This window comes from Strigops habroptila, chromosome 6 (assembly GCF_004027225.2).
Source record: "Strigops habroptila isolate Jane chromosome 6, bStrHab1.2.pri, whole genome shotgun sequence".
In the NCBI taxonomy this organism is placed as follows: Eukaryota; Metazoa; Chordata; class Aves; order Psittaciformes; family Psittacidae; genus Strigops; species Strigops habroptila.
The window spans coordinates 4,572,290-4,713,647 of NC_044282.2; the positions used below are offsets into that span (position 1 = coordinate 4,572,290).

The window sequence follows — 141,358 nt, forward strand, 5'->3', positions numbered from 1 at the left end:
CTTTGCCTTCAAATTACACAAAACAAAATTAGAAACAACAGTATATGACTGCATGTTTAAAGAGTATATACATGTCAAGAGACTTGGAACAGGGTGGCACGTGCAGCCTTGTTTTTTCCCCCTATCTTCAGCTTTGTAATATGCCTTTAAAATGGCACATGCATGTATTGTGTGCCTGCACCTTCACTCTTCTTCTGTCCATTGACAGTCATCCTCCCTATGGACCAGTGCTAGAGGACAATGAGAAACATACTTTGCCGCTTTTTTCATGGATGACTATTGGCATGAAACCAATAGTGAGACAGAGGCCTCTCAAGGATCAGTACCAGGTTCTCCTGTGTCTCACTGATTAAGCCTCTTGCTATTCCTGCTCTGCCCCCATGTACTATTATGTTAATCAGTCTGCCTTCTCTTTCCTACATGCCCAAACCTCCCCCTTCACCCATAATCTGGAAGTACTTCTTTCCCCCCACTTTCCTATTAGATCTCAAGTCCATGAAAGGAAACACCTGAACTTCCCAATGAAAAGGTTTTAAGAAGTTAGGTGGGGTTATTTTACAAAAAGTAGTGAATAAACCCCTATCAAACACCTTATACTCAACAAGAGTCTCAGAAATAGCTATGCTGCTTTAACTAAAGTTCAAAATATTTGAGATGGAACCTCTACAAGGAACAATTTCAGGCCATGGAAAACAAGCTTAGCAAAGTTCTCAACAACATAGTTAGGATTTTATGGGAAGGGCTAGCTAAAACTGTCAATATTCTCAACCATACTAGCTCAGTCAATCACAACGTGATGAATTTTATCATAAGATAATGGAGAGAGCCATACAAAAGGAACTGCAATTCCATCCCTGTTTCTTGGCTGTAGGCCACGCTGGCTAAAAGTTTTCTTCTCTTCTGAATATATGCAGAATCACTCATAGCTCATGTCCAAACAGCATTTTTAGGGGTGTTTTCACACAACTGCAAGTAGAAGAGGCACATTTATTCCAACTAACTTTCATTTGAAGACATGTAAATAGGCTTGAGGGTCAGACGGAATGATGATGCTGTTCACAGTGATCAGAAGAGAACCGAGACGTGCTGGTCTTTAAAAGGAAGTGTTAAAAGCTGTCATACTGAGTTTCAAGCAGATGGTTAGGTAGCCATGAGGGAAGAGTCAGAACCAGCTGAGATTTTGATTTGGATATAAAACATATCCCTGAAAGGAAGGGAAGGGTGAAAGTCAGTCTCTGCAGAAACGGGAATTGAATTTATATGTTTTTAAAATTACAGTAGCTTGCTAAATTACATGCACATAAAGGTATTTCTTGTACATGTGCTGACATTGTATTTTGCTGCCCTGAAAAAAAGCAAAGTTGAAAGGTGTTACTTGAATATTGTCCGTTCAAATAAATGGATGAAAAAGAGAATATATACCATAGCTGGTATTGACATACACATGCCTTTATATATATGGATATCGGAGGGTGTTTCATTTTTTTGTGGAAGGGTTCTACAAAATATGACCTCCATTCCCTTAAACACATACTCCTAAAACTAGAAACATTTTGGGTTTTCCCCCCTATTTGCCTTCCTAAACTTGTCCTAAGCATCTGTATTATGTTATCCAACACACTGGCTGCTAACAATACAATCAATATAAAAGGTTACTTAGGGGGCATGGCTTTTTTTCTGTCCTCAAAACGTAAACCTTATTTTAATAGGGATTTGAACTCTTTCAGTGTGGAAAATGTCTCAGGATCATTCAGGGAAGGGAGGAAAAAAAAAAAAAAAGAAAAAATGAAGCATAGAGAAATTACAGGTTTTGGAGTCTGAAAACAGGAAATTCGCTTTAATAAACATTTTTCTGCACACCAGCATAAAATATATTTTTTCAGTTTCATAACTTGATTGTAAAATTTTACAGGGCAGGAAGTTGGCATGCCAGGCACTGACCTAAATACCTACTATTTATTTCATTCCTTTTAGAAAAGGATATCTGACCATTTATGTGCTGGTATTTTTGTATTGACACACAAACTCTACTGCTGTGCTTCAAAGAGTAAAACTACGTTACAGACACTAGCTTCAGTCAGGCTACAGCAAATGAACAGTCACCTGACACTGACTGAGCTAGAGGACTACTTGAAAATAGCAAACTTCCTATCAGATGAGCAAAACAGCTAGTTCATTTGTACATGAACGTTTTTCCCCTTGTATATAGATATTTTTATATAACTCTGCTTTGTGCCTAATAATCTTTCAGCAATATGAAATATCAGATGATAATTAAAAGGATTAAAAAAAAAAATGTGCAAACAAAATAATTACATCAGTTTGTAAACTTTTGAAAAGTGTGGTGGTTGTTACTTTGCTTATCAAAAGTATCCTGAGTTGATGTAATACTGCGTTGCTCACACGGGTCTCAGTGAAAATTTTGTGAATACTTTTGCTTCAGTACTATAAAAAGTCCCCCCCAAGTTGCTTTTGAATTGGAAGAGGAGTGGAAAAACTCCCATAAGCCAAAGTGATTTTCAAATGAGTTTCCCCTATTTCATATAATATAGCATGACCCAGACACTTTTGGAATTAAAAAGAAGCAGCACAGTTACCAGTGGCTGAAAGTTCAGATATCTGTATAGTGGTTTACTTCCACAGAAGTTATATCGTCAGTTATTATATCGTTATTATATCATCAGTTAGAACAGGTCAGCTACATAAAGCAGTTAATGTGGATTTAGGGCTTTTTGTAGATGGGCTTTCATTCAAAAGTAATGCCAGTGCATGGGAAAATTATGGGTGTGCATAGGATCTTTATATAGGACAGCATACTAAACACTTCATCTGCTCAGTTTGTTAAAACTAAACATTTGCTTGCTGACCAAGTGCTGAAAAAAATCCTGTGTATTTACTTAACTGCTTAAAACCATTGAGAAAATAATTTGCCATTACTTCTGTTTTCCTTCAGGCTACATAAATCAAGCCACAGCTGTGCTCACACAACACCCAGTATCTGGTTCAATGGCCAGACACAAATTAAAAATCCAAACACATCATCTCAAAATGAGAAGGCAAGGCTGACAAATGTACGTCCAGAGTTCCTTTACATCACTGGATGAGAGACTCATTGTGAGGTCTCAAGGAAAGGGAGCATGTTTCAGCGACAGTGTCTACACCAGCTTCAGTAACATTAACACAAGAGGGGCACTGGCTTGCAGCTGGGGTATCCAGCTTCTGTAGTAGAGAGGGAATAAAACTGGACAGGTAGAGGCAATTCTAAATCAGGAACATTAGTCAGAAAATACTGGGGCTTATGCTTATTTATTACAGAAAGCGTAAGGATACTGTGTGTTTGCATACTAAATATATTTTTTAATTCATGTAGGATTAGTGCTCACCCTCCATAAAATACTTTGTGTTATGCAAGACTGGAAGATAAACTTTTCTCTTGCCAAAGGAGGCAGAATAAACAATGCTCTCCAAAGGAAGGGCTGGAGCCCTCACAAGTGCTTGTGCAGCATGGCAATTTGCTGCTGACAAGTCCTGATCCCCTGACATTTGCACTACTGCAAAACATATCAGCATATTATTACAGTGGGAGATCCTGATGTGAATGAGTTGTCCTGACAAGAAGTTACCTTCAAGTGAGCACTCAGGCTCCCACTACACATTACAAGCACACATACTTCCTTCTTAACCAGAATTAGCATGGAGTAGCACTGCCTTTGTCCCCGAGTTCAAGGGATTGAAAGAATAAAGGGCACTATCATGGTAAAGAGTGGAGGTCAGGCATAACCAACTCCCCTAATGGAACCAGTCATGCCCACAACTCCATCAGAGCAGGATCTCTGCAAATACATGGTGGCGGTGCTGTCCAGATGCTTAAGGTTTTACGATGCAAGGCAAAATACACAAAATGCAGAAAAGCAGTACTGGCCAGGAAGACATACAGGTTCCAACACAAAATGAGCTTAACTGTTCTCAAGATTACTTTTATTTGAAATCCCATAAAGGATGTTCTTCCAACACAGTCTAAACATCTGTATTTAGCACCTTCACAATGACTTAGCAGCATTTCTTCAAAATACTTCATTAGCTTTCTACTTCACATGGAAATGTAAGAATTTAGGCCTGGAAAGGACTACCAATCCATGCAAAACCCACTAAAACCTGGTACTTTAGTCCAGAAAAAGAATCTCATTCTGCTGCTTCTGTCAACCAAAAGCCACAAAGCATGTATCATTGAGCAAGCCATTCTGCATTATCCCTGCTTCACAAGGAAAACCTGCAAGGAACATTAAATATAATCAGCAACAGAGGAAAAATGAGGGTCAGTCACTCATTGAGTCAAACTCAAACTCCCAATCCCATGTTTAATGCTAATCCCATCCTTTTGGGTGATAACTACAGATGGCTATACTTTAAGGAGTATTCCAAAGTGTACTCCTCTGAAATCCTGCAGGACACGTTAATATCAATACATCTTCTACAGCAATACAAAAATACCATCTATCAAGAAAGTGAGAAGAAACTCTCTTTTGTCTACAAAGCAGAGGTCTCAGAGAAGCATATGCCAAGTCTTCCAGTATGAAGAAGGACTAGCAATCCCTTGTCTTCCTTGGCCAATTTGAGTAAAAACCAAAATAATTTTCACAAAAGATTAACCAGAACGTTTGGGTGGAATTTAGTCCTCAAGAAATTTTTGAAAATATATCAAGCACTAGGGATAGTCTTAAGTAAATAAACTCTTAACCAGTTCTCCAACACTGACCCTGCATAGGTTCTAAGGCCACTTCCAAGAAACAAAACATTACAGGAAACCCCTAACCTTATACCTAAGCATTTTGATCAAAAATTTAAGATCTTAACCCAATTCCTTCTGGCAAAAACACTTAGGAAGTGTTAGCTCTGATCCAGCGAAAAAACAAACTTAGCATGAAGAGTTGTCATTCCCTAGTATTAATATTCATTGCTATGTAAAATAAGGTGACATTTAAAACAAAACACAAACATAGCCCTGAACTTACATTGAGGTATCATTCAATTATTGCAAAACACTGCTTAAACTTGCTCATGGACTACAGCTCTTTACTTGGAACTCCTTTTCCCAAGAGTTGACTGATCATAGCATAGTAATTAAGAGGAAATGTATAATCCAGCTACTGCTGAAGTAGCAATTCCAATAGCCCATGGTAGAAATGAAACAAAAACCATTTTGACAGATGATGTTATTTTTCTCACACGGAAGTTAAAATGTGTTAAATGAAGTAGAATGTGCCGGACTCTTCCCAAATTGCCTGCAGGTTTAAAATATGTAAAGCTCCTTAAGGATCTATTTACAATTAAGACTCATAGCTTGACTAAACATAAATTCAGAATGTGCTAACAATTCCTAAGTCTTATACAACTATAGATTCAGTGTGCCTGTTCCCCATATGTCTTTAAAAAACCTAACTAAAAACTTGTTACAAGGAATTTCACTGCTCCTGTCACAAGCAGTATGCTACCTCCAGATGCATAAGAATGGACATCTTGACTGCCTTTAGCAGAAAGCTGAAATTGGTGTTATTTACTATTCCAGCTTAGCCAAACAAATGTAATCTTTCTGCAGCCTTCTAGGAGGCTGTGAATGCTCACAGAACATCTTGTCATTACCCAGCAAATCCTATTTCTATAGCATTATAGCTGGGCTGGGCAGGAAATGCAGTGATGGTACCACAATGCAGCATGTTATTTTGAATTGGCTTTTCCATAAATACTGAGGGAAGTGCAAAGATGAACAACTTCAGGTATTAAATACAAAAGGTGAACAGGCTTCCACATCCTCTATGGAGGTAAAGTATCAACAGCCAGACAACTTCTTCAGAATTTTATTAAAGCAACATGTTATCAACTTTATTTTTCCTAATCCTTTTCAGTGATGGATCCTTTTTCTTAAAGATCTCAGAATTAGTTAACCTGGACACAAATATTTCTTCCTTCTTCCACCAATATCCTTTCCTATATCCCTCCTCAAAAGTGAATTAAAAAATTGTCCCCTCTGAAACTTAGTATGTGTTGCTGTTAGTTCTGCACATTACAAGATACCATTAGTAGACTTGTGGGAAATTAAGTTACAATAGCAGAAGCTTTGCATGCTGAGCTGGCTTCAAGCTAACATAAGTTTCATGAGAAGGGCAAATCTAGTTTAATAAAGAAAAAAATAAAAAAGCTTATTGTTTGCCCATGCTAAAGCAACCAAAACTTTATCGAATAGCCCTACAACCTTAAACAGCTTAACTTCACATCATCATACATCCAGAAAGTATCTATGCAGGACTTTCTCCCTTTGTAGTCAGTTAAGCATAACTGAACTCAGGACCACGCTCTTCTCCATTCTCCCAAGTCATACTGTGTTTAAAAGTAATGACAAAATTAAAAGCTCTGTTTTAGCCAAAAAGCCAAACATCTGGAAAAGCTCAGTTTGCTTGCACAGGCTTAGCAAAAGCTTCCTCAAATTTGAGAACATAAGGCTATGGATTTAATCTTTTCTACAAATCTTCACCCACTACCCTGGAGGGGGCTTATTGAACTGCATGTTTGTTACCCTGGTATCCAGAGATCCAAGGAATTAAGAGGAATTTACTATTCCTAGCAGGTAAGAAATGTGCTGGTAGAGAAGCATGTTTAATTAAGAAACAATTTTCAACCTCAGCAATACACAGGCCATGGAACCCACACGCTCCGGTTTTGGATCCCAATTCCCTTCATAATAACTCTGATAGAACAGCCAGCCATGGAAAAGCAAACCATAAATCCTATTATACTGCGAACACCACTACCATTTCAGACAATTCTCTTAGAATTTAGCTGCAAACAAAACTCTGAAGAACAAATACCATTACTATTTTATCCCAAACTCTTAGAAGATGCAGTTTCCTAAAACAGGACAAAAGATTTAAGTGTACTTTGTTGTGCTTCTGTGAAAGTCGTATACTCAAAATTATTAGCCAAATTCAACTGACAAGTTTTCCAATAGTCTTTCTACTCCATTTAAAAAGGAGTATTTTTCTACAAACGACGTCTCTTCTCAGTGTTTAGAAACCTCCAGTAATTTAATGAAGTAAGGTCTGCAACTAAGGCTTTTATCTACAGGAGGAAGTCTGTCATTTCAGCATCCAAATGGAAAGTGGTAACATCCATACATTTCTGTTTACTTCCCTCCATTTGCAGTACTAGTGTGACATTAATTTAAATGTTAACAGTTACTTTTAACTCACTTTACTGAGAACTTCTCAGACAAAACTGAATATGTATCACCACATGGTTACATTTCCTGTATTTGGCCAGATTTGGAACAGGTGACTGTCAGTAAGTACACCTGAAAATGTTACTACAGGAACTTCTCAAAAATCCAAGTCACCCACATCTAGCTACACAGCAGCAATTCCTTATGACTCCACTTAGAGCTGCTCCACAGGAAATGGAAGACATACCTAACTTGCAGGAGGGAGAAAATAAAACTAACCTTAAATTCCAGTCTGAATCCCACCTTGTAACCAAAAAGCAAAAAATTGACAAGTTCTGTACATCATCCAACTACTATGGAAACTAAAGACACTGGGCAAGTCAGAGTTCAACAATGCCTTGTTTTGAGCAGTGATGAGATCTCAGCTACTTGGGTACCTGACTACTGAGACTCCTACAGAATAAATATCTAGAAGTACATGACAATACTTCCTAGAAGCTTATTTCATCCACAGTTTGCTTCAGAACTGGGGGAAGGGGAAACCAAACAACAAAGCACACCTTGTGTCAAGTAATGTCCCTAATATGTTAGGATAGCATTTAAAAATTTCCTGCAACATCTCAGAAGACTTGGGTAACGGTTAAGGCCATTCTCCTCATTTGTTTCAGTAGAGGGAGCCAGATTTTCATCACAGATGCAGCAGAACTTTGGACTTTCCCCTAACAAGATACTCAGAATCCCTTCAGAAGTACAGGCCCAAGCAAAGGTAGTAATCGACAGCATTTCTGCAGGTGAGCTGTGCCAAGTTCCCCAAGCTGGTACCCTCTGGGGTGGAACAGGAAATAGAAGCACCCAAGAACAGAATAGCAGGGATCACCATTATCTTTTTAGCAAAGCTGACAGTTAACAAAGTAATTGCTATACCAAGACCTGAAAAGTCCTTTAATCTTCTGATGTTACCTGTTGCAACTCAAAGAACTATTCCACAGGTACCCACCCATTAATCACACACAGACTAGTCAGGTTCAGAATTTATTTTCCATTCATTTCTTGCACTTGAAGTACTCTTCGATGACATCCTTGGCCTGAGATTCCTTGCCATAGTCCTGTAACACGAGATAACTCATTAATAACACACAGAATCATTCAAAATTTTACAACTATCCTTAAAAGGACAACTGAGGTTGACACTTTTTCTCAAGACATCCCAAATATTCCCCCAATTCCATACAAGTAAACTCAAACAACCTGCCAGCTGTTTTCCTTTCATTCTCTTAATAAAAGACTGTTCTAATAAAGGACTGCTCTATTTCATTCAAATGTAATTCTTCATTTCTGTTTAAAGAAAGCCAACTATGGGAAACAGTAACAAAAGTACAAAAACATACAAAGAAGGGATTAGTCTTTACTGTGAAGATGTAGCCATCTCTTGGGACCTCAAAGACAACAAAGTCTTCAAGGCTCGTACTGTGGCTTTACTTTACCAGTTCATTTTAAAATATGCTCTGCAGAACATTTTCAAGTTGAGCAGACACATTGAACTGGCATTTCCTTTCCTCCCCCTGAAGCAAAACTTGATCTCTTCTAGTTAAAATCTCTGTCCTTTAATGCTTACTGGCAAGTGGGCATAGATACCTTAAGGACATAGGCAGTAACTTACAAAATTAATACAAGTATTTTAAATACACATGAAAGGGATACAGAACAGGGAAGCAGTTTATCTTCACTATCAACAATGGAAAGCAACTGTTTTAAGAAAATAAAAACCTAAGAGATCTATTTAATACTCCATTATCTAAAGCCACCTTTACTGCTTATTTTCAGAACTCAAGAAGTAAGCTATAATTAGCATCATCTTACTTTGACAACGACACAACTGCAGCCCACTACTTTGCGAGGTTTTCCTTCTCTGTCGATCTTGCAGAGACCTACCCATTCACCCAGTTTCTTGTTGTCATCAACCTGTGTAAAACATCGCATCGCATTAGAACTAGCAATTTCCAACATAACTGGGTTCAGCAAAAAAGCTGCTGTACTCTCAGAAGTATTGGGTAACGGATGGCTGCTTTCCTCACAACTATCAGTAGAGGGAGCCAAAGTATCATCACCGTACAGCTTTGAAGAAAGTCATGTTGAAACCCTTACGTTCCACAACTACTTGCAGCATTAATCTATTTCTTGTCAGAAACAAAAAATCGTTTTAACTTTGTAAAATCTGATACACATCCTTTTCCATTTACATGCAGCTTTTGCAGTGCTGCTATGACAATCACTCGGAACTAAAACAATCTCTGCTGCCAAGAGGAATTTTGCTTAGACAAGCCATATACAGAATTACAGCATAGTGTTTCAAAGATTCAGCTCTCTGTATGCTGAAACAAGCAGCTCATATTGCAATCGGGGTAACTGTTCCAAACTTGTGTCTGAAGTTCTGACACTTACCTTTATTAAGTTGATCTGATGTTCTGCACAAAGTGCTTCAACTAATTTTACATATGTGGGTTCGTCACAATTTGAAGCCAGAACACAAAGATGGGCTTGGCGTCTAAAAAAGAATACAATTTAACTTTAGACACAGCTTGATAATCAAAACTGTGAAGAACAAAATTCAGCTAGTGCATTTCTAGATAACCACTTCCTAAGTTGTTTTTGAGATGCCACAGGCTTTCGAAATACTAACATACTTTTGAGATGATCTACTACTATTTAAGTTTTTCATATATGTAACAGACTACTCATACATTGTTAGCTTTATTATCAGATTACTCTATTGCAGTTTTGGAAGCTTCCAAAAATCCCACTAAATTCTCAGCCATTTGGAAAAGGTGTAATGTCTGGGTATACACCAGTCCCACGCAGAATTGGTGTCGTTATTAAAAAGCAACCGAGTTACAAGTTGCTTTTTCTTGTTTACCACAGATAAGAATTTAACATTAGAACTGCAAATACTAAAAGCTTGTACTTTCGTATCAATTTGTTATAACCTCTTCAGAACAATCTTTTCTACTTACATTGAAAGAAGCTGTTATGACAGGGCCTCATTTCTAATTAGGATCTTTGTATACTGTGGTACAATGTTAAGAATACCAAAAGGATACCTAACAGAGAGCTGTATAGGTTTTCCATGCTTAACCTAATGTAATTTGACCACTGCAAACAAAGTCAGTTTTCTCTATGGCCTCCTTCATCATGAGTTTCACCACGATGTTTCAGAAACAATGCTTCCAAGCAAAACCCATCATACTCATAGGTATATAAACTTTGTACACGATCCTCTTTAACACACAGCATATGAAATTGTAGCTGAACTCAAAACAACTCTTACAAACTAGCTGTCAGCTACCTAAGTAGTATTTCTCTTCCATTATTTGGTACCTTGTCTTAGAGCTTCTTGCATACAGGTTTGTCAGACTGCTGGTCTCACTCATAAGACGAGTGAAGGGGTATCCGACAAGTTGTTAAGTCATCACCCAAACGCTGCAGCATTTCACTTAAGCACTGTCTATTCTTAAAAGTATGTGCCTATATATACATACACAAGAGATGCGTATGTGTGTCTGTACACAGTACTTCACCCTACCAAGAAACCATAACTGATTTCCATGGTTGGCACATATATGACAAGTTTAGTATTGTTTTCATATTATACCAAAGCAATTATTTACAGCTGCAATACAAAAAACCCCTGAAGCTAGCAAAAGCAGTGAAGGCAAGCTATGAATTTCAGGTTTGCTTCATAAAACTAAACCAACTCTTCCAGGTTAAGTCTGACATATATTAACCCTCCTAATTAGAATCTTAGTTTTGAGAAGAGTTTTATTCTTAAAACACAAGGTTCTTGAGCCCCAGATTTCCATAGCTACATACCGCAAGTGCCATTCCATTTACTTCACAAAACCAGTCCACATGAAAACTCGATGGCACTGGGGTCACAAAAAGACAGAACCTGAATACACTAGATGCTGTTACTCTTGAATCACCAAGTTTAGCATCTGTATTTTAAGATCACAGTTAAAGACCTTGGAAAAGAAACAGAAAAAGACAGAATTCGTTGGCAGAAAAACAGGGTCTTGCAAAAGCTTTCAATTAAACGTCTGAGCAAAGTGACCACTGCATGTGTTTAACATACCTTGTGCTGTTCTGCGATTTACCATAGGCAAAATGGGAAAGCCAGACTTACTTGTCCAAGGCTTTGGCTGCTTCACGAATACCACGAGCTAGGCCATCATGGATAAGTGCGGTCTTCAGCACTTCTTGCAGGGCAGTGTTAACATCCATTACACCTCCAGCAGTAATGCTAAAGAGAAGACACACATTGCTCTCAACATGCCAACATCTTACAGCTACAAGCAACAGCTTCCCGTTTACCTGCAAGCATCCAATCATTACAAATATACAGAAGAAAAGCAAGCTGAGGCACTAAGCCGAAGGAGAAACGGAGGAAAATCTGAATCTGAAGGGAACTGAGAAATTGAATCCTCCTGGCGAGCCAGCCAGCCCTGCTCCCCCCACGCTCCCTCAGAAAGCAGGGGCAGCCCCGCACACCAGCCGAGCACCCAGCCTGCAGGAAGCACGCGGCAGCACCACGGCGCGGCCTGCGCAGGCCCCGCACGGCGGGAGCTGCAAAGCCCGGCACGGAGCGGCGCGAAACGGTCAGGCGAGACGCGGCCCCTCCGCCCGCCGCCGCCCCCCCCCCAGTGACCCCGGCCCCGCTCACCCTTCCTCGGCCATGGCGCTCACGGTGGGTGCTGTTCCCGCCCGGCTTCCTGCTGCAAATACAGACACACGCGGCCCCGGTGAGTGGCGCCGGTCGCCCCGAGGCCCCCGCCCGGCCCGCTCCCGCCGCGATGCCCCGGCGGCCGCGGGGATTCCGCCCGGCGGGCCCCGGCGCCATCTCGGGTACTCACCCCGGCCCCGCCGCCAGCCGCCAGCGAAAGAGGAGGCGGACCTTCCGCCTTACGCTTTTATAGCGCTCCAGGACCCCAGCCCGCGCGGGTTCCGGGCTGTCCGCGGCGGTGCCTGATCCGCCACTTCAGCCGCCAGCCGCGGCCGTGGAGGAGCTTCCCTCGTTGCCAGGGCAGCCTCCTGCGGCAAGCCAACTGCAGCAGCCGGCTGCAAGCACAGCTGTTGCTGCGGGTCTGGCTTCAAGTGTCCGCGTTCCTCATAGCCGGCAGCGTAGAGGCGGATGGGAACAAACTGTCCACCCCTGCCGTCTGTCCGTGGGGTTATGGCCCTCGGCTGTAACTCAGAAGTCAGAAAGCACGTTCCCGTCCCTGTCAGGCGCTCACACACACGTCGCTGATCCCGCTGATGGCATGCACAGCATGGCCACCACGTTTACAACGTGGTGCTTGCTTGGGGGCTGTCAGTCTGACGTGGGACTTCGTCCATCGTGTCTGTTTTAGACTTGACAATGTGGCCATTGGGTGGGCTACCTATTGCCGTCTTTGTAACAAAGCACGTAGTGACAAAATATAACAAGGTAATAGATGTTGATAGCCATGGTTGGTTGGTAATGCAAACGCGTTTGTTGCCAGCGTTGTGAGCCACCTTTTCCACAGTATGTCCTTCCTTGATCTTCCTGGTACGGCCAAGTGGCAGGCTGAGGGCTAAATCTGGGTGCTGAGGAGACACGATGCAGAACCACAGAATCATAGAATACCAGGTTGAAGGGGCCTCAAGGATCATCAACCTTTCTTGGCAAAGCATGGCCTAGACTAGATGTCCTAGCAGCCTGTCCAGCTGAATCTTAAAAGTGTGCAGCATTGGGGAATCCACCACTTCCCTGGGGAGATTATTCCAATGCCTGTTGGTCGTCTTTGTGAAAAATTTTCCTCTTGTGACCAGCTGGAATCTCCCCAGCAGTAATGTGCCCACTATCCCTTGTCTCTCCCATGTGAGCAACCAGCCAGTGCTGAGGAGGGCAGGGGAGAGCAGAGGCGGAAAGGGGAACCGTTCGGCTGGGTCAGAGCTGCCCCACAGGCCTGGAGCTCAGGCAGCATGACCTTCCTGAGCCGGGAAGGGGGAAAGGCCTGGCTATGGGGGACTGTGGCTGCACTTCCAGGCTCCAGCTGTCTCTTTTCCTGCTAATCTCAACTCTTGAGGCAGTCAGGTACATACCCTTTATATTACAGAGATCTAGAAGGGGAAGAAGCTAACCAGAGCCCTCTGAAAAAGTGGAGACAGAAGAGGGCACTCCTCTCTCTGCTCTCTGAGCTATCAAGAGCAAAGCCTACAGAAACAACACTGCCAGTTACTCCCGCTGGCAGGCTCCGAAGTGCATACAGCCACCTCCAACTACTTGCTTGAAACTCTGAACTGCAGCCCCAGTTGCAATACCCCAGTGGGTTGCAAGCACTGCAACCCCAACACAGGTATTCTCATTTATCAGCTCCTGTGGGACATTTGGCCATTTCTCCCCTCCTCGTCCACAAGAAGTGGGAAGATGCAATTTTCTTCATACTCGGACCCCAGAAAGCACACAAACACACACAAGTTATAATACCCACCTTCTTTCCCTCTGCCTAGGGAGAATGTTCTTCCCTATATCCATCTATCACTTAATCTTCTTGTGCCCATTAAAAAGCCTCAGAGGCGCCTAATCTATAGAGGAATTTTTTTTACTGAGTGGAACAATAAACCATTACTCCTCTGAAGGTCATCAAAGGATAACAAGAAGTCCTGTAGCCAGCCATAAAACACATCAGTATCGCCAGATATGTGCAATATATATTCTGTCCAGGAGATGGGAGTATGTATATCTGAAATATTACAGCAAAAGTGATAATCACAGTCAAATTATAATCTAGTATTCTAGAAGTAAATATGCAGAAATAGTTTTCCTAGCACAGCTGCAAGAAAAAAAAGCTGTGTTAAGCTAAAATTTATGTATGCGTAGAGGGGAAGTTTGCATTGGCAAACTGAACTCTGTTGAAATGTCAGCATAGCACAGTAGGTACACATAGTTGTGTGTAATAATTAATGGAAGCGTGTGATCCTGTCTAACTGTACAGTGTGTTAATGTGAGCTCAGGGTTCATGTGGGTGCTCTGCACGCTGTTGGCACTATTCCACCTGCTTCACCTTTCTGTCCAGATTAGTACAAAGAGCAGCTAGTTTTTTAACCTCTGTATTTTCTCTTGGAATTGAGTCCATTTAGCACCCCGCAGTTTAAATGCTGGCATACAGCCACAGGGCATGACAAGCCAAGGATTGCAGTCCTGTGCTAAGAGAGCACTTCTAGTGCACTTCAGGGTGGTGAGGGGGGTAACAACAGGGTGCTAGGAAACGAGGAGCAGCCAGATGCAGTTCAAGAGCCTGCCTGGGCTGTTAGAGGGGTGAGCTGGTGTCAGTGCAAACACTGGCTTAGCAGCCAGCCCCAGCAAAGGAACTTGGTCCTCTCAGGATTTGCTTATATTATAAACATCATAACATGCTGTCTGTAAACTTGGATTTGGGGAGGAAAAGATTAACCACAAGCTGTCACATCACATTCAAGAATTTGGATACTTCATCTCACAGACTTCTTTCATCATGGAACTATATCGGTTCCCTGATTTCCAATGCTGTGTTGATCCAAGATGCTACATGAAGCATATGAGCCTCTAAATCAGTGACCAGCCTGCTGTTCTGGGCAAACCATTCTGACTCACCATTTTGCTGCATATATTTAAAAATCCTTTGGTTATAGCTACTACCCTCTGCACTCTCCATTCATTTCCTTCACTCCTCCTGACTGTCCCCCCTTTCCAGGGTGGCAGCCTTCCTCTTTTTTCCCTTTATGATCAAAATGGCAACTGAACTTGGGGGCTTTTTCAGAAGAGCGGTACTGCAGTGAGGATATAATGGTTCACACTGTCTCAGCCACCCTCTTCCTGCTTCTTTTTTGCTCTCTCTATTTCACTCCGTCTCTTGCTGTGGCAACCTTCACCTTCCCCCTGGCAGCCAAACCCCATCTTTCCTTCAAAATGCCAGACTCCAGTGATAGCCTAAGTGCCATGTTGTAAACTGTGGAGACTCAGGAACTAAGTAGTTCAAATGAGCACAGTACAGTGAGGCAGCCAGGTAGGCAGGTGAAATTGTCAGGTATTACAAACTCCCAAGAGAAGTCCACAACGCTGCTAAACTCTGAACAATCAGTTCTGAATTTCAGTTCTGAACAATCCTTGCAAAACTTCTTTTCCTTGGGCATCCGTTTCTAGAAAACAAAGCACAGGCATGTGCTATGATTTCATTTCCAGTGTCACAAGATGTCATTTTCCTTCCAAAAGAGACATGATTGCTCAGTCTCGTGTAACACTGAGTTGGAAGCCTTCTTGCAAATAACACCGGTGCACATTTCACCCTACTCTTCCTAAACAATTATCTTGTTAATTTCCTGGTCACACAGTCCAAAACCAGGTTCTGCATCATAAAGATGGGAGACCAGGCTATTTTTACCAATTTCTGTGTCCGCAGAAGTCCTGCTCATCAGTCCAGAGGGGAGAGATGTGTATTTCCAAGCGCCTCCAGGTAATGGTTCAGAACAGCCAACTGCATGCTGCTACTCAGGAGCGCAAGAGATGTCTGTGTTGAGTTTGAAGTGCCTGGAGAAATTATGGTGAGACCATTCTGGGGTCTCAGAAAAAGGACAAGCTATTATGGCGGTTAAGTTTGAAAATACATTAAGTTTGAAATTACCATGACTTTGATGTCATGGTAATTGAACAAAACAGTTTGCAGGTTTTTGTTGCCTTCTACAGATTTCGCACTAGAGTTTCAAAGGATGTGGTTATCATGTGGTTACATTAGATCCATTTTAAACCCTTTCCAAATACCTGTGTGCAGCCACTATGCCTTCTGCCAAAAGAAATAGTAATATGATGCAAATAAGCACCAGCTAAGTGATTCTGGATTGTAATGCAAAAGTATTTCTAAGATCTCTACAAATACACAGAACAATAATATGGGATATGTTTTCCTACTTGTACTGAGCATTTCAGAACGTCCTGGATGACCACGAAGGAAGCTGCTCTTAAAACAGTTGTTGTTAATGTGTTTTTATCTTGTGGACATAAGCAATGGATGTAGACTCTGTTTTGTAGTATTTGCAGAGGGCTAGTGCTCCAAGGCTTGAATTCTACATACGGTTTGGGTTCTGAAGGGAAAGATACCTTTTTTTTAAAGTTGCTGCAGACACGACATCAGCAAGAAAGGCTTGTATGCTCTAAAAAAAAAAGATTTTTGGTACAGTTGGAAAACTTATCGTGACAGGCTGGTAACAAGTCCTTGTTCAAATGCTAAGAAATATTTATAGCTCTGCTCGTTTTGGCTGGGGTAGGGTTAATTTTCTTCATAGTAGCTCTATGGGGCTGTGTTTTGAATTTGTGCTGGAAACAGTGCTGATAACTCAGGGATGTTTTCATTATTGCTGAGCAGTGCTTAGAGGGTGTCAAGACCTTTCTGCCTCTCACCCCACCCCACCAGCAAGTAGGCTGGGGGTACACAAGGAGATGGGAGAAGACACAGCTGGGACAGCTGATCCCATATACCCACAAGGATATTCCATACCATATGATGTTCACGCTCAGCACATAAAGCTGGGGGAAGAAGAAGGAAGGGGGGATGTTTGGAGTGATGGCGTTTGTCTTCCCAAGTAACTCTTACTTGTGATGGAGCCCTGCTGTGCTGGGGATGGCTGAACACCTGACCGTGGGGAAGGCCACAGAACTGATCAGGGGGTGGAGGACCTCTCCTATGAAGAAAGGCTGAGAGAGTTGGGATTGTTCAGCTTGGAGAAGAGAAGGCTCCGGGGAGACCTTATTGTAGCTTTTCAGTTCTTAAAAGGGGCCTATTAAAAAGATGGGAAGAGACTTTTTAGCAGGGCCTCTAGCGATAGGATAAGGGGTAATAGTTTTAAACTAAAAGAGGGGAGATTCAGGCTGGATGTGAAGAAAAAATTCTTTACAATGAGGGTGGTAAAACACTGGAACAGGGTGCCCAGAGAGGTGGTGGGTGGTGCCCCATCCCTGGAAACGTTCAAGGTCAGGTTGGATGGGGCTCTGAGCAACGTGATCTAGATGAAGATATCTCTGCTGATTGCAGGGGCATTGGACTAGCTACCTTTGAAGGTCCCTTCCAGACCAAACTATTCTATGATTCTAAGTGGTGAATGAATTCCTTATTCTACTTTGCTTTATTGTCTATGTCAACCATGAGTTTTCTGATTCTCTTCCCCCATCTCACCAGGAGAGAGTGAGCGAGCACCTGTCTGGGGCTCTTGCCTGCTGGAGTTAAACCATGACAATAGCTTGTGGAGAACATACGAAGAATTAATGAACATGTTACATCAACCAGTTTCTTCTGGCAATAATGAGCAGTGCATAAGTAACCCATATGCACACATAGGGAGTTCATAGCCCTTTTTGTTACAGGAGCCATAGCTCATCCTGATCAGAGTGCATCACTAGTACTTCCCACACTTCAGCCTTCTACTGCACTCACTGACTTCGTGGAAATCTGAATCCATAGTCTTTACTGGATTTCTCATTACTCACAGGTAATTATTAATGAGAAGACGACTGGGTTTTGAAAGTGGTTGGAAACTGTTGAGTGAGAGTCTAGACTGAAAAGAGCAAGTAGTTGGAGTGAAAACTATTTCACCTCCTGAACATAATTGACTATTCTAGCCACAGCAGTGAAAGTTTTATTCTCTTGCCACAATTTTAATCTCTCTCTACACGTTTCTCTTACCCAATTCTATTTGCATGTCATGCTTTACATAGATCACCTTTTTCTTATTATCCTTTTGTGAACTCAGGATGACTTGCAAGTGCTCTTCCTCTTTTTTTGTTTTTTGGAGGGGGTACAGCTGTTCAAATGGATTTACGTTTATGTCTTTCTTCCTGGAGGCAGACAGGAAAAGATTAACATAGTTCTTAGGAATTTTTCAACTTCACAGATATAAGATATGCCATATACAATATATTGCCAAAATAGGCTTCAGCAAAGGAAAGTGTGGCTGTTTTCTTTGTGCCTGATATAATTTTTTGATTGCCTAATCTTGTGATAAGAAAGTTGTTCTGCTTTTTCCTGTCACATGGAGTATGGGATTCTAAAGTTAGGTACATGGCAACATTTGCCCTGGGATGTCCTTATTGTGTATCTTAATATTGTGTAACCGGTGACGAGGTGGAATAAGCATGGCCTAGTTAAAATAGTGCTTTTAAGAAGTAATTAATGTCTTTTTTAATTCAAGCAATGGGTGGTCTGCATTATACTACATTTTGAAGACATCCCCAGCTCATGTCTCGTTTCCTTCCTCACTTTCCTGCCCTCCCAGTAGAAACTCGTGCTAAATACACTGATTGTATCACCTCTTCCTCATCTCTAGCCTAAGAGTGTACTCCTGGACAGTTTATAGCTAGTAATTCTTGCGACAGATCCAGCCCTTCTGTTACTGTTTTGTGGATCCTGTAACTTGCTAGAGGCTGTGTGGATTATCAGTGAGCTTGCTTGGTTTGCCACTCCTAAGAACCATAGAATGCTTTGGGTTGGAAGGGACCTTAAAGATCACCTAGTTCCAACCCCCCTGCCATGGCCAGGGATACTTTCCACTAGACCAGGTTGCTCAAAGCCCCAGCCAGCCCGGATTTGAACACTGCCAGGGATGGGGCAGCCACAGCCTCTCTGGGCAACCTGTGCCAGCGCCTCACCACTCTCACAGTACAGAATTTCTTCCAAATATCTAATCTAAATCTCCCCTCTGTCAGTGTAAAGCCATTGCCCCTTGCCCTGTCACTACACGCCCTTGTAAAAAGTCCGTCTCCAGAATTATTGTAGGCCCCCTTCAGGTACTGGAAGCTGCTCTAAGGCTCTCCCTGAGCCTTCTCTTCTCCAGGCTGAACAAGCCCAACTCTCTCAGCCTGTTTTCATAGGAGAGGTGCTCCAGCCCTCTGATCATCTTCGTGGCCTCTCCTGAACCTGCTCCCACAGGTCCATGTCCTTCTTATGTTGTGGAAGAAGAAGCCACCACGAATGCCCCGCGCCGGCCGTGCAGGGTACCTGCGAGCCAGCAGGTCATTATCATCCCGCCTAGAGCGCACCGCACGCTTCGGCCCCGGCTGCCCTCCCCGCTCGGGCCGGCACCCCGCGCTGTGCGCAGCCCCCCCGGCAACGCCCGCGGCGGCTCCCGGCGAGGCCGTCGGTGCGTGGGGCGGCCCGAGCATGCTCAGTGGCGGCGACCCCGGTGCGCTGCCGAACGGGGCGGCGAGGAGGTGCCGCTCCGCGCCGGCCACTGCGGGCACGGCGCTCCTTCCCCATGGGCAGCCGGGCTGCGGACGGCGCGGGCAGCGAGCAGACCGCAGGTGTGGGGCAGAGGGGGGCTGCTGAAGGGCATGGGGCCCGCTGAGCCCCGCGGAGCTCCGGCAGGGCAGGGTCCGCCGGTGCGGCCGGGGCTGTGCTCCTCCGTGCGGGGAACGAGCGTAGGTACGGCTCGACCCGCGGCCGCGGGGCAGAGCTTCGGCGCGGGTATTAGCTTTCAAACCTGATTCGCAAATCGTGTTTCCCTCTGTCAGCTTGTAACACCTTGTCGTTTTCATTTTCATTTTCCTTGGTAGAAGATGGTGCGCCAGGAGCACTTGGTGGGGAATCGAGAGGGCTTACCAGGGAGCAGCTATTTACAATGGCCGCGACAGCTTCTATAAACTTCAGCTCAATGATATGCTATTCAATCCTGGGACCCTTCTTCCCTTTGGAGGTAAATGATTTAGCCAGCTGCTCTTTAGATTATTTTTTTACATATTTTTGCTGCATGTTTGAAAGATTCCTAAGCACCATGAGACCTTGATGGCTGGCTGTGGGCTCTCAGTTAGACTTCTCAGTTGTGGGAATTCATAACCTGGCCTAATGCTGGCTAAAATAGATTCGAGTGTATATAACAGTGACCTGGATCTTGTCCATGGACTAATTTCACCTTCCTATGGCTGCAGAGGAGACAGTAAACTGATGATATAAAACAGAAGTTGAAATGGATGCTTGGAGAAGTGAAATAGCTTTTTGCCCAGTGCCAGATAGCAGTTTGGTGGTAGAGCTAAGATTAAAACCCTAACCCGTGCCCTGACTTGCATTTCAGTACCCTAGCCGCTCAATGACCTTTTATTTATAGCTACTTCTCTGTTAACTCGTGCTGGGCCATCATTCACTGTGTTAAATTCCTGACCTAGCAGCTGGAGGGTGGGAGGGACAAGAGGGGCAATAATTTCTGCTTATGTTGAGTGAATACAATGTTTAAATGTAGGATGAAAAACAATGATCATGGTGCCTTTGCAGCAGAAGTCCATTTCTCTCATGACCAAGTTGTTCCCAAGTGTTAACAAAGAATAATAAGGTTATTTTTGCTTCAAATCCTCCTATGTACTGCTTGTATCCAAGTAAGTGTATTTTGCCAGTTGGGTAAGTAAAAAATTTGCCTGGTGTTTGTTACGGAGAGGCATGGTATAGTGAAGATAACAGGTACCTCTTCTGCCCTCTCACCATGCAAGGGATCAGGGCTTTGCAGCTAGCTCCTTTGCACACCAGCTGAAGCCACCTGTAAAAAGTCTGGTGACCTGTTCAGTAGTTCAGCAAACAGCACAGCATACCCCTTCTTTGAGGAATGAGCATTGCTTTTCCCTTGATTACGTATAGCTTAAATAGAAGTGCAAGATGTCTTTAAATTGTTGTGGTGTTACCTTGTGAGCTCCTACTGCTTTTGAGAAAGGAAATTGCTTTGTAACTGCGCTAATAGAGAACTAAAAAAAATTAAATGTACAAGGCATGAATGTTATTCGCCTCAAGAATTTGCCTCCATTTTTACACCGTTGTGATCTTTTTTGCAGGCAGAAAAAAAAGGTGCCAGTAACACCATTGTTGGCCTGATTTTTGGATGTTTTGCTTTGGTCAATTTCTTGTCTGCTTTAATCTTAGGAAATTATGTAAGTATAATTGAGGCTGTAACTTATTTCTATGATGGCACAGGTTGGTACATGAAGACACTTCTCTAAGGCTGAGAAAAGAGATGTCTCTTCAGTAGCACTCCTGCAGGCTTGTGCTTGCAGTGACTGGAGCCTGGCCCGTCAGTCTGAATCTGAGCCAAGTCTTGTCAATACAACTTATAAATTACTCTTCTACAGTTCTCAAGGGTAGTGAGACATGGGGTGGTGGACACGTAGCTCTTCTGTTTCTCTGCTTAACAGTTCTGTTTGCTTCGGAGTAATTTGCTGGTCAGTTCTTTTCTATTGTTATATTTGTTGTTGGTTTTTCTTTTTCTTTTTCTTTAGTTAGCTGCTCCCCTTCTTCTTTTATGGTATGTTGTCTTTTAACATTTCCTCCTATTATGAGTGTCTGCTGCTTAACTGAGTTTTCCCTTCCACTCCATTATACAGCAATATGAGATGAATGTCTCCAGTTCTTGCAACTTCATTTTTTCCACACATTCAGGATGTTTCTCATGATGAAGAAATTACAAATAAATTATAAACCAGCTTGTTTGTTTATATGCTGGAGCACTGCTTTCTGTGCATTTTTGGCTAGGATCACACCCTAAGTTGTGGCTGCTGCGCAGTGTCACAGTCTTTCTTTGCTAATCCCATGGTGAATGTTTTTATTTGATGGTGAGGTGGCTTATCAAGGTGTCACACAGGTGCCATTGGTAAGTCCAGCCTCGGTGCCTCTCATGGCGTTCAACTATGGCACAACCCTCACCAAGTACTTTGCAGGGGAGAGAAAGAGTGAGCGCACCACCCTTACAGCAGACGGGTGAAGTGAGCACCAGGAGAGGTGGACAGTACAGCAGTCAGAAACTCTGAGGGTTTCAGTGAAACTTGGCAAAATATGGGCTTTAGTAATAATGGTTGGAATGTGGGGACTTTGTTGAGGCCTGAACAAGAAGAGTCTGAAATACCTGCTCTCCTTAGGGAAAGTTGCAGCAGGGAATTAGAAGCTCAGATATACTTTGTTTTGGGATTGAGTTAGCTTTGCAGCATGCCTTTCGTTGCCCTTCACTCTGGCAAGGGAGTCTGAAGTGAAGGAAGGTGTGAGGTCCTTTCCATGGTAATGAATGGGAAAGCCTGAAGCTACCGTCCTTCCTCTGTCAAAGCTTTGTGCTATTAAAGGTTATGATAAATTTGCTTTAAAATCGGCTTCTATTGACTCTCCTTAGCTATATACATGACAGGTATTGCTGACTTGGCATTACTGATGGTGCTGGAGGGGGAATGTATTACTTTATTTATAATGAGTAATGCTGCTGTAACCTGCTGCTCTGCAGAAGCTGCAGCACCGTGCTGTGAAACAGTTAACTAAACCATTGTCTTACTACTCTGAAAACTGGGTTAAGTCACTTAACCCTTCAGAGTATTTTTAGGTTCAGTATTACATGAAGGCACAGTGGCGGAAGCAGTGTCTCCAGATCTTCTAGTTACATACGCTATGAAGTGCCCATAAAGTTTTGATTTCTTAATAGTAACTTACTTTCAAAGAATTTTGATCTAGTCATGAAATAATAACATGTAAAAACTGTGTTCAATTTACAGCTTACGCATATTGGAGCAAAATTCATGTTTTTGGCAGGACTGTTTGTCTCAGGATGTGTGACCATTCTGTTTGGGTGAGTAGTTTTTGTTGGTTGGTTTTGTTGTGTCTGTCTTCTAATAATTTTCATCCATATGAAAAGATGGACACAGAACAAAACTGGAAACTCTTGGGCGTCTTTTGGGTGTTGGTTAGGTCACCTAACTTTTTTCATCTTTACTTTTTCTCTGCCCCTTATAAAGCAAAATTTCACTAGGTTTCAAAGCCTGTTAACTAATTTGAAAGCAAAGGAGGAACGTTCTGTGTGTTTAAATAACTAACATAGTTCATAAACAGTAAGAAGTCTGTCAAAGTGCAGCAATAAGGGAACTACTTATGCATAATGTTTAATTGCTCTTTTCTTAAAAATATTGAGTGCAAATGAGAAGCTTTGCCTGGCAGGCAGAGAGGTTAAGCCACTCATTTTAGCAAAATAAAAGTTTTATTAACAATGAGGAAACTCTTTTTAGGTAGTTGAAACTCATTGTGTCAGACTCCTTGCACAGTTGCTTGAAAAAGCTGTGACATACAGCAGAAGATGGAGTTCCGGTTTTTCACAGGTTAGGTTTTTTGTGCTATTTTCACCACCAAAGAAAAGGGGAAGGAGAAAGTTGCCAGAAATAGTTTGGTAGACTTTGAATTACTTCGCTGATGTGATTCAAAAAGATGTGGCAATAGATGTGTCCTTTAATGAGTAAGAAATGATGCTCCAGGGCCTTTAGGAGATGATTTGTTGCATCCTGAGAAATCTGCATTTATTGTTTTGGGTTTTTTTTTTTTCCAGAATGCTGGACAAGGTGCCAAGTGGACCAATTTTCATTGGTTTGTGCTTTTTAGTAAGAGGAATGGATGCAGTAGGTTTTGCAGCAGCAATGACAGCATCATCTTCAATCCTTGCAAAGTCATTTCCCAATAATATAGCTACTGTCCTGGTAAGTGCAAAAAACAGTGTTAGAGCCAAGTACCCACAAGATGATAAATTGCCAATAGGAAGCCTAAAACCAGGAGGAGAAAATCTGCTGTCTTATGTGCAGGCATGTTTGAAATCATAACATAATGTTTGGTTTTAATCAAGAATCCAAGATGGGGCATCCACAGCTTCTTTGGGCAACCTGTTCCAGTGCCTCCCCACTTTCACAGTAAACAATTTCTTCCTTATATCTAAGTTTGAACCCGTCACCCCTTGTCCTCTCACTACAGTCCCTGATGAAGAGTCCCTCCCCTGCATCCTTGTAGGCGCCCTTCAGATACTGGAAGGCTGCTATGAGGTCTCCACGCAGTCTTCTCTTCTCCAGGCTGAACAGCCCGAATTTTCTTAGTTGTTAGATTAGATCAAGCAAAGTGCATCCTAGGGTAAAATCATAAAGCCCAAAGGAATGGATGAGGGGTGTTTAGCCTTGCTTTCCATTGCCTTTCTTGATAGTGCTAGATCCTGAAAAGCACGTTTCCTCTCCTTACCCTTTTGGTACCAGTTTTCAGCCCACCTTTTACCCATTGGGTACCCTAGAGAGTATATGGGGAAGTTACTAAATGTAGATATGTTAGTCCTGAAGTGGGAAGTTCAGCATCTGTCCACATGATCCCTCTGTTGCAAGAGGTATGAACTACAGAACATAAACAATGTCACTTTTCTTACAATATCAGGTTTACCTTCCCCTGATTTGTAATAATGCAATGACTCAGTTCCCCTGCATCCCAATAATTCATTAACTTAAAAAGGCTAAATGATGTACAGCCTGTTTTGAACTGATGTCTCACTAATAATATTTTTTATGGTTTGTGAATAACAGAAATAAAAGCATCATTTGGATGCAGTTATGTTAACTCATGGGCATTCCATGTGTTGAAGTTTACCAAAATGTCTCAAAATTTATCTAGAAATTTTGAAGACTTCGTAGTCATATGTTGTCACTAGTTATTTCCTTTGCTAGGAAAGGAAAAGGCTGCTACCTGAGGCTGACCTAGGGTAAAGAACTTGGCTGTTGCTGACTGTGCCTGCTCTCAGGCCATTTCACTACTCTGACTTGTATCAGTAAAATTAAAGATGAGGATGAATCCTTATGCTGTGGTTTCTGGATCCCAGAAGTTAGCAAAACTTTAACTGTAAGCAGTTTCTACCACCAGCTCTTACTAGTGGTCTAAACATTAATCAAGTGTTGAGGCAGATGTTGACAGTGGTGACTGTGGTGTTGTAGCACAAGATTTAAGTGTAACTGTATTATTGGACTTTTAAAAACCAGTATCTTATAAAAGATGCCAGATTATTAAATTATGGCCATAATAACCTGAGATATCCCTCAGTGAAACCTTCAATTTCATTGTTATTTCCTACCCCTAGTCAGTGAATCCAGACCGTTGGTTATGGAAAGAAAGCTTTAACTTGGCACATGTACCCTCATGTATCTCCTTATCCCATGAGATGATGATCCATCCAGATAGGCTTGTTTGGGTCCTCTCCCTCAGGCTGGAGTGTAATGGCAGGTTGGAGAGATGACCTCTTCAGCCTGAGCTGTCCTACAGATGCTTTCTGTCACTAAAGTGTTTATCTTGACTCAGGACTGGGATCTGTTAGGTGACAGCGGAGTGGGTAATGCTGCAGTACAGGTGGTTCCCTGTAGTGAGGCAAAGAGGGGTCGGCTGTCAGGCTGTCCCACTTTGTGAAGGTCACTATTAGCTGTTATCCCCCTCAGTCATGCAGTGCCTTTTTCTTTTCACTAGCCTGGCTATGTTGTACTGCTCCTCAGAAAAATGGCTTGCTTTTTATTTTTACCTCAGCGTTTCTCAGCATATGGACTTCTTGCTTGCTTTCGTTTTCATCCTTTAGGGCAGCCTTGAAATTTTTACAGGACTTGGACTGGTACTGGGCCCGCCTTTAGGTGGCTTTTTGTATCAATCATTTGGTTATGAGGTCCCTTTCATTACGGTGGGATGCGTAGTGTTGGTCTTGGTGCCTGTGAATATGTGCGTGTTATCAAAATACGGTAAGCATCCTTCTTCCTGCCTCCTTCACTCACCTTAATTTCTCATGTTTTTAACAGTCCTTTAAAAAAAATCGCTTCTGGAGTCTGATCCAACTCAGAGGGCAAAGCTCCAGCTGAATTAACTTGTGATCTTGATCAGGCCCATGTTTTATGATGCTAAGCTAAATTAATGTGTGCAGATGGCCTGGAATGAATCCAACACCTCATGCCCATCTCTGCAAACACTAAAATCTCTGTGGAAGTGAACTGAGATATATTTTTGTTTTCTTTCATCTCCTTAGCTTCAGGGCTTGTAAAGAATCAATTGTGTCTTCTTAGTGTCAGCTTGTCATTGCAGATAGTTGAGGAAAAGCTGGAGATAGGTTTTGCCTAAAACAAGAGAACTTGATGTGTTTGAGTGGTTAAGAGTAGGGGAAAAAACAGAATTACGGGGAGAACAAAAGGGGTTTATTTGTACTGACTAATGCAGGATCTCAGTAACATGAAAGAATGTTAAAGTTAATACATGAGGGGCTTAACTGAAGGTCATATAAATCATATCCTAAATATGATATGATGTATCATATCAATCATATGATATTACTAGCCAATTTGAAACTATGTTAAATAAATGTTAGCTGTGAGCTAGTGGATGCTAACAAGTGAACTTTTAATTCTATCTATACTTTGAGACCACGTTCAACTATTGAAGCACCAAGCATATCAGGAAAGGAGCTTGACTTAGAAATGGCATCTAACCATGACATCTGAAAGAACCTTCCTGTCTGTAGCACAGATTGAACATGTAGGAGACCTGAATGACTAGACAGATTTCAATTGATAAATAGCAATTTTTTTATTTTCCTTTCAAAGCGTGTTTCTGACTGGACATGAATGGTTCATGCATGTTGTGTTAAAGTTGAAACGTATCCATGAGATTGTCATTGTATAAGGACTAGCGGAGAAGTAACCGTATTTTCACATAGTTGGAATAGTACATGTTTTTTTTTCCTTGGGGATTTGCAGTGTTGGAATCTAAACTGTGTACTTTTCTTATTTTAGTTACCTGTCAAATTTGGGGGTTTAATATAAAAAATGGTATAATGCATAATAGTCTACTCTTGACTTTTATTTGTTAGGTAATGAGTAATAGGACTAGAAAAAGAGAAGTACTGATTTCTTTTCTAAAGCAAGAAGATAAATCATGAGCTTATGCTGCTTAAAATAATGCAATTTCCTATTTCTCTTGAAACAGATTCAGTCCCTAGCAAGGACTCCTTTTGGAAGCTCATTCTTCTGCCAAAAGTCTTACTACTCTGTCTTACTATATTTTCTCTAAGTGCATGCTTGGGCTTTTTGGATCCCACAATGTCTCTATTTATCCTAAAGAAGGTAAGTCCTGTTAATATGCAGGGAAGTCTTGCTAAATAGTAAATAACTGGTTATAAATGTGGTTTAAATATCCTAAACAAAATTAAGCCTTATCCAATTATCCACTTTAATTAACTGTTAAGAATATGATTTCCAAATAACTTGATTTCCACAGGACTGGCAAATCACAATTCCATTGACACCATCTGTGGCTGCTGGGTCTTGGTAACTTTGAGAATGAGGAAATGTAAGGCCTTCAAAAATGTGCTTTTTCCACTTAATTGGCTTTCGAGTGCGGAGAACCTTCTCTGAACTGGGAATAGCAGCTGGTCTTGCAAATAAGGGACTTTTTCCCTCCTATCTGAACTCAAATTCTGTAAAACTGCAACAGTCACTGACAGTGTTCTATCTCCTGATATGGACATTTTCCTTTGGGGACTCACTGTCACAGCTCTGCCTTGTCTGGCAGGTATGCTAAAATTAAATTGATTGCAACTATGTAGCCTCCCAGCTGACTACTTCACGCACTTATTAAAAAGGCAAATGCCATTTTATTTATTTATTTTTAATTTATTTTAATATTTATATACTTGTTTCCTACTTGATTTTATTTATTTGTTTTCCCAATGGTGTTTGAGATACTGAATTTGAAGTAAACAGTTTAAAATTCTGTTCCTGTGTGAAATTAACCAATGCTTTTTAAGTGGTTTATTTGTTATTTGTTTTTCCAGGGAATAGCATTTTACAGGTGGTTGTGCTCCTTCTTTTTGTCTGTCTAGTCCAGTACTTAGAGCACTCATCCAGGGTGGAGGAGACTTGGTGCTAGCCTCTTCCATCGGTGGAGATGTGAATGTACGTCTTCCATCACCCGAGAGGGATCTGTAATTATGCCACTGTAGAATATTGTGCAATTGTGTGGCTCTTCTGCTTTCCCTATGCACTGTGCTATCAGATACTTGCTGTGAAAGGGCTGTAGCCTTTTTGGCAGGTGTTCTAACCACTAAATTAGAGTTATTATCATGTGCTTGCATATGGCAAGGAAATAGTGAATATTTATGTAGTCCATGCCACATGAAACGCCTTCAAATACCTTCTAACTGGTAGTTGAAGAACTCATTTGAGAGACTAGCTTTTGGTTCATTACACATTTTGTTTCAATACAGAAATGTGACTCTGCATTAGGAAAATGTAGACCTTGGGGGGGTGTGCAAAAAACCCTGTTATTCATTCTCATAAAAATCCTTCTTTGGTTGAAAAGCCACAGTTGTGTCTTACACTGCTTGCTTTTAAGATGCACTGATCAGCAGTTGATGGTTACAGTATTTATGCTTTTCTAAGTGGAAATAAAACTGAAGATTGGAGGGGTAAAGACTAAATCCATCTAAATTTCAAGTGTCTGAAGTGTCTATTTCGAATGTGCCAGATATTAATATTAGAATCCAATGTGCTGGTGTAGGGACATAGCACAGTGTTTCCTCCTGATATCATTTAGGCTTTATGTGTGTCAGGTGTTTTTCACTCCATGCTTAGAAGTGGAAGGAAATGAGCTCTGCTGATGACTTCAAATACTTGAAAAACCTCTGTATGATATCAGTAAAATACTTACAATCATGCATTTCAGTACTTTGACCTAAAATAGAATTACTGGATTGTGTTTTAATGAATGTAGCATATATGGTTTGATGTTTTGGGGTTTGTTTTATTTGTCTTCCTTTCCATAGTTCAAACTCCCAGCTGGTTATGTGGGCTTGGTATTCCTCGGTTTGGCACTCTCGTACTCCCTGTCTTCTCCCCTCCTCGGACTTCTAAGTGACAAACGACCAGTGAGTACTACCCTGCAGTTTGTGCAGGGTTAGTAAAGCACTCTGTGCATTTAGTTAAAACTGCAGCAATTCCCATACTGAAGTGATGGATGAATGCCTGGTCCTATAAAGGAATGTCTTTTAGGACCTCGCACGAGAACTGACTACTGCTCATTTGAAGATCTCTTTTGCAAGGTCCAGGTAATACAAGAATGTCCAAAATAGTAAAAGATACTGGACATTAATCCTGTAGTTGAAATGTGTTGAGCTTTTCCAGTGGACTAAGCACAATCTATTTCCAGCCAATGTGAAATGAAGAGTAGGAGGTTACGTCCCAGTTATCCATGCTTTTGACCAGATCTAATTTTATCAGCTTTAGAGAAGAGGCATCTTTACTTAGCTGTATTGACTTTACCTCTTAAAAAGTGTAATATCCTAATTAGATCAGCACACCAACTGGCTAGGGTTTTCTAGCTCTTAACTGCACTATAAAAAGACACTTTGGCAGTGATACACCTAAAACTGCCTGGTTGACAGCCACTGCTAACTGGTCTAGGAAGCCTACAATTTGAATGCTGTGCGTGAAGGACAGCATCAGTTTTCTGACACTGGTTTTTTTAATAATGGCCTTCGTACATGAGAATTACATGCAGTGCTATGCGATATTTCTTATACTAAGAAAGAGTAAGGCCTAAAATGCTTTGCTAACAGAGAAACACTGTTACTCAGTATCCTGAAGAAATCTTGGTATTAGGCAGCTGCTGCCAGTGACAACATTGGTGATGAGGAAACGTGAATTCAGTGTTTCTTGGTGGTATTCAGAACTGGCAGAGAAATTGTGAATTCCCAGTTTGTGTGTAATGATGGTCTCTACAGGAGCTGCACTTTTCAGGAGATAGAGATTTAGAAGAGGGGTATTACAAGAAGCAAAATAGTTACGTTACAAATTCGCATCTTTAAATTACATACCTCTTCCTTTCACAGTACCTCAGGAAGTGGTTGGTGGTATCTGGAGGCTTAATGACAGCACTGTGCTTTTTCATGCTAGGACCTGCTCCTGTACTACACATTGAAAGGTATGGAACTGCCTCTTCTTCAGCCTATCCCCTTGTGTGATGTTTTTGTGATGGATGTCGTGACCATAGTCATGAATGTCCACAGTCTACAATTAGCACCTCTGATCATGAAACAGGTTTTTTGTTTAACTACTATGAATATAAAGCAGTGAAAGTGTCTGAAAATGAAGATTTTACAGCTTCGTCATATAGATCATTTTCCTTTGCTTTTACTGTTGTTGTGTTTGCTCATGTTAATGTGTGTGGTGGGAAGAATGCTGCTTTTTATTTTCCTTCCCTTCCAATTCTGTGCATTTCCACTGCAGCAAAACAAAGTTATATTTTCTGTCTTATTTTTCAGTTTTCTCTGTTTCAATAGTGTTTCTTAACTATGGGTTTTATTTGCATTATTGAGTTTTGTTCTCTCTGCATGTAGCTTCTGAGGGAAAATGCCAGATGATAGCTTTGTTTTCAGCTAGCTACGTAGAGACAATGTCTTTTGCACTTGAACACTGCATTACTGTATCTCTCAAGTTAATTCACAGCAAACAATTCTGCTACATTTACAAAACAGCTGGACAATCCTTTTGTCCTAGGTTATATACTCTGTTAAAGATGCTGATAGGCTTGCTAATGTGCAGAATTAGTCAACTCTTTCCTCCTAGACTTCTAATTTTTAAAAAAGGTCATGCATTTGAAACTGGTGAGATAGTACGTTTGAGCTGGTGAGAAAAAGAAATCAGTAAAATCTTTGAGATTCTTTAGCTAAGTCTATTTGGTTATAATGTATTAGGCTACAAAATTTTAGCTGCAAAATTCTTCACTTAGTTTGTGCAATAGACTAAGCCTAGCGCTTGGATATATGATTGATGAGTTAAGCTTATCTGTCTACCTCTTCTCTATGTGCTCCTCTTAAAATGAACTGCATTCAATAAGGAAATACTTAATTTGAGCACAGGATATTAAAATTCTTTTACAGTCTTTTTTTTTTTTTTAACCTTAAAACTGTATTTTTCAAATCTTAGCGTTCAATTAGAGTTCTTTTTGGCTTCAGGAAATCTAGTTTTCTGGTCGGTCATGGAGAGCTGATGCAACAGCCTTCAGATGGGGTTCTTCAGCAGCTAACTTCTTTTAAATGCCTCTTTTTCAGTCAGCTGTGGCTGTTTGTGCTAGTGCTGGTTTTGGTTGGGTTTTCCCTTGGCATGAGTGTTATCCCGGTGTTTCCAGAGATACTGCAGTGTGCATAGTAAGTAACTCAGTCCAACACATCTTTCATGCTACTGAATTTTCAGGGGTGAATATGAAGTAGTGTTTTGGTGTGGCTTTTTTCCTTCATTTTGAGACAAAGGCAATGAGTAACACTTAAATGCTTCCACTACTCTTTTGTCTTAGTGTTTTCTGACTGAACACCCCAGTCATTATACTCCAAATATCCAAATTTAAATTTGTGAATGTATGCCTCAGTACTGTGAACACATTGAAGTCCATCAGACTTTGGATCTCATAGCATGGGTTGACCTGTGTGTGGTTTCATATACGTAGGATTTATTTCAGCTTCTGAGGACAACTAATAGCAAGCAGTTTTCACTGGATTTTCAGACTGCATTGACTTTAACAGCTGCACCTACAGGAATCATACTTGATCGAAGTACAAGGTCTGTGATGTGGCTTGGCTGTAATGACCTATAGAAGGGTCTTGATTTACTCTTATTGCTATGTTCCTCTTGGAACAAGGTGTTTCCTTTGTAAAAGCTACCTGTCACTGTTTTTCACTTGCCACATGAAACACGGGGAATAAGTGATGGTGTGATGTTAGGAGTCTTACTTGGCAGACATCAGAGATGAGCAGCACTGCAATCCTCCAGAGAGGCAACAGAAAAGAAGGTTCTGGGTAAAAAGACATGATTCCACTGTACACTTTTGCTTGTTAACTATTTATATTGTATATAAATTAAAAGGAGGGAAAAAACTATAGGGGAAGGTATAGACTGAGACACAATAATGTATTGTACTGCTGTAACTGGTCTGTCTTTCTGCAGTGAGAATGGATTTGAAGAAGGTCTGAGTTTGCTGGGGCTGGTGTCTGGGCTCTTCAACGCCATGTGGTCCCTTGGGTAAGTATACTGTCACCTTTTTGTAAGCTGTGAGCATTTGCTTGTTCTACACTATTGCCACACGAAAGCCTGCTGCATTACAACCAGAAGTCCTGCACTGCAGTCATTGTGTTGACCTTGATTCAAAAGGTTCTTGCTGAACAGGTGCCTGGTGGACATGTTAAAACAAAGCTTTTCACACAACAAAGGGAATGGACTCTGAGCTTGTCTTCCTTTGAAATGTATTGTCCTGCATATCAAACAGCTGCAGTGATTAAGTGGATGTAAACTTGTGCTTTTGGGTGGTCATTTTTGTTGTCACTGAAATAGTTAATGTTTAATAATACAGAGAGAGGTGGACCCTAGTTTTTTACAAAGCTAAGCCCACACACATGGACCAAGCTAGAATGCATCTGCTCCTGACTAATTCTGTTCTCCCTTTTTCATTTCCCACATTTCCTCCTTTTGTCTGGGACAGCTTAGAGTAGAATCTTCTCTTTCAGTCACAGCCGTTATTTAAGGTCTGTGTTTGTGTAGCTTAGCAGAGTGTATCTGTGTTTATTGCTCAGTGGTTGTTACAGAAATGAGTAAAAGGCGCTACTGGCTGAGTGACCCTTCAGAGCTGTCACTCAATGGGAAGATTCCCCCTTTTTGATTGCCACTCCTAGGATTTTTTTACCTGTCCTGTTTACCTGTCCTTGTGGCTGCAGGTAAAACTTGCACCATTTTTTCCAAGCTAACTGAAGTTGTAGCTGTCCTGTTTATTTGGCATAGGGTACAGTACAGATAGAGGTAGTATAAATTTACCAAACCCCCATTTTATGCTGTTATCAAACCTGGTTTTATTATATGACTTGCTACCAGGAGGTCTCTCTAGTTTTACACAGTTTTGTCCCTTTCTGTACCCAGAGACCATATCATGTAAGGCCTTTCATAAAGTGACAGCAGCTGCATAACCTTTCATGACATTCTTAGGCATGAAGACGCAGAGCGGTTACACACAGCTCAACCTGGCAGTAACTGCATCTGTCACAGTGTGCCTATATCCATCAGTCTTGTCTTGAAGTTTGGAAGGTTTACATTTTGAGGGATGAGAGTTTAAATTTCTTTTATGATAGAATTGATCAGTGTACATGCCCCATAGAGCATAGCCCTTAATTGGATCTCTAAACCAGTCTAGATACAGGAAAGAGTGCATTCAGCTTTCTGAGGTGGATCCTATTTCCAGGTGAGGAGGTAACTAGACAGGTCTGTTGGAGACATGGCAAACAGAGTATTAATAGTTATTGTGGATTATAGGAAAGTTAGGTCTGTGGAAGACAATCTCTTTGTTGACGGAGAGAGAATCAATGGAGGGAGGCCACGAAATGCAATAAAGAAGTTCTCTGAGAATACAGTATGTTATCTTTTCTGTTTGGGATGCCAATACCTCATTTTGATTTGCTGTAGGGCATTTGCAGGTCCCACTCTGGGAGGATTTCTAAATGAAAAGCTGGGTTTTGAATGGGCCTCAGCCATCCAAGGAGGATGGGCACTGTTAAGTGTAAGTAATTACACGCTTTTTGCTTTTTGTATCTATTGCAGTTATGAGCTATTGTACAAGGTTGTTATTATTATTACAATTGTAACTGACTGTTTCCTCAAAGGGTCTTGCAACTGGAATATTCTATATCACTGAGGCAACAAAGAGAAGGTATGCTGAGATATTTATTCTTCATTTTACTTGCAGCCATTTAAAGCAAACCTTTGAAAGGTGCGCTTCCATTTTTTCCTCACTACCAACCTGATAATGAATGACAAGATAAGCAGTAAAAATACCGCTTAAATACTTTGTCTCTATGCTTTCCTAAATTTATACTGACTTAAACAGAGACCTACGCTATGCAATGCTTGTTCTATACAAGCAACAGGACTGTGGCATGAACAAGGAAACCCTAGTGATGGTTCTTCCACAAGGGTGTCTGTGAGCTGGAATTGACTGGTTGGTTGCATTCAGGGAGTAGTGGCCAATGGCTCAATGTCTGGATGGAGGTCAGTGATGGGTAGTGTCCCTCAGGGGTCCATATTGGGACCAGTGCTGTTTAACATCTTCACCAATGACATAGACTGTAGGATTGAGTGCACCCTCAAAAAATTTACAGATGGAGCTGTTGGAGCGAGTCCAGAGGAGGGCCATGAGGATGATCAGGGGGCTGGAGCACCTTCTGTATGAAGACAGGCTGAGAAAGTTGGGGCTCTTCAGCCTGGAGACCTCATAGCAACCTTCCAGCATCTGAAGGAAGCCCACAAGGATGCTGGAGAGGGACTCTTCATCAGGGACTGTAGTGGTAGGACAAGGGGTGATGGGTTTAAACTTCAACAGGGGAAGATCAGATTAGATATAAGGAAGAAGCTCTTTACCATGAGGGTGGTGAGGCACTGGAACAGGTTGCCCAAAGAAGTGGTAAATGCCCCATCCCTGGCAGTGTTCAGGGCCAGGTTGGACAGAGCCTTGGGTGACATGGTCTAATGTAAGGTGTCCCTGCCAATGGCAGGGAGGTTGAAACTAGATGATCCTAAGGTCCTTTCCAACTCTAACCATTCTATGACGCCAAACTGACTGGTGTGTTGTCATGCCTGAGGGATGGCATGCCATTCAGAGGGACCTGGACAAGCTTGAGAAGTGGGCCCATGTGAACCTCATGAGGTTCAACAAGGCCAAGTGCATGGTCCTGTACCTGGGCTGGGGAGACCCTTGGTATCAATACAGGCTGGGAACTAAAGGGATTGAGAACAGCCTTGTCGAGAAGGACGTGGGGGAACTAGGGGATGAAGATCTGGACCTGAGCTGGCATTGTGCCCTCACAGCCCAGAAAGCCTGAATACCGCCTCAATATCCTGGGCTGCATCAAAAGCACCGTAGCCAACAAGGCAAGGGTGGTGATTCCCCCTCTCTGCTCAGCTCTCATGAGAACCCACCTGGAGTACTGCATTCAGCTCTGGGGCACCCAACATAAAAAGGACATGGAGCTGTTGGAGCAAGTCCAGAGGATGCCACGAAGACAATCAGGGGGCTGGAGCACCTCCCATATGAAGACAGGCTGAGAGAGTTTGGATTGTCCAGCCTAGAGTAAAGAAGGCTCCGGGGAGACCTTATAGCAGCCTTCCAGTACCTAAAGGGGGGCTTACAAGAAAGATAGGGACAGACTTTTCAGCAGGGCCTTTTGTGATAGGACATTGGGTAATGGTTTTAATCTAAAAGAGGGGAGATTCAGGCTGGATGTGAGGAAAAAAAAGTCTTTACAATAAGGGTGGTGAGGCCCTGGCACAGGTTGCCCAGAGAAGCTGTGGATGCCCCATTCCTGGAAGTGTTTAAGGTCAGGTTGGATGGGGCTCTGAGCAACCTGATCTAGTTGAAGACATCCCTGCTCATGGCAGGGGGGTTGGACTGGATGACCTTTAAATATCCCTTTCCAACCCAAACCGTTCTGTGATTCTGTGAAGCGATAGGTATGAAAGCAATAGTATGTACTTTGTGCAGTAGTAGAGAGCCAAATCCAGTGATCCACATAGCTCTTTCCATGTAATGTGTGGCTTTTTGCTATAATGTTGGTATTGCACTGAAGTATTTAGAGAATATTAAACCTGTTTCTTCGCTCCTGTTGTCTTCCTTGTGCAAACAGTTCCAGTTCCAGCCTGCCAAATCCTCCTGCTACTAATGAAGAAAGAACTCATCTGATGAGCAGTGAATCATAGCCAGACATACTTTCAATTCTCAGTTTGCTATTGTGGTTTAACCTATTATTGAGATGAGTGGACTTAACAGTGTTTCATTATTCTGGACCTGGGATACATGATCCCTTAGTGAACGACCAGCTGTGGTTTAGTTGTAGCTGCATTAGTGTTTTGAAACACTAAACACTGACTGTCTTTTAAAAGTCTTCACGTGGATTGGCTGAAGTGATGAGTAACCCTCCGATGTCAGCCTGTTTAATTGTGTTCCATGTACAGTGCATGGAACTGTGTGTGAAAGAAGTGTGTTTTCAAATGTCTGGTTTCTGTGCTTGAGCCTGCTGTGCATTATTCTTGGGTAAAGCTACTATTTTGCTACTATGATTTTCTGTATATTTTTAAAGAATGTTCATTATCTTGTAATACTTTAACTGATGACGTTGAAGCAGAATTTGAAACGACAAAGCATTAAGCACAATGTTTTTTTCAATAAAGCAACTTTTTTTCCTAAGTTTTGCAAATTTTCTCAGACAACAGAGCCTAAAAGACTTTGTGTCTGTCAACATTCGTATTATCCTGAAAGTGCCTGAAAATGGAAGGCAAAGATAATGAAGAGAAGAGTTAGAATCTCTACACAGAACTAACTGATCTTCAGTCCTGGAGGAGACGTGGCATCGTGTGTATACATATACACAGAGATATATGTATGTTTGTGTTATGTATGAAGACTCAGCTTGATGTTTGTGAGATCTATTTTTACTAATAAATGCCAGGTGGAATGTTTGTACTAATTGCCTCTGCAACAGTAGGTCTATCAAAAGTCTAGAGCTACTATTTTCCAACGGTGGGGAAAAGAAGTATTTCCTCACTTCCTCAGGGTGCTTGGCAAAACAGCTCAGGGGGAGCTGAGGCAAGGGCATACCTGGCAGATTCACACTACACCACTTACTGTTGTGGGAAGCATCATTGAACTTGTTCTTGAGCGCACAGCTCAATTTTAGAAGGGGTTCTCTGTGCTACCCGTTTTTCCATTAATAATAATAATAAATGGTCTAGCCCTAGCAATTTACAGTTGGTTTCTCTTGTGAATAGCTACTGGATTTACATGACAAATACTTCTTTGTCTGCCAGAGCCCTTCCTGGGGCAAGCAAGAACTGCTCTGGTAGTCAGCTGAACTGTGAAGCATCAGGATACCAAAGGGCAGGCTTCCCCTGGGAACATCCTGGCAATAGATCCCTTTCCTTTTGTAACAGGTGTTAGACTTTACTAAAACCTCAACCTATGATGAGGTGCTGACGCTGCCAGTGCCAATGGTCAGGCAGGTGAGAAGGAGCTGAGAGGACTGGAGGTAAGCGCAAGGCGCAGAAGTTGCAGACCTGTAGACATGAGACTTAATTAGTTCTCTGTGAAATGACTTGTTCGCTTACTTGACTTGTGCTGTTAGGACTTGAATTGTCTGGGATTACCAGAAAGAGCACAAATGCCATTGAAATTAATGAGCTGTCCTGCAATGCACGAACTGGACCAGACCTCCAGTAGAAACTAGACAGGCTTAACTAACCCCTCTAGCTTTCTGGCAACACATCTTCTCCCCTCTTCTTTCTTTCACATACACAATGGAGGCAAAAGAAAACTGAAGAGGAACCTTGTCTTCCAGTTTATTGTTCAGACTAACCCACAAGCATGTTCTCCTGCCGTGATTATCCAGGGATCATGGAACTATACTTAAAGCAGAGCACTGGGATCTCATGTGGGAAACTCAACAAACGCCTGGCTGGTGCTGTGCTTGTCTCATGCAGTGGCAGGTCTAAATACCCATCTGCTGTTACTAATGCAGTTGTACCATCTGTGGAGCTGGGATAAGTAGGGACTGTGCCGGGTACAGCCAAACTACACTTGGCTAGATCATAGCACCCCTGAGCTGGGACCAGCACAGGTAGTGACGCTGCAGCAGCACTGAACTCAGGGCCAGCCGCCTGCCTCTGGAAGCCCTGCCTGCAGCTTCCTGTGTCCTCCAGGAATGTGGCAGTGCTGGTCTTCGCTGAGATTTCCCAGACTCTGGCTTGTTATCCGGCTGTGACCTGGGCTTGCCTGGAGCTGGATTACTACAGCAATGCCACACCTGCACCATTCGCAGATCTGGCAGGCGATGCGTTTCTTCGGCTGCAGCACAGTGGTGACTTCTCTGCTGGTGGAGCAAGGCAGAATTGCTCAATGCTGCGGCTCTCTTGCCGTTGATGTGTGAGGCTTTCTGGGCAGGGTGAAGGCATCTCCTGGTGTCGGCTTTCTGCTGCTCTGGGGATTTCCCAGGTTTCCGCAAGAATTTCCTTTTAAGTCCCCTGGCTTTGCTTGTCCCCGTCCTCCTTCTGGGTGACTTCCAGGCTCCAGACATGGGGCTCCCTAAAGCTTGTGCCTCTGCCGTGCTTTTGGTGCTGTCTGCTCTGGAGGCCTGTGCCCTGGACAGCTACATTGCTGCTGTCTATGAGCACAGTGTGGTGCTGTCAGAGGACACTGAAGTGCCAGTTTCTCCTGAGGAGGCCTTGATGCTGATGGACAAAAACCTGGCAATTTTGGAAGTGGCCATAAAAGAAGCAGCCAGACAGGTATTATGACTCATTACAGACATTCATTTTGGTAAACACTGACTATTTATTCATTTTCTTAATGGTGTGTTTTGGGTTTGTGTGTTGGCATCAGGGTGCCCATATCATTGTAACACCTGAGGATGGAATTTATGGCTGGGTCTTCACAAGAGAAACAATCTACCCTTATCTGGAGGATATCCCAGACCCACAGGTGGACTGGATTCCCTGTGCTGATCCTGGAAGGTATTGTTCCTGCTGTGCATGGGGGAATGGTCCCATGAGAAAGAGGGCTGCCTTTAGGAGTGGTTGTTGATAGTTTTATATATCTTGGAAGAACTGCTGTGAAATGAATCCAGGTTAGGCACCCTGTAGTTGCAATAAATAACTTTAGACAGCTTCCTTCCTCATTTTTATCTGTCTTTTTTTCTCACTGTATTTCCTTTTATTTTAGTTAGCATACTCGGAAAGGTTGAGATTTATTTAAAACAAAACCCAAAAACTTACAGAATCTACATTTCAGTAATGTATTCCATGCATGTTGCAGAAAATGTTTAAGATACAGGAATATTAGGAGTATTTGTGAATAAAATAGCAGCTACTACTGAAAGGATATACTGCAGAATTTCAAATTTACATTTTTTAATCATGATTTGGAAGGCTTTTGATTCTGTCATTTTCCTTAATAAATGGCACCATTTTTTGAAACTGCAATGTTTGGTAAAAGGTAACAAAATGCACCACAGAAGAGCTCCCTTGCACAGCAGCCAAATTGAGAGCTGAAGTAGAATGGCTGAGATTAGCTGCTGTCTTGATGTAACATCAGTGCTGTGCCACACACCAGCAGCAGAAGGGAGACTTGAGAGTGAAGGAAACCCCTGTGTTCCTCAATTAATGTGAGGTGAAGCCAGAGTTTCAACACACGGAGCTTTGAAGCACAGAAGTGCTGCCTTCTGAATAACAGAAAACGAGATTCTCTTAATAGATATGACTAACTTAGACCTATAATTCATGTGATCTGTAGTCTCAGTGTTGGCATTTTTATAGATTAACTGGTTTTGATGTTTTATTTCCTTTCTTCCTTCCCTGCTGTTTAGGTTTGCTCCCTCACCTATGCTGGAAAGACTGAGCTGTCTGGCAAGGAATAACTCCATTTATGTGGTTGCGAATATGGGAGACAAGAAGCCTTGTAATTCCAGTGATCCAAGATGCCCAAATGATGGTCACTATCAGTACAATACTAATGTTGTCTTTGACTCAGAAGGGAAACTGGTGGCTCGCTATCACAAGGTAAGAGGATTTTACAATGTTCAGGAAGTGCATCATCCTCCAGTGATTAAAGATGTGAAATAGAAGCTCCTTCCCAGGCTTAAATGTATTTGTACGTGGAGTCATCATAGAGCAGGTGTCAGAGGGCAGGTGAAGGCCACTGCCTGAAGGTATTTTCATTCCTGCTATTCTGAATTTAATAGCAAATAATTAAATGAAGTTAATTAAAACTCAATGAGCCCTCTATTTTTACTGCTTCTTAAGAGGAAGTGACACATGAGATACTCAATGTCCTAAACTCTTGCAAACTAAATACAAATCCCCTTCACTGGTATAGATCAGAACCACGGATATTTGTGCTTGACTTTTCTTGCAGTGGTATGAAGTGTCCTTAAGAAATTAAGATATAGCATGTCACAAACATATTCTCCATTACTTGTATTTAAGTGAATGAGTATTATATTCAATATTAGTCTGATTTAAGTGGTTTGATTTCTTTTCTAACGTATTTTTTTTGTCTCCATTCCTTCCTTTCCATGAACAGTACAACCTTTTTGTGACAGAGAAACAGTTTAATTACCCTAAGGATCCAGAATTTGTGACTTTCAATACATCCTTTGGCTACTTTGGCATTTTCACTTGTGCAGACATACTCTACCACGACCCAGCTGTGGTCTTGGCAAGCAGATTTCAGGTCGACACCATTCTGTTCCCGACTGCTTGGGTTAACACTCTTCCACTGTTGTCAGCGGTCCAGTTTCACTCGGCCTGGGCGATGGGAATGGGCGTCAATTTTCTTTCAGCAAATTTGCACAACTCCACTTTAGATATAACAGGTAATGTGATATTGTTCTAACTGGTCTTGTTGATGTGGGCAACATTCATATCCATGTATTGAGTCAAGCTGAGCAGAAGTTCCCATCAGCTTCAGGCACGCATACACATACCAACAGGGTTAGGACAAGAGAACCTGTACACATAAAAAGGAAATCAAAATGTGATATGTAAGAACTCAGAAATGCTTAACTTGACTAGAACACCTTTAGTTATTTGTTAAATGAGTTTATGCGTGTGATTCTTCATCTTTTGGCCCTGGTGTTTATCGATGAGCTCATGTGAAGGCCCAAACTTTTTTTCTCCACTAGGTGGGAACCTAGCTCTGAAATGTTCTTGTGAGTCCTGCAAACACTTCTGGACTGCACACCTTGCCTCGTTTTCTTTGCAGGCTTGGTTTTCACTGTATGTTTTTCCTGAGCAGATGCTAGAAGTCAAGCACAAGTTGTGCGGGCATGTGCTTGCAGAAGTGAGAGAAACTTACTGGTGTTGCTAAACCGTAGCCCTAAACTTTGCTTTCCACATAAGAGCAGATATTGGCCATTCGTTTAGATCTGTCATTTATGGCCCTATGTCATACAACTCATATTCTTTATGGATAGGTTTTACTCAGGAGTAAATATTTTGTATGTATGCAAAGAGCTTGCATAAAGATGTGACTTTTGGTAATATCTTTTCCTTACTGATTTTTTTTTGACTTGACCGTGTTGCCATTCATTTTAGTCAGAAATACTGATTTCTAATGCAGATAAACTCAATGAGGAACATGTAGCTTCATCCACTTAAATTATATATAATGGCATATAATTAACATACTAATCTTGTCACTTACAATACATGAAACATCAGAGTTTGGTCTACTTTCCACTGATTGGAAAAAGCACTCGGTTAGGATTGTGGTCTCTGAAGGCTTAACTTAGTTTCAAAACAAACAGTAAATATTAGAATAAAATTTGGCACATGTTTAATTAGGGAATAATGCTTACTTGTCTCATACTCTTCCTTTCAGATTAAAAGCTTTCTGGTGTTCTGCTTGCAGGGAGTGGTATTTATGCCCCAGATGGTCCAAGAGCGTATTATTACAATACAGAAATGGAAAATGGTCACCTTTTGGTGACAGAACTGACTTCACGCCCACGTCTCTCTCCTGACTATCCTGCTGTTGTTAACTGGAGGCTGTATGCCAGCAGGATCGAACAGCTTCCATCAACCAACCACTATTTCAGTGGGGTTGTTTACCATGATCTCTTCTCCTTCACGGAACTCACTGAACCTGAGGGAAATTGTGCCGTTTGCCATCAGGACCTCTGTTGCCATCTGAGTTACAAGATGGTAGAGAAGCAGAAAGATGACATTTATGTTCTGGGTGCCTTTGATGGGCTACATGTTGTTGAAGGAGAGTATTATTTGCAGGTAAAGGGGTTTTTGTTCTTGTTTGGACAGTGGGAAGGCTGCAGTATTCTCTTTGCGTACCATTTGTGTTTGTCTTATTTTTGATTGAGGGGCGTTAAGATGAGGCATTTTTTAGGCCTCATCTTACATTTGAAGTTGAAATTACATTGAAATTGAAATTGAAAACATTTGGGTTTTTTCATGATGCATTTTGACTTCATTAAGGGTGTTGACCCTGCTTTTCTGTCTGTGTTATAAATGATGAAAGTGAAGGCCCTGAGTTGACCCTATACTATAACACTTCAAGGATGACAGGTCACCCAGCAGTTTTGGCAAGGACAGACCAAGATAGATACGTAAGCTTCTCTGTGCTGATTGTAATTTCTAGAACATGTCTTGCATAAGTTGGTCTTCAGGTTTTGCAGGTTGTAGGTTTGGCAGGATCTATTGCTGAGGGGAGACCTTATCACTGTCTACAGCTACCTGAAAGGAGGTTGTAGCGAGGTGGGGGTTGGTTTCTTCTCCCAAGTAACAAGCAATAGGACAAGAGGAAATGGCCTCTTATTGCACCAGGGGAGATTTAGATTGGATATTAGAAAAATTTCTTCACCAAAAGGGTTGTGAAGCACTGGAACAGGCTGCCCAGGGAAGTGGTTGAGTCACCATCCCTGGAGGTATTTAAAAGACATGTAGAAGTCGTGCTTAGGGACATGATTTAGTGGTGGACTTGGAAGTGCAGGTTTACAGTTTGACTTCATGGTCTTAAAGGTGTTTTCCAACCTAAACAATTCTATGGTTCTGTGATCCTAAGGAGGTTTCCATATATGTGTGCAAAAGGGCGAGAAGATGGTATAGTTTTCCTTGTCTTCATAGGAATGCTCTTGTCGCAAGAAAGCTGTTTCTGCTCAGTGGTTTTTACTATTGTGCTGATGTGGTTCTCTAACATGTAGTTGTCTAACAAAATTAAGAAACTAAATATGGGTATAACATTTGCGTTCATATGGCTTGTCAGTGTATTGATTCTTTTCAGTTTTGCTGTTGGGCTTTTTTTAAATTGCTCTATCTTTATATCTTTTCTCTGTATCTTTGGAGTACTCCAATTAGAGTAGGCAAAAAAGTATGCCTTCAGGTTTTTAGGAGACTCGGCCAGAGCTGAAGTAACTTCCCTAGGTCACAAACTATTCCACATCCGTGACTAAATGCATTATGCATTATGCATGAGTGCACACAGGACTTACAAACACACATGGATACACACAGACACTGCTCTGCTGCGGTGCTGGCAAAGAACTGTCTTTTCACAAAGTTTGAAGTGCCAGCCACCTCTTGGTCTAAATAAATGAATAGATGTATTGGATTATTTCTTCATCATGGTAGATTTTCCTATAATCAAACCCAGCTCTTGGCTGTTGAGAGCTTAGTGGTATTTTACCTTTCTGTATCTTCCTCCCCGCAGATATGCACTCTGCTCAAGTGCAAGAGCACAGACCCGGAAACATGCGGGCAGCCGGTGGAGACAGCTCAGACCAGGTTTGAGATGTTCTCCCTCAGCGGCACGTTTGGCACCAACTACGTCTTTCCAGAAGTCTTGTACAGCGGGGTGCAGCTGGCCCCCGGGGAGTTCAAGGTAATGGGACACCCTTGTGAGTTGTCTGACTTGGAACACAAATGGTCAAAAAGTCACAGGAGCAACTTGGTAGTTATCAGTGTCCTATATTTCAATAACTGGCTGGAGTTCAAGGCAGCTTTACTTCTGCCCGATTTTCTTGGTTGCATCGATACAGCAGGTTCATTCTGCCGATTCCCTTCTTCCTTGTCCCCTCAAATCCCCTAGAACAAAATCTTGCTCATGACAGAACCATAGTTTTTCTCAGACTTGATGGTAGCTCCAAGTGAGCTACCTCATCTCCCAACTAGGTCAATGTTAAAGAATGTATTATTTTGTGATTGTCATACAACAGTGTTGGTTTGCTAATGTTCCTGTTTATTTCACTTTTCCACAACTAGGTGCTAACTGATGGACGTCTGATAAGTCGGACTAGTACATCAAAGCCAGTTTTGAGTGTAACACTCTTTGGGAGGTGGTATGAAAAGGACCCTCCACACACAGAGCAAGCTTCACCATGATTTCACTGCAGATCCTTTAAGATCTCATCTGCTTGTTTCTGTAACACTAATTAATCATTATAAATCATAATGTCAATTGATGTTAATTAATGTTAATACACATAATTATAATGACATTCTGTTTATCAAGTTGCCTTATCTAACAGCAGAGTCATTGCTCATTGATTTGTTGACTTGATTTTGCAGCAAAAATAAATTACTGCTGGGCAGCTCTGTATGTGTTTTTATATAATAGTTTAGGTTGCCATAGGCTTCACCTTGACACTGGGGACAATAGAAAGTAAATTCCTCTGACTTTAGCAGTGTGGGATTCAGGTATATAAGAGAGGGATGTGGCCCAATAGCAACCAACTTTTAATTCTTTGAAATTTTTGGTGGAGTATGGGAGGTCATTTCCACAACACTGTTCCACCCCGACTCTGAACATCTGAACACACGCGTTTCTAAACCAGAGATTAACAGAACCTTTGAAGGCTGATGGTTGAACTTTTATAATTTACTCTGAAAAAGAAAACAAGCCTTGAAAACAAAAAAACCTGTTTTTCAGAAAACAGTTACTCAACCCGTCACACAGTGTAATGTGTCATCATGCCAAGCCCCAGCTTACAGTTGGAGCAGTCTTCCTAAAGCTTTCTGGTTATAGTTTTTGGGTGTGGAAAATTTCCTTTACATGAAATATTGATATTTCCATGAAATATTGATAACCTTTTTCAAGTAGTCAGGTGGGTCCATGTCAGAAACTCTCAAAATGAGAAATTTTGCAGGTGCACATCTGTCTTTGCATGAAATGTTTCTCATGCTGGTGCGAGGGAGAGTTGAGACTGTGCAGGCTGGTGTTGGGAAAGGCTGATGAACAGCTTACACAGATTGAATGCACTCACACGTGCAGGTGCAGGTCCTGCAGACTGTGCTTGCTAGGCAAGTGGCCTGGATTACTTTGCGTGGCACAACTAAGATTGCTTTGTACGGCTAATTCAGTTGTCTGTTCTGCAGGTTTATTCGGAAGTAAAAACATTGTTCACATTTAATCTGACCAGTGACATAGAAAAATAGACTTGCAGGATGCAAGATACAGTGTTTCTGAATAAAGTCAACGTTGTAAAAACAAGATTTTAGTCTGTAAATGTATTAAATTGTAACTGTCCACAATTAATATAGTAGAAATAATGGAAAACACTTTGCTTTTCTGTGGAGAAAAAATACTGCAGCTTTACTTTTGCATCGGCACCGTAGGACATGGTGCCCCCTTACAGCTAAGCAACATAACTATGTGCTCTGGCTAAAAATAAGTAGCTTTTGGTTTCCTCAGTCCCGCTGCGCATGTCCTCACTGCTTTGTGGTGATTGAATGGTTGCAAGTGTGACCCTTCACAGAGACTTCTCCACAGCAAGATTAACCCTTTGAATAAGGAGTTGTCTTCCACGCAGTCTCTCTTAGCACAAGAAAAGGGGCAGGACCGCAATCTGAAGACTATCTCTACAGCTAAGCTGATTTAGCATCAAGTTGCATCCTGTTTCACAGAAGTAAGTGCTCAGATAACCACCATCCTCAGACAGTTACAGAGGCGGGGGGGGGGGGGGAGAGGGGAAGGGGAGAATACAGTACAGGGGTGGGGAGAGTGGATTGGGAGGGTGGAGGTGAGAAAAGTAAAGGGAGCTCTAGATAAGTGTCCTGGTTTTGTCTGGGATAGAGTTAATTTTCTTCCTAGTAGCTGGTGCAGTGCTGTTTTGTAGCTTTAGTCTGAGAACAACGCTCATAGCACACCGATGTTTTAGTTGTTGCTCAGTAGCACTTACACTGATGGAGGACTTTTCAGCCTCATGCTCTGCCAGTAAGGAGGGGCAAAAGGAACTGGGAGGGAGCAGAGACAGGACACCTGACCCAAACTAGCCAAAGGGGTATTCCATGCCACAGCACGTCATGCCCAGTGTATAAACTGGGGGGAGTTACCCAGGAGGGATTGATCGCTGCTCTGGTCAGGCTACGTATCGGTCAGCGGGTGGTGAGCAATGGCATTGCGCAGCACTTGTGTTTATTTACCCTTTTAGTTTTATATTTTCTCCCTTTGTTATTTCTCTTATCATTATTAATAGTAGTAGTATATTGTACTTCAGTTATTAAACTGTTCTTATTTCAAACCATGGGGTTTACATTCTTTTGCTTCTCCTCCCCATTCCACCTAGGGTAGGGGGGTGTGAGTGAGTGGCTGCATGGTACTTGGTTGCCAGCTGGGTTTAAACCAAGACAGTAAGTTTCCTTTTACATTGCCCACAGCCATGTGTAGCCCGGACTGTTGTAGTTTCGTTAAGTTTTATTCTGTGGGTTCTGTGGATTAGTTTGTTTAATTGGCATTAGTTTCTTGCTCCTGGGTGAGCTCCCAGCTCTGCGGGCAGTAGGTGGTGGTGCCTGCTGGAACAGAGGCAGACACGGGTGCCTCCATCCCACCATGCAACAGTGTCCTGGCAGTGTAGTTTGCAGGGCAGTACCCCAGCCCTGCGCTTGTGACTTTATCTGCTCAGCCCTGCCAGAGTAGTCACCTTTCCGGACTGACTGCTGTCCTAGCTGTTGCTGAACAAGGGAGCATTTACTGCTTCCTCCTTCAGACTTCTGCCTGATTGTCGTTAATACGACCCAATCCATATCTTATTTGGTAAGAAAAACAGGGATGGAAGGAAAGGCTTTCAAGCTACACTACTTCAATTATCACTGAAATCTCTTTTGCAGCCTGTAGGAGAGGATGGAAACTATTTGATTATTGCCAAAGAGAAGTAACTGCTTGGCTGGAGAAGAAAGAGTTAAAGAAGAAGCAAAGTACACTGTGTGATTAAGGAGAGCAACCTAGGTGAACAGGAGTAAGAGAACAGAAAGATAAGGAACTGGTTATTTTGGGACTGTTTGTGAAATGATGAAGAATGTTGGAAAAAACAAAACTGTAAACCAGAAACTAAACATGATGTGCTAAAACTAGCTTGGTATAAAAGGTAGAGCAATAGGCTAAAAATATCTTTTGCTAGAATGGTATAAAAGCTACAGCAATAGGCAATAAAGTGATTCTCTGCATGAAGATGCTCTGAGTCTGTGCCTTTCATATGCCACAGCAGCCTTTTAAAGGCTCATATTTAAAGTTCCTGAATGAGCATGCTGCATCTAGTAACGTAGGTAGAGAAGTACTTAGAGGTGAACATTACCAGATGCAAACCCATGTTCCTAATGGTTGAAATTCTTGGTTAATGCTACTTTTGCAGGGAACTGCCTGGTGCTTGCATTTATCCACACTTCTTTCTTTTCTGACACAGCTCTACAATGACAGTCTGCTGAAGCTGAAGGCAGACAGCCTCTTCTGCTTCCCACTATTCAGGAAACCTTTTCCAAATCAGAACACCACAACTATTAGAAAGTCAAAAAATTGAAAATATCATAGGCAAAAAATGCATTTGAACTGAACTGAAGATTAAAAATTAAGGCTTCTCAATACACAGCATGTTTCTGGGGACAGGAGAGGTGAGCAGAGGAGCAGGCATGCTGCTGCCCCTGGTGAACTAGCCTGCTCTTCTGCTTCAGGCTAGTGGCAGCCAGGCAATGGGTACTTACCTGCCTGATTTCAGAGAAAAATATTCTCTCCAGATGCATATTTTCCAGTGGAAAGCCATTGAAAGTGAGGTACAGCTAAACAGAAGCAACTGAGAGCGCCACTGGAACACATGCAAGGGCCACTTCTGTTGCTGGCATGTTAAGTGTATCACATTTAAATACAGTGAGATGCTAATGCAGATTTTGGTCTAAAAAAATCAGGGAAGCAATACTGACACATAGCACAGGAACTGGGGAACATGAAGGCACTAGAATAAAGCAGTTTTTAAGACTCTCACTTTTGTCTTTCAGACTTCACAGAAGACTAGCTCCAGGGGTGACACATCCACCTTTCACCTGGATATCAGAATTGAGCCAACATAGATAGCTAAAGTCTATTGCAATCAATGACAGCGAAAAGTGTGACAACAAAAATGGACAGTTCTTTCTAGCCATGTGTTTAATGATTTATTTTTATATTGGCACAATTAGTCTTGACTTAGCCCAGGTTTTCAGTCTCATTCAGTTGCAACATCCTTACTGTGTACTGTTGTACTTTCCCACATGCCACCAGTGACACTTGATTCCAAAGTAATGCTTTGAAAGGCCAGCGCTTCCTCCCTCCTTCAAAGTTAAACTTTGTCCCTCTGTTCTTTTCCATGCATGCTCTTTTGCACTGTTTGTCCACGACTCAAAGCATTCTAGCAGCTGTGAGGCACCAGCCATGCTCCCGTTCCAGCCTCTCCTGCACGCTGCAGTGTTTGCACTCACAGTCCTTCAGGCCCTTGCCTCCAACACCTTCATTGCAGCGGTCTATGAGCACGCGGTCATCCTGCCGGATACTGCCGATGAACCTGTTTCTCCTGATGATGCTTTGGCCCTGATGAACAGCAACATGGATGTCTTGGAAGGGGCCATCAAGGAAGCTGCCCAGCAGGTACTATTGCGAGTGCCGTCAATTAGTGTTTTCTGCTCCTGCTGACCTTCATGATTGTCTGTTGATGGGTGAATTCTTGTTATGCCAGGGTGCACACATCATTGTGACTCCTGAAGACGGCATTTATGGCTGGCGCTTCACCAGAGAAACCATCTACCCCTACCTGGAGGATATCCCTGATCCAGCGGTGAACTGGATTCCCTGCACTGACCCCACAAGGTGATTTCTTCTGCAGTGATTTATATGTTTTTAAACTGGTGTCTCATGGAGTCATGCATAAGCTACTCCCAGTAAGTGCCCCAAAAATGCTAATGCTTTTGATATGAGAGTAAGTTTCAATTAAAGTTTCATATGAAGGTAAATTACATGATAAAACATATAGCATGTCCATGACTAATTGATGAGAGAACCCTATTGATTTATTTTTTTATTAGACACTTTAAAGAGAAATTCGAACAATATACAGAATTTGCGTTACTGAATGGAGAGAAAACATCTTTTTTTTTTTTTGCACTTTGAAAAGTTTTGATGCCAAAATATTCTGCTTCTCATTTGCTTTCAGTTTTTTTCACACTATTTTGAGTAGAACTGATTGTAAAGTCTTAACACTATTTTTTATTTGTTGTTTTGTTTAGTTTTTTTACAAATGTCATATTCAAACAGAAGCATACATACCATTTTTGTGAACAGCCAAGAACTAGTTTCTGAGCAGCTAATAGCAGAGGTGATGAGGTTCGTGAGGTCAGTAGTCAAAGTCCAAACCTCTGATAGATACTAACCCATAAACTTCCAATGTTAGTTTTTCACAATTAAGATAAGATATAGTCTGAATTGCTGGAGTCTCAGTGCTGTAGAATGTGATCTGTCATTTAAGCATCATGGTTCAGCAGGGGCAAGCTAACTTATAGTTGAGCACTGGACTTCAGATCCATACAGCGTGCAACAAGTGCTCAGCCATAGAACTACAGCTGTGGTCTGCCTTTTAACCATGGCTTTCCGTACCTGCTCAATGATGAGCTGCTTAGAGCATGTTATTACCTCTGTGAGGATGTAACTCCTCAATGGGCCAAGAGGAAGATTCACAGTGGGGAGAAATGCAGGATATATAACTTTTTACTGAGACATACATAGCTAAAATATGCAGAGTCCTCCAGTGAATGTGGGGTGTGGGGTGGCAGCATGCCTAAGCAGGTGTTTATTCCGATTCTTCATAGAATCACCGAATCACAGAATGGTTTGGGTTGGAAGGGACCTTAAAGCACACCTAGTTCCAACCCCCCCTGCCACGGGCAGGGACACCTTCCACTAGACCAGGTTGCTCAAAGCCCCATCCAGCCTGGCCTTGAACACTGCCAGTGATGGGCCATCCATGATTTCTCTGGGCAACCTGTTCCAGTCTGTTCTTCACACAGTTATTTTTTGTGAAGGTGGTCTGTGTGTCTCTTCACTGTTTGAAATGAGAGTTTTCATTAGCGGCTTATGGGAATGTAATGCCTGCCATTACAGACTGGCATGCCCTATTCCTTGGTGCTATATATGTATCTTGCATGACGGTCCTCCTGTGTGGCCCATGCACACCTTGCAAAGCCATGTGCACTGCCACCTTACAGAGGGGGATGACTGCTCTTTTTCTGGCCTGGTAATGGGTACTTCAGAGGTGCTGCCAGTTTATGGCACATTGCCTGTCACGTCTTGAAATTAATATCCCACTCCTGTTCATGCCATGACTAGAGGATTGTGTGCTCCCATCCATGGGAGGAGACAAATTGCCTTGACCACATCAGCTGCACTATTCCACAGCTCGACTCTGCTCCATGTGTTGAGGGCCCAGAGTTACGGTCCTCAGATGCCACCTTCCCAGGCACTAAGATATTTCTCTTGTGTGACTCCAACTTAGTCTCTTCCTCTGCCCAATGATTCCTCTCCTGCCCTTTCCCAGCCCTAGGATTATCTGCTTGCTGCAGAGCATTTTCTGGGTGCTGAGGGGTGCTGGCAGGCAGCACAGGGGTGGCATGTTCCTCTATATGCCACTGGGAGAGCTCCAGAACCTACACCAAGGTGCAGGAAGCAACCTGAGGGAGTGCTGCAGCAACCTTATGTATCTGCCTGCCCTGCCATGGCTACTGGATTGGAAGAGCTGCCTGTGTGCCCTCAGCACTCCAGTGATGGACACCACTGACAGCACAGATTTTGTCACCCTTTTTGTTTTCTTTTCTTCTATTCCCTAAAATACATCAGATTTGCTCCTGCTCCAGTGCAGGAACGACTCAGCTGCATGGCCAGGAATAACTCCATCTATGTGGTTGCAAACATCGGGGACAAGAAGCCGTGTAATTCCAGTGATCCCAGCTGCCCCGAGGATGGTCGCTATCAGTACAACACTGACGTCGTCTTTGACCCAGAGGGGAAACTGGTGGCTCGTTACCACAAGGTAAAGTGGCCCTGGAAAGTCAGGAGCTGTTTTTCAGCTACTTCTAAAATGTCTCAATTTGGCAAGAGAATGAAATGCCAGTCATTATCCTATGGCAGATTTTTGCTTCTAGTAATAATAATTCAAAAGAATATCTCTCTTGCTGTGAATTGTTGACTCTAAATTTGCATTTACTGTCATGTTTCTCAAAACATGCTAGAATGAAAAAATTATTGCTTAGGTCCAATTTGATGGCATATGGTTTTGGTTAACTTCCTCAGTTCATTAACTTCCTATTACTGGAAAACCTGCTCCTTAAGCAGCTTTAGTTTTCAGTGCCAGGTTTCCACTGGCCTGCCCCTTCATGTTCCAGGTTTTTAAAATATTCATCTGCGTCTTGTCTTACATGAGTAATTTAAGGAAGAAAGGCCCTTTGCTATGCATTTTTTTTCTGATGATGTTTCAGCACAGTTCAGCACAGAACTATCTGGACAAAACCATAGACTTAAGCTAGGTGTAAAAAGAGATGATGGCATTAAAACATTTGCACTCAATGAAAGTATCTTCTTTCAGTTTTATGTGCCTACTTGCAAGGTTCATCAAAGCTGTTTGGAGGCAGTGTGCCAGATATCATGCTGATGTGGCTAAACTGAAGTCAGTTATTTGTTTAATGCACTTCAGGCACAGTACTACACCTGTTTCTTCAGAGACAATGCCAAGACATTTATCTGTGAGCAAACTGGGTGAAGGGGACACTGATAATGCGAGTCTAATCCCCCATGTGCCACTGAATTACAAGTTCAGTAAATTTGAACCTCGAGGTTAAAGGACTCTTTTAGTAAACATGAATGTGAAGGAAGAAGGAGAATGTTGGAAAGCTGAGAATGTCCAAACTTGCATTTTTCCGTTGGCTGAGGTCATCTGCCTCTCGCCCATCACCACAGCCTTTGTTTTCTTCTCTTCTCTGCTCTGCAGTCTTCCAGTACTGTCTTACACTTCCTGCTGCTGCTGTGTGCTCCCAGTACTTCTTGCACCTCCACACCAAGGTCACCAACCCTGTCTCTTGGCACCAGATCCCCTATGCTGCTCTTCCATTGTTCTTGCTCCTCTGTGTGTCTTTTAGGTCACCAGAATTATAAACTAGCTGGGGAGAGCAGAGAGATTATTTTTATGGGAGTTGCTGGTGGCTGACACCAACAGACCTGCAGATAGCCAGTTGCTCTCCTAGCTAGATGCCAGGGCAATGTGTGTCTTCCCATATCCACCTTTTGGGCACTATGGTGATCATGTAATTTTACCCTGACTTCCTACATGTGAAGGCTTCAAACAGAAGCTCTTCTGTTTCAAAAAACTTCTCTAGTAATTTAGGGAATGATTCCAGGATTGCAGTAAGTGCAATTTCTCTTTTTTTTTTCTTAAATTAATTTCTCTTAACCAATTTCTACTTTTTTTTTCCCCTTCCCCTACAGTACAATCTCTTTATTCCAGAAACCCAGTTTAATTACCCAAAAGAGCCAGAAGCCATCACCTTTGAGACCCCCTTTGGGAAGTTTGGCGTTTTCACTTGCTTTGACATCCTTTTCCATGAGCCCGCTGTGGTCCTGGTGAGTGAATTGCAGGTGGACACCGTGCTCTTCCCAACAGCTTGGATGAATGTCCTGCCCTTTCTGACTGCGGTTGAGTTTCACTCTGCCTGGGCTATGGGCATGGGCGTCAACTTCCTAGCTGCCAATACACACCACACCAGCGTATCTATGACAGGTAATTCATTCTCACTCTGTCTGAAAAATCTTTGTAACCATGAATTTCTATTCCCTGTTCTGCAAGGTGATTTGCAGAAGAATATAGAGTATTTATCTGGAAGGTAAACAGTTTAGTCACCAAATTTTAAACCTGATAAATCCTGTCACATTTAAAATACCGGTGCCATACAATGCACAGCAAAACTTGTGTATTTTCTTTTCTTTGCCTTAGGTTCTTAGGATTTTCCTTTCTTTCTTTTAATGCCTCTAAACAAGTAGTTAATTACTGCCCCTTCCACACGAATAGAAACTATTGAAACTTAGGCTCTTTTCCTCTCCACCTCTAAGTCTAATTGCATGCCAAATTATAAATATACTTGTAAACCACATACATGGCTTCATTTACTCCAGCCGAATGATTTATTTGTAGTTGTATTTAACACAGTAAAGTGGAAAAGTGTTAAAAACAAACGTTCAGACCTATGGCAGTAACACTGCTAAGAAGTCTGCATTTTTATTATTTTTTTTTTTTTTAAGAATATAGCACTGATTTTCTAGAGCTTAGCTTATGGGATAGTAGATTTCAGTTAGACCAGTATCTTCATCAAGCTGTGAAACCATAGTACTGGCTTAGGGCTCTTCATCTGAAATGTCTGACAGGCTTGTTGACCATTTTATGTGGCTCCTTGGCAGTGATGGGTATGAGAGATCTTCTTTGATTTCCTTCCGTCACTTGGCACTTGTCAGGTGCGAATTCCCTATGTGGGGAAGAGTCCTCAGCCGGTGTAAACGGAGCTGGGCAGCCCATCTGCTATCTTCTGTGTTCACCAGGATGGGCCTGTGATACGTGTCTGTGTTGTGTTTTGGATGGTCTCAATAGATGGTCCTTTTACATCACTTAGCCAAGAATAAAGGAATTCTCAAGCAACTCTGTTACATACAGGAGAAAAGAGAGCGGAGGAGTCCATAAACACACCATAGCATACTCTATCTTTGACTACAGTGAGCAGACCTCACCTAGGGAAATAAATACTATTCTTTGCTAAAGCATGAGCTCTGTGTACTGAGTTGCTAATGGTCACCTTCGACGAAACTAAAATTTCTGTACTATTTATAAAACAGTGAATAAAATAGCAGTAGGGACAGTTAAAAGGGCAATTTGTAATTTTTTATTCTGTGTGTACTGACCATTGTGCTTTCCTCAGGGAGTGGTATTTATGCACCAGATGGAGCCAGAGCATACTACTACAATATGAAAACTGAGGATGGTCGCCTCCTTGTTGCTGAATTAGATTCACACCCTCGCCTTTCTGCTACCTTCCCACCGGCTGTCAACTGGAGCTCATATGCTTTGAGTGTTGAAAGATTCTCACCGAATGACAATGATTTTGGAGGACTCGTCTTCCATGACTGGTTCACTTTCACTGAGCTCGCTAAGCCTGAGGGGAATCGCACCGTTTGCCAGAAGGACCTCTGCTGTCACTTGAGCTACAAGATGGCAGAGAAACGAGAAGATGAAGTTTATGTGCTGGGTGCTTTTGATGGGCTTCATGTTGTTGAAGGACAATACTATCTGCAGGTAATGATTCTTTGGAAGGGAGGTTCCTTTTTTCAGAAATCGTCTTTACAGAGAGAAACCTCCAAATCTCGGGAAGAAAGACAATTATTTTCTTCTATGCCGGAGTCCTGATGTCCTATTTGTTACCAACAGGAAGTAGTTGCTAAAACATCCAAGCCTGCTTACTTTTATATCCAACAGATGCAGTGGAGAGGTCTCTAAACCTCTTTTAAGTTCCCAGACTGCACTTAGCAGGTTTTTTAGGCGTGCAGTATTCGATAAAATTAGGTTCTCCTTTTTGGCTATCTGCAGCAAGTGTTCTGAATCTCCTTTGTAATCTTCATCAAAGAGTTGCTGTTAAAAAAATCAGTTGATCATATCTATTTTTATGAGACAATCTGATAATTTAGAGTCACAGAGATGTTAATTTTTTGTCATTTCCCAAATCATAGCAATGAAATTTACTGAAATGGCATATGATGTTTACTGGAAATGTCATCTGTTCTCTTTTAATCAAATGTTAGAGAAGACAGTGAGTTACATCCTGGTTGAATTTGTTTAAAGCCACATTAGAAAATCTTCTTTGCCTTCATAATTAAGTTACTGTGCCAGCAGATTATTCTTTTTTTAGTTAATTACTTCTATGTGTCCACATGGTCTTTGCATAGCAGCTGGGCAGACTCCAGGATATAGGGGGAAGTCTTAGGTAGCAAACAGCTCATCTAATGCTTTTAAGAAGATAGCTTGAATAAATTAATTTCTTAATGAGCTTGCTTAGAAAATTTATTTCAGTGATTGTGGAAGCTGCCAGATGGTCTCTACCAGTACTGAATGTTCTAGAGAAAACAGGAATTTCTACTCTTCCTTTTTCTCCTATTTTTTTCATTTCCTCAAAACATGCTGATAGAATTTTATTCTTTATTTCTATGATTATTTACATTTTAACACAAAACCGAATTTGCTGATGAATAATACTTCTGATGTTTGCAAATGTTTCTTCTGTCCCACAATATCTGACAAAAATAGAAAAGCTCCATCACCTGTCAGCAGAACCAGCTAACTTCTTTTGAATCTTCACAGGAGTACTAGATCTATTTCATATTTCTTCATGATTTCCATAAACATTTATCAGCTGGATAATTTACTGTAAGGGCAAAAGGAAAACATTGCTATTCCTACTTTCCTCTATATGCTGCTACTACTAATACAAAACTGTAACAGAGGATGCTAACTTCATCACCCTGACATATACTCACCAGTGTTTGGATGAAGAACATCAAATTCAGATTTCCCATGGACTACTAGGCCATCTAATGAATGTTCATTAGCAACACATACAAATACCAGTAGGAGGACCTGTATGTACAGTTGCACAATGTACCCATGATGAGGACTTTGTTTCATCTGCCTACAATTTCCATTCACAAACTCATCTTACGAAGCATGTGGGAAAGGAACTTTCAAACAAGAGAACAGGCAATTGGAAGAATTAGCAGAAGTGGCAGGATTAGGCTTCCGGGATGAAATAAGGTGCTCTGGCAGCACTTAAGTCAGAAAGAGGTTATTTCTGACCACTAGGGCAATGAAGCTCTGGAATAGCCACAATCAGATCAAGGAGTGAAAAAATTTGCTACAACTGAAAAGGAGTTGCTTAACGATTATGAAAGAGATCCTGTGACAGTCACCTGCTCCCCCACACACTGGTTTTAAAGACACAAGGCTTTCCTACCAGAGTGCTTCCGTCTTGCTAAATATGTTGTTGCATCTTCCTCCCCGCAGATATGCACACTGCTCAAGTGCAAGAGCACAGATCTGAACACGTGTGGGCAGCCGGTGGAGACGGCTCAGACCAAGTTTGAGATGTTCTCCCTCAGCGGCACGTTTGGCACCAACTACGTCTTTCCAGAAGTCTTGTACAGCGGGGTGCAGCTGGCCCCCGGGGAGTTCAAGGTAATGGGAAACCCTGGAACTGTGTTATGCTAGGTTCTCTGTGCGATAGTAATGGAATAAACTGTCTCAAAACAGCCAAAGCGAACTTGCTCATAGTGAATCATCAGATCTATTAGATAGCTTTTAATTAAGTCACTAGCTTGTATAACAGATATGGTCTGACGTACCTTCTTCCTGTTTTGTCACATTTTGCTGAGCTCTTAGCATGTTCGTATCTAACCATGTTCTTTTACCTTCGTCAATCAGGTATTGAGTGACGGGCGCTTGATAAGTAAGACAAGACCAACAAAACCAGTCGTCACTGTGACGCTTTTTGGACGGTGGTATGAAAAGGATCATCTGAAGCAAGACCCACAACTGCCAGCCTTCTCATGATATTGCCATAACTGAAGCTGTCTGCTTTTAATCCTACGTCCAAATGAGATACAGCATCCTCTACTATAACAATCCCAATTATATTTCTTCTTTCCAGTTGCACAAACTTCTTATCAATGTCCTTCGTTTGATAATAATGCAGCAATATTATTTTATTGATACCATTTATCAAGAAGTATCTATTTCTATATCATAAAATTACCAATCTTTTATAGTGTAAAACAGCAGTTGTTTGTTTCTCTCTCTGTTTTATGGAAATTCTTTTTCTAGCCCTCAGAAAACTTGTATTGTGGGTCAGAGGATACATTCTTATTAAAAACAGCATTGCATCTTTTATAATTGCATATTATTATAAGACCAGCAAATACAACAATTAAAGATGTGATTTGTGACAGGTCTATACAAAAAAAGCTTGACAATGCTTTGTCTCTGATATACAACCATTTATGCTGACCTATGCAAGTCTGCTTCTACCCCACTTATACGTCTTTCTCCTATTTGTATTTCTTTGGTTTTATTGCCTTTATGCCATTGGTGCACATCATGTGGCACATGGCAGCACAGAATAGTGCATCATGGAGGCTGAGCAAGGACTCCAGTTGAAGAGACAACCCTGAAACAAAACCTGCCACCACTTCTTGATCAGAACTCAACATGAATCTTCGTTTCTTTGAAATCTATGTTAACCAAAACTTAGAATTGAAACCTCAAAGTATTCTGCTTGCCAGTTCTGAACAACAGCTTGCCAACACCTGCTGGCTGCGCTAGATGCTATTCAGAGCTGGAACTGTTTGTACCCAGTGAAGAGGTCACTGAGTGACCTGGTATCATATAGCAGCTCCTCCATCCCATCTTCTCTATTTCTGCCCATATAACACCAACATATGTGAAATAAGCCTTGTCCTTTGCTCCTTCATGATAATGCTGGGTGGTGCTGCCCTGCAGATAAATTTGATGTAGGGATTAGGGAGTTTAGATTTACATTTAAGGCCAGTTATTCTTGGTGAGAAGGCACTGTTCACATCTTTGTTTCCTCTTCTCCCCCAGCTATGTTGCTGTAGCTGGACCCTAGTGATTTTCCTTCAGCATATCAGTGTTTAAAAATGTGCATGTTCTGTGGCTCTTAAAAGTGGTCAGAAACACCTAGTAGTCTAATTTCTCCCTCTTCTTCCCTACACTGGCACAATTCTTCATCTCAGCATGGTACTCTCAATGTTCTCAGTCCCATGTACTTCTGTTATGGAACTGGTGAGAAATTTGAGCGTGAATACAGTCCAAAGTCCAGCACTGATTATCACTGCTGTGCACCATATGACCTTTCCTGTTTTCAAATGTAAATAGATGCTTTCATGTGACATAACATAGTGTCATGTCTAACAAACATAATGATACATTTATCAAAAGCCCCGGACAATGTGTTCTGACTCATGGAAGCTTAAAATAACTACTGCTAGAGCCACACTCTCTTAAAACCTTGTTCACTGTTGGAGTCAGTTACTCTGTCACCACAGACTGATCTCAGCCCAGCAAGGGATTATCCAGTGTGACCCTCTTCCTGTAGGTAAAAACTCAGTGTAGTTGTCTCCCAGGAACCAGTGCGTGATACCACAGCACTCTCCCAGGAAAAGGATCTGGATCTAAGGGAGGATATGGCACACGAGAAGGTCTCATCTTGCAATGCAGAAGGGCTTCAGCAGGAGTGTGTGGCCAGATTCAGATGAGAGGCAGCTGCTTCTGTTTCATTCACTGCTGATACCAGTCCTCTGCTAAGGGAATGTGTGTGCAAGTAGTATGATCCCAACCCTGAATCTGGTGAGTATCTTGAATTTGGAATTTGGTTCATGGCCATTGTGGTTTGGTTTAGGTGTATTTGTGTGTTGGGTATTTTCCTATAGAAGACTGGCGTAAGACATCATGGCACTAAACTCTTTTTTTACAAAGATTGCATAACGCTTATTGTTGTGAAATGTGTTACTGCGTGAAGTGAGTCAAGCATACAGAAAGTAATCCTATGAAATCTACCCATTATCCACGTAACAACTCAGTCTGTATAAGACAAGGCTGTGTGTAACCATTGGTAACAATAAACACTTCTTCGAGGGAAGTGCAGCAGAAAAGCGTTTCATTACCTGACAGCTGAGTCAGAACCAAAGAAGGTAAGAAATGGGCAACCAGATACAAGTAATTTTTGTGCATGTGTAGCTTTAGCTTCAAGATCTCTGCTGGAGTGCTATACAGACATGAGAAAGCAGGTTGCAATAGGCAAAAATTAGAAATTGTGGGTCCCATTCATGATGGTTTTCCAACAGAGACCTTTAGGACCAGAGTTTTTCAGAGCTCAGAGTGGTGTGCTCACACCAGTCAGCTCAGAGTGGTGTGCTGGTGACTCTGCTTAGACAAACAGCCTGCTGGGCAGCCCTGCTGTGATGTGGAGCTGCCCCCAAATGCCACAGAACCCTGAGCCATTGCCATAGTGAGCTGAGGCAGCACAGCTAGTGTCTGTGCTGCAGCACCGAGCTCGGGGCCAGCCGCCTGCCTCCTGCAGCCCTGCCTCCTGCAGCCCTGCCTCCTGCAACCCCTGTGCCCTCCCGTTTGGCTGGGAATGTGGCAGTGCTGGTCTTCGCTGAGATTTCCCAGACTCTGGCTTGTTATCCGGCTGTGACCTGGGCTTGCCTGGAGCTGGATTACTACAGCAATGCCACACCTGCACCATTCGCAGATCTGGCAGGTGATGTGTTTCTTCGGCTGCAGCACAGTGGTGGCTTCTCTGCTGGTGGAGCAAGGCAGAATTGCTCAATGCTGCGGCTCTCTTGCCGTTGATGTGTGAGGCTTTCCGGGCAGGGTGAAGGCATCTCCTGGTGTCGGCTTTCTGCTGCTCTGGGGAATTCCCAGGTTTCTGCAAGAATTTCCTTTTAAGTCCCCTGGCTTTGCTTGTCCCCGTCCTCCTTCTGGGTGACTTCCAGGCTCCAGACATGGGGCTCCCTAAAGCTCATACCTCTGCCGTGCTTTTGGTGCTGTCTGCTCTGGAGGCCTGTGCCCTGGACAGCTACATCACAGGTCTTAGAATCATAGAATCTCTGAAGTGTCAGTTTGTCCTGTTGAGGATTCATAGAATCATAGAATGGTTTGGGTTGGAAGAGACTATAAAGATCATCTAGTTCCAAGCCCCCTGCCATGGGCAGGGGCACCTTCCGCTAGACCAAGTAGCTCCAAGCCCCATCCAACCTGGCCTTGAACACTGCCAGGGATGGGGCATTCACAGCTTCCCTGGCTAACCTGTGACAGTGTCTCACCACCCTCATAGCGAAGAATTTCTTCCTAATGTCCAATGTAAACCTATCCTGTTTCAGTTTAAAGCCATTACCCCTTGTCCTGTCACTACATGCCCTTGTAAAAAGCCCCTCTCCAGGTTTCTTGTGAGCCCCCTTTAGGTATTGGTATTTTAATGGTATATATAGGTATTTTTTATTTATTGATATATATAGGTATTTTATTTATAAAATTCTATACGGCAATTGTTTCCATGAGTCCTGGTTTCAGACACAGTGTTTTGTGTGAGTAATTTCAAATTTTTTATTGTGCAAAAAATGCCTTTTGTGACAAAAAATAGTAAAAAAAACCTCTGTATTGTTTAATTCTTTCTCAGGGGACAAGCTAGTATGTTAGCTCTAGGCAGAGAGATCAGCACAGTTCAAGGGTTAGTTTACATTGCAGTTTGAGTCCAGAAAGGAGGGCACTCTCAGGGCACCTGCCACAACTATAATAAGCCATTGACTGATGACATGATAATTGTACCTTGGGCTTCATCCAAAAAAGCATGGCCAGCAGGTCAAGGCAGGTGATTCTGCCTCTCTGCTCTGCTCTCATGAGACCTCACCTGGAGTACTGCATTCAGCTCTGGAGTCCTCAGTACAGGAAAGACATGGACCTGTTGGAGAGGGTCCAGAGTTGGGCCACAGAAATGATCAGAGGGATGGAGGACCTCTCCTATGGGAAAAGGCTGAGAGTTTTGGGGTTGTTCAGCCTGAAGAAGAGAAAACTCCAGGGAGACCTTCTTGCAGACTTTCAGTTCTTAAAAGGGACCTATGAGAAATATGGGGAAGGACTTTTTAGCAGGGCCAGTTGTGACAGGATGAGGGGTAACGGTTTTTAACTAAAAGAGGGGAGATTCAGGCTGGATGTGAGGAAAAAATTCTTTACAATGAGGGTGGTAAAACACTGGAACAGGGTGCCCAGAGAGATGGATGGTGCCCCATCCCTGGAAATGTTCAAGGTCAGGTTGGATGGGGCTCTGAGCAACCTGATCTAGATGAAGATGTCCCTGCTCACTACAGGGGCATTGGACTAGATACCTTTGAAGGTCCCTTCCAGACCAAACTATTCTATGATTCTAAGTGGTGAATGAATTCCTTGTTCTGCTTTGCTTTACTGTCTATCTCAACCATGAGTTTTCTGATTCTCTTCCCCCATCTCACCAGGGGAGAGTGAACGAGCACCTGTGTAGGGCTCTTGCCTGCTGGACCTTTGAAGGTCCCTTCCAACCCAAACTATTCGATGATTCTATGATGATTCTATGATTGACGAAAGGCAAAAAGCGTGGCAGCACCGTGTGTCTTCTAAGTGCAGACAAATCAGCTATGCTCTGAAACATGAGGGCTGCACTTCAGGCAGGTGGTCTGCCTTCAGCACTGGCTGATTTTTTAACTGATAGCAGCCACATGCTGTAAGGTTATATGGAGTAATGGGTCATAACCAAGGGAGTCTAGGCTCATCCCAAGATGGGTTTGGAAGCATGGATAGGGATGTAGAAATGGAGTGTTCTCTCCACAGATCAGCATTGCTTCTGACATGCACTCTTAGCCTTTTGTTCATCTTTTATTTACAGCATTTCAAATTAGAGAAAAGATTCAATGTCTAGAAATGTTTCTTGGACTTCTTACTGTAAATAAATATTCTGATTGTTGGCAGAACCTTCCCAGATTACTCAATAGAAGATTATTTCCTTTACTCCTCCTCTTTCTATCTGGTTTATATTCCCCAAGCCCAATCTACAAGCTGCGAGGCACCAGCCATGCTCCCGTTCCAGCCTCTCCTGCACGCTGCAGTGTTTGCACTCGCAGTCCTTCAGGCCCTTGCCTCCAACACGTTCATTGCAGCGGTCTATGAGCACGCCGTCATCCTGCCGGATACTGCCGATGAACCTGTTTCTCCTGATGATGCTTTGGCCCTGATGAACAGCAACATGGATGTCTTGGAAGGGGCCATCAAGGAAGCTGCCCAGCAGGTACTATTGCGAGTGCCGTCAATTAGTGTTTTCTGCTCCTGCTGACCTTCATGATTGTCTGTTGATGGGTGAATTCTTGTTACGCCAGGGTGCGCGCATCATTGTGACTCCTGAAGACGGCATTTACGGCTGGCGCTTCACCAGAGAAACCATCTACCCCTACCTGGAGGATATCCCTGATCCAGCGGTGAACTGGATTCCCTGCACTGACCCCACAAGGTGATTTCTTCCGCAGTGATTTATATGTTTTTAAGCTAGTGTCTCATGGAGTCATGAACTGCTCCCAATAAATGCCCCAAACCGGCTAATTCTTTTAATCTATTAAAAATCCCAAGCACTGTAGAAATGAGGTGCATCAAAAAGAACTCTTAATTAGATGGTAATGGGATTATGCAAGGTAAAAATCATTGAGACACTTTCACTTTTAAAAATTGCAAGAGGAGAAAAATGAGGAAATGTTAGGCAAAATCAGTTATTAAAGCATGCAAGACTTTATCTCTTCAGACCAATTGTGAAAATCTTCTGTAAGTATCCTGTCAGATGCACAGATTAGGCAAGGTGATTCAGTCCTCATTACGTGTGGCTGGGTGATTTCTAAATCATATTATACAAAATATTTATCTAGATCTGAAAGAAGTGCCTTTTAGAAATCCATCCGCCTGCACAGGCTGCTGTGTTACACAGGGCTGCTCTGAGTGGTGTCAGCAGGGCACATCAACAGGACGGGGTTTGTGTCCAAGCTAAGCTTTTGTATTCTTCTTTCCTGAGGCTTTATGAAACCATATGTTAGTAGCCCTCAGCTCTAAAAGCTGTGGTCACTTTTTACTAGACGCTTATGGGCAGCTACCTTAAACAGAGTGAAAAGTCTTAAAAAAAGGCTGAAATAATCTTTTGAAATCAAGGCTTAGAGCTGCCTGAACAATTGTTTAAATTACTTTATATTTATGCCTACATATTGATTTATTCTCTCACTTGTTTTCTGAAGATGTCCATATCTTTGTATGTGTGTTAGCTTGGAACTATATTCACACAGAAAACAACATTGTTAAGGGTACAGAAAAGAAGAACACAGGGAGACCAGTTTTCAAAGGTGAAAATGACTGGCAATTAAGAATGATGTTATGAACAGAGAAGAAAGTGAACAGAAGCTATGGTTTGATCTATCCCTTTCCAGCACCTGGGGATGTGGAGTTAGTGGAATAGTAATTTTGAATGCATTTCTTCCATATCTCAATTTAAACTTGTAAATTTTTTTCTTTTTTTTTTTCTTTTCCCTAAAATACATCAGATTTGCTCCTGCTCCAGTGCAGGAACGACTCAGCTGCATGGCCAGGAATAACTCCATCTATGTGGTTGCAAACATCGGGGACAAGAAGCCATGTAACTCCAGTGATCCCAGCTGCCCCGAGGATGGTCGCTATCAGTACAACACTGACGTCGTCTTTGACCCAGAGGGGAAACTGGTGGCTCGTTACCACAAGGTAAGGAGGTGCTTCACGTCACCCGGTCATTGACTATCAGTATATTTTTCATTTCTCTGGTACCGATTTCAGCTGGTTTACACAATAATTTTATGTTATTGTTGAATGACAACCAATCTAGGATGATCCGATGAAAGAATCTTATGGACAGCAGGTAAAGCAGGCAAATGTTTGCTCGATCAGGCGTTATTCCTGGGAGCACTGCAGTAGCAGAGTGCATGACAGATATCAAACATCTAAAGGCTACATTTATGATAGTAAATGGGAAAAAACCAGTGACAGTTTTCCATACTCAGTAAATATTAGCTGGTCCTCGGTGCACTTTTAGGCAAGATAGATAGAGCTTTAGCAGGTGATGTCTTGGCAGGGTTTAGCAGTTTAGATTGGCTGGGCATTGCTTTCAGGGGGCAGATGGGGCACAGCCACCCCATTTTGCAGGGAGAAAGTGTTGGCTGGATGAATGCAAACCCACTGACCAGCCAGCTGAAGTATCTCAACCCCCAACTTTGCCTTAAAACCTAATCTCAGACACGAAAGTAGATGTTCATAATCTTGCCTTATTTTTAGTTTCTAATATGGCATTTTCTTCACCTGCAGTACAACCTGTTTAGAGGAGAAACCCAGTTTAATTACCCAAAAGAGCCAGAAGCCATCACCTTTGAGACCCCCTTTGGGAAGTTTGGCATTTTCACTTGCTTTGACATCCTTTTCCATGAGCCTGCTGTGGTCCTGGTGAGTGAATTGCAGGTGGACACCGTGCTCTTCCCAACAGCTTGGATGAATGTCCTGCCCTTTCTGACTGCGGTTGAGTTTCACTCTGCCTGGGCTATGGGCATGGGCGTCAATTTACTTTCAGCAAATACTCATAACATCAGCTTTGCAATGACAGGTGAGTTGCATTTGGGAAAAAGGAAATTGTCTTCAAAGTACTGGATTCAGAAGCAGGCAGGAATGTTTTACAAACAATGACGTCTCTGGAAAATAATGTTTTAATCAAAATAAAAATTTTCTTGACGTTGTATTGAACGTATTAAATAGAGTCAGGCAAGAAAATGTTGACTGTTCTGGAAGAGTGTAAATTAGGAAGTCCATGGCATGAAAATTTGATAATTGAAATGTGAAATTTTATTTAAAAAATAGGACAAAGTTTTACTTAATTTTCAACCTTTCATTTAGAAGCAGCATTTTGAGTTTAAAATTCAATCAACAGTTAAATGAAAAAAAAAAAATTTAAACAGAACTTAATAACCTAAAACTAAAAGGAGAATTCCTCTTGTATATTGAATAAACCATTTTCAGTTTTTGTGGCTGTTGAATAATTAGAGATATTTACGTTTTGGTTTGATCTGAATAGATATTTACTGCCACTTTTTTCTGTCAACTGAGAAAACATTGCTGTAGCTCCATCTATAACTCTTCCCTGAAGCCAAAGTGAAAGCCAGAAAGGAAAATTTATGTTCTAGATAGACAGATCTGAGTTTAAGCCACTGCCCTGGGTTTCCTTCCACGTAATTACCCCCATGGCTTCCTTCTTTGGCAAATATGCCATCTTAGAGCTCTGATTTATATTTAAATGAACCTAAGTTCTTTACAAAAAAAAAAAAAAAAGAGATGGTCCTGTGTCAAATTGCCAAATTGCCTTATAAGGCTCAGTTTCAAAATCCAGCAAAGCACAAAACCAGTGAAGTTTAGGTCACATTTTTACACTGCGGTGGGAATTTTAGCCATTCTGTGCTTTAAAATTCTTCCAAAATTCTCTGTAACATGTTGACTGAAAATAGCATCACTGAGCAAGCCCACTGGTGTGTCATGGGGGAAGCTGTCCCCGCTGATGAGCCGTGCTAGGGGTGCCGGCTGACAGAGGGCTGGTGGGTGTCCTTGGCAGGCAGTGGGCTGTTCACACCAGAGGGACCCGCCGCCTACCATTACGACAGTGAGACTGATGAGGGACGTCTCCTAGTAGCAGAGCTGAATGCACAACCCCGTCTTTCCCCCAACTACCCCCCGGCCATCAACTGGAGCTTGTATGCCACAAGCATCAAGAAATTTCCAGAAGAAGACACATTTCTGGGAGCTGTCCGGAAGGATATATTCACTTTCAGTGAACTCAGGCACAAAGGTGGAAATTACACAGTTTGCCAAGGAGACCTATGCTGCCATTTGATCTATCGGATGTCAAACAAGAGCAAAGATGAAGTTTATGTCCTGGGTGCATTTGATGGGCTTCATGGTTCTCTCATAAAATACCACTGGCAGGTAATTGTTTTTGTAGTGGGGAATGTAGGTTGTATCTGCCTACATCCCAACCACCTTAAAATACATGTTCATTACTGCATTGTGAGAACTTTTCTTGTTATCAAAACCAGTTCTTGATTGTTGAAAGCTTAGTGGTATTTTGCCTTTCTGTATCTTCTTCCCGCAGATATGCACACTGCTCAAGTGCAAGAGCACAGATCCAGAAACATGTGGGCAGCCGGTGGAGACAGCTCAGACCAAGTTTGAGATGTTCTCCCTCAGCGGCACGTTTGGCACCAACTATGTCTTTCCAGAAGTCTTGTACAGTGGGGTGCAGCTGGCCCCTGGGGAGTTCAAGGTAATGGGAAACCCTGGAACTGTTTGACACAAGGTTTTCCAAGCTGTAGTGCTAGAAACCAATAGGGCAGCAAAGTTACATCTAAGAACCATTTTCTTTGGTTCTGCAGACCATAACTCAAGGGAACATTTAAAAGGACAGATTGAACTAACCCTTACTGGTGAGAACAAATAAATGCTAAGGTTGAGAATCTCTTCAGTGTATTCTTTTGCAAATACACCTTCCCACTTTAGGTCCCAAATCTATAAATAGCAGCCTTCAAGTAGCCATTTTCTACACGTTTCTGCTAATGGAAATTTTAGGAAATAATTAAATCAAATGCTCTGAGAAATTGTTCAAGCAAGAATGATTATTGAGTATCATGCATAAAGAGCATACACCTTATGCAGTTAAAAATATTAAAGGGGATTTTGAGGGTTTTGTAGGGTTGGGATTTTTTATTTGAAACTTCATCATATGTTTTTGCCAAAATATGTTTTCATTCATAAACCTTAGATTACATTTTTGTGGTGGCTAGATGAAATCCTAATTGATTTGGAAGAGGTATTTAATAGCTTATAAGAGACAATGAAGACAGTGCAAAAGACTTGAAAAGTTTTAGGGCAAACAAGGGTGATTTCTTTACAAGGTAGGTCATCCTGCATATTTGTTTTGAACGGGACTTCTGTAAAATCATACATTTATTGGTATGCTAAAGTATGGCCATGGTCTAACTTAAAATAATAGAGAGAACTGGGGTTGTTCAGCCTGGAGAAGATAAGAGTCTGGGGAGTCCTTATAGAAGCTTTCCAGTACCTAAAGGGGGCCTACAAGAAATCTGGAAAGGGACTTTTTACAAGTGCATATAGTGACAGTACAAGGAGAAATGGCTTTAAGCTGACAGAGGAGAGATTTAGATTAGACTTCAGGAAAAAAAATTCACTATGAGGGTGGTGAGGCACTGGAACAGGGTGCCCAGAGAAGTTGTGTCTGCTCCACCCCTGACAGTGTTTGAGGCCAGGTTGGATGGGGCTTTGAGCAACCTGGTTTAGTGGAAGGTGTCCCTGCCCATGGCAGGGGCATTGGAACTGGATGGTCTTTCAGGTTGCTTCCAACCCAAACCATTCTGTGATATTTTCTCAATTAATACATGCTTATTGTTTGTTACAGAGGCTCTTAAAAAGTTGCACGTGTTTGCCATCTATGAACCACAGTGATTTTAAATTGATCTGTAAAAAGTAACTAAGAAAAGCAACATATGGTCAATAGTTTGAAATACCCATCCTCCATCTTGAAATTATTTTGGCGTCTACAAATTGAGAAAGATTTCAAATTATTGTCATAGATATGTGTATAACCTTCATTGCCCTGTATGAGTAACTAAGGAGAATGTAACAAATCAGTTATTCTCACCTTTTTATGAGGAGAAAATGATCTTTTTTTCCCCAAAGATGCAGCTGGAGGAAATTTTAAAGACCTTCGGGTCCAAGGGAATGTGGCAAAGCTATTGCAGAGGCAGAGAGAATTCTGGTTTCTTTCATTCTCATGGTCATATTTTAAAAGTGCTGCATCAAAATGTTCAGCATCTAAGGCCTACCCTTTCTGTGCTGTGCAATATTGCTACTCTGTTAGTGAACTATTAGCATCATGCTTTCCATTTTCAACTAGGTGCTACGTGATGGACGTTTGAAAAGTAAGCATGGCACATCAAAACCACTCATAACAGCGACGCTTTTTGGAAGGCTTTATGAAAAGGACCTGCCTCATCCTCTGCGAACGTCTCCATCCCGTGACTCAGCTGTTACACAGTCACCATAGACAGGAGGGGAATTTCCTACACTGATCCACCTTTTCATGAGTCATGGCGGTTATCCTGTATCATTTCTGTTCTGCAATCTTGCACTTCTGCTCAGCAGCTGTGTTAGTTGGATTTATTTAGGAGGAAATGATGTGATCACTCTGTTGTGTATACCTTGTTAATAATGCTTGAGCCACTGCAATTATTTTCAGTATGAATGCTCTGTCACATGGCATCTTTAATTAGAATTTTTTTTTTTCCCAAAGATATCATGTAGATTGCCAGGATAGCACTAGAAAGAAGACTGATACTGAAATGTGTGAAATTTGCCAGTTGCTGCCGAACAAGTCTTTTCTAAGGAAGACTTTTTGTCCCTTTTGCCCCTTCCTGTTTTTCACACTGCACCAAGTGTCCGTGTTTCTCAGCCTTACGCACCAGTCAATAGGGCCTCCCTAATACCTGATGGGTCTTTGCCTCATTTTCGCCAAGGGACTCCACAATGAAGAGAAAAACATATTCAAAATAGTTTTAGATGCAACCTTAGAGAGAGAGTGGTCCTCCATAATCCACACAGGCACTGAGTCTGGCTGAACTCTGTAAAGCATCTTCAGTTCTTCCGTCCCTTTGAGCTTGCATTGCATTGTGCATGGCAGATGCATGCTGGATCCAATGCTTTTCAGATCAGGCTTACCATATATGCATAGTATACTAACACCTTCTCCTGGATATTTGGAAAAATTCTTCAAAACTGAGAGAACATAGGCAATAGGCAGTGTTTTAGTACCTGAAACGTATTTTACCATTTAATGTGAGAAATGGGCATTATTTGGAACTTGTAGCAATGATATAACAGTCCTGGGCCTATTTTCTATTGTGTTCTGCAGCAACAGGCCTCATTCGCACCACATACACCTTTCGGTGGTCCCAGACTCAATGCTTATCCCACAGTCTTTTGCACCTACTGGCCTTCAGATTACTAAAAGCCCACATCGTGCTTAGCACTGAGCTGCATGAAGTGTGGCACATAAGAAACACTCTGGCTTCCCATCCCATACAAACCAACATATGTTATCCAGAAATTGCTGAAATCACACAATTTCTGTTTTCCCATGTGCTGCTGCGTCTTAGCACGCAACTTCAGAGGTTCTTTCCAGGACTTGCTTCATCCTGGAATTGAAACAGCTGAGATCGTACCCAGGGGAGGAACTGTAGCACTTGAGAGCAGTTATTCAAGATAGACAGGGCCTCCAGGTCATGCTTGCTGGTGCCCCAGCACCTCATCCTTTTCTCACCTGCCTTGTACTTGTAACCCAGACAAGTCTTTCATCAGACAAGGAAGTTTTGGTCAAGGGAATTTATGACCGACCTGCAGCACTGCTAATCCCAGATGACTGTAGTGCATATGGGGTGCAGATGGCCACGTTGCATGGTGGGAGCTGACCCTGCTCCCCGAGCCAGTCAGGTGCACCCCAGGAGACCCTTGTCTCCATAACGGGCAACAGTTTGGGAAGGGCAAACAAGACAGCATGCAGAGACTGTCCCTGCCCATGGTGGGGGGATGGAACTAGATAACCTTTAAGGTCCCTTCCAACCCAAACGACTCCATGATTCTATGATTCTCTGCTGGTTATGAAGGTCTGCACTGTAATCCTGCTGACCATGCAGGTCCATTGGTTTCCACTGGGGTCAGCAGTCAGGCACATACGGTGGAAATTGTGTTTGCAGCAGAGCATCCAGGAGCTTTGCCCTGGGGATGGTCCCTATGGTAGTGCTTCCTCATCCATCCTCAGTGCTGCTGACTTACCTGCCTGCCCTGGGAGAGCTCAAGGAAACACCCTGAGAAAGACAAGAGCTACCCTGACTTGTAAACTCTGGTACTGACAAGGATCCTAAAAAGGTTTTTAACTTGAACACATAATTCTCTCTGCAGCCCCTGAACCCTGCTTTTTCCCTCTCTACCCTAGAGGTAGAGATACGTCTGATACCTTTCTGTTCTAGTGTTGGTCACTCCTTGAGACAGCTCAGGCCTTGGCGCTGGTGGGGTAGGGATGGAAGAAAGAGGGAGCCCCACTGGGGGGGGAAGGTCTCTACCTCCTGAAGCCCTCTCACCTCACAGGCACTGCAAGAGCTGCAAAATCAGGCATGGAGCCAGCACTGCACCTCCTCCTCATGCGCCCTGCCGCTTGCCTCCATCTCACCCTTGGCTGCCCTTCAGGTGAAATATGCTTTTATTACCTGGCCTAGAATTGCTCATGTGGAAAAGAAAAGGATGAAAAAAGAAGAAAGTAAAAGAGGAACCACTGCTGGCATGACATGTGAACACACTTTGACTTTTGTTTCTGCTGTCGCAGTCAAATAAATCACTTAATTCAAATCCCTGGTCGGCATCGATAGCTTTTCATGCCAATCCACAAGAAAAATGTTTTAGGGAGAAATGCCCCACAGATACATCAGTGGCACTCTTGAAACAAATACTTTGCAGGTTGCTGGTACTCTAAATCCTGAGTAATTAATGTACTCCGAGTGGATGTGGAATTCATAAAAATCTTTCTGAAAAAGAGGAATACAGTTGGGAGATCTTCACTGAGCAGAACTGTAGACATTTAGCTTATTATTACTAGGGTTATCTTTAACTTATCAGGTAAAACTTCCCTAAAATATCTGTAGCAGTGGAGTCAGTTCGTTAGGGTTAATGAAATTGGGCCCCTGGGAAGATAAATAAATTTTACAGGAATATTTTTTCTTTTATTCTTTTGCCACATTCTGCTCCCTTGTCACTATTCAGGCTATGATAACGGAACATAGAAATCTCTCAGATATTGCTTGCTGGCATTTCTGAAGTATGGGGTACTTCCCAGACACATTCGGAGCTGACTGTCTTAGGTTGTCAGAGCTGGAAATGGCAGGGGATACAATTAATATTGCTAGTTAAGTAGCTTATAAGGCATCAGGAAATGACTCTTGAACCTCATATACTAGGAACGCAGAAGTCCAGGATTCTTTGAAAATGACATGAAAACCAAATCTGAAGAATAGTTGAATGATTTTGAAGATGTGCTGTACAGCTTTCCTCTCACTGAAAGGGTAACAAGGGTGCCATACAACAGACACTGAGGAGTTTATTAATCCCTTTCTCATTTCTGATGATAAAGCAAGAATTCAACCAAGCAGAGGATGAAGTTACACGGACCGTTACAGCAATCTGAGAATAGGTCCATCATTTTTATGCACAAGAACCATGAACCCTGCTTTTGTGTAGGGGTTCCCTGGAAGGAGTGCAAAACCCAAATAGTTCTTCAGCTGAGGAAGCTGGTGGTCACAATGACTAGATGAAGTTCAGTTTTAGGAAATGTGAGGTTTTTAATAAAGGCTGATTTCAAATGGTGCAAATTACAGAGTACAGAAGCAGAGAGGTAATAGACGGCTGATGCCACAAATTACATTAATCTAGAACAGTTTCTGTTGAATTAATGGAAAGTTAACCAGCTATGCACTTACATTCTTACTTGCTAGGTGGGAATTAGAAAACAGAGAATGTTAGCTCATCTTCAGGGGAAAAAAAAAGGGTCCTCTCCTACATGTTCCTTATGGGACAGAATTTGGGTTTCTGAAAGAGCAGAAGTGTTTATTGACTCTGGGACAAATATGCCAGAGAGGAAGAATCAAATTAAATTTTATGTACGTTATTTACGTCAATGACTCCACCTCAAAAGCTGCTCCAGATTGTATCCTCATGAACTCCACGCTTTTCTGAGCTGGAAAAGCCTGTTCTTCACACAACAGTATTTCTTCTTTATACCTTGATGTTGGTGGAAGCAAACAAGACCCACCTGTTTAAGGTACTTCTGATCACACAGAGAAAAACAAGTCCTTAGTAGATTATATTGATGCAAGGCTTCAGATGACAGTAGAAAAATACTGCATTAAAACAAGTGTAATCCAAACCTTAAGGCTGACTTAAGTAAGATTGGTAACAACTTTAAGGAAACTTTAATTTTGAGGAAAATCAAGTGTATTTTATTGTACATGTTGAATTAAAGGAAGCAGACCTTGAGCAAAACCAGAGTGACAGAATCTTAATAATCTGTGGGGCTTTTTTAGAGAGCAGGACACTACAGCCATGTCCTTGTACACATATTTCAGTTATCATAACCTCAAGTTATCCATTGAATAACATGGAACCGTGAGGTGCAGTCACAGACTGTGCAACTATTAGACCTGGTAATACAATAGTAAATGTTTATGAACAATTCGTTTTATCATAAGTGAATTACTGGCAGTATGGGATACTGTTCCCAGCTACACAGAATCAGTGCAAATATAGTGAGTGACAGGCAGAATGACCATGACCTGAGTTTGAATTGAAGAATTCATACATTTCTAATTAAGCAAGAGCCAAATTGTAAACCCACCTCATCAGGACAATGTTTGCAATGTCACCATCCATGACCAGGTCAGGAAAGTGGAAAAAAAAGAAATAACTTGCACAGGTCAATAAAGACAGCAGCAATTATTATCAGGCTTGTCACAGCTAATACTGAAACGTTTCTCAGTGGCTTGTGGTGGTCTATGAGATGTCATGGAGCCCAACAGAGGAATAATTCCAGTATATGTAGTAAAACTTAACCTCTGGACACCACAGACAAACAGCACCTCCTAGCGAAGCCATGGATGAGCATAACAGCATTACCCAGGGGTTTCTACCTGTGGATCAGGCACAGCTAGAAATGATCAGTCTTAGTGAAACAGAAATGTAGCATATTGGCAACAATGTGTTAATTCCTTTTTCAGTTTAGAAAATAACTAAGAATTAGCAGAAGCACTTGTAGCCTACATCTGTGAAAGTATTAAAATGTTTCTTGTAGCTATTCATTACTATAAAGTTGTAAGTGAAATACACCCTTACCTCTTCTTCAGTGATCCAATATTCAGATGGCATACAGCAGCTACCGAGGAGACATATGAAGCTCTTCTGGTGAAAAATCAAGCTGCCCGTGCATGTCTTCCTGAGACTGGGCAGCAGAAGGTGGGTATGAAGGAGCACAGCCTCTAACACTGGTAGTTTCTGCACTAGTTAAGTTGGTGTTCCTGCAGTGCCATGATACCAGCGATGCTCATGCACAGTGTTGCTGCTTCCTGCAGCGGCACACAACTGCGGAAGCAAAGGATGGCACCTGCAGGTGCCCCCTTAAAAATGTCCTACAGTGCAGCAGCACTGGCATCTGCAGTGTGTTGGGCTTGCAAATGGACAATTAGAAACAGAGTTGTTCAATACTGCTAGGAAAACAGCATACATCTGTTGTTGTCAAATCCAGTTTTTGTGAAAGGCAACAAAGAGTAGTCCATGAGAACAGAGGCTCTGGAAGAGTTCTTATTGACATATAATCCTCTATTGGTAATTTTAGGTTTCAGTGGCTTCCAGACCAGAATGCAGCATTTCAAGACCTTCATTTCTCCAAGAGCTGTCCCTCTTGTTCAGCCTGACATCCCGTGTGTCACATTCCCAAGGCCATACTTTCCTATCTCCCAAAGCCCACCCCAATCACAAATTCCCAGGGAGAAGTTGTAACATGAGCTTCACAGGTCTCGTTCAGGGCTCAGAGAAACCTCACGGGAGGAAGATGTGGAAGGCATACCTCTCCACCAGCACAACCAACCAGCTGGTGCACACAAACTGACCCAAAGAGGGTCAGTTCTCCTCCCTGGGCTTATTTCTTTCTGGAATGACTCTTCTTCTTAGGTTCCACAGCAATACTAAACCTCTTACTGTTTGAAGGGGTGGATGCTGGTCAATGAGCTGCGCTTTAAAAAGCAACAAGTGGCAGTTTGGCCACTGCTGATTTGTTATTTGGCCGTAACTGTTTTACAACAACCTTAGAAGGAATACTATATGGCAGGTTTTGTTTTGCATCTAGATAATCTTGGGCTGCTCACAACATGACCACAACATTTAATCAAGCGAGTAAACATGCTTCAAAGGAGTTCAATTTACCTATAAATAAAGCCTGTTAAACAAATATGAGTGTTACAGCCATGGTTTTGTTCTTAAGCAGGTGAAAAAATGAACAGTTTGAGCTACTATTCCCTTTTACAGCTGCTTCTGAGACAAGGGGCCAAGAACAGCGTTCATTGCACCCAGCATCCTCCAGCAATGTGCCTTGGGTTTCTGGACGCCGCTCCAGCTGTGGATTATGTGCCTGTCCTCACAAAATTTGTGTTACGCAGAATTGTTATGATGGTGAAGAGGCACAGCTGTCTTTTGAAATGGTTTTTAAAAGGAAGGAATGCCACTCGATTAGCAGAAAATGAATGAGTGACAAGATCAGACTTCTACCCAGCATGAAGGGAGAAAGGTAGGAGAATAGGTTTTTAAAAATATGCTTCCGTTCTATTGAATTTTACACTTTGTAATTAAATGTGGAAGGGTTCTGTTTTCTTGCTGAAAAATTCTTCAGTGTTCATCTCATTTGAACAGTTTACCACTTGAGCTTTGGTTTATTTTGTTTCCATTTCAAGCAAAACTGCACACTTGGTCTCAGTTCACTCAATCTTTTGCTTGGAGATTCTTCTTTCTGTTTTACAACAACAAAATAAATCCCCCGAAAACAAGATTTTTTTTTAATAAAAATTTTCCATATGAGATTGTATTTCTTTAGGCTAAACAGTTTCTCTGTCAAAAAACAATAGAGAAAAAGTTATTAATCTTTCAAATTTAAAAGAAAATTAGAGATAGCACCTTAATTCTTTTCTGGTTGGCTTCATAGACTGTTTAATGATATTTAAAGAAGGAATGACAGTCAGGAAAAGAAACATGAAGAGACTAACCAAAAATGAAGGAAAGGGTATATGAAGTGATAGTTAAAGTGAGGTAAAAAGGAGCAGAGATGGTGTTAAACATTAGTGCACAGAAAAAAGGGGAAGCAAAAGGTACCCCAAACAGTAAGTAAATATGCTTGGATTCCATGTGTCCTGTACTCCTGACAGTGCCTCTGGATGGACCTTGTCCCTTGCACTCAGGTTCCACTGCCTGGCACTACTTGAAAATCCCTCTGTATATCACAGGCTATTAAGAGGTAGCTGTCAGGGTTTTGCAAGATACAGTTGATTGTCTACATTCAGGTTCCATTTAGCTTCTAATGGCATGGTGTGATTGTAATAACATTTGTTTCAATATAGCAAAAAATTAATTATGCCGTTGTGTTCTGTCCAGAATAAGCAAAGGCAGAAAAGACCTGAAGCAAATAGGTTGCATTAGTACTGGTTGAATTGCCATGTCAGTATTTTTCTGACTTAAACAACCATTTTACACCATAATGATAATATTACTATTACTATGCTAATGTCCTTTATTTTTCACAATAATACTATTTTTCTGTTAATTAAAGGAAAACCAGATCTTTCAACAATGAATATTGCTTGCCAAGTGCTGAAATAACTTTCATTAAAAGCTTTTGTAAGAGGACAGACTTGCAAAAGGGACATGCTATTGTATACACAAGAGGACAGCAATATTTGTTTCCTCGGATGCAGTCTCAACCGATGTTCAGAAAATGTTTCTCTCCATGTTTGTGCCTTAGCTAAAACCAGTATTAACATAATAAATACACATAACAATACTAAACTACTAGCACTGAAATAAGCTAGAGCCCAACAGAAAAGATATTTGCTTAGACAGAAGGTAATGCTTCAGATTAGTCAGGCTCTTCCATTATATCTTGGCAGCAAAAGGGTAGAAAAGGTGGGTTTTTTCAATGTAGTGTAAATGAAAATAGTAAAAGAAGAAATTTTTGGTATATAGACCAACAACTGTCCCACAAGCTATTCTAGACAAGACGCCACCAACATTTATTCTCTACAGAAGTAACAACAGGCTTCCACACGCAGACTGCTGGTGACCTTCATACACACACAGAAGACATTTTTCCTTGATCTTAATAACCCACATGCACGGCACAACTCAGAAAGTTTCAGAACGAACTTTTTCCTCTGGTGTCCTATTACCTACAAATGGCACTTTCCCAAAGAGCATCCTTGCCTTCTGTTTAGAGAGTGCCTTCTCTAGCAGAGCAACTTTAATGAAGTCCCAGGTTACTTTCTCTCATTAGCTCTAATCACAGGCAGGGCAAAGCTATTTTTCGCTGTGAGGGGGAAGCACAACTGAGATATGTTAATGAGGCTGCAGGGACTCTATTTGAACCCAACACTTTGATAAATTAGGAGAGCAGAAGAAAACATGCTTCATGCTGTTGTCCGATCAGATTCTGAGTTAGGTCTGGTGAAGCAGAATGTACCTTACTGCAATCTCAAACTGTCATCATGTAAATGAAGTGCAAAGGGTATTGTTAAATTCCTTATCAACACATTTAATTAGTGACCTTATTAAACACTTCCCAGATGGCTACCTTTTGCAAAACAAATGAGTCTCCAGTGGGTGATTTCATATGTTTTAACTTCCCTGAAAACTTGTGTAAAGCAATTATTCCAGCATGATGAAAGGCTCTGTTTCACCAGTAAACCTATGTCTGTTCATTTTGCCACCAGTGAGCACAATTTGCAATGTCACCTTCCTCTCATGCTTTGCACAAAACTGACAGTAAACTTCAGAGTCATGGACTGGCACCTGTCCCTCTGCCTCAGTGCCTGTAGCTCGTGTTTTGGTGGTTGTAACATAGTGCTGCAGCCTGTGGGTTGCCACCTGCTATGCACAGTGGTCCTCTCTGCAGCTGAGTGTCTCTTGTGGTCTCAGCTGCAGCAGCAGGGGGAAGAGAAGGAGCACCAACTGTCCAAGTAGGACCCTTCTAGAAGCCTCACAAGGAAACCCTTGCTCTAAAATGGGGTATTTTAAACTGCTAGGTTAAAAAAAAATACATCAGTGCAGCGTTCAAACAGAAAAAATGGGCTCTCAAAGTGTGTAAATATTGCAAAGTATATGGCTTTCCTTTAATCATTAACTTATGTAGGTTGTGCACACTGTGCCCTCTCTGTCCTCTGCAATGCATTGATACCCATTCAACAAGGAAGAAAATACTAGATACAGTCAAACATAAGATACTTAGTGTTCTACAAGTCTTCTGCTTCTGTTTTTCTGATCATCTTAGTTATCTACAACACTACTTCCACACCATTGCATCTAAAGACATAATTCAGAAAAAGACTATGCCTATAGCATATGTAAGCACCTTTTTACTAGTCTGTTTCCATTAAACATAGCCTAATTTTATAAACTCCTATGATGAAATGACTGGCCTGGTAAATGAGAAAAGAGCAGTGCATATTGTCTACCTAAACTTCACTGTCCCCCATAAGATCTTCATTAAAAGGGTAATGAAGCATAGGCTGGATGAGCAGACAGTGAAGTGGACTGAAAACTGGCTGAACAGACAGGCCCAGAGGGTGGTGATCATTGGCACAAAGACTAGTTGGAAGCCCGCAGCCAGTGGTGTACCCTAGGGGTTAATACTGGGTCCAATCCTGTTCAACATCTTCATTAATGATCTGTATGACGGGGCAGAGTGCACCCTTCCAACCTCAACCATTCTGTGATTCTGTGATTTTATGAAATTTAATTCCCATAATATTTGCTGAGTCTTGCATAATGTTACATAGTCTTGCATAACCAGATTTTTCCAACTAAATTTAATTTCCTACTTTGTAGGGGTTTTAATACTATCTATTCACCTTCATCCTGCCACTTTAAGTCCAACCAACTGCACAGGTAATTGAAAATATTTCTGTGTCATGACTGTGCAATAGCCTTTGTAAAACAAATCATTTCCTAAGAGACCATATCCATAGGTAACGTAGGCAGTGGGAGCTCTACAACCCACTCCTAGATGTCTCAACTTCTTATTTCCCATAGGTATAGGAAAAGTCGATCTTGTAAACACTGAGTACTCAACACATACTGACTAGAAAATATCTGTCAGTTAAAGAGAGATCACTGAAAACAGAGTGCATCCTAAACCCTTTGTACTTTCTCAGTCACCATGAGAAGAAAACATTTATTGAGAAAATTCGAGCTTACGTTTTGCTCTCTGTTGCTGTGATTTCTGCTTTACTGAAGCCAGCCCAGAGGAGTAAGAGCAGTTAGTAATTAACCAAAGAGTTCTCACCAATCAATGATTAAGAACAGCATGTAAATTATGAGGTACAACATGAAGGAAACTCATAGGCTGTAATAAAACTCAACAGCTTAACCAGAGAAAATGATGGCTACAACAATTTTCCCTTCACGCTGCCTTTTCAGTACACCAACGACTCATATGACTAATTCTCAAGGACAATTTCTAAGATCCTTTCTGTAGTCTTGCTTTAACCCAGTTAAATAGTTTCTTTTAAAAAGGTTTCAGCTCCTGTACCTTTCTTAGCAGGTTCTAGACGTTTCATTTCTGAAAGGTGAGGTGCCAAATTGTTCCCCCATCATTGTCTTCTATCCCATCCTGAGAAGAGGATCCGTGGTGAGGCACATGGAACACTGCTTTCTGAAGGTAATGCTTTTTCAACTGTAGCCTCTTTCCACAGATTAATTTTTTTATTCTTATTTTTCTGCACAGATTTATGTTTTAGTTACTTCTTTTAATAAAGGATCATTTGTGTGAAACTTGCATATCTCCCACTTGATTACCTAAAAATAAAGTTACTAGACATGCCTGTCTCAAAAATACTGACAGATCTTAAAGATAAAATAGTTCAGCTGTACACACTACTATTTTGGAAGTCTGTAAATGATGCTGTTGTAGATAATCCCAGAGATTTGCATTTTATTTCCAAGAGGAATTTTCCTTTTTTGTCTTTAAAGCAGCTATCATAAAGGTAGACTCCTTTAAATGTTCTTACTTTTCCCTTAATTAATTTTAAAAAACATATTTATTTTCTGCCCTGTTCTCATTATACACTTTATATCACAGATAAAAATCCAGTCTGCGCTGAACCTTTGGATTCGTAATGCATCTTCAATCCACCTGCATAAGCCTCAGCATTAAGTCTGAACATCCACTTCTAACCTCAGAGGACTCCACTTATTCACATTAACTATGAATTAATTTTGTCTTTTCTTGCAACAAAATAAATACTACCTGTCTTACTTTTTATTTCTTTATAAATAGTAGCTTGTCCAATAACAGATTATAGACTGACCTGAATTAACTTTTCATTTTATCTGTTTCTGTAATGTATGGGGAAGACTTTCTGTATGTTATGTGAAAGCTACAGATGCAGTCAGCATGAGAGAAAGTGCCATTGCAGCCTGTTACATTTCAAGACGGTAATCTTCAATGTTCGTAAATATTTCATTTCTAAGTTTCATTAGAAATTGTAATTCTAAAAAAATGTGGAAGAATGTAATGGCTATTAAGATAAATAAAACCCAGAACATCTTTCCTTCACCTTCAGCTTCTCCTTTAAAAGATTCATTTTGATATAACTTGTATCTACCTTAAGTCATCAGTATAGGTCCTCTATACATGGGGGTAAATGAATTGACAGAGCAGACAAAAATAATGGTCTTGGGAATCGGACACTTGTCTTTGTCTCCTGTTGATGTAAACCCCTGAATTATATACATATTTTTAACTCAAAATCTCCTGGGAATTAAATGTAATGTTATAAAAGGAAAATAAATTCCAACCTTTTGTTCATCTAAGCCAAGTTACAGAGAGGGTCTGGCTTTTACTGACATTGTAGTTTTGCAGGAAAATAACAAAACAGGAAAACATCTACTTAAAGAGTTTATTGATGGTATTATTAAAAGATGCAGATAGGATTAGCCTATAAAACTGACTGACAAGCACTCTTTTTAATCTTTCGATGTCTGTTTCTGTATTTTCTTAATTCTAGGTGATACCTATTGGAAAAAGTCGGTGGACCAAGCTGCTTCCCTAGTTCCTTTTAAGTAGGTTAAATTGCTGTGGAGGAGAGTATCTCTTTCTGCTTCTGTTTCTAAATTTGCTCTTAGTCCAAAACAAGTTATCAGGAAAAGAGGTGGAAGAAATGGGTCTGGTTCTCTCCAGATAAATGAAGGGAATATTTTGCCCCTTGAAAATACTCACTAGTGTATTCATTTATAACCACTCCAGCTGGACCACAGTCTATTACAGAAGACAAAACTCAGCCTATTGCCATTCCCTTCTAGTTAGTAGAATTGTAATGATAGAAAACAAGTGTATATATAGGGAAAGAAAATAGCATTTTTTTTTTACAATTTTACAACCAATTTCCATTAGATGAGTTCATTGCTAGTACTTCATAATCCATAGCAGGTGAGATTAACATCATAGAAAATTTGGGAAAGAGGGTTTTGTCAGCTGATTTGTGACTCCTAAGAAGAGCATTTTAGGTGAATAGCTCATTAACTGAAATCTCCAAGAAAGCTGAGGTATGTCAGCCTGTATAACATTTCTCCTATATAAAAAAGATCAATATTCTAAGATTTAAGAGACAAATAATTCCTATATAGTATTTACAGACTGAAGCGACTTGAAGTGTTTCTTGTCTATGCATCTTTTTCTTCCAATGTTTTAAAATTACTAATGTTATGATGTATATAAAATACAATTTCACAAAATGTTCCAGATACAATAGAATGCACAATATAAAATGGATGTTATAATTCAATTTAATCTAAGATGTAATTAAGTTTACTTTCAGCTGCTTTGTTTTAAATATTATTTGCAACGAATTTTATAATAGTTTTCAGTTATCAGATTTTATGTACCATTTCAGAAAAATAATTGGTTGCAGTTGGTCCTTGTTTAAGCCAAGAAAAAGTTTGCCTTTGAATTACTGCATTTCACTTAGCAATTGATTTCATGCTCTTGACTTACTTTATTTTGTATTCTTATGTTAGGATTTGGAATTTTATGGAAACTTGTGAAAATAAATCCGCCTATGGAACAGCATCTCCAATAGAGAAGTCTAATAAAGGATTGATTATGCTTTCTTCAAATAACTCAAGGGATTTGACTGATTGCTCTGAGTTTGGAAATAGATCCTGTCCTGAGAACTTTAGGTCACCAGGCGTACGAGGGGTAATGTATCTATTCATAACAGCAGCCTTCATTCTCACCGTCTTAGGGAATCTGGCCATAATCGTTTCTATCTCATATTTCAAGCAGCTCCATTCTCCGACCAATTTCCTCATCCTATCCATGGCTGTCACTGATTTCCTGCTGGGCTTTGCCATTATGCCCTACAGCATGGTGAGGTCTGTGGAGAACTGCTGGTATTTTGGGATGATGTTCTGCAAAATTCATTACAGTTTCGACCTGATGCTCTGCTTAGTTTCCATTTTCCATCTTTGCTCCATTGCTGTGGATCGGTTTTATGCAATCTGTCACCCCCTGCATTATACCAGCACCATGACTGTCAGCACCATAAAACAAGTGCTAGTAATGTGTTGGTCAGTGCCTGCTGCTTTTGCTTTTGGTGTGGTTTTCTCAGAAGCTTATGCTTCTGGAATTGAGGGCTATGAAATGCTGGTTAAATGCTCGAGCTCGTGCCCTATTATGTTCAATAAACTATGGGGGACTATTTTATTCACAGTTGGTTTATTTGCTCCTGCTTGTATAATGATAGGGATTTATGTTAAAATTTTTACAGTATCCCAAAGGCACACATGTGAGTTCAGCCAGGCACAAAGGCACACAAAAGATAAGAAAAATTATCTTTCTAGGAATAAAGATAGGAAAGCTGCCAAGACTTTGAGTATAGTTATGCTAGGTTTCTTAATATGCTGGTTTCCCTGTTTTTTCACAATCTTAATTGATCCATTTTTAAATTTCTCTACTCCTTTACCTTTGTTTGATACTCTAAACTGGCTTGGGTATTTAAATTCTTTCTGCAATCCATTGATATATGGCTTTTTTTATCCATGGTTTCGGAAAACATTTAAATATATCTTAAAAGGCAAGATATTTAACCCATATTTTCGTACAATAAAACTTCTATCTGAAGATCAGTCACAGTAATAGATTCTGCTACAGACAGCAGCTCTAGAAATGAAGACAGTAGATTACTGAATGTTCATTATATATATAGCATATATTCAATATTCAATAATATGAATTATTCATATTAGTAAATGTCTGAAATGCACAATATGAATTTTAAGTCAGTCCTGTTAAATCTCATCAAGTGTTTCTTTAATAAAATCAGACTCATTTGATATATTTGTTTACCACTTGTGTTCCCTTTTAACCTCTTGATACTGTTTTAGAAGTTTAAGTCCTTCTAGAATATTTTAATACATTCAGTTTTTTAACTTCAGAAAGTACCTACATGCAGTCCATAGTCTGGGTATTTCACCTCACCTTGTATGTATGCAGCTAATCTTTCCTGAGGTTCACCATCAATAATTTCCTAAACTGAGTACATCGTAGGCTCATATGGCGAGAGTCTTTGTTACCCTTTTGTAACTGGGACATTAGCAGATGTATAGAGTCTATTGTTATTCCCAAGCAAATAGAATTTGAGCGTAATTTTGGCTTGAAGTTGATCTTTTCCCCTGAAAACAACAGAACTGGGTTTTCAGCTCCTATCCTCTGTGCACTTTGTACCTGGGGAGGAATACTTGGGAACGAGTACTGCTCACACTCAGGTGTGCTTGTCCTTTCTCTGTTTAGACGTCAGGCTCCAGATGTTATAAAATATGCTTGCTGACAGCCCACCCTATATTCAGCCCACCACACTTTCATACTGAATTGGAGCCTCTAATTGAGGTCCTTGCCATGCTGATCTCCCTCTGAACTCAGTAAGAATCGCTGCCAGAGTTCACATCAGTTAACATGCTTAAAATAAGGTTGGCTGAGTTGTCGTTACTGAATGCAGCTGCTGCAGTCTTTTGATTGTGAATTGTACCTCTGACTTCCCTTTTGCAGCATGCATACAGTGTATGCCCTTACCAAAGTGTGACTATCAAAAAGCCACTCACATATTTATTCACTTCTTGGCTTATCACATCTAATATTAGTACGCCATGCCAGTGACAGCTGGTCATTTCCTTTGCTGAAAACTTTTTACTGCATATGTAATAACATGAAGACATTCATTCTACTTTGGATCTGGAGAATCCCAGTTTTGACCCCAACCCTGAAACGCTTGAGACAGCAAGGAGCTGGCAGGTCACAGGCTTATTCGGGGTGGTGTGTAAGGCTCCCACCTTTTGTAAGAAGAAACATAAACCCAAGGTCTTTAACTCAATGCAAATACTCTCTCTGTGCACAGTTGCCACTAGCTGAATAGCCAGAGCAGGGAACAGAGCAGGGCTGGATGCAATAAACACTGAACCACGTGAAATACACCATGTCTGGGGGCAATACAGAGAGCCCACAGTGTGCTGGTGCTGGCAGGGAGTGGGGAGGTCCATGCCAGGTGGTGGGGGATGCAGCCAGCTGTGCCGGGTCATGTCTGCATGCAGCTCAATGTGGCTTCTTCAGAGAAAGCTGCATGCCATCAGATCTGCCTTTGTGTTAAAAGCTGGCCCATGAGGGGTTTTCGTTTAAAGCTAACAAATGCTAAATGTCTGTGAAACTGAGAGTCAGATGATGGGCCACAAAAAAATAGATATAACACTAGGCTTGGAGGCAACTACAGATCCTTTTTAAGTGTCTTCACAATGTTGGCTGCCAGCAGTATTTACGACTGTACTCAAGTATTCTGCAGAGTGAGTTTTAATCCTTTCTGTTAGTCACACAGTAATATCTTAAAATAATGTTTGAAGATCGGTGAGGGGAGAGGAGGGGCAGCCATGAGGGGAGATCATGAGGGGAAAAAAGGTGTGGCCATGAGAGGAGATCGTGAGGGCAGAAGAGGGGTAACCATGAGGGGTGAAGGGCCAGGGTGAGGGGAGATTGTGAGGGGAGAGAAAAGGAGGTCATGAGGGAAGATTGTGAGGCAAAAGAAGGGCTGGCCATGAGGGGAGATAGTGAGGGGAAAGGAGGGGCGGCCATGAGGGGAGATTGTGAGGGGAAAGGAGGGGCTGCCATAAGGGGAGATGATTGTGAGGGGAGGGGAGAGGAGGGGTGGCCATGAGTGGAGATCATGAGGGGAAAAAAGGGGCAGCCATGAGGGGAGATCGTAAAGGGAGAGGAGGGCATCCATGAATGGAGATCGTGAGGGAAGAGGGGTGGCTGCCATGAGGAGACATCGTGAGGGGAGATGAGGGGCGGCCATGAGGGGAGATCATGAGGGGAAAGGAGGGGCTGCCATAAAGGGAGATTAGGAGGGGAGAGGAGGGGCGGCCATGAGGAACGAGGGAACGTTGTGAGGGAAGATCGTGAGGAGAAAGGAGGGGTGGCCCTGAGGGGAGATCATGAGGGGAAAGGAGGGCAGTCATGAGGGGAGATCGTGAGGGGAAAAAAGGGCCAACCATGAGGGGAGGTCATGAGGGGAAAGGAGGGGCAGCCATGAGGGGAGATCATCAGGGGAGAAAAGGGGCAGCCATGAGATATGAGAGGCCATTGTGAGCGGAGATTGTGAGGGGAAAGGAGGGGAAGCCATGAGGGAAGATTGTGAGGGGAGAGGAGGGCGGCCATGAGTGGAGATCAGGAGGGGAAAAAAGGGCCAACCATGAGGAGAGATCATGAGGGGAAAGGAGGGGCAGCCATGAGGGGAGATCATCAGGGGAGAAAAGGGGCAGCCATGAGATATGAGAGGCCATTGTGAGGGGAGATTGTGAGGGGAAAGGAGGGGAAGCCATGAGGGAAGATCGTGAGGGGAAAAAAGGTGTGGCCATGAGAGGAGATCGTGAAGGGAGAGGAGGGGCTGCCATGAGGGGAGATGGTGAGGGGAGAGGAAGGACGGCCATGAGGGGAGATCGTGAGGGGAAAGAAGGGGCAGCCATGAGGGGAGATCATGAGGAGAGAGGAAGGGCAGCCATGAGGGGAGATCATGAGGAGAGAGGAAGGGCGGCCATGAGGGGAGATCAAGAGGGGAAAGAAGGGGCAGCCATGAGGGGAGATCATGAGGAGAGAGGAAGAGTGCCCATGAGGGGAGATCATGAGGGGAAAGAGGGGCCAGCCATGAGTGCAGATCGCGAGGGGAAAGAAGGGGTGACCATGGGATGTGAGGGGTGGCCATGAGGGGTGAGGAGCAGTCATGAGAGGCGAGCTGGGGCAGCCGTGGGTTGCGAGGGTTGGCAGGGGGGTAGGGGTGGCAGCTTTACAGTGTGGGTCAGTATGGGAGACAGATAAAGGGTGGCTGCAAGTGGAGATCATGAGGGGCAGCCATGAGGGGGAGATCTCAAGGGGAGATCAGTTTGCTCTTAGCGACATGGTTTAGTGCTGGGCTTGGCAAGTCCTGGGATAATGGCTGGACTTGATGATCTTAAAGGTCTTTTTCAACCTGGCTGATTCTACGATTCTATGATTCTATGATTCTATGATTCTATGATTCTATGATTCTATGTTAAGTTAATGTTAGGTGTCTAATTAAGTTCACATTTAGGAATTTCTGAAAATTCTGCTACATATTACATGTCTAGCTGCTGACATATGATGCAATCAGAGAAATTTTAAGTAAGGATTGAATTACTTCATTAACATATAGCATATATCATTCAGATTCAGCCCAATACATTACATCTACAAAGACCACATTTCTCCCAGAAACCTCCAAGGAACACTTTTGAGCTATCTGTGAGGCTACAGTGTGTCGTGTCCTTGTGTGTGTCCAATGCATGCCCTTGGATGTTAAAGGAGTATCTACTTAATCTTGCTACCCAACTTGCAGCTCACAGCTAGATCTTCTTTGGTAGTTCTTCTGGCCAAGGTGACTGGCAGATCTGCCAGACAGTGGGATTTGGTTCCTGAACAACTCTGTGGCATGCCATGCTTTTCACCTCCTGTTAAACTTCATGCTGGTGCTAAACTTGGTGCTAAACAAAGCACTGCTTCGCACAAAACCTGGGGCATCAGACTAACATGGATTTTTTTCTGCTGGTACACAAGAGAACCTGAGTTGAGTGTCTGTGGTTTTTACTATAACATTTGTTACATTCAATTCAATGGAGTGCACCATTTATGTTTGGACACAAGCACTGTACATCTTTTTGTTTATTCCTTTTCTTAAATATCATGGCAAATTGTTTGGTTTGGTCTATTTTGTTTTTCTGAAACACATGCTCACCATTTAATCTATTTTCCACCCTGCACAGGGAACTGTTTTAGCATGAATTCTGGTCTGTATCAAACCTAGACTGTGTTCTTCTCCTCAGGGCAGCAGTCAGAAGTGTTAGGACTTCTTGTATCTTTTTTACTGTGAATGATTCCAGCAAAAGCTAATCTTGCCCTTGAAGAATATATTTCCAATCCTGGATTCAGGAGGGATTTCAAGCACCCACATCTAGATGGGCACTTCAGTCTGAGAAGGCCCCCATGGTCCGTTTCCTCTCTGGTTCACCCCACTTTGAATATGCAGGACAGCAAGACCTGCTTAAAAGCATCCCAGCCAGGTAATCCACCTTCAGTTTCCCTCTTGCAATGCTTCTAACTTCAATACTCAGAGCTGTCTTCAAAGCCAGTGATCTTTATTCAAACAAGTGCTATATTTTTATTTTTAAATGGTTTGCAGCTCAGCAACTCGCAGGTTTATCTGTAGTGCCTGCTTGTGGTCAGAATAGTTAAACTCACTTTTTTTTTTTTTCCTGATCTTCTCTGTCACAGCATAACCTGTGAGAAAGGATTTCCTACCCCCTTGTGGAGTCTACAGGCAAAAGCAGCTTTAAAGAGAACCACAGAATCATAGAATCATTGAATGGTTAGAGTTGGAAAGGACCTTAAGATCATCTAGTTCCAAACCCCCTGCCGGCCTCACACTAGACCATGTTGCCCAAGGCTCTGTCCAGCCTGGCCTTGAACACTGCCAGGGATGGAGCATTTACCACTTCTTTGGGCAACCTGTTCCAGTGCCTCACCACCCTCACAGTAAACTTCTTCCTTATATCTAACCTAAATTTCCCCTGTTTAAGTTTAAACACATTCCCCCTCGTCCTGTCGCTACAGTCCCTGATGAAGAGTCCCTCTCTGGCATCCTTGTAGGCCCCCTTCAGATACTGGCAGGCTGCTATGAGGTCTCCATGCAGCCTTCTCTTCTACAGGCTGAACAGCCCCAACTCTCTCAGCCTGTCTTCACACGGGATGTGCTCCAGCCCCCTGATCATCCTCGTGGCCCTCCTCCGGACTTGCTCCAACAGCTCCATGTCCTTTTTACGTTGAGGACACCAGAACTGTACACAGTACTACGAGTGGGGTCTCATGAGAGCAGAGCAGAGGGGCAGGATCACCTCCTTTCACCTGCTGGCCATGCTTCTTTTGCTGCAGCCCAGGAAACAGCTGGTTTCTGGAGAAGGTTGACATCTTTTATTAAGACGGGTGAAAAAATGAAAAAAAAGGTCAAATCCTTGGGTTGCAAAAACACCAGCTGAAAACTTTTCGAGAAACAGGTTGATTTATTTTTGCAATCTCTGTGGTGATTTCTAGTTTATACGTTAATACTGCAGAGCATTTAACAAATATTTAGCATGAAGTCAACTATGGTTCTGAAGGCAGACATGCTCTGGGGGTGAAGTAAACAATAACATAAAACATCCAAATGTAGTTCTCTGGAGACACTGCAGTAGCATTTCCAAAATAAATTCTTCAAGACCTAAATTAAAGGTTTTAGTTTACAGACATTATTTTTCCATTCAAAATGAAAATATGCCAAAGAAGTCAGATAAGTTCAGGTAAATTAATGCTCACTAGTCAGCATCAAATTTTCAGTTATAATTTATTTTTACAAAAAACCCCACATTTTAATCAGCTTTAGTGATAATTAAATAATAAAAGCAACTGTTCTAAGAAACTCCTGACAAAAAGGCATATACAGCTGTAACTAATATATTAAAATATTTTACTTATTCTTCCATGTAGGTAACCTATTCAAATTGTCTTTCTGCTGGATCAGTTGTGTGTCAGCAGCAACAAAGCATCGATTAAGCATTGCAGAGAAAACCGACACAGAAAAGGATGTGCAGTTCCTCAAGAGGCACCCATGAGTCTTTTTAGCTATATAAACTCCAAGAAATCTTTTTTTCAGGTAAGAAAGGAGAAGTGCTTTCACTTGTGTTTTAATTACACATTTACACCAAAATGTGAGGTGGAGAAAAACAGTGCTCAAAGCAGCTTTGAATTTTAATATGCAAAAGGATATTTAAACAAACACCTGCCATGTGCTCTCCTGCTCCTTGCCCTGGAGAATTCAGCCACTGCTGCCCACTTCGTGACACTAAAAAGTTGCCCGGTGTAAAAAGGCAGCTTTGCATGGACCACATTCAGATGGTCGAAGGCCATTTGGTGCTTTTCACAGGCTGGGCTACTTGGTGACTTGTATTTCAGTGTTAACTCTTAGCTCATTTTGTTCTGCCAGTGCTGTGCAGTGCAACTCTTCTCCCTCTCCCCTGCTTTTTTACCAGCTTAAAATATCTTAAGCTTCTAATTTTTCTTTTGAAATGTGAATTAACAAGCCCTATTGACATATGGCTTGTTTTGATTAGATTACTCCCAGTTGAGATGTGTTTTGCTCACTGCAAACAACAGCAAAGAGAATTGGGAGCTCTGGGGAAGGGCTAAATTGGTTGTACCTGCAGACCTCTTTTGCAGCCTTGGGATTACCTTCAATACCTACTACTAATGAATTCTTCTTCAGAGAACTCTTGAACCAGACCTTGTCATATTCAACTTTTTTCTGTGTGTATTTTGACTTTTTCTGTCATACCTTTCACAGTTTCTCTGCTGCATCACTAAACACCAACTTCACTAAGAAATGCACTTTGGGATCACATTCAGAAAAAAAGTTTGGACAGAAAAATATTATGAGAGGGAATGTTTTGAAGGTAGTGAACTTGGTATTTTTCACTTTATTATGATACTAATAATTTCAAAATTCACATAAATGAAAAAAAAGAGACAATAAATAGATAACAACATTGATAAACCAAAAGAAAACCATTTTATTTTTGGTTAAAAAAATTCTAGACTGAAACAAATATACGAGTTGTTAATTTCAAAGATAACAGATAAAATATTTGAATTTAGTAATTCTTTTTATTAACTTCCTGAAATAAAATATCCTTTTTTTAACTCCTTTTTTAATCCACAGTCTCCTCAGTTTTAATCCTCAAGTCGACTAATTTGGACCAATATGCTGCCGATATTGACAAGACCAGTGAGGAGTTCTCTCTCCATCTTCACTTCCACTTTTAACATGGTTTAAGCTGCCAGAGTTAACGTATAGAGGTACTGCTTCTAAAACTGCTCAAATAGGTGTGTCCTATATGAGCACTTCAATGGACAGAACACAGACCAGTGTGAGAAAGAGCAGGAAAATATAAAAGCACATAACAACTGAATTCAGCAGGTAGAACAATTTCTTATGAGTGCTGTGGACAAGAATTTTCCGTAGTTCCAAAACTGGGGCAAATGCTGCTATTTGCATAAGAAATATGAAGAAAATACATGTACTGCACCCTATGGGAGACCCCCTGTCTGCACAGAGGTTGTGTGCACTACACCTTGCAGAATTTTAAGCTGGGCTGAATGAGTATTTACTCTACAAACACTTCTGCTACTCTGCAGTAATGATAAAACACTCATATAGAATGCCAACTTCTCCAGAGATAATGACCGCTCACTACTAGCAGGGAGAGCAAAAGGCTGCCCTATAGGCGATATATGACTGTAATAGACATGATGCAAGACTGAAGGTTTAGGTTTTCTAGCTCAATGTAGGTCAATTTAGTAAGCCTATAGCCTTCTCATACTACTATATTCTATTCAGAGATCCCAGACTAACTCTTTTGGAAGCTGTGAGGAAAAGTTTCACAGCAAAGCGGCACTAATGGCTCTCTTAGAAAGTCCATAATCCTTTGAAAGTGTCTTGTTCTATATTAAGGAAGTCAGACTCAAAGGTTACTTAGACAAATTTAAATCTTAGAGGTTATTTCCAGCAGCAGCTTCGATATAAAAAGATAGTGGCTATGCATGTCTTCACTGCAGATCAAACCATATCAGATAGCACACTTCTCCTTCTACTTTTTTGTGTGTTTTCCTGAGGCTTACTAGGCTGCATAGTAGATTCGACAGAAGTTCAGTTTGAAACTATCCAGCAACTTTGTCTGAAGAATGAAGGGTAAATAGAAGGGACATCTTGAGTATCACTGGCATTTTTTATTTTATGATAGCATCCTTATATTTGAAATTGGTACACTTTGAAAAGCTTTTCTTGTTCCAAAGTATAAAGACCTACATTGTCACTATTTGAGCCTTCTCTTTGTCGTGAACTGATCTCTTTTCCCATGACCAGATGAGAAGGCAGAGGAAAAAGTACAAAGCGATTCCAACAAGTAATGTGTACAGAAAGGGCAAGCTGAGATTGTTTTGTTTCATGTTGTTCCTTTTAGGGGTGGTGATAATCACTTCAGAAGCATCATGACAGCTATCTAGCCAGACAGGTTAAGTATTTTGACAAGACATGATTTTACTTGGAATTTCAATGATGAAGTACTTGTATGAGAATTATACTTTATTGCATACAAAATACAGGAAGAATTAAAACTAATGAAAATGTCAGAGCACCAAGAACAAAAACTCTATTGTTAATATCAAGAGCTATCTAAAAGCCTCTGACAATCTTAATATAAAGGATCACTTATTAAAACATGAAAATGGGAAAAGGTAAAAAAAAAAAAAGCCCTCTGAAGTTTTATAGCAAGTCTCTAGCTAAGCACAGTGTTTCACAGAACTATGCCCAAGTGATATCTTTTTGTACTGAGATTTTTAATTGTGTGGAAATGTTGCCTTAAATTATTGTTGAAGCAAAACTGAAAAAAAAAAAAATCTTGTTCTTGTAGGAGTTTTTAAACTCCTATAATAGTAGCTCCTGTGCGTGTCTTGATATAAAACAGAATGATAAACAATTGCCTTAGCCTTATTCTAGCAGTGTCTCTGCTGGGCATCATCAGCCTTTGGCACAGAGTGCCTGAAAAGCATCAAGAGAGATGTGAGGGTAGCTGGGCAGCAGGCAACTTCTTAACCTAAGAAACTTGAAGTAGGGAAGATGAAGGATGACTGTCATATTGGAGACCTTGTAAGAAAACTAATTGCAAAGCAGGGAAGAAGTGGACAAGCCCTGAGAGATGTACCATCAGAGTCCCTTGAGGAGCTGGTATGAGCTTGCCCTGACTGAGCAGGAGACGAGAGTGAAGGATCTGAGAACTGGGAAAACGTTCACTGAGAAGTGGGAAGCTTGTTTTAAAACCCCATATCTTGCCTAAGGTGAAAAATTTAGGACTTTACTGAGTGATATATGTCTCTGTAATGTCCATGTTAGAATAGACCATTCCATTGTGTCAAAGGAATGTCATAAAATCATCCAGGAGTGAAGGCTGCTGAATCCACCTCTTCTGCCAGCTTATACTGCAGAATAGAAATGGGGACTGCTATGGGGAAGCAAGGAAAATCCAGAGGTACCTGATGTACCTCATTCTGGAGCGAAAGACATGGTTTTAGGGAGACCAAGGCTCAGGAACAGGCAAGGCACTCCTCCACGGGGTGAGAATCACTGATGCCCCCCAGGATGAGCTGGCATTAGCTGCATCTTCTTGCAGGAACACCCAAAGAAAGAAAATTCACAGCAAATGCTGATATAAATCTTTACAGTTTCAACAGCAGCTGAGCACATGTACATTTAAACTTCTCCTTAGAAAATGGCAATTTTTTGCCAAATACACAATAGTCTTGCTGTGTCCCTAAAGCATATTAGTCACCTATAGGGACTCTCGATCCATCTGGTTTATATAACATCTCATGCTTTCCACTCAGGCAGTAGGCATGTACATAGAAAAGCATTTGTGTCCACTGCAGTACAGCTCCCATTCTATGAAAAGAGAAATTTTACTGTAAGTATTCCTGATTCAAAAATTTATGGAAATACTATGAGAAAGGTTTGCTATTATGTTTTGTTGCTGCTGGGAAGGATGGGGGAAATGGGAATAATTTCCAGCTATTATACCAATCATTTCAAGAACAAAAATACATATAGTACATCTAGAAAAACATCGTGTGTTTAACTGTAGTTGTCTTACTGTTAAAAATCATATCATTCAGTTATCTGATTTATTAAAAAAATACTGGAATAATCAATTGTAATACATTAATATCATATGTTTCTTACAGTTCAAATTAAAAATCATAAAACTTAAATAGCGATTTCATAAGTTAAAAGCAGGGGCAATCTTTAGGGCATATAACAATATTTCTGTTTGCCTTGTGTCATTAGCACAGTGGATATCGACATATATTCCCATAGCCAGAACACTATAAAATGAGCCACTTGGCCTGAGGAGTTTCCCTTTGCAATCAGATATTACTTGGTTTAGAATAATCACTTCACAGCTTCTACTTAGTAAAAAGAATCATAACTAAATTGAAACTTCTTTTCCAGGGAAATTCAAAAGAACCAGTGTACATTATACTAGAATCAGCTTTCAAATCCCTTCAGGAGCTTTGGCTTGCAATGCCTGTTACTCAGCACTGGTTTTCTTTCTAAGGCAGACTTTCTCTATTGACTGCTTGTTCACAGACCTCTGGATTTGCTGCATTTCCTGCACTACTCGTGGTATTGGCTGAAAGATACATATATTTTATATACATATATATATTTTATATGTATACAATTTATATGTAATACAAAAATGTTGCCACAAGAATTGAATACACTGATCTGGAGCTGCTTTATTTCAATAGAGATATAAAGCAGATAAATCAATCAGGCTCACTTTTTCACTTGAAATACAGAAACCCCCTGATGGCTTTAATAAAAGTATTCGATTAAAAGACATATCTCCTTCTAACCTGCCTTTTTAATACCTTTTTTCAGGTTGGTCATTTGGCACCTCTACTGGGAGGTGAATCATTTTCAAGGTTTGTGGCAGAGCTGAGGGAGGCAATGGGACGTGGGCAGACTGACGTGAACACAGCCCAGCGTCCCAGTGCTGAGGAGATGCTCGTCATCTTGTGCTACGAGGTGAATGGCTCCTGCTACAGGACCTTATACCCCTTTGGGGTCCAGCTGGCCATTTATCTGGCCTGTGCCTTGGGCACACTGATCACGGTGCTGGGGAACCTCCTTGTTGTCATCATCATTTCCCATTTCAAAGCTCTGCACACCCCCACCAACCTCCTGATCCTCTCCCTTGCCCTTGCTGACCTCCTCCTGGGACTGACCGTGCTGCCCTTCAGCACCATCCGGTCTGTAGAGAGCTGCTGGTATTTCGGAGATGACTTCTGTAGGCTGCACACCTTTCTGGACACAGGCTTTTGCTTGACCTCCGTATTTCACCTGTGTTTCATTTCCATTGATCGGTACTGTGCTATCTGTGAACCTTTGCTCTACCCCACCAAGTTCACCATCAAAGTGGCCTTCATTTACATTGGGGTGGGGTGGGCAGTGCCTATGACTTATACCTCTATCCTCCTTTACACTAAAGTGATTGTAGAAGGACTGGGACATTTCTTGAAAGATGTGCCCTGTGTCGGTAGCTGCCAGCTGCTGTTCAACAAGCTCTGGGGGTGGTTGAACTTCCCAGTATTCTTCTTCCCTTGCCTCGTAATGATAGTTTTGTATGTAAAAATATTTACTGTGGCTAACAAGCAAGCCAGGCTGATAAACAACATGAGTAAGAGTATTGGATCTCAGCTACACGTAGGAGCATCTAAGAGTGAGAGAAAGGCAGCAAAGACTCTTATGGTAGCTGTAGGAGTCTACCTCCTGTGTTGGTTTCCCTTTACTACTGACACTATGGTAGACAGTCTTTTAGATTTCGTTACCCCCCCAGTTTTGTTTGACATCCTAATCTGGTTTGCTTACTTCAATTCTGCCTGCAATCCCTTGATCTATGTATTTTCCTACCCCTGGTTCAGGAAAGCTGTGAAACTACTCTTAACTCATGGGATCTTCTGTTCCAGAATGACTACAGTAGACTTGCACCAGGAATGACCAGAGCCTTCTTGTGCACTGAAGAAAATATTGTAGGCTATATCATAGCATTTCTCATTAATATTCTTCCATGTCCATTTAGCTAGTATTTCTTTTCTTATTTTATAATTTTTTTTTAACAGTTGCCTTGGGCAGATCTGCAGTTTAAATAGACATGCCATTCTGTGACTCACCTTCCACAACACATGTCCCAGCACACACACCTTATTAAGCTCTTGCGCTGTGTGATGCCAGCAAGTGTTTGAAAATTAGCCGTAACCAGCTCCAAAGAGGACCTTGTCCATACTATTCCTCAGTTACACCACTATTTTTTACACTATTTTTCTAGCCCAAGGGATGTGTCCCTGTGCCGAAGGCTACATATGGGAGATACTATTCTGAATTCCTCAGTAGTGTCTATTCAAACCCATAGAATATGTGCCTGTTTGATCTGTGTGTGCAAGGAGGCAACTCCATAACTTTGAACACCCTTTTCGCCTTGCTCCGTACCTTTCCTACTCCTACTACATAAAGTGAGGGAGAAGAAGTGGGAAGAGGACACGGAATGCACAGGATACTCCAGATATCGGTAGGTGTCATGATGTTTTATGGTTTGTTCTTTTGTTTTCTTTTCCCTAACAATCCTGAGATTCCACATGCTCTTTTGTTTGCTTGCTTCCAAAGAAATGAGTAGGTCTGCTTACAGACACAACATATGCTTACATACTTGGGCTGTGTAAAAAATGTCAGCATAGGTTCTCAGTTTACATCAGCTATGTTTATGTGCTTTCACAAGGCCAATTTTAAAACTGTCGATGCTGATGAGACCTCTGTTCAACAGCAAGCTGCATGGTGAAGTTTTGTACTATTCATAAGCAAGTTATTTTCTACCTCATTATTATCAGCATTTTATCAGAAAAAAAAGAAACCGTACTAAGCGGTAGTAACTCTTTTATACAAAATTAACCACCAGCCAAACAGCAGCTCTAATAATGTTGTCTTCTTTTTCTGTTAATGGTATGTAAAACTATTCTAGGTTTGACGGTTGTTCAAATTTTTAGTGCCTTCTAAAACAAGTCATTCCATCTCATAGTCAGCTGCATATTTTCTGAGTGACAAACACAAAGAGAACAGACTACAGAAAGCATGCAACTAACAGTAAGAGACCAGCAGATGCCCCATAGCCTACTGAAAAGAGCGGACATTTTTTCACTGCGTGCTGCAGGCAGTTGAATCAGGCCCCACATGCATAAGAACAAAAGAAAGGAATTGTGCAGCAGATATTCTGTGGGAAATCAGTGCAATGCAGTGCTTGTTGTAGCAGCTGCCTGTTTTAGTGTATGCAATACACTAAACGGCAAAACTTATTTCCCTCTTTTTTATCTTATCGTTATGCTTTTTGCATGGCAAGAACAGTTTCCTCTACTAGTACAAATGAGCTACAGCTTTGGGATGTTGTAATCTCTTCTGACATCTGTTTATCTCAAACTCTTTTTGGTTTTGACCATAATCTTAAGATCCCAGTCAGAAAAAAACCCAGTATTCAAAATATTTAATGCTAAAGCATATTTCTGGAGGAAGGAGACAAGAAAGAGTGCTTGTGTTATTTTCAGGGATGTCCTGAATAGAAAGTGACTCTAAAATGTTGGTGGTTTTAAACTGGGATATTTATGAAGCCTTATGTCTGAAGTTGGAGTGTCATTCAGTCTCACTTTATTCTCTCAGTATCTGATATCCCCCCAGTTTGACGTATTAATCTTCACTGTTTCTTAGGGCAGAAGCCACAGCTGCTTCTATTGTTCCTCTGTCTACTCATGCTGTAGCAGAAGGTAAAAACCTGACCCCTACTGCATACAGCTGTAGATTTTCTACAATAAGGGCGCCCAACCTAAGGGACCAGGCTAAAGAGTGAAAGACAGAATCGGATTCTTAGGAAAATTCAGGTGCCAAATTACCATGGAAATATATAGGGAAGTTGTGGTACATCTTGAAAGACCTAGACTGTGGGATGAGTTTTGAGATTAAGACTCTCAAATTTAATGTGTATGGGTAGATGTTTACAACTATGGTAAATGTCTATGCACTGATGATAGCATAGCCAGAATGTCTGTTTAAGCTCAGGCTGTAGTTCGTGAATACTTAGAGGATCTGAATCATTTTTTTAGTGTCACCTAAGGTGCCTTCGGGAACCTGCTGTGTCTACATGGGATAGCATCCAGCACCAATGGAGCAGCATTTAGATGGGACACACCTGGGCATCTAAAATTGCACTAGATATTCATCTGTGGGGCATTGAGTTTAAACAAGGCATATAATAGAAGTTTAGATGTTTAGCTATGTAGAAATCTGCAAGTCTCAAACTGAGTCACGTCGTAGGGGCATCTTAACATCTTTCATTGACGCCTTTTGCTCTGAACTCCCTGCAGCTAAAGCAATAGAGAAAGGGAACTTCCACTGAGTTTCTAGTTGTTTTTTGAGATATTTTCTACTAGTCCTCAGCAGGTTACAGAGGGTATTTGCCATGAACACACTTAACAGGCCACTTCTTTTTTGAGTCTCACTGCATAATATGTCTCCATGGTTTTCTTCTATGGAAGTGGATGAGCCTTATTCCCTCGATGGGTTACCACTGCCTATGCCGCTGTACAAGGACTATGCCATAACACCATGTGATTGTTGCTACATCTCCTTTTTGGCTAAACAGCAGGCAGGAATGCTGGAGAGAGGGAAAAGCAGAGCCCAGAGGACTGATCTGTACAGTGGTAGTGGTAGAGCAAAGAAGTGAGAAGGAAAAGCTGCTAAAACTCCGGGAGTAGCCAGGATTGCTTTCCCCATTTTCTGACACCACATTTCACAACTATCACTAAACAATATATTCCGCATCTTTACAACTCCCACTCTGTGCCCTTGCTTTTGATGTCTATTTGGTTTATCTATTCAAATTCTGCTAGGATCCCTTTGCATGTTTGTTGTTTTTTTCTTCTCCATGGTTTCAAAAAGCAATGAAGGTAATTATGAATTATAAAACGAAGAGAAGGAGGTGCTGGAAAATGATGAAGATGGATTGCTCAACAATGACCTAATTTTCCCAATGAAAACCTATCAGATTTTATCAGAGCAAGTTGCTGACCTCAAAGTCCATAGATTTTCTTATTTTTAAAATCTTTCCTTCTGTAGATCTGTATTTCTTTATCTGAACAATATTTCCCCATTTAACTGTATGCCATCTATAACTCTTTATAATTTCAAAACGGTCTGGCTGAAGTTAGAAAGATTATGTATTTGTAGGTTCTACTTAATTAAAGACTGGGCTTTGATATAATAATGTTAGCTCATTTCATTAGTGTGGATGAAAGTATAATATGGTCTTTCAAACTTAAAGGAAGTTTCCTGGGTTGGTTTTTTTTTTTTTGGAAACACTATCAATATTGGGAACAGATATTTTCTCTATTTGTTTAAAATATGCTACCATGTTATTTATTGCTGCTGGAGAGAAAGTACCAGACTAAATAACATGCAAATAGTCAATGCATTTAAAAAAAAAACCCAAACAAATAGGTTTTACAGGCCATTCTGCTATATAATTAGCCCATTAGCTTGTCCAGGCTGGAAACCATCATCCATCATAATTTTGTACAGCATAGGGTAATGGAAACCTAATCTCATTTCAGGTTCTGGAGTGAATATATTAATTAAATTAGCAAACGGAGATGACAAGACAGTAACAGGAATTCTTCCTGATGGTGGAATGCATGAGTAACAACCACCAGGGAAGCTCTGCCAGGCAGTTTGCCATTGGTATCAAATACTGGCAACATTGCCTTTCCCATCAAAAGTTAGAGGCACGCAAGTAAAATGTGATAGCAGAGAATGAAACCTGCCTGCAAGGTAAACTACAAAACCACTTAGACATCGCTCACACGTTGGAAAGAGGACACTCAGCAGGAATACAAGGGCAGGGTTGGGCTGCTTCCCCTTCATTTCATCATGCATTGGGCAGGCACAGGGAGCTGGACGGAAATGAGTGTCTCATTTCTGCGTCACTAGTAGCCCCTGATGCTTGTGCCACCCATGCTGCTGGGCTGATGTGCCTGACAGTTCAGTACGAGGGCAGGAGCAGGAGGTGGGAGGCAGAAATACAGTCAGAAAGGTGCGGCGGATTCAGATTCTGGGCTAGGAGGAAGGTGTGCTCTTTCAAAATCGCACTATGCTGGTGTGGTTTAACTTCCAATTCTTTCAAACATCAGGTACCATACTGAGTGTGGATCTTCAAACAGCGTGTGTTTGAAATAACATCCCTTTTAGTCAAGTTTTAAACACAGTATCAGAAATATAATTGGCAAATACTCTGATCTTCAGTAAGTGAATATCCAGAGCATCCTCCATGTTATGCTGAGCCTATGCATAGCATAGCAGGTTCTCAACATTTTCCCCTTTCTTTCCCCAGAGCTTTCCCCATTTCATTTAATCAATTGAAATCTAATCATGCTCCAAAAGCAACAGGAAAGGTAAGTGAATTCATAAGTCTGTCCTCAAACCCCAAGTAACCATCTGGAAAGAAGATAATGAGTTTAGAGACAGAATTGTGTAGCAGCACTCAGTTTCAGCAGCTTTGACAATAACAGTTGGAGGCGGCTCCCTTACAACTCCTGTCCACACGCCACTGCTAGCAGAGGAAAGCATGCAGAAAATGGAAGGAATCCTCCTGTTTTATTTAAAAGGGTAAAACAGAGCACATTCTCACAGTCAATGGCTTTTCTAGAGGAGTTAACAAAAGTCTTCTAAGGAGGTACTGTACTCTTAGCAGTATCTGATCAAATGTAGGACAGTCTGGCTGGTCTATTAACTGTATCTTCATAATTATTTTATATTATATTGAAGAGTAAGAAAATATTAGGGTTTACTGAACTTTTCTGTTAAGTGTTCTTGGATTAGGTTGTTATTAAGGTTTCCGCTCTAGTTATTTTTAAATCTTAGTGATGACCAAGGTCTACGATGTAGCAGAAATAAACTTGCACTTCCCAACTTTTGCAGTTCTTCCCTAGATCAGCTGGGCTCTGTGGAGGAGACATCATTCCCAGTAATTAGGTGCTGTGTGCTGTTGTTCTGTGGGTTTTAATACAAATGAGGTATCCTGCAGATGGAGCGGCCCAACCCCTGGGCTCTGAGGAGCACCAGGTCCTGTAATTTTCCTTTTGGAAAGCCAGGGAGGATGCAACGCACGCCAGCTGCTATGCAGGTGGCCTCGAGGCTCACCCCTGCCCCTTCTTCTCAGGTACCTGGGTCAGAAGGAGGCTGGGCTTCCTTGTCTCTGCTCTCGTCGCTTCCTGGTGCTACTGCTGCCCTCGCAGCCACGGGCAGCCTGCTCCCCCTGCATACCCAGCCCAGGACTGGCAGCCATGGGAACGCACTCTACACTTTTCCTTGCTCCTGGCATGGCTTGCCCCCTCACCCACCTAAATATTCTAAATCGCTACATTTAAAGACACCTTTAAATAGATCAGTAATTTCCCACTCGCTTTATTCTAAGTGTCTGTTACCATTTAGGGATGAAGTGACCAAAACTGAAGGCAGTGCTTCAGCGCAGGATATTAACACGGTAACAATGGATTTTTCACTGTAATATTGTTGTCGTACTCATGTTTTCCCCTTCATTTCTGATGCGACAGTACCTTTTCCTTAAATTACCCTTCTCCCTCACCCCCCAGCTCTTCCACTCCCACAGGGCCGCAGACACCTCAGGACTGCCCCGCTTCCCCCGGGGCCTGCCAGCAGCTCGCCACCGCCCGCAGGCCGGGGCGGAGCCGGCTGCCACGGGCCTCGTCGGGAGCGCCGGGCGGCCTGGCCCGGCCAATCCTCGCCCCGCCCGCTCAAGCCGGTGGGCGGGCAGCGGAGCGGCACCGCCTCCCCGCGCCTACGCCGTCACGGCGGGACGGGACCGCGGCTTGTCCGCCTTTCCCCGCCCCGCCGCTGCCAGCTGAGGTCGCCGGGTGCGGGTTCGCCAGGGCCGGGTAAGAGCAGCGAGAGCTCTGCTCTGGCCACGGGGGTATTCATCGCCCGGCCGGAGGAAGGGGGGTCGGGGCGGTGTCCGGCCAGCTGGGGAGGGGCTGCCAGGCGGGGGGAGCCTCTGGGAGGGCGGTGGAAAGGGCCGAAGCGCCCCGCGGGCCCTCGCTGGGGTCGAGGCCGCCACTTTCCTCATCCCCGGCCTGGTGCTGCCGCCCAGCCTGGGGAGAGCGGGGCGGCTGCGGGAGAGCGGGGCGCGCAGGGCTGCGGCTGCGGGGCGGGCGTGGCTTTGGAGTGCGGCCGGTTGTGTCACCACCAGCCGGGTTCTCCCACACCCGTCCGGTGGCATACCCCTGATAGCATTGCTTTGGGCTTGCTGCTGCCCGTGGTGCTCCGAGGAGAGGCTCGAGGCCTGGGGTCGGTGTATTACGGCAGTTTATATGGAATTGTAGGGTAGGATGGTCACCTTCGCCATGTTGAAACGCCCTCCCTGCTATTCCAGATCCGAGGTGGGAAAAGCATGTCAGCAGGAGGAAGGGAGATTGTAAAAATCCCCAGTGTAAACAGCGAGCCTGGGTCTGGTGTGTCAGGCCACTGGCCCAACCTTGTCAGTGCTTTCCTGGTGAAACACTCGCTGCTGCATCAGGAACGGGCACTTCTTGAGACTGTAGGAGGAAGTGGCAGGTTTCACTCTGCTTTGCACCTTAATTGCAGCTCAGTGATAAAACCCCAGGATACTTTGCTGGAAGCAATGTGCTCCTGCGTTGTGACCCCCTCCACTGATGAACAAGCCATGCAAAGTGAGAGAGCCATGCTGGCAGGGTGAGCGGAGCCCTCCTCAGCCATCACCATCGAGGTGTGCACTTTGCCCGCAGTGCAGCCCTTCTGGGAGTTTGTGCAAGTGCCGTTAATAGAACAGAAGGAAACAGGAGGGAAAAAAGTTAAAGTATGTTAAAATTAGAAGAAAGTGATGCTAAATGGTGGCATTGTTGTAAACTGTAGTTGTGTTGCATTCATGAAAGCATCTCTTGTAGTCTTAGAATATTAAGTAGCACTGTTCTTGGTGTCTTATGTTGAAGTGAAACTCTTTGGGGGAGGGCAGGGCAGGGAAGTAAGCGTGAGCTATATGTAGTCATTAGTATCCTGGCAGGCCTCAGAGAGACTCAGCATCCAGCACAGTCAGATTTTGTGCAAAGATAACTTCTCCCTTGATCTGAGCATTTGGTTCAAAGTGAAACAAGCTGCTGTTGGGGGAATTTGGGTGAGAACACATAGCATGCTAGGTGCCCTGGGGTTCTGGTCCAACAACGAGATGCTGTCTACCAGCAGCAAAAGCTTGCTTTGAGCAACCTGGTCTAGTGGAGGGTGTCCCTGCCTGTGGCAGCGGGGTTGGAACTAGTTGGTCTTTAAAGTCCATTCCAACCCAGACCATTCTATGATTCTATAAAAGAAACCTGGCATTTCGAAACGCTCATTTTGGGTCCACTTTTAGCCCTTCCGTTTCTCCTCTCCCCAGTAGTTCCAGTGTTCATTTTCCTATTCCCACTTCACTGTCAGGCCTCTAAATGCTTTGTGCGCTCCTAGGAAGTATAATTCCCTTACGTAAGGTATTTCCCCGAGAACTAGTATGTTCTGTTAGGCTTGTGAAAGCTATGTGCTTCCTTCACCTAGTTCATTATAAGCATCAGTGTGGGCGAACCAGACAATGGTAAGCAATATTCTTCTTTTAGCCATATATGCTATGCAGTGGTGATGTGTTAGGCCTAATAATGCTTCAGGCTTCTGTAATTTAGTTTTCCACACTGGTCAGTCTTGAGTGCCACTGCTTGAAATTACATCTTTGTTCAACAGAATAGTTTCTGGGGAAAATGACTAAAACACTGACTGGTGGCACAATCTGATTTTTTTGTTTACCTTCTAAGAAAAAAGTACTTCTGGCCATTACACAGTGTAGCTTAGTTTTGGTATTTTTCAGCATTACTAATGTGGCAAAGCTGAGGGAACTGGGTGGAGTGGAATAGAAAAATACCTTTTGACATCTTTTATGTTAGTGTTGCTGCAGTAGAGCAAACAAAGTTTTAAATCAACTTTGCTTGCTTTTCCCTACCCTGGATGGATTTAAGTTTGTCTTCTACCTGAAATTGGATGATAAAAGAAAATCTGGAGCCTGTTTTTAAGAAGACAAGATTTAGTTTTACTGCTGTTTTGTTTGCATGTCTATTATGCTCCATAGTTAGTTTCGTATTATGGAAGCCCCAGCCTGCCCTGGGGCAGTTGACCAGGATTCTAGCATATTAGAAGCTGTAAGAGCACAAACTGGAAAATATGATCTCTGTCTCTAAATATTTTAGCCTAATAGAAGGGGAAAAATAGATAAATTCAGACAAAAAACTTAACCTCATCCCCACTAGAGAAAATAGAGACAGATTTAATGCTCACCTGCGTATTACTAAGTCAGTTGCTATGAGTTGGTTCTGAGTATCTCTCAAGTGCTGTAGCAGGGAGTACTTACTGCATACAGCCTGCCCTTTATTCCAAGACTTTTTCTTTTTTTTGTTTTTTTTTAATTTTCTTTTTAAGATTAATTTTACCTGCTGCAAAATTACTGCTAAAATCAGCAGCAGATGCTGCTGTCTGAAGACAGTAATATGTTTGGGTTGCCTTAGTTGGTGCCAGAGGTCACTCTGTAGATGCACCTTGTTTCATCTCAGTATTTGGGTGGTAAAACCTACTGAGGTGAAATAGATTGAGCAGTGTTGCATTGCAGAAATCTTACTAATCATGGCTGTTACCATGATACAAATTTTGTGTAGCTAACATTGTGGCTGGCTGCAATTTGTTTTCCCCAAAGTCTTTTCAGCAGTTAGTCATTTTTGTCTGTGTTTCACCCTGCCTGAAGGATTTTGCGCTTTTCTTTTTTGGCAGTAGTTTACAAAGGAAGTCACATTTAGGAGTTGTTTGGGAGAAGCTTTGTTTCTGTGACCTTTATTTAGGAAAAACAATCAATGACGTACAAGCCCTATGACTTGTCTATGGATATTTAAAGGCATAAGATCCTAATTCAGGTCAGATTTAAATTTTCGGGCATTTCTATGGAATGCAGCTTGTACTTTTTGCTTTCTGTGAAGTTAAGGGTCCGTGTAAACATTTCTAGGTCCTGATGCTAAAACGTTGCTTAAACAGTAAAATTATTGTTTAAGGGTTCTTATTCTAATGTATATAAGCTGGATTTGTAGAAGGAAAACTCTTAGAATATCTAAATAAGAAAATACAAAATAGATTGGATGCTTATTAGTGATATCTGCCTGGAGTCTGCAAGATGTTTAGGTGACCGCAGCTGAGGTCTTCCATGTGCTGCGCTTGCCGTGTCGCATCATTTTGTCCTGATGGGGTTTTTGAGAATGGTACTGGGGAGCTTCTCAATTGTGGAGTTCCCACGTTGTCGTCTCTGCATTCAGCAGTGACCTGACTGGACATAGCCAAGGGAAAAAATGGGTTTGTTTTTTTTTCCCTAAGGCCGACAAACAGCTTCTAGAAAACACGTTGATGTTTGAGTAACTCAGCACTAACTGGTGAAGGGTGTGTGAGTGGACATAGGGTGTTCGTTTGTTTCAGACACCCGTGTTGCTCTGAGAACCAGAATGAAGAAGTTCACACTTCCTGTTTAAAAAATAAATAAAATAAATTTTTAAAAAGATACAAAATTTTCCTTCTTTTTGGACTGTTCAGTTTGGGTTTTCTTGGCTTGGGGAGTTTGTGGTGAAGACTGGGAAGTGATGAGAGCTGATGGCTGACCCCTTACCTCCTTTCTGTATGTTCTTCAGGCCAGTAGCTTAGCCTGTCACCAACCTGCATTATTAACATGCTTGGAAATGGCATTGCTGGTGGAAGAATTTGTATAGAGTAAATCAGCTGTGAATTTACACCGCTATCCTACAAATTTCCTATAAACCTCAATTGGAATATGTGTGTCGATACAAAGAATTGTGTCAACAATTAGAGAGATCTACATGTGTAGACAAAAAGCTAAACTATAACCCATGGACTTTGCAATCTATTATGTGAACATCATTTTCTTATGTGTTGTGTTTCGCTGCCCAGCTATGTAGCTAGAAAGTTGAAAAGCTCAGTCTTGGATGTTGTACAAACTGTACATTTGTCAGTATAGTGCAGTATAACTTGCTTAAAGGTGGTTATGGTTAGCTGTAGAAATTTGCAAAACAAAAAAAGTCAATCACTGTTTTTGTCAAGACTTGGATGAAATATTCTGTTGATTGTAATTCTCTTAATTGTAATGCTGTTGCTGAGAACAGTGTTGCAGGCAGCTGTCTGGTGAATACAAATATGAAGGGAGAAAAAACAATTGTGAAGGAATGTTTCAGTTAGTTCTATAGCCATTCTACACAGAGTAATTTGGTCCTTTGCTGTCTCTTCTCCCAGCAGCTGCATTTTAATGTTTAACTTTTAATATTAAATATTATATTAAGCTAAGAAGTATTTTTAGCAAGTGGTAACATTGTAGTTAGCATGATACCAATGTGTTTAGAGATGGTCATAGCTTTTAAAACAAACAATGTCAACAGTTCTGAGAAATCTTCTTTTTCAAACTAACTTCTAGGGTATTTTTGTTTTGTTTTGTTTGTTTGGGGTTTTGTTTTTTGTTTGGTGTTTTTTTTTTGGGGGGGGGGGGTGCGTGTGTGGTTTTTTTTATGCCTATGAATGTGTTTTCCACTAAGTTGATAGAATTTCCATACTTAGCCAATACACCAAGGCATAGAGCCATTTTATTTGCTGTTAAAGTTTGCATGGGTTTGGTCTTGCAATACAAATTCAACTCAATATTGCCTAGAGACTCCAAAAAGATTAAAGGTTGTTATGCCAGCCTCGGACCAGATAAGTGGGATTTAGGCTGGCTGGCTAACTTCAGACTTTAGTCTGTGATGCAAAGTAACTTGGATCTGCATGTGGTGCAAAGTAACTTGGATCTGCATGTGGTGCAATGACAGGAAACGATACTGCAGAGAGCTAGCATGACTCACGGGCAGTTGTGCAGCAAGTATGTGGAAGAGTGCAAATACACTTCTTCTATTTATATATATATATTTATACACTCGTCTGCAGTCAGGTTTTTCTTTTTTAGGGGAAAAAGAAAGTCTTCAGCAGCTGAAGACTCTAGGCAGCATTTGGGAGCAACCGTGTCAAAATCTTTCAGGGTTTGTCTTCATGGTAGCAGCAGCTTGTTCATCCAGCACAGGTAATGGAACCTGCAGGGCGGCAGGGATGAGCCTGACTTCTGCAGTGACGCCCCTCGTGAAGTTCTGGTGGGATGTATCCAGCCAGAGCACTGTCTTGGCAGCTCCACTAGAGATCATTTCATATCACGGAGAGATGAAATGTCAGTTTTAAACAACCAAGATGTTGCTGTACTGTATTAATACAGGCATTTCCAAAGGTGAAAGAAAATAATATTTGGCAAGAAGGACTGTTAATTGTAGTGTGTTTTGGGTTGGTTTTTTTTTTATTTAAATCGTAAGGACTTGAGTTTGCAAACTGTAGCACAGCTGGTATCACACTTGACAAATCAGTTGGCCTTTTCATTTCCTTCTTTTCTGTTTAAACATTTAGATGTGCTTTCACTCTCTCTCCCTGTAATTGGAGTTGTAGCAGTGTCTGTTAACCAGAAGCTGACAGGCCAGGAGAAGAGGATGTTGCTTGAAAGGCAGGTGGTTTGGGATGAACAGTGGAAGTGTGGGGAACTGGTGAAATTAACATGTTAAACCCATGAAGGTGATGTGCAGGGGAGTGGAAAGGATAAATTTAAGACTAAGCACAGCCTGGATAAAATTTTGAGATTCTGTTGCATGCACATATGCTTGATTAGTCTGCATTCTCACTGCAGCACAGATAAATTGCTACGTTTGATTTGCAAGCACATCCTAAGCTGTCTTGTTAATTTGGATTTACAGTATCTTTGAGCTTGTGCTGAAATTTGAACTGTATGAATGGAAAGCAGGCTAAGACATCTTTAGTAGTTGTGTGCTGCTTGATTTTAAATGTGTGCTTTTAGGGTAAGTGTATTTGTATTTGCGTGGTCAGATTTTGACTTTTTTGGATAAGGTATGACAGTTCTGGGTGCAAAAAACACCCCTACAAATGAATTTGTATACCCAGGTTGTTGAAAAATTAATTCGTATTGAGAAACATGGCAGCGGAAACAGGATAAAGTGGCAATTCATCAAATTCAGATTAAACTGGATTAGAACTAAAACTGAAGTTGATACAAATGATAGCGGTTTAGAGGGAATTGGGTGTCTCCTTCATTCTGACACCTTGTGTGATATCTGTTGGTTTGCTGTTTTTTGTTGTTTATTTGTCGTTTTTCTTTCCCCAGCAGTTTATATATGCTAGGTTGTATTGGTGGGATAAGTGATACATGGTATGGAAATAACCATATAATTGGTTTGGGACATAATTCATCAGAGGATTTGGCATTGACAGATTAAACGTTCATCTTTTTCTGGAATGGCCGCAGATGAAAATGGGTACTTTTTCTTTGCTTGCAGTGGGAGAAATATGTAAGAAGTTGACAAAGTTTCAGCAATCTAGCTTCTGTAGAGTAACTGCAGATCTTAAGCCATGTGTATTACTGAGAATCTTAATAGTAAGAGTTATTGTAGGAAATTCAAAAAGGACATCACATTCTTATTTAATACTTTAAGAAGGTTTCCGCTTAAGTTCCATCTTTGAAGTACTGTGTTTTTGGAGAGGGTAAATGTTAGTATATGGAGTTTTCTGTAATCTTTTCCTACGCATTCTTCCTTAAGATGAAGAAGAGATTTGTAAACCAATGACCAAGATATAACTCTGTTTTCTGGGGGGGGTTTAGGTGTCCTTCATAGGTGGAGACTGTCTGACTTGTTCCCATCGTGAATGATCTTGGCAGCGAATCTACTCAGCCATGTCGTACGGTGCGGGTTTTGGGGATCCTAATCAGCTAGCCCAACGCATAACTTCTAACATCCAGAAGATCACGCAATGCTGTAAGTTGCATTTATGCATGTTTTATATGAAAGTTAATAATGGTGGTGTGCGCGTTCAAGGTTAGTTTCTCAAATTCACTCATGGGAATTCACTCTTTGACTTCACTTGCTCATTTGGTAAGTTTGTGGCACCTCATGCAGCAGATCCAGTCTTTTGTCTGTATGGTTAAATGTGATCTATCTTGGTGAAGTATAAGATCACTCTATATTCACCAAATGAATAAATCATTAGTAAGGTGGCTGCTGGTAATAAGCCAGTTTTGTTCTGGCCATTTTTGTGACACTTTAAGATGGTAGGTTGAGATGTTTGCTGAGCAAGGATTGCATCAAATATTTGCTGGAGCTTGAATTGTTTAGCAGGGACAGAAGCTGCGGCCTTGCAGCTTTCCCTTGGAAGTACATATTAGATACGTAAATAAGATTGTGCAAGTTTCAATACCTGAACTTAGACTTATGATACCTAACTGGGGTGTTTGAGTTAAGTTGCTGGGGTTTTCAGTCCTTTTTCGTTTCCTTCCATTTTCCATTATGTTTTCCATGTGTGTGTAAAGAAAATACAACTTTATTTCTCAAATCACACAAAGTATATTGTTCATCAGAAGGGAGCTAGCCATGAACAGCATATGGCTAGGTTTTGGCATGCATATTTTCAACGTTGTGCAGGATGTGGTGTGCATGCAGAAATGGGTATTTTATTATTAAAACTTTAAATTAATTATGATCAATTAAGTCAGCTTTAATAAAAGCTTTAATTTTGTTTCGCAAGACAAGTTCTAGGAGTTAGTATTTGTAGTACAGATGAATGGCATACTTGGGGTTTGCCTACTTTTCCAGCTACATTTTGTATTCTCTTCCAGAAAGAATTTTAATCGTGACAGGAATCAAAATTTCAATTTTGCTTTATTGAAATGCTTCTGTACATCAGGGTTGTATTTCCTCAACCTAAAATTGACAAACTGGCTCTGTAAAAGCCCTTTTGCTTTATTTCCTAGAATCTGCTCAGTCAATTCACTCAGTGTTCCAAACACCTGCCAACCTGTGACAGACAGGTTGAGAGAGATGATGCTCCAAGATGTAAAAAAGAAATCTCAGTTGTCAAGTGAACACATAAAATAAAATCAGAGGTTGAAACTGGAGCATTGTGAAGAGAGTTGCTGGACATAATTAACCAGGTAGTCCTTAGTCTCGTCCTGCCTCTTTCATCTCCTCTCTTGCTTCTGTGTTTCCCTCCCCTTGTGACAAATATGGAGTACTAAAAGCAAGCTGCCCAGACCTAGGTAGGAGGAGACATGCCACAGGGGTTACCTGCAGTCCTGCTCTCCTTTCCTTTTTGAAATTGAGAAATCTGAGCAATAGACAAATGCTTCTGCCATTCCAAGATCCACGTCCAAATCTCTGTTGGCTCCACTGATACATGCCTTCAGAAACAGGAGCTTTGCCTTCAGACGCTCCAGCCAAGCACTTTTCTAGGACAGATAGGTACACAGCTGGATTCCATCCCTCGCTTTTGTGTAGATCTTCCTGAACTGTAACCACTCAGTTATTCTTGTAGTCCATTCCACTCTGGTAGATTTTATGAGGATCTGGAGCCTGTTGATATGCTGAACATATTTCTTGGACTGAGCTCTCTAAGGGCTTATATACACTTCCCTAACTATTTTGTTCCCATGTGTACTACCTGTCCAGCTTTCTGGTGGAAGGTGTGAACTGTGGGAACTTCCAGTTCAAATGAGGAGAAACCTACAAGCTTAGGGACCTATAGTTCTAGTCAGCTGCTGAGCAGGTGTCTCTTAGACTGCAATTTATGATCTTGGTTAGGGAGGGATGGGGAAAGAAACAAGTATCTTGACCCAAAATCCATGTTTTTCCTTTTAAGCTCTTGATTTGATTTTGCACTTCTGTCCAGAAATGCTTAGCATCTGTGAGATGTCTCAACACATTTGAAATCTTCTTGGTTAACCTGGAGTTGTGTAGATATACTTGTTTTCAGAAAAAGATTAATAGAGTAAGAAAGTTTCATTTCAAATCACTGAACCATTTTAGGGGGGCCTTTGAATCTAATTCATGCTTCTTCTAAAATGCAAGCAAGCTGTGAATACTTCTACAGAGATATAGATGAAATAAAGATTAGTTGAAAGCTGGCTTTTCCAGCTAGAAGCTGGCCCTTTAACTTGTGGGAGAAATAAAGAACAACTTCCTATATTAGACAGCACTGTGCTGCTGGCGTTTCATAATACACCAGAGTTTTATAGGAAGTAGCATTGTTCAGAGCAACAATCTTTACTATAACGTTTCTTCAAGGTTGAATTATTACACACACACCCCCTCCAAGTAATAAATTTGATCTCTTTTTTGATTAACTGTTTTTAATATGCCGTACACGTACAAGATTAAATACATACATTAAATATCTCACATTTAATAATGTGGTGCTTCTGTTGTATTAATACTTGTATTAATGCTCTTCTTTCCTAGTTTACATACCCACTGTAACTGATGATTGACAAGCAAAGCTTCTCTCTTTGCTGGGTTAGCACACCACTTCTATAATTAAATCAGTTCCAAGTTAGCATTCTTTTTGGACTGTTCTGTGTTAACGGAGTGGACCTGTATATGTGTATCAGGTAACAGCTGGAGTAGCTTAGCACGCTTTTAACTTTAAAGAACAGATTTTATTGATCTGTTTGTTGATGCAATCATGCAGTTGATTGTTATACTGAAGATACCTTAAGAGTTATAAATTGCTTATGCCTTGCCTGAACTGCTGGTGAACTACTACAGTACTAGCTGTAGTGGGCTGTTTCTTTGGAGGAGAAGGTGCTGGTGAGTCATTTTTAGGACGTTGACAATATAATTGTACTAGCTAACGGGAAGCAGCATACACTGTTGTCTGCATTCTGAGCTCTCTTGGAGATTTAAGCCAGGAGAGCACCTGTATGTTTGGGATCCCAAACCCCAGAGCATTCTATGAAAAGAAGGTTCTTTCAGCTGTTCTTTAAACGAGCATCAGTGCTCTCCCTTGCGTTTCCAGCATTTCCGCAGAAATAAGTGATTATAACATCACTTAGCAACATCTAGGGAATGGAGCCTACTTTCCTCAGCCTGAAACTCATGTTTTATCAGCGACACCTCTGAGCTGACATTTAGGGAACTAGTCTGCGGAGCATTTTTCCATGACTTTTGTTAAAAGTGTTCCACTGAGCAGCTAGAATTGCAAAGCTTAAGGCTCTTCTTAACATCCAATGTAGAGCAGCAGGCCACAGGCAGGAGCAGGACGGTTAGGCTCTCAGACCCATTCCTAGCATTCTTAGAGAATCCATGTGACTGTCTTTGAGCAGTGTTGTAAAACCAGGGGAGCCTGAATCACATGTGCTTGGATGAGCTGCAGCGTTGTGTGCTGAAGCTTGGCGAGGTCAGTGCTGCCTTCAAGCCATGTCTTACTGGTTTGGTTTTGGGTCTGGGTTAACAGTGATGAGAAGCAGATCTGTAAACAGCTAGGGAGACTTCAGATTTAAATAATAAAAGCAAGGAAGTGTATAAAGAGCTTTGGTACCTCTTAGACTTAGGCAGCTGCTAAATTTCTGTCTTACTAGAACAAAACTTATGATTAAGGTTTGAAAGTCTGTCTGGAATCGGATCCAAAGCAACTGTAATTCTCATTCTAGGCTTATCTTTTATCTGATTATAAAACAAGATCACACACATTGTGTTGGACTTTTGAAATATGACTTTAAAGGTGGTTGAGGTTTGTCCCTAACTTTCTGAATATGAAGGACAGAAATAGGGAGAACAGAATATAAAGAATGACGCAGGGTGTAGTGCTCCAACCTGTCTGGGCTTTCAAATGGAGAACTTATTATCAGTGTTTACTGAAGGAGCAGTAGTTCCAGAACTGGGTTTCATATGTTGCGCTTTCACTTATGTGGCAGCTTAATGGCAGCTGCTATTAACTTGAGAGAAATGTCCATCCCTTCCTTCAATGTTTCCTTGAAATATTGCCTGTTGGCCACTTGTTTACAGGAACTGAATAGACAAGTAATGAGTGTGATACACAGAAACAAGATAAGCTAACAATATATATATTTTTATGTATTTTTTTTTTTTTAATTTAGCAAAACAAGTCCTGCCTGCTTACAAATCTGTATTTCTACCAGGCATGTTAATTTATCATACTAGGGATATGCCTAGTGGGATAAGAGTATGAGTCCATATTGTGACTTCTTCTTTGCTTATATTTTTTTCCTTCTCCTCTTCTTGAAGAGCATGTAACAAATTCTGCAATAGGATGTCTGATCTTTCAACAAATGGAAAAGATGAAAGTAGAAGAAGTAAAGCAAAAGCCCAATTGAAAAGCTTTAAAATATGCTACTTTCAGACTTCTTACAGCTGCGAAGGTGAGGGGCAGCAGTTCTTTGAAATCTGACAGTTTTCTGCATTTTAAACATTAGATTCTCTGTGTGAAGCAAAATGATGGAAAGCATTTTATTTAAGAAGATGTTCCCAAGAGGGAGCAACATGGGAAGTGCATTCATCTACAGGGACAACTCCACAGTTATAAGGGTAGGAAGGATATGGTTAGAGGAGTAGGGGCTTCCTGCTCAGCTGTAAGGATTTAAGTTGTGTTGCTGACAGAAAGTGCAAGAAGAAGTAACCAGCCGTGGTTCTTCCTCCCCCCACATACTACTTCTCTAGTCTTTCTCCCATGCATGGGTCATTGAGGAAGCAAACTTATATACCTTTGTTTTGCTTTGCTTGTAATATTTTCTTTGTAGCTATTGCATGTGTCAGTGCAGTCCCTGAAGAAAGCAAGAACAATACAGCCTAGATAGGTAACTATCATGCCTCCACTGACATCTTAAGCCAGGCTTTGGGAGCTTTGGTTTAGAAACAGTTTAGAATGCTGGTTTTTGCTTGGAAACAAAGAACAAAGCCTGGCTTAGATAAAGTACACTCAAGCTTTAAGTTTTAGAAATTTCTGCTTTGCTATCTGTACTCAGAGTTATAGAAACTATGCTAACTGAAGTGAGGCATCCATATTCCCTTCCTACCTCTCCCTTCCCAGCTCCCCCAGTTTATAAAGGCTGTGGCAGGATTTTGTGCAGTGATGGTTGCGAAGTCAGTGAGAATGGCATAATCTACCCTTGCTCACTATTGGCAAGGTCAGTGATAGGGTGTTTGACTTGTTCACACACACTGAAAATCAGCCCAGCTGGAGAAATATACACTTTGCATACTGCCAGATTAAATAAGTAAATAAATAAAGTTCGGTAGCCACAATCCACATATTGTTATGGGGAGTCTGCCTGGCTTTGAGATAGTCTTTCTTATAAGGACTCCTGACTTCTGCTGACTTTGTGTTCATTGAGGTAGCACAAACATCAGTTCATATAGAGCACATTCCCAGAAGCTGCAGCCAGCAGAGATCCCTCTGTCATGTGACAGCAAGTTAGTCCAATTTCTGTTGCATCCCAAGTTTTCTCTAAGCCGGTATTTTCACTGGATGTTGTTAAAGTGGGAGTTGAATTACCTTAATTGTATGACTTTCCCTTTCATTTTATGTAACTGTAGAAAATCATAAACACAGATTAAGCCCTGAAGAATACTAGAGTTCTGATATGTGCCTTTTTATTGTGGTTTAAGCCTGATAGGTAGCTAAAACAGGCTGAACCATTGATGAAAAACTATGTCTGCCACTATGTTTGTAACACCAACAGATTCGCATGATTATTCTTTAGCTAGAGAACGATACAGATGGGAGAGTGAAAAGTGAATGAAATCACTGAGGTGTTGAAATCTGAACCCATATGAAAGCAAAATTCTGTTTTGTCTATATTTAAAGTGCGGTTTTGTACAGGTGTGGTTTTAAAGCAAATAGGCTTAAAGCAGAGTTTGTTGAGACTTTTAATGATATTGCCAGCTGCAGTTAACTAGAATTTAACTGTGGGAACATACTAGTTAGAACAAACCTTTCTTATTATTGTAGCTGTTGTCAGGAAGGTTTCTTGGATTTAGGATGGAATTTCAGTAAGATCTGGAAAAGGCTGGTTATTTAGGGGTTTTAAGCACCAGTTTATAGTCCTTCATATTCCATGTTCTGGGCTTTTTCAAGGCTGAGGAATTGAACTTGAATCTGCTACACTCAAGTTGTAATTTACATATGGAGTATAATAGGCGGAGAAATTCAGGTATTTCGGGTCTTTCTAAAAGAGGTGAGGTCATGAAACCCACAGTTCTTTTAGAAATAAACTATTTCTGAAAACGTCAAGCTTGAATTATTTGCACGCTGTTCCTAAGGGCTTTGTACTGTGTAAAGTGGCATATATTCTTAAAGTAGTACGCCTCACAGATTTTTTGTTTCTTTTTTTTAATGAATTTGGAGAGTGTTGTTAATATTTTTTTGGCATTTTCTGTTGTTTGTTAAAAATATTTTGGTTCTGTGGAAATTGACATATGAAACAATGTCTTATGTAGGTGACAGTGCACAAGAGGGACAGGGGTTTATTGATTGCTTGACAGGGGTTTATTCTCTGCTAGCAGCAGAATAGAGTGAAAAGCAGGTCTTCCATGTACACCTCAGCATGCTATCTATGTCAGTGTGGGCAGAAAAGGCAGATATTTTTTTTTTTCCTTGTCCTACACAGTTTTGCATTGCCTTAGTTAACTAGTCTGGGCAAGGTGGGGACTAAAGAGCTCGAGTTAGCTTCTGGTATTCATGATCTGACCTTGAAAAACGGGCTTTCTTTATGTAGGTGAGTTGGGTTTATGGTGTTCGTGCAGTTGCTGTTTACTGCAGAATCGTGTCATTTTTGTAATTTAATAAGCTACTGGTATTCTTTAGAGAAAAGTTTAGACTTTGGCGCTTCACGGAGTTACCACAGACACTCTAAGATATTAATAAAAAGTGATTGTAACTTGATTTAGTGACTTCGCCTTGGCTGAGCAGTAGTAATTGACCACATGATCAGTTATTGTGCACTCACACAATGTGTATTTAGTGTGCTCTACGCCCGCATTAGAAGAACAGGCACTACTTCAATCCCACTTCACAGTGTCCTTGAAAGGCCATTGCAGATGGTAGAATGCTAGCATGGAATAATTACAACAGCACTGAAGAAACTGAAGGCAGATCCTGAACTCCAGGCATTGTCGGTGGTGTTCCTGGTCACTTGAGGGCATGATTCTATTCACAAATGCTAGAAGCTGTAATAAAATCCAGCAGGAAAGGGTAAAAGAAGTGATATTTCCCCACTCTTCCATGCTTAACGAGTCTTTAGTCCTTAGAACTCTGAGGACATTCTTCATCCCCATCTTCATTTTATTTTCTCCTTCCCACACATACTTCAGTTACTCTCTTTCTCTGTGCCAATGTATTATCCTGTTTTAGAATAATTAGTATTATACATTAAGACAGAATAAAGCAAATAAAACCAAATTACTGATGTTTTTAGATACTTGATTCCAATTAGGTGAGCTTTTTACTAAGCTGGGGTCTGTTGGCTGGTGTCCTAGATTTGATTCCTCTAGTAAACTGTTACCCTTGGTTAAAGCAGGGTTAGCACCGTGGCAATGTGATCTATTTAAAATTCTAGTGTGAACTACACTAGCAGCTTTAAAGAGGAACTTATGCATGTACATAAAACGTCAGTCTGCTGAATCTATTGCAACTGCCTTAGGTTGCTATGTGCAACAGCTTTTATAAAAGATTGATCCAGGTATGTTTTCTGCAGTCTCTGTCCATCTTTAGTCAAGTACCCTCTATTGATGTGCAGAAGGAAAACACATCGAATTGAATTTGAATAAATTGAGGAAGTCTGTTGTCCCGAGGCAAAAGCAGTTTGATCTGGTGTAATTTTTACAAATAATTCTTCTATTCCAGTAGCCTGCTCTGAAATGACTCTGAAGTTTATTAGATTCCACACAACTTAATCTGCAACTTGTGTGCAGTTGACTCACTTGTTCAGCTGGAAACAACTAGGAAGTTTCTTCATAGTTACCCAACCGGTGGCAGCACATGTAAGGTCTCTGACAAAGCATTTCTAAATAGTGACTATGCTGGTGGTGTATTCGCTGCTTATTTGCCTTATGAAGCCATAGCTGAGCCTGAGCCTCACGTGGAGCAGACTTTGCATTTGGTGCCACAAAGGAATGCTTTGCTGATTCTGTTTACTCTCTTTGGGTTCAGGAACTAGGAATATGACTGAAAATCAATGGCTTTAAATCCCCACTGTTCATTTTAGTCCTGCGAACTTTAGGCAGTGACTAAAACCCTCTATGTCCCTTTTTAAGTAAAAGATAGTGGCATGAGGGGAGATCTTCACCATTACAGTTAGTATTCAGGAGCAGCTGTAGCTGCTGGTTGGAATGCTGCTTTACTACTCCTTCCCATGACAGGTCCCAAGCCTTGCTGTTCTGAAGGGCAGGTTTCATTGTACTTGCCCTGCCTGCTTGTCTGGTTCTTGTCCTTTACAGTACAATGTCTTGGTGTTTGTTGCTCATGTTGCTACTGGTGTTTTTTCCATGCACACCCAATGGGTGCCGCATTTCCTGTGGAAGCATTAGACAGTAGCTTCATGAAACTGGGCAAGGTGGTGGGTCTGGCTTGGACTGTAGCAAACTGTAGCTGGATGGCTATAATACAATCCTGTGTGACCCCAGTTAGAAGTGAGGTTCCAGGCTGCAAAGGGGTAACAAGTAGCATTCATGAAACACACTTCTTCCTCCAGTTTCATGCTTCTATGTTGTGGCCTTCTTTATAGTACTCTGTGGATTATGGGTTGATAGATGTCACTCTCCAGCTGTAAAGCTGCAGCAAACTTGGTCATGGCTGCTGGAGGGTTTAAACATTTGATTTTTCCAAATGTTAAATAGAATTGAGGTTAAGATAGGAAGATAGCTGATTGTAAGTAACCTGGGAAAGTTTCTCTCCTGTAGCTGGAGTTACTGTAAGTGTTCAAAGATCATCCTCAGTTTCCCTTGTCTCATGCTAGGGATGAATGTGGTGCTTGCACCTTCTCAGTCCTGCCAGAGAAGGTGGGTGACCTACAGTCCTTTCTTCATTTCCCTCCTCTTACTTCTTTGCCTTTCAAACATTAGGGTTTTACTGAAGGCGCTTTTTCACCTTTTATTCTGCAACAGTACTGTGGCTCAACAGCCTGTACAACGATTACTGATTCTCAGTTGGGGGTGATACTGTTTGCTCCTGTGTTCTTAGAGGCAAAAAGTTTTTTTGTTTTGGTCTTCATTGTGTTAGTTTATTTGTATCTTTATTTGAAGTTTGAAATTTCCTGTGTAATCTCAAACATTTTCATGTCCCAGGAGCAGTTATATGAGCATGGATTTACTTGTGGTAATGGAACAGCCTTGCAGAGCCAGCTAAAAAACAAGGGAAGATGAGGAGAAAGGAGATGAAACTTTCTTCTTCCTAGCCACCTAAAAGCCAGCTGTTAAGCAAGGGCAGTGTGTGATCCAGTATATGAAATACATTTTTATCTAAGGAAAAAATAATATGTATTGCAGATCTGGAGGAACATGGTTCTCAATTACTCCTACCTGTTAAAAAATATAAATATTTCCACTGTGAATCTTGCTACTCCTGTAACTCATTTAGAGAAATGGCAGCCTTTTATATGAGATAGTATTTTTGTCTGTGCTCCCTTCTTTTCTTTTTTTTCCTTTTTTTTTTTTCTTTGTAGACAGAGAGCTTCCATTGACTAGAAATGGAACAACTGTTTGGCTAGGTAAAAGCAAACATGAGCTGAGTCTTAAATAGTTCTCTCTGTAGGAATTCAGGTTAGGTCTTAATTGTTTCTCTGGCTCATCATTAACCGTGTCTGGCCTGTTCCTGAGCATGTGACAGACCTGAGAGTAGCCGAATAGCTTTCATCAGCTAATAGTTATGACATCTACATCAGGAATGCCACAAAGACAAGCGAAAAGTCTTCTTACTAATGCAGTATTGCTTCTTTCTAATATAAGACTAATTTTCCAGGTGGAAAAAGCGAGATTATTTTCTTTTGGATGTGAGATAGGAATTGGTTGGGGAGAATGCACTTTGCTTGCACAGTATCGTGTACCCTGATCCCTGCGCTGCCCGGTTCTTAGTGGGGACTTGCCTTCTGTGGTGGCTCATAGCCAGCCCACAGCTGGCAAGGTGCTGCTCCTGCAAAGTTGCAGTATGAAAGAGCTGTGGATCTGCATTATATGCAAACATCTACCCTGATCTTCAGTCTAGAAGTGGCTGCAGGAGATTGCATGCCTCTGATGGAGGCTGTTGCATATCCTGGTGACTGGTGCAGACCACCTGCATGCACACAGTGTGTGCCCTTCTGCAGCTCCTGAGCAAAGTCCAGCAGCTAGCTGTACATAGCCAAGGAACCTGAGTTAAAGTGTCAGACTTTGCACTGAAATGGATTAAAATCATGCACAAGATCCAGTCAGGCTCTGTTACAGGGTTGGTAATGCCCAGGAGGGACCTTTGGTAGTCATATTGCTGCTGTCTTTTAAAGCTCCTAGGGAAGTTAGAAGAATCGGGAAGAGTGAATACCTAAAGGGTGAGGTAACCTAGGAACCCATCAAAACTGTGCTCTGATCTTTGATGCCTCATTGTTACCAGTATGTTTATAGTGCAGAACTAGGACTTTGTGAGTTGGGCCTAAGCCTTTGGCTCTCCAGGACACTTGAGTACTACTGATGGATTGAGAGGCACCAAAGCAGCTGCCAGGTGCCTTGGCGTGTCAGCACGAACAACTTGTACAGGGGCAAAAAGTTGGTTATAAGGGAGGCAGTACCCTTATAAATACCCTGTCAGCAGTGAAGCTAGGAAATAAGGGATCTTTGCTTAATGAAAAGTAATCCCGGGTTTTCAGCAGGTTTGCTCTCTCCATTTCAGTGCCAAGATCCTCTTCCTGCTTGTTTCCCAAATGGGGCAGTAGAAGGAGCCAGGAGAGGTGTTTCTACAGTCTCTCCTTCAGGAGGAGAGACTAAAGCTACCCTGCTTTTCCCTCAAGGAAAGGAAGGGATATTGACTTTTATCTAAGAAGGTTTGAAGCTTTGAATCAAATTCTGCAAGATCTCTGTTCATACATGAGATGTAAGGTGCATACAAGACACCTTACATCTGTGGTCCAGGTGGTAATGTCTTATTGCCTATTTCAAGTTTTGTTTTTAGCAGTAAAGCTGTATGAGGTTTTGAGTCTGGACAAATGTCTGTGGTTTAGGTGGTTTTGTGATCATATGTATAATATTATATCAAATGTCTGAAGAAGTAGTAGCTAGAGTAAGAAATCTGTTAAAAAAATTATCCAACCAAAAGAACTAGAAGGCTAGAAAGAAATATATTTTTTATCCTGAATACAACTCAATCATGTTAATATGAAGTGTACTTCATATGAACAAAAGAATTAGAAGAGAAATGCTATTTTTTTCTGAATAATATCCTTATTGTGAAAGGTTAGGGTGGAAAATGCTAAATTACAGGAAGCCCAGAAAAATCTGTGCTTTGGGGTTTTTTTCCTTTAATTGATTTTATACTTTTTTTCACCTTGAGATTTGAAACCCTATTAGCATTTTGTGATGCTGATGCAGACTTAATAGACTTCTTGGTAAAATGTATTCTAATATGCTGCGTTCTTGAATCCTGACCTGAGCTGGGATGAACTTCCCTCGGTTTGGAATTGTATGACTGACCAGCTATGCGGTGCTGGCTTTTAATTTCCCCTCCATTATCTACTTGTGTTCAGTTTTAGAAGACGGATGTGATCGAACTGGGAATGCAAATATTATAAGTATAGGCTTTGTTTCAGAGAATTAAAACAAACTCCTGTATTTTCTTTATTTGCAGTTAAATAATACATCTCTAGGTGGCGGTAGGACACACTGGTATTTTTTCTGTCTGCAAAACAGCCGTTGACAGAGTGCTTGCCGTTTGTTTTGCGTTGGGGGCTTTTTTTGTTGGTTTTGGGGTTTTGGTTGGTTGGTTCTTTTTAACTTTCCCTGTAAAAGTACATACAGAATCACTGAGCTCTTTGGCTCTTGAATTAGAGGGGAGAGTGCCTTGGAACAAACAAAGGATAATTTGTGTTCAGTTTTATAGATACTAGACTCATAGGGACCTCAGGGATCATCTGGTCCAACCTTTCTAGGCAAAGCATGGCCTAGACTAGATGTCCCAGCACTCTGTCCAGCTGAATCTTAAAAGTGTCCAGTGCTGGGTAATCCACCACTTCCCTGGGGAGATTATTCCAGTGGCGGATTGTTCTCACTGTGAAAAATTTTCCTCTTGTGTCCAGTCAGAATCTTCCCAGGAGTAACTTGTGCCCATCACCCCTCATCTTTTCCATGTGACTCCTTGGAAAAAGGGAGTCTCCATCTTCTTTTTAGCCACCCTTTTAAAAATGATGGTAAGGTCTCTCCTGAGCCTTCTTTTCTCTAGGCTGAATAAACCCAGCTGTCTCCGCCACTGTTGAAGATAATACCAGCCAGTTATCTTCTTTTTTTGTTAAAACTGCATTACACTGAACATAAAAAGAAAGCTGAATTGCCCAAAGTCTGTGTTTATCATTACTTGTGACCAGCGCTAGGTGCCCAGGAGAAGTGTCGTGGGCCACACAGTTCCGCGGTCCCGTCAGGCAGGAGCCCTCCACCACACAAGGAAGAGCTGGTGCTTGTGGCAGGGGGCAACTGTAGGGAAAATTCCAAAGTTTTCACTGGTGATTTGCTGCTTTTCAACTTAATTAAAATACACGCTGTGTGAAACCCATGTGACACTGCTGTTCCCTTCAGTAATTCTTTCAGTAGCTTGTGTCCCCTCAATTTCCCCAAAGAAATCTGAAGTATGTGATTTTTATCTCATGAAAAACTTAGGTACTAACTTTACCCTTTTTCTGATATTTTCAATTGCCAGGGTGTGTTCAGAAGGAATTTGCTATAGCAGTTGTTGATGACATTGGGACGTTGTGTAAAGCAGTGTAGAAAATCCAATATTATCTAATTCACTGGAGAGTTGTTATGAAACAAAAATTAGAATTAATAGTATTACTAAAAATTTGCTAAGGAATTCTGGTTCTATCTATATGCTTAACAGGGGACACGGGTAACTTCCTTATTAAGTTCTGTCTGTTACAGATCTCTTCCACAGTGTATGGAAAAATACTTAGTTATTTTGTCTGGGGTTTTTTGTTTGTTTGTTTTAAGGTTTTCCTCATTGCTTAGAGATGCCTTTTACTGTAATTTAACTGTGTTTAGGAAAAAAATATAAACTCAGGATCCCACATAATAACAGACCATCATATTTTCTACCGACTGTGGTATACCAGTCTGCCTGGAGAGGGCCACAGAAATACAAGGAAGACAAGTCTACTCCTAGCTGAGGTCAAGCAAAAAGAAATTATTTTGCATATGTATTCTTTTGTTTTAGAACATATGAAGGTGTTAAATCAAGGTGAAACACATAGAGGATATTAGTTTTGCAGTGTGATAAACTGCATATCCTTGAAGTGTCTGGCTTTTTCCTTGCTTTCTCATGTGACAGTTAAATATATTAAGCTGAAAATAAGACTCAGATGATGTGCCACTTCTTGCAGTTCAAAACTAATATATTTTATGAAATACACTGAAAAATCATTGGTGATTTGTATTGCACATTTAAAACTGTAACGATTTCAAGATTATAGTTTAAACCTGGACACAGGTTTAAATTTTTTTATGTACTGTAAGCCCCTAAATCCTTTGTTGCTGTCTCTTCATCAGTGCACTGATTCTGAAAGATTTGTGTATGATAATCTCATGGCAGTCTTTAATGTGGCTTTCCAAAATTACATGTGCAAAATATGATTAAACCAGAATAAGAATTGTGCTGCTTATTTTAAAAATTAATTTTAAAAGGCCTGATTTATACTTATTATAATTATAATTTAACTGTTCTTTAAATTGTCTGTTTCTGCCTAGACACTTGAATACATTCATATTCTTTCTAAGAAGCCGTGGGCTTATGATTGGGCAAAAATCATTCACTAGTTGTTGTGGGACTTGTTAAGTGGAGTCTTTGTAGTAGGTTGAAAAACTTCTGTGTATCGGGTTCTGTCAACTTTTTTGTCTTTAGACTTGTCAAGCAAAAATGCATAAAATTAAGTGGGGAATTGTCCATGCCCCATTAAAATTGCTCTTCCTCTTCACAAACAGCTGCTGAAATACAAAGAATACTACATCAGCTTGGAACACCACAGGACACGCCTGAGTTGAGGCAACAGCTGTGAGTACTTCACATGAAAACGTTTAATTTCATTGCATTGTAAACAGTCTCCTGGTAGGTGTTGAGGTGGGGTTTTTTTTTTGTTAGGCACAGTGCTTGATCTTGCCGAGAAAGGCGAGGATAGAGAAATACTTGAAACTTAAATGTCGAGATGTGTCTTTTAAAATTAACCTTGGATAGTCTGTAAACTAGAGTCAGCTGTTTTGCCCATGTACACTGCCTGCAGTATCAATACATGTGTAAAACCTATGCTGTATGTCAGCCAAGGGGAAGTGGCAGGACAATATCACTGTTTAAAAAACAAACACCCGTACCCTCTACTCCAGCCAACTCTTCAAATCTGTCTAAGTTTCACAAGGTAATGATTATATTGGGGAGGGGGGGTTGTGAGAGCCGATACTTGGGGAGAGAAGGGAATGTCTTTCTCGTGATGAAAGCTACGGTAAGGGATAGTGTTACAAAATAAACATGTAACAGAAATACTAAAATAACAGAAGTGAAATAAGGCTCCAAGGCAGATGCTGTGTTGTAGTTCAGTCACCTGAAGGTGGACTTACATTGGTATGCCACTAGCAGAGATAGTCAGCTGCTCTCCCCTTCTCTTCATGGTCTAATGAACCGGTATGATTTTTTCCGTTAAACTCCTTTACCATATTAATATCAGGATCATAAATGCACATAAGTGACATGTCGTGCTAACCCTGTGGGTGAGAAAGTTGGCAGTTTTCAGTGTGGTTAGTGCTGAACTGTGGCCACTGAATAGTAGTAGGAGGTGTGTATTGGACCACATTCATTTTGTGTGAACAGCCAAATTGCTTTGTAATAGCCCAAGTTTAGGGCCCATAACATTAGTCAAGTGCAATCCACCATGGATATCCTAGTGAAGACTCTGAATAGGTGAAGATCAACATGCACAGTTTATGCGATAACCGGACAGAATCTAGGCATAAATTCACAACTAGACAGGACAGAAACTGTTGTGAAAGACATATTCCAGTCCCTTTATGGAAGTAACATATATAGTAAGCTTCCTTGAGTTTTTATCTGTCCCTTTTTTACTTGGATATTTGGCCTTTCCTTTCACATTGGTACATATCTGAAGAGTTATTTGGTTATTTTAATATTTCTATTGATTGTTTGCTAATAGCTTTTCAGATAAAACCTTTTTATGTACACTGGGGAGGAGGATGCAAAAGCAGATAAAGAATTTGAGTTGCTCCAAGAAATAAATGTGAAGATTGGTAAAGGAGTGTGTGATAACATCAAAAGCAAAGAGACAAAAAAAAAAAAGGCAATGCTATTGAAGACAGGCTTCTTTTTAACCACTATTAAAGCTATTAGTAAATAATGAAGTCTTCAGCTAAGTTCACAGCTATTGTATCATGGGAGAATATAGATCTCTTTCGTTAAGCTTTCATGGTGTTTTCTGTAGTTATTCTGAACTTGGAAATGACCAGGTGTTTCCAACTATTGATAGCCTCAAAAGGACTATGAAAGCATGTTTTAAACAGTGAGTAATGATGCTGTCACACTGAGGAACACACCTTCTTAATCATCTGTCCCACCTGGAATCCGTGATGTCACACCTTTACAGTGAAGAACAGAGTAAAGATGGCTTTGTGCACTTTAAAAGCAGTGTTTAGTACTGCTGTGTTTCTAAGGATCAGTGAAATTCAAACGAAGTAAGCCAATGGTCTCTAATGAAACTTTGCATTTGGTTTTAGGCAGCAGAAGCAGCAATACACCAACCAGCTTGCCAAAGAAACTGACAAACACATTAAAGAATTCGGATCATTGCCTGCAACAAGTGAACAGGTATAAAACCAAAGAGCATGCCTTGTTTGACTATCATGTCGGCTCATGTAGAGTATTTGAGTGACTTCAGTTCTGCATGCCTATTTTTGTGCTCCTCACCAGGCTTTCAAAGCATTGCTTAGTTAGTCAACATATTTGCAGAACAGGGACACTGTTGCAGTCTGTACTTGTCCCAAAGTTGTTTTTGTGTATCAGGAATGAGGTAGTTTGCCTGAAATGGTAGGAATCGAGGCAGTGCGCTGTGCTTGTGATTTCAGGTAGCTGGGCACCTTGTAATCTGTTGCAGGTATGCTGACTCTGTGGGCACTCTGACTGCTTCCAGGGTCAAGGAATCAGGGCAGGTGGCCAGTCCTGTTAACCCACTGCCCAAATAATTTGATTATGCACAGTACATATATCACTCAGGTCAGCATATGTGCTATGTCTTGTGCACAGGCTTTTTGTTTTTTAAGAGGGGTGAGCAGGAGTTGTTACTAAAACAATGTGTAAAGTCTTTAAACTGCTGCTGTCTCAGGTCTGTGTAAAATCTCATCAGGAGGTAACGTGAAGTGGCTGTTGTCATTAGCACACTCCTGTCTGCCACTGTATGGTTTCATATCCTTGCAAAATCTGTCGCTTAAATAAGGGAAGAGCAACAGCATCCCAGAAAACGTGTTCAGGTTATTGTCATTCAAACAATTTGCCTGGTCAGTGGCTGGTTACCAAGGAGCCTTTAGGAAAATGAATTGCCTTGAAATGCTGAATTCAAATGGCAGGCCACAATCCATGTACGCCCATCCTGTCAAACTGTAACCTTCTAACAGAGGTGTTAAAACTTGGTCTTGGTGTATAACCTCTAGTTCAGACAAAGCATGTTTGGGTTTATTATTTAATTTTTCTTTATGGTTTCTGTATCTTGGAGCTGGAAAGCTGGTGGTGAGATGTTTACTGCTTGCTTTTACTCCTTTTATCATGAGCATCTTCATCAAAGCTACCTCCTGATGAAATGCATAAAGAACAGATTGCTGAACGGCAAATTATAGCCTCTCAGAAATGTGGAAGGAAGGGTCGATGCCTTTAGGGATATATGGTGGAGGCTCTCCTAAGTGCCCAGTATTTCTCTTCCCTTCCCTACATTCTTAGAAAAGAATAATAATTAAAAAAAAGCCCGAAAGATTAGAACAGGTATTTTTGTACCAATTCTTAAGCACTTCAGGGGACATGTGAACCCGCTTCTGGATGCAGCTTAATATGTATTTCCAGCATTTATGTAAAATACATGTGAAGTGCCATGTTCTTTCTTTCCTGCACCCTTCCCCCCATTCAGTCACCTTTGCATATTTTAGCATCCACAGGATCAAAACATTTCACGCTAAAACAGTAGGTTTTATAATCAGCAGATAATAAGGAAGGTAGAAGCTTTCTTGTTCCTGCCCATTTGTCATTTCCAGCTGTTAAAATAAAAATGTTGGTTTCCTCTTTAAATGCCTCAAATTGTGATCTCAGAGGGAAGGTTCGTCCATGCAGCTGCAAATGGTTTTGTAGACAGCTTTCCCTTACACCTATTTAGAAAAACAAACAAGAATATATAGCTTAGCATTGAGCAGCCTGGAAATGTCAGAGCCTTGAAAAGCCTGAGCTCATTTGACTTGGTAAAACTTTTTCTCCTATAGCGTCAAAGAAAAATACAGAAAGACCGTCTTGTTGGGGAGTTCACCACAGCACTAACAAATTTCCAAAGACTCCAAAGGCAAGCTGCTGAGAAAGAAAAAGACTTTGTAGCCAGAGTAAGAGCCAGCTCAAGGGTATCTGTAAGTATCGGAAAATGTGCCGTTATACTCTGTTTACAATGATGTTGGTGTTCTACATCAAACTTGCATCCCCAACGCTATTTACAAAAGCTCATATCTGACTCCAAATACTGCAGAATGCGTGCTGTGTGTGATTTTGTAGTAAAGGCTGAAATAAGTTGTAATAACACCCCCAGCTTCCCCAATAACTGTTATTTTTTTTCCTTGCCTTTGTTACACAAAGCATGAACTGTCCCCAGGTTCATGCTGTAATCTTGAAAAAGCAGGTTTTATCAGATTTTAAAATGCTTTTGCTGGACCTTTAGATATCAACATATTTTTCCTACAGGGAAGAATCACTTGCCAGATTTCTATGCAGTAATAAAGTGGAGAAATCTGAGGAGCTTGAGATGTTGAGCTTTTCCTTGTTAGCATATCAATTTTGCCTTTTCACGCCGTGCCAAATACACATTGCTGTACTTATAAATTTTAGCAGGCAGTTGCTGAGCTGAATGGTTTTGCTTGTATTTCAGCTTTATGCATGCATAAAGCAAAATCAGGATGAGAACATGTTAAATCATGTTTCAGTAAGAAGTTGACTTACTATAAACCTTGTAATATTGACTCATTGTAGAAATGCTGACAGTGCTCTTTTCAGGGCCATAATGTTTTATTTATACTTTTAAACACTGATCATGTAGGGCGGTGCTCCTGAAGATACCTACAAAGAAGGAACACTTGTCTCTTGGGAGAGGTAGGCTGAATTTCTTAATAAGTCTTGACCTAGCTCAGAATAATAAATGGCCTGCAGAGAAGCCAGCTGCCAATTTAGTTTTAAATTATTTCTTCTGATCAATCGCTTTTTTCTAGAGGGAATTGGGATAGGTTGTTCACTTGGGCTTTCTTCCGTAAGGCAAGTGTAGAGAAGAGGCTTTGGTGTGATAGATGGGAAGAAAAAGAATGGTTCACATCTCCCCTTTTTTCCCCATGCTTCAGCTTTAGTCATCTCCTTAAGCTGTCCTAAGTCTTATATTTGGGCTGAGACCCAAACTTAGGTAGGCAGAGTCCACCCTGTGAATAGAGCAAAACTGTTAGGTTGTGATAAGTGTTAACCGGGAACTCCCATTGCTTTCATACTCTCGGAGAACTGCTTCTCAATCTCAGATTCTTTTTTGTTGGCTAGTTTCGTTTTCCCTCAGATGGATGTAAACTTTGCCTTTGTATTTATACTTGGAATTTCCAGCTAGCTAGCTGAATGCTGTGTACAGCATTGCTACAGTGGCAGTTTCCTACACCAAAGGGGTGAGTTAGATCCTTTTTTTTTTTTTCCCCTTGTTAGCTAGACAGGCAAGGGTAAAAATGCACATTTTGTTAACCGATAATGTAAAGTATGTGCCTATGTACTTACCTGTCATTTTATTCTTCTGCGTGGTTTTTCACCATGCCTATTCTGTTCTGGGTGGGGATTTTTTTGTTTGATAGTCAACCCCAGGCACAAGTGCAAGATGAAGAAATCACAGAAGATGATCTCCGTCTTATTCAGGAGCGGGAATCTTCCATCAGGCAGCTTGAGGTAAGTACAAGTGCTTTTACAGCAGAATATGCTTTTAATGTTTCCAAAGTAAAAAACGTTTTATAGTGGCATGAGCACTAATTACAGACATAAATCTTGTGGAGTTAGGATTTGTTCGTGGGTGCATATTTTTTCCTTCAAAACTACAAATATCGCCTTTAGATGTGAAATGTGCATTAGAACTCTTCTGTTTGAAAGCTGTGTTGCGATACGGTGTTTAACTCCAGCGGTTCAGGTATGGAATAAGGCAGTGCTCATGTGATGGGAAAAAAAAAAACCCACATAATTTTTTTTCAGCAGAGTGGTCATATCGCACAACCTTTTTAAACAGTGAATACAAATGTAGCAAAATTATGCCTTTCCTCTCAGGAATTCCTGATGTATTGTTCAACATCTTCATTTCGTAAGCAGCTTTTCTGAAGACTCTTGGAAATACAGAGATACTCTGTTTCATTCAAACTTCTGTAATTAAGGGCTTGTCAAAAAGTTTAAAACATTTAAAAACAAGATGTAAGCTACACAAAAAACTTGTCATGTGGGATGAAATACTGATAGCAAGAGGCTTCTGTGAAGGCAAAATGGATTTTTCCAGCCAGTCTGGAAAAATCCATCTCCACCATCAATAAGAAAGGTGCTGGAACTAGAGTTTGTCAGGAAGTCTTGCTCATGCATGTGGTAAAATCCATAATATCTATAAATTTTTCAGTAATCTCTTCCTTGTCACCCATACTTTAATTTACAGTGAATTGAACTAAACGTTTATCAGTCATTAGTTAAGAAGAGATCATACGGACAGTAACATGGCATCTATCACTTCATTATAACCAGGTAGTAATAGGATAATGTAATATAGGTGCAATAGCCTGGCCACATTATATAGGTAATTTCTGTAAATTGGGGTGCTTACAAAATTTGGATGTGTTTAGTTCAATAGGTGTACTAAAACTAACACAAAATACTTTCTGCACATGCCTTTATTAATTTGTCTTAAATGGGTAGCTTTTAAGCAAAGTTGTCCTGAGCCTTTCCCTTCAGTTAAACTAATACAAGTATGTGTGTAGCCAAGCCCTCAGCAATGAGAGGTCCCATTTTAGATGTGAAGTGTACTTTGTGCACATATTTATCATCAGGTAGTTTGATTATGGTAAACTTGATCTCATAGTACCAAAAAGACTTCCAAGTAAACATTTTTTATCCTTTAGTGTAAAAAGTCCTGGATATGTACTCAGGAGGAGGAGGAGCTGCATTTGTATCTAAATGTACAGAGATATTAGAGTATGTTATGTCAATTAATGCAATGATTGTTTCCATGCAGGCAGATATTATGGACATCAATGAAATTTTTAAAGATCTAGGAATGATGATCCATGAACAAGGTGATGTGATAGGTAAGTCCAATTGAAACATTCTCTGAAATTTTTTTATTCTGTTTCTCTGGAGAGCACCAGTGTAGAACTTCCTTTTGCTGGAAAAGTTCCTCTAATGAGAATATCAATGCTAAAGCAAATCAGGTGCAACCTAGTAACGGGTAAACTGACTGAGGTGACTGGGAATATGCTAAGAAAGTGTGTTTAAAGTGTTTTTTAAATAATTATGTAGTTTTTCATGTATATAAAGTGTCCTTAAGAGCAGATTTTTGAACTGTTTGTACCTAAAATTGGAGTTCATGTCAGCAGTTTTACTGTATTAACTAATGATAGAAGTGTGCAGATTCAGCAAGGTTCCTGCTTTGCCCTCCATGCAGGCAGGTTTATTCTTTTAAAGAAATGTGATTGGAAAATATGTTTTCTGTGTCCGCTGTTCAGCCATGCTGCTATGTCCAGCATACATTTAAGGCTTTTTCTATCACTTTAGCCCATAATCTGTTCATATTTTTCCAGGATAAAAAAAAACCTAAATCTGTGTCAGTATGATAGAATACCAAATTAGAGTCATGCCTCATGGGCTATTCTGTGTGTCCGTTTCCTCTGATTTCATATGCTCTAGGACTTCTTTAATCTGAGCAGAGGGTAGTCAGTAGGAAGTTGGAGGACAAGTGAAAATGGGGGGGTTTAAAATATAAAGAAAAAAAGTAGAAGTACTGAAAGTTTCTACCTCATAAGTATAGCGTGGGACAAACTTCCATAAATCAAGGTACAAAACTGTGTACTGATGAAGACACCAGCAGTTGGGGGGCAGCTGTTACAGGTGCTCTCAAGTGTATTTCAGCATTCCAAACCTTTGGCTGGGTTATGACTGACCAAAACTTTTAACTCTTCCCATTTAAAATAAAGACAGCATAGAAGCCAATGTGGAAAATGCAGATGTACATGTGCAGCAAGCAAACCAGCAGCTGTCAAGAGCAGCAGACTACCAGGTAATGTCAGTGCCAACTGCAAGTTCTGTGTAACTGTCCTTTCTCAGTAGTCTTGACTTCCACTTTCTTCTGCAGTTTAGATTTCCTCAAGGCTTGGAGACTTACTTAAAGGTTTATGTTAGACTACCATGGTATTGTGTTAGACTACTATGGTACTTCTGGGCCACTATAAAACAAAAGTCAGTGACCTCTGAAAGCTTTTCCTGTAAAATTAGCCAGGCTGTTTCAGAGCACCTGGAGTTATAGCTTTGTTTAAAAAATAAGTCAAAACCAACCAAACAAACCCCCCCAAACAAACAAACCCCTCCTTTTATAGCTCAAGAAATAAACGGTTCCTGTATGTGGAGAGCAAGCTTCTAAAGATAACTGGAGGACTAGGGAAGATAGGCAGGGAAGTCTTCTGAAGAAGCTGCCAGTTAGTACTGATTTTTGCTGCCTAAAATCTTCTCAAAGCCGTATATATCCAGCTTCTGTTAATTGCTACCCTGATGTTAAAAACCTGTTTCAAAATCTCCAACTTTTTTCTTTTTTTAAAGTCTTTTAAATACCTTTAAATGCCACTTCTGTATAACGTTTTTGGAACTTATTAGAAATAATCTTATTAGTAGTAAATCTTCCCTCTTAAGTCAGAGTTAGTCCTTGGACTTTTTTCTCTCCTCCCCCCCCCCCCCCCGCCCTTTTAAATCCTCTAATGTGTTAGCATCAGCCAGCACAGTGAATCAATGGCAAAATATCTGAAGGATTGCCTGCTGATTTCAGAAGTGAGAGAGGGAAAGGAGTGGATTCATCCTTGAACTGTATTCTAGGTGGCAGTAACTGGCACATTAAGTATGGTGGTTGGCTCCTATCACGGTACTAACAAAGTTCAGGAAAAAAACCCCAGGCAGAAGAACCTCTGCCAAGTAGAGCAAAGCCTGGCTTTGCTTCTGCAGCTGTGGCCTGGAATCCCAAGATTTGAGTGTTTGTTACCCCTTGGCTATCAGCAAAAGCCTGTGAAACCCACTTGTAATTTCCTTTCCTGCTGTGAAGGAAACCTTTGGATTCCATAAACTTTAGATAAAGGATGACAGGCTGCTGCTAGTCTTGGGTGCTCTGGTATCTCAATTTACAGACCTGTATGGGTTGGTTGGTTGGTTTGTTTTTCTTTTTGTGTGTGTGTTAGGGTTTTTTTGAGAGCATGTTGCACTTGACAAAAACAACTTTGAAATAACTCTGTCTGTAATAAAAAGCCAATCTTCCAGAAGTCTAAAACTGCAGTCTGTTGTCTCCTTCTGCATATACATTAATAGTCTTTAAATTATTTTTTTTCTAACAGACCATTTCTACCTCCTCTACTGTGCAGATTGGCTGTTTTCCTCTATTATGTGGTCACCTGCTCTCTCACGTTTTCTTTCCATCAGTGTTCTAATTATATCCATTTATTACGTTACTGCATTCTCTTTCATTAGTTTATTATGTATGCCAGAAAATACCACTGAAATAATTTTCTTGAATTATGTAGCCATAAAAGTAAGTTGTGGATAACTTTGCTCTTTTTTTTTCTTGAACAACTTTATATGGCTCATTAGTAAGGACACAATTTAGTTAGGTTGCTCAAGCAGTAGGACCTTAAAAGCATTTGAATGATCTTCTGATGTGGTGGTGCAGTTTTCAATCAACTTGGGTTTTTTGTTTTTTTGCTCTATTGGCAGCAAAGATCCCGAAAGAAGATGTGCATCCTCATTGTTATACTTGCTGTTGGAGTATTTCTTCTTGGAATCATTATATGGTTAGCTACGAGTAAGTAGCGTTTCTCTGGAGAAAGCGTTGTAATTGGTATTTAAATTATGAAAGGAAATTCCGAGTCATGGTTTGTTCATCATGAAGCTGAATTAAAAACATAGTCCTGTACTTCATCACACTCACTTTTTTTGTAAGACTTTTTGTTTTAGCATGAGAAGTAACATTCTCAGTACTACCATCAGTATAACTGCCTGCCCTCTTGGATGTGGGTGCTGTCTTACCAGAAAAAAACGAAGTCATAAACTGTTCCGTTAACTTAAACATAAAAACCTCTTAAGGTTTAGGGGGCTGATCAAAATCCTGATACTTTGTTTTGATGGGGCAGGCAATTATCTTTTGGGATATTGCTAAATGTTGCTGCCAAAACAAACTCCTGAATTGTTGCTTGAGGCAACGAATTCACGTCTCAGAATTTATTTTTAAGTTAGAAATGTCTTTCTAGCTCACTTTCCATCCTACTCACATGCCCATTTGATATGGGTGGTTCAAAAATAAGATGTAGGTTGCTGAAGTTGGTGTGATATCTCTTTTGTAACTGAAGCCTTTGAATTAAACCTTCAGTTTGCCTGAAATCTTTTAGATGCTTTATTTATCTCTGTACCTGTCATTGAGCATGTTTATGCCTGGAAGCCTCCTGCAAGGGTAGGTAGGGTGGATGATGTAATCATGTGGATTTTTTGTTTCAGTTCTTGCATTAAGAAATATTGTGGTTTATGTGCACACGTCTGGTACCTTTGCATCTGAAGTGTGCATCAATGAGCTTGGCTACATGAAAATAAACTCTGTGAATTCTTAGGCTTACTGGGAAGAATAGAAGTTCCCAGCTTCCTAACTGCACTTGAATGTCACTGTTCTGAAACTGCTGTGATTCGGTTTCTGTGAACAGATCCAAAGTAGTATGTGAGGTCTTTCATACAGCTGAAGAAAAGCAGTTTACAAGTTCAATTCCAAGTTCAAGAGTGGTATTTGAAATGAAGTTGAAATCAATTGAACTGATTCAAACCATTTAAGACATTTGATGCGTATAGCCGTTAAAATGTCCTTTTTCCTTTTGTGCCATTTTGTACTAATATATTTAAAAATGTAACAACACTTTTATGCCAATTAACCTATTTGCCTTTTTAAGTGATCTTGATGAACTAATCTGAAAAGTGTACAGAAGAAAAAGTCACTTAATCAGTATTTTATAAAGTTCTTGTACACCAGGCTGATAGAGAATGCACTGTTTACATGGTGAGATATGAAATATTATTTGGGAACAATCTAACTGTAAGCATAAATGGACTTCAGAATTGTAACCATGAAGCCAAAATAAAGGTCTTTTAAAGGGTATGTTTTCTAGTAGTTCCTTTTTTTTGGAATCTGTCTTTACAAGCACAGTTGTTGTCTTTGCCTTTATGTAAATGACTGAAACTTCTCCAAACAACTCCAGAGAGCTTCAGCTCTGCTGGCTGATCAGCCCAGAGGGACCTCTGTCCCTGTGCTGCCCTTCACATGGTGAATGAAAATGCTCCTGGATCTTGCATTCCCACCTGAGGCCAGTCTCAGGAGGAAAGCTCCTGCGTGGGTGCTGCGGGTAGACTGTTCCTAGCTCTTCTTTGGCATAGCATGAAACTTTTGAGAAATGGGAATCCATGGTGCAGGAAGGAGGCTTGTGCTGTATTTGGATTCCAAAAGCAATGGAGGAAAAATAAGTCCTGTGAAGCTGCATGATCATGTTCTATGTAATGTGGAAAAAATCTCGGAGATTGAAAGGGGAATTGAGGTTCCAGTATGGGCTCTTGTGTGTTGAGATCCCAGCTACTATGTTCCTGTGTCTGCCTTTGTGCTGAGAGTGAAGCTGGGACTCTATATACCCTTACTTGTTGAATAACTGTAAGATATGCTTCGGGCCACTGCCCGCCATAGTTAGGCTGGCGCTATTGATGCTAATACCTTTTTTTGTTTCCAAACTACACTAGTCTAAGCTAGAAGAGCAGTCAGCATTTTGGTTGAGTAGCTTTCTTACCAGTGAACTGTCTAAAACTGTCTTTGAAAGCTTCCTGACTTCAATGTTTAACAAACTCTTTATAATATTGTACACCGGCACAAGGGAATGGCCTGATCCTATTTGCTCAGGTGATCCTTTTCACTGTTGCAATACCTGATACCTGTTTCTGTCAGTGACTGATTCCACTGACCTGCTGGGGAAGGAAAAGCAACGCTTCAGCAGCAGGTCTTCCGCTCTGACTCCTGCCAGATCAGAAATTCTGACTAGGCTTGATGCTTACCACGTTTTGTATGCATTGCAATTTGGTTGGTTGGGTTTCTACTAGGAGGGTTCCCTACTAATTTGAAGAGTATTGCTCATCTTGGGATGAAACGGTGTATTTACTGATTGGTTATTTACCTTAAAAAGGGATGAGTACCCTCCTTACTGAGTTTATCCAGCAGTGACTGCAAAGCAGAATAGCCAGTACATAAAGCTCCCTCCATCAGGAGCTGGCTGGTGAGAATGAGGCTGAGGCAACCGTTTTGAATAACTCAGAAATTCTGCAAGTTGCACAGCATTGCATTTCCCAAACCCCTGATGAAATCTGCAGCCTCTGTTCTTGTTCTTCTGTGTCTGATTTCTCTGCATGTCTTCCCACATGAGTTGGCTCTTTATTTTCAGAGCCATGTGCCTGCTCAGCTGGTCTCTGGTGGTAGTGGCTTGGGCACTGCTGGGGAGAAGAGCACTGCTGAGAGCCACGGTGCTTGTGTTGCTTGCTTTCATCCACGATCTACTGCTTATAGCATGGGGGTGCCTCCCCCATGTGCTCTCAGGTGAAAGATTTCTTCCTTTCTTGAATCCCAGTGGAGGGGGGACACTGGAGCCCTTTTCCTCTGGAAGAGATGATGGGCTAGCTGTCGGAAGCCCTGGGGATGTCCCTTCTTGGGCAACCAGTGGTGCACTGCCTGGTTCCAGCAGGTTGGGTTGCTGCTGCCCTGTCCAGGAGGTGGCGGTGGGGGGAGTCAGCACAGGAGTGCTGACACACACAAGCTCCTGTACCTGTAGACTTCAATGCCCTAATTGCTTATTAAGAATCTTGGTGCTATTAATTTTCAAACTTGACTAGGCAGAAACAAATTGTTGGGGAGGGGGGGAAGGAGAGATCTGGGGGGAGGGTGTGGGGGAAGTATTTAAAGTGTCCATGTTGGAAGGCATAAATAATTCTTTTTAAGCTGCTTTAATTGAGTTCCTCTCTATCTTTTCCCTCCCCTGCATGCATACATTCTTGAATGTATAAAACGCAATTTCGAAGTATTTAAAGAAAGCTTTGATATCTATTAAGAACCCAGTAAAACATCTGGATGTAACATGTATGAGTCAATGTTTTTAGAACAAAGATTTTGGCTGTTCCAAATTATCCATCAATATCTGTCAGATTAGCAAGGCCAAAAAATGCAATCAAAGCACCCTTCATTTTACTGAAGGAACCTGGTAAGAATAGTTCCTTTGTAGTTATCTTAACCACACACCAGGGGTGCTTTTCTGTTCTTTCTTGCTTTTTCAAAGAGCTGAAAATCACAGGGGCAGACAGCTTTTTAAAGGCTCCCCCCCTCCTCTCCCTCCCTGCGCCTCCCCTCTTTGGAAATTGCTCTTGATAATCAGCAGGGTGTACGATATCCCCAAACTAGCTTCATACCCAAGAGCTGCCTGAAGTCACACACACACACAGAGTGTGCATATAGTCGGCAAATATGTTTGATGTCAGAGGCATGGGCTAGATTTGGGGCATCAAAAGAATTTTAAAACCATGAAAAAAAATACTAATCTTGGGAAGTAAGGGGTCAAAAGCTGAGGAGAGGGAGATAATGTCATAATCTGTTAGCAAAGTTTGAAAGATCAAGTACCCCTATAGTTGATGGCTGGTTTGGGATGTTTCAAGGACTGACTGTGTTGCTGGGTGTCACATTTGGAAGAGATTACTTGCTCTGCTTTTGTTTAGTTTTGGTGGAACCCATTCAATGCTTTCAGGAGGAGAAGGTTAGTGAGACAGGAAAGAGGAGGGTCTCCTTGCTGCTGGGTGTCAACAGCTGATGACTTTCTGTTGCTTACGATACCTACGAAGCAAAGTGGTGCTTAAGTACATACCATGCAGCTTTCCTTTTCAATTTGCAATTAAGTCCAAATCTCCCACCCAAAGCTGTTGTGGAGTGAGACGTAATTATTCTCTGATGAGGTGCCCACCTGCAGAGCCATTCTGGATGCTGTTGCAACAAGAGTTGCAAGAATAAATATCTGAAAGCAATCAGCTTTCAGACATCTTTGCCCTTGTACGTGTCTCTGATAGTGCCCCTGAAGCTGCAGATGTTTCTATAGCTTAAGAATGCAGATAACAAGACATTTATTTAGTTCTTTGTAAGTCCTGAACATACTCAATGATAAAGGAAGCTAAGTGTTTTGCGCAGCAGCAAGGAACTCTACAAACCCAGAAATATCCAGAAAAAATAACAAAATGTTCATTTTCAAAATGCATGCTCTATTCCTTCAAGTAGCACATCACAAAAGCACCAAACATGTCATAATTTGCTATTTATACAACTTATTCTCTGCTTTTCCTGTTGGCTATTTTGAAAGTCTAGGCTTGAACACAGCTGCAGTGATTTGGTTTGCTCCTGTTCCAAATATCAGAAAGGTACTTGGGGTAAGGGAATGCATCACACTTCTTGATACGGAGCACATCCAGAGGAAGGCCATGAAGATGATCAGGGGCTGGAGCACTTCTCCCATAGGACAGGCTGAGAGAGTTGGGGTTGTTCATCCTGGAGAAGACTCTGGGGAGACCTTAGAGCAGCCTTCTAGTACCTAAAGGGGGCCTATAGGAAAGATGGGGACAAACTTTTTAGCAGGGTCTGTTGTGGAAGGGCAAGGGGTAATGGTTTTAAACTAAAAGAGGATAGATTTATACCAGATACAAGAAAGAAATTTTGTACACTGAGGGTGGTGAAACACTGGAACAGGTTGCCTGGAGAGGTGGTAGATGCCCCTGGAAACATTAAAGGTCAGGTTGAATGGGGCTCTGAGCAACCTGATCTAGTTGAAGATGTCCTTGCTCATTGCAGAGGGGTTGGACTCGATGACCTTTAAAGGTCCCTTCCAAACCAAACTATTCTATGATTTTATATTTGCAAGAATATTCTAAAGAAGAAATATTCACAGGAAGTATCTGCTCTTTAATAATCATATTTCTGTCCATGACCACAGCATTTCTTTGCTTCTGCTGATAAAATAGATTTTTCTGGTATAAGACAAAAAATAATCTAGATTAAAAGGCTTGTTTGCACAAGAAATTTAATCTGATTGCATTTTATTAATATAACCTTTTAAAACTGCAAGAACGTGGGGGGGAGTAAAAATTAAAAAACCTGGAAGTTGCCAGCAGAGTTGTTCACAACTCCCATACCCTGTCAAGTTCTTCAAGATTCATCCTGGACTGAGTTATGATCATGTTTTTCCTTTATTTACTGTTTATGCAGAAAATATTTGGTCTTTGGCAGTGCATATTGAAGTCTGGAGAGGTAGTAAGGGTGGGAAGGAGCAGAAAAACTGCATAATCCAGACAAATCCAATATAAATGATAATAAACCTTCCCACCTTTACTCAAAAAGGGAAATAGCTGCTTGAGCTATGACTGTAACTGCCAAGCTTGCAGCTTCAGAGGGAAGACTCAACTATGCTCAAGACACACAGCAAGTTCCATAGCGACAACTTCAGCTGCTCCCAAGCCCTGCCCACGGGATGGACCTTCATCTAAAGGAGGTAAGCAGGAACAGGGAGAGGATCTTTTCTGCTCTAAAGGAGAACATCAGTCAGCAATTTGCAGGGAAAGGAGATTAAAAATATTCCCTGCCATCTTCGCTGTGTTTGCTCCCTCCCTCCCAGCCACCCTCAACCCCCTCACATGATGCTCAGACATTCTCTCTGTAGAGGGAACTGAAAACCCAAAATTGGGTTCCCATGGCTCAGCACAAGGGAAGAGTTAGACCTTCATATCTCATGCTCTTCAAGAACTTCTCTGCCAGAGAGTATCACTGAAATAAGGAGAAGCATCATTGTCTGACATGCTGTTCCCTGACAGCTCTTCTTCAACCAGATAAAAGAACAAATATAATCTTGGAGACTAGCCACTGTGTTGTCAGAGAGAATTAGGCTGAAGAAGCTTGGAGGATTATAAATACTTATTAAAACGTAGTTTTAAACTGGTTTTGTAAGATGACAAAACCAAGTTGAGGCTTTCTTACCCTGTGTCAGCCTTAGTTTTGATGTCTTCAGAAAATCATTATTTAAAGTAATAAAAAGAGGACTTCAAATAAGGAAGTAACGTGGAGAATTTGTCCCTGATCTGCGTTGTTTCTGTTACTTTCTAAACTAGTTCGTAAATTCCCAAGCAGGGAACAGGAAGCCTTGAAGCTGTAGGGGAAGAGCTCTGCTGCAATGAGCCACTCTCCTCCTTCTACTGCAGTCCCTGCACCTGAGCAGCCAGGCAGAAGCACACGGCATCATTAACTTCCAAGTCTTACGGCAAAAGCAGGATTTTCATTTAAAAGATTATATTCTTAAATACAATCTGTTGCATGCCTCTCTCTTTGATGCCTGAGTTTTAGAGTCAGGGACAGGGCTCTTTGGCAGCCTGGTCAGCCATCGTGTGCTGGGGTCGGATGTGGTAGTTGTTTAAGCTCATCTGCTTGCAAGAAAGAATAGAGTCAAGCGTGTGAACACCTGAATAATCGGAAACTCCATTGGGAAAATGCAGCTGGATTATTGGAGAGAGACATTCGTGTATCTCTTCATACTTGCTTTGCAGATGAGCGTTGGACTGGCTCTTGTTAAATTCTTTGATACCTTGGATGACTGAAGAATTTCTTTGGTATGCCTTTTGTAGAAGCTTCTTTCACAGTTTTGGTATCTGGATGTTTCAATGAAGGGTAGAAAACACCTTCTCCTAATCTGCTTTAAGGAGTATGGATTTTGTTAAAAATATTTGCAATATAAAATACGTTTTGAAATACACGGGTTTGCTTTCAGTGCTGTATATACCAAGTGCAGTGGATTATATGCTATTTGGGATTTATTCGGGAAAAATATGATGATTCTGTAGGACGTGTAAGATATTTTCATGGTTGGTTGTTACGCTAAAGTAAAATGAGCCGATCCATGGAAAGATGGGCTGTTTCAATAGGATTTCCATAAGTATTATGTGGGGCAGACTGTCCATAAGGACTGAGACCCTGTCAGGTGCTGCTGTGTGGTTCTGCTTAACCACGCAGTATCCCTGTCCCTTTGATGCTGTGTCTGGAAAGCACTGCTTACAGTTTGTCCTTGCAGAAACAGGAGAGGCAAACACTGTTTTTTCAAGAGGGGGACGTGTATCTGATTCACAGAGCGCAGGAGGTGCACAAACCAGCACAGAAAAGGCAACCAGCACTAGAATCCACCTCTCAGGCTTTGCCACCCTTGGAGTGGTGTCCTCAGAAACCGATGTCCCTTTCCAGGACTCAGGCTCGCTTCCTTCAGCATCTTCCCTGCACTCCCCACACCAACTCACCCAGATAGGAGGCAGTCTATTTTAAAAGCAGCTCTTTGCACAATTTATTCAGGTCTTGCCTTTCCTGCTGGGCACCTTTTCCCCTGTTCCAGCCTTCACTGGCAGTCCGTATGGGCAGAACCAGCTCTGCTCTAAGTTCTGCCTACCCCATTGTGCCGACTTTCATTCTGCAAATAAGGTCATTTAGGTTGGCTACATGATTGCTATGCAAGTCAGTAGTTCTAGGCTGGGAACAAACATTTTATTCACTCGGTGTTAAAGACACTCTGTGATGGAGCAATTTGACATCATCAATTCAGTAACTTCCATGAACTTCTCAAGCAGTTGTAGCCTCGATCTCAGTTTCGCTCTTCACAACAAAGAGGATGATCCAGTTTGTTTCTTCTGGCAGACACTGGAGTGAGATTATTTTTATTTTTAATCCCTACAGTTCTAATTTTATGATGGAATGGCCCCTGAAAACAGGCAAGTGCCCAGTGAGCCAAGATATCCATAAACTCTGTAGCTAGACTGCAGCTCCTCTGGATTTCCAGTAGAAATTATTTCTAAAAAGGAAAAAAAAAAAAAAAGGCAGCATGAGGTTTGTGATTCATCCATTTGCAAACACAGCTCTGCATAAAAAGGTTGAAGGGATATTTTGTAAACCATGCACATAGACTAGAAGAGTTCTGAAAACCCAGAAATATTACATAAAGACCACAAGACTAAATGAAATTAAGAAAAATATTTGAAGGGACAGGATGAGGTAGGGGGGAAAGAAAAGGATCTTTCTATAGCTTGTGCTATAGAGAAGGGCAGAAACAAATATAACAACTGTAGGTCTGAGAAACTGGACGTGACTGCAGAGGGTTGTACTGCATAAAACTATGCAACATTGTTCTGGGCAATAAATGGTGGCTGACTGTCACGCAGCACGGATGACTCAAATTTTGGAAATTGCTCTTCTATGAATAACCTTCTAAAGCTGGCCTTCTCTGCAGACAGAAAATCCATATTTGCTGTCGTTTTACAGCTTGGCGAGGGAAAAAACCAGGAGCTTTTCCGCATGTTGTGTTTCATTTGTATCCTGAGTAGTCTGGTGAACTGATTTTTATTATGAGGCTAGGGAAGTGCTCAGACCCCTGAGCTTTTCTTGAATTCTGAGTTATGTTCTTGTTTTCTGGGAGGAGTGTGTTTGGAGTGAAAATGTAAGGAGGACTGGAACAGAGGCAGGATGTGTTAGGAAGGCTTGTAAAAGGAATAAGAACAAAGCAATGGCATCATAGTAATATCGAGATATACAGGCATAATTCAGCTTGGCTATGCGTTTGAGTTGTTGTAAGACAAAATATATACCAGTCTCAAAAACTTGGACACTTGGCAAGTCAAATATTTTATTAAATCATATTAAAAATTTCAGGAAGGCATAAATATATTTGTCTTGATAGCATCCCTAATGTTGCAAAGACTTCAAGAGTGTTGGTATTTTAATTACTTCTGGTTCTTAATTACTTTTGTGCCTCCTCATCTCTGCTGCCCTATTTGGAAGGTGCTGGTGAAGGAAATGGACTGTTCTGGATGCGTGTTTGTACATTTGTGGTTTTCACCGTGATACTTCTGCACGAAAATTATACGTGCAATACTCCGGTGCTACTTTGTTAGGATGTTTCTAGCAAGAACTCTGCCCCAAGCTGCGTTCTCCACTTGGATGCTGCAACTCTGATCCCCAAAGGAACGCAAGGGCAAGACTGATCAAGAAGAATTTGCTGAAAGATGTGTTCAAAATACCATGGCATGTACTGAAGATGTAGTACAATCTTATGCTTATCTGACATGCTGCTCTTTGGTGCCAAGGACACCTTAAATATTTTCATCTGGCAAACAACCCTCATTTTTCTTTTTTTATTTTTTTTTTGAGCCCTAAATTTGGGCTGAGGTGTTTTTCTCAGCTCAGTCCTCAGTCTTTCCTGGTTAGGCCTTGCCATGCAGATATACAAAGGATCTTTTGATGAGGTCCTTAACAAAATCAGCCCAGAAATGTTCAAGAAAGGCAAGAAGTACAACATTATCAAATGCTCTACTGGGAAACCATTTCTCTGATCAAAAATCCCTGAGCGCTAATGAAAAAAACATATGGAGTTTGTAAATCAAAATGAGAAAGGAGAATGCAGATTTACAGTGGTTTAACCCAGCCTCTAACACTAGCTATTTTTAAGAGCTGTTTGTTGTTTTGGTTTCTTTTCTACTTATCCAGGGTTGTAAAATTTTCCAAGGATATGCATTACAGAGTATTTCCCACTGTGCTGAGTAGTGCTTAATGACTATTAGTCATTATGGTGCTAATAGTACTGATTTGCTTTTAATGGGTGCCAAAGTACCTTGAGTGTTTACTTTGTTGAAGATGCTGTGGGCAAGCAGGTGAAGTAGATTGAAAAGGATGGTACAAGACTGGGGATAGTCTGGGCTTGTGCCTGCATGTCATCTTGGATGAGAACACATTCGTAGGTGACAACTGATTCCGAGGTAGTGATGGGTAAACCATTCATTAAAAAGAACAAACCAACCAACCAAAAAAAAAAGAAACCCAACAAACCCTAACAATCTGCTTGAAACACGGGCAACAGCCTAGTGGTAGAGCCTGAAGCCTGAGATGCTGTGGCATTCCTACTTTGTCTTTTCCCTCAAAGAGGATCAGAGCAATCTGGACAACTTGCACACCAGTCAGCCTATTGGTGACATTTTTCCACCAGCTGAAAGAGCACAGATCTGCATCTACTCTCTGGAAAACCCTCGAGGGTGTTTCTTAGATCATTAGTCCAGGTGAAGATTTGCTAGAAGAATAAACAGGTGACTGTGGATGTCTCTTGAACTAGCGGTGATGTACTTCACAGAGAAACCTCTGACAAGAGGCTTTGAGCATTTAAACTAGCAATTTGCAGGGAAGTCTGGGTTTGGACTGGAACCTCTTATCCTAACAGGATAACAAGAGTATGGTGTTCAAATAATACAGTCTCTCCTGAAAAATGCCAAGTCAAGCTTTAATCTATATTTAGCACTGTGAAATTACAGTACAGCACCAACAAGCAAAAGTTCATTACTCGTAGACCATCTATTTAATGGAAAACTGAGAGTTTGTCTGTTGCAATATCAGGCTTGTAGGAACAGAGAGAGATGAATGAAGCTAAACAAAAGAAGACATGACTTAAAGTCCATGAAATGCCACTACTTACTGAAAATGACACATTGTGCAACTGGGTTGGAAAGAAGCAGACAACAACAGTATTGGTATCACATGAGTCTTCTGAAGTTGTGACCACAGATGGATGTGTACTGTGACCGCCTTGTCCAGCTTCCACAGAGGGTTTGGAGAAGAGCACTGAATTCACTGCCTCTTTGAGGAGCTCTGCTTCAAAAGCAGAACTATTATGCGCCCAGATACGTGAGCTCTAGAGGGTTATGCTGCCAGAACAAATAACTATCTGCCAGCAGTCGTGGTATTGGTATTTTAAAGTGGGTGTGTAAAACACTAACAAGGGGCCAT

At 41.4% G+C, this 141,358-nt stretch overlaps 8 protein-coding genes and 4 non-coding genes across 16 annotated transcripts; 7 read left to right on the forward strand and 5 right to left on the reverse strand.

Annotated features, from left to right (window-relative positions):
• Nucleotides 1-7,827: 7,827 nt before the first annotated feature.
• On the reverse strand, nt 7,828-7,912 carry LOC115610168. The gene has a single exon (XR_003992142.1). It is a non-coding gene; the product is annotated as a small nucleolar RNA SNORD100 (small nucleolar RNA).
• RPS12 (ribosomal protein S12) lies at nt 7,880-12,205 on the reverse strand. The gene is made up of 5 exons (XM_030490006.1): nt 11,931-12,205; nt 11,394-11,510; nt 9,656-9,758; nt 9,074-9,175; nt 7,880-8,319 (listed from the first exon to the last, which is right to left on the reverse strand). The coding sequence occupies exons 1-5, from the start codon at nt 11,942-11,944 to the stop codon at nt 8,257-8,259; spliced, it is 399 nt and encodes a 132-aa protein (XP_030345866.1). The 5' UTR covers nt 11,945-12,205; the 3' UTR covers nt 7,880-8,256.
• LOC115610166 lies at nt 8,628-8,761 on the reverse strand. The gene has a single exon (XR_003992140.1). It is a non-coding gene; the product is annotated as a small nucleolar RNA SNORA33 (small nucleolar RNA).
• Nucleotides 9,243-9,329, reverse strand: LOC115610167. The gene has a single exon (XR_003992141.1). It is a non-coding gene; the product is annotated as a small nucleolar RNA SNORD100 (small nucleolar RNA).
• On the reverse strand, nt 10,615-10,689 carry LOC115610163. The gene has a single exon (XR_003992137.1). It is a non-coding gene; the product is annotated as a small nucleolar RNA SNORD101 (small nucleolar RNA).
• A 7,223-nt stretch (nt 12,206-19,428) lies between the features above and the next one.
• On the forward strand, nt 19,429-36,583 carry SLC18B1 (solute carrier family 18 member B1). The gene is made up of 14 exons (XM_030490005.1): nt 19,429-19,556; nt 19,812-19,948; nt 21,069-21,164; nt 22,764-22,837; nt 23,585-23,732; nt 25,625-25,781; nt 27,016-27,152; nt 28,853-28,954; nt 29,918-30,009; nt 31,139-31,234; nt 32,028-32,102; nt 33,531-33,624; nt 33,728-33,774; nt 35,744-36,583. The coding sequence occupies exons 1-14, from the start codon at nt 19,511-19,513 to the stop codon at nt 35,814-35,816; spliced, it is 1,374 nt and encodes a 457-aa protein (XP_030345865.1). The 5' UTR covers nt 19,429-19,510; the 3' UTR covers nt 35,817-36,583.
• Nucleotides 36,584-37,878: 1,295 nt separating this feature from the next.
• LOC115609597 (pantetheinase-like) lies at nt 37,879-44,206 on the forward strand. Its single transcript, XM_030490007.1, has 7 exons — nt 37,879-38,396; nt 38,491-38,621; nt 39,473-39,665; nt 40,189-40,480; nt 41,518-41,891; nt 43,327-43,497; nt 43,878-44,206. Exons 1-7 carry the CDS (start codon nt 38,184-38,186, stop codon nt 43,995-43,997), a joined length of 1,494 nt encoding a protein of 497 aa, XP_030345867.1. The 5' UTR covers nt 37,879-38,183; the 3' UTR covers nt 43,998-44,206.
• Nucleotides 44,207-45,368: 1,162 nt separating this feature from the next.
• LOC115609598 (pantetheinase-like) lies at nt 45,369-56,931 on the forward strand. 4 transcript variants are annotated; one of them, XM_030490008.1, is made up of 8 exons: nt 45,369-45,520; nt 48,265-48,504; nt 48,593-48,723; nt 50,743-50,935; nt 52,384-52,675; nt 53,862-54,235; nt 55,994-56,164; nt 56,411-56,931. In XM_030490008.1, the coding sequence occupies exons 2-8, from the start codon at nt 48,292-48,294 to the stop codon at nt 56,537-56,539; spliced, it is 1,503 nt and encodes a 500-aa protein (XP_030345868.1). In that variant the 5' UTR covers nt 45,369-45,520; nt 48,265-48,291; the 3' UTR covers nt 56,540-56,931. The 4 variants fall into 4 exon arrangements, with proteins under 4 accessions (XP_030345868.1, XP_030345869.1, XP_030345872.1 ...); XM_030490009.1 differs by lacking the exon at nt 45,369-45,520 and adding an exon at nt 45,906-45,999; XM_030490012.1 differs by lacking the exon at nt 45,369-45,520 and adding an exon at nt 46,181-46,647.
• Nucleotides 56,932-57,539: 608 nt separating this feature from the next.
• On the forward strand, nt 57,540-68,173 carry LOC115609599 (vascular non-inflammatory molecule 3-like). 2 transcript variants are annotated; one of them, XM_030490014.1, is made up of 8 exons: nt 57,540-58,351; nt 61,582-61,823; nt 61,912-62,042; nt 63,112-63,304; nt 63,902-64,193; nt 65,190-65,560; nt 65,727-65,897; nt 67,545-68,173. In XM_030490014.1, exons 2-8 carry the CDS (start codon nt 61,611-61,613, stop codon nt 67,692-67,694), a joined length of 1,521 nt encoding a protein of 506 aa, XP_030345874.1. In that variant the 5' UTR covers nt 57,540-58,351; nt 61,582-61,610; the 3' UTR covers nt 67,695-68,173. The 2 variants fall into 2 exon arrangements, with proteins under 2 accessions (XP_030345874.1, XP_030345873.1); XM_030490013.1 differs by lacking the exon at nt 57,540-58,351 and adding an exon at nt 58,371-58,695.
• Nucleotides 68,174-80,603: 12,430 nt separating this feature from the next.
• On the forward strand, nt 80,604-81,638 carry TAAR2 (trace amine associated receptor 2). The gene is made up of 2 exons (XM_030490015.1): nt 80,604-80,699; nt 80,787-81,638. The coding sequence occupies exons 1-2, from the start codon at nt 80,604-80,606 to the stop codon at nt 81,636-81,638; spliced, it is 948 nt and encodes a 315-aa protein (XP_030345875.1).
• Nucleotides 81,639-92,652: 11,014 nt separating this feature from the next.
• On the forward strand, nt 92,653-93,702 carry TAAR5 (trace amine associated receptor 5). The gene has a single exon (XM_030490283.1). It carries the CDS (start codon nt 92,653-92,655, stop codon nt 93,700-93,702), a length of 1,050 nt encoding a protein of 349 aa, XP_030346143.1.
• Nucleotides 93,703-99,470: 5,768 nt separating this feature from the next.
• On the forward strand, nt 99,471-131,599 carry STX7 (syntaxin 7). The gene is made up of 10 exons (XM_030490016.1): nt 99,471-99,692; nt 106,571-106,724; nt 120,903-120,972; nt 122,697-122,787; nt 124,440-124,577; nt 125,258-125,310; nt 126,039-126,129; nt 127,445-127,517; nt 128,403-128,485; nt 130,177-131,599. Exons 2-10 carry the CDS (start codon nt 106,643-106,645, stop codon nt 130,270-130,272), a joined length of 777 nt encoding a protein of 258 aa, XP_030345876.1. The 5' UTR covers nt 99,471-99,692; nt 106,571-106,642; the 3' UTR covers nt 130,273-131,599.
• The last annotated feature ends 9,759 nt before the right edge of the window (nt 131,600-141,358 follow it).

Excerpts from the sequence above, each read along its gene's own strand:
- RPS12 (XM_030490006.1), bottom strand. Across the intron at positions 9,759-11,393 it reads GCAGCCAAAGCCTTGGACAA|ACGCCAAGCCCATCTTTGTG; the intron begins GTAAGTCTGGCT and ends ATTCTTTTTTAG. Across the intron at positions 8,320-9,073 it reads GCAGTTGTGTCGTTGTCAAA|GACTATGGCAAGGAATCTCA; the intron begins GTAAGATGATGC and ends CTCGTGTTACAG.
- SLC18B1 (XM_030490005.1), top strand. The coding sequence starts at position 19,511 with ATGGGCAGCCGGGCTGCGGACGGCGCGGGCAGCGAGCAGACCGCAG. Across the intron at positions 23,733-25,624 it reads ATAATATAGCTACTGTCCTG|GGCAGCCTTGAAATTTTTAC; the intron begins GTAAGTGCAAAA and ends TTCATCCTTTAG. Across the intron at positions 30,010-31,138 it reads CCTGTACTACACATTGAAAG|TCAGCTGTGGCTGTTTGTGC; the intron begins GTATGGAACTGC and ends CCTCTTTTTCAG.
- LOC115609597 (XM_030490007.1), top strand. The coding sequence starts at position 38,184 with ATGGGGCTCCCTAAAGCTTGTGCCTCTGCCGTGCTTTTGGTGCTGTCT. Across the intron at positions 38,397-38,490 it reads TAAAAGAAGCAGCCAGACAG|GGTGCCCATATCATTGTAAC; the intron begins GTATTATGACTC and ends TGTTGGCATCAG. Across the intron at positions 39,666-40,188 it reads TGGTGGCTCGCTATCACAAG|TACAACCTTTTTGTGACAGA; the intron begins GTAAGAGGATTT and ends TTCCATGAACAG.
- LOC115609598 (XM_030490008.1), top strand. The coding sequence starts at position 48,292 with ATGCTCCCGTTCCAGCCTCTCCTGCACGCTGCAGTGTTTGCACTCACA. Across the intron at positions 50,936-52,383 it reads TGGTGGCTCGTTACCACAAG|TACAATCTCTTTATTCCAGA; the intron begins GTAAAGTGGCCC and ends CTTCCCCTACAG. Across the intron at positions 52,676-53,861 it reads CACCAGCGTATCTATGACAG|GGAGTGGTATTTATGCACCA; the intron begins GTAATTCATTCT and ends TGCTTTCCTCAG.
- LOC115609599 (XM_030490014.1), top strand. The coding sequence starts at position 61,611 with ATGCTCCCGTTCCAGCCTCTCCTGCACGCTGCAGTGTTTGCACTCGCA. Across the intron at positions 61,824-61,911 it reads TCAAGGAAGCTGCCCAGCAG|GGTGCGCGCATCATTGTGAC; the intron begins GTACTATTGCGA and ends TTGTTACGCCAG. Across the intron at positions 63,305-63,901 it reads TGGTGGCTCGTTACCACAAG|TACAACCTGTTTAGAGGAGA; the intron begins GTAAGGAGGTGC and ends CTTCACCTGCAG.
- TAAR2 (XM_030490015.1), top strand. The coding sequence starts at position 80,604 with ATGCTTTCTTCAAATAACTCAAGGGATTTGACTGATTGCTCTGAGTTT. Across the intron at positions 80,700-80,786 it reads GGTCACCAGGCGTACGAGGG|CTCCATTCTCCGACCAATTT; the intron begins GTAATGTATCTA and ends TATTTCAAGCAG.
- TAAR5 (XM_030490283.1), top strand. The coding sequence starts at position 92,653 with ATGGGACGTGGGCAGACTGACGTGAACACAGCCCAGCGTCCCAGTGCT.
- STX7 (XM_030490016.1), top strand. The coding sequence starts at position 106,643 with ATGTCGTACGGTGCGGGTTTTGGGGATCCTAATCAGCTAGCCCAACGC. Across the intron at positions 125,311-126,038 it reads ACACTTGTCTCTTGGGAGAG|TCAACCCCAGGCACAAGTGC; the intron begins GTAGGCTGAATT and ends TTTGTTTGATAG. Across the intron at positions 127,518-128,402 it reads TGAACAAGGTGATGTGATAG|ACAGCATAGAAGCCAATGTG; the intron begins GTAAGTCCAATT and ends TTTAAAATAAAG.